The sequence below is a fragment of the Hyperolius riggenbachi genome, chromosome 5 (assembly GCF_040937935.1).
Source record: "Hyperolius riggenbachi isolate aHypRig1 chromosome 5, aHypRig1.pri, whole genome shotgun sequence".
NCBI lineage: Eukaryota > Metazoa > Chordata > Amphibia > Anura > Hyperoliidae > Hyperolius > Hyperolius riggenbachi.
In genome coordinates, this window is record NC_090650.1 from 117,548,274 (window position 1) to 117,692,452 (window position 144,179).

Genomic DNA, 144,179 nt, shown 5'->3' on the forward strand with positions numbered 1-144,179 from the left:
TGCAGGAGGAGAAGGCCACGCTTTTTGAGACGCAACCCAGGCCTTGCATGAGGACAAAAAGCGTGCAGATATAGCAATGCTTTTTGCCGCCATGCAGTCATAAATGTAATAAAGATGAGAGGTTCAATAAACAGGGACCGGCAATGCTAACCCATCACAGATGGTCATTGTTCATGTTACTTGGTTGGGGTCCAGGAGTGTTGCATAGTCGTTTCCAATCCATGATTGATTCATTTTAATTTGAGTCAGACGGTCTGCATTTTCTGTGGAGAGGCGGATACGCTGATCTGTGACGATGCCTCCGGCAGCACTGAAATAGCGTTCCGACATAACGCTGGCTGCCGGGCAAGCCAGCACCTCTATTGCGTACATTGCCAGTTCGTGCCAGGTGTCTAGCTTCGATACCCAATAGTTGAAGGGTGCAGATGGATTGTTCAACACAGCTACGCCATCTGACATGTAGTGCTTGACCATCTTCTCCAGGCGATCGGTGTTGGAGGTGGATCTGCACGCTTGCTGTTCTGTGGGCTGCTGCTGCATGGGTGTCAGAAAATTTTCCCACTCCAAGGACACTGCCGATACCATTCCCTTTTGGGCACTAGCTGCGGCTTGTGTTGTTTGCTGCCCTCCTGCTCGGCTGGGAATAGCTCCTGCGAATACCCCATTGTGTCCTGAGGTAATTCATCGGACTGGTTATCTGGCAGTTGTGTGTGTGGTGTCGCTGCCGGTTGTGTCAGCTTTGTGCCCACTGGCTTCTTGTAACTGGCTGAGGACTCGGACCTCGTGCGTGATGTGCTGGTGCTGCTTAACCCACTGCTGGACGCTTGAGAGGTCATCCAAGTAATTATCTGGTCCTGTTCTTTTGGATTTGTGAGGGTTGTTGTCCTGGACAACATGGGCGGTATTGAGTGGGTTTTCTTGGATGCTCCCCTGTGGCCTGTACGTGAACCGTCAGGGGAAACACCTCTTCCCTTGCCCCTCCCTCTTTCACCGGATTTCTTCCTCATTTCACTTATCCTTAAAGTACACGCTGACTGGCAGTAGTACAGTGGCAGTACAGAAATGCTATACAGTGGTGGGTGAGCGGTGTACCACTATTCCCAGCAGCGACACAGAGCACAATGCTATACAGTGGTGGGTGAGCAGTGTACCACTATTCCCAGCAGCGACACAGAGCACAATGCTATACAGTGGCGGGTGAGCGGTGTACTACTGTTCCCAGCAGACACAGAGTGGCAGTAAACACAATAATGCTATATAGTGCTGGGTGAGCGGTGTACACAGAGTGGCAGTAAACACAATGCTATATAGTGTGGCTGAGCGAGCGGTGTACTACTGTTCCCAGCAGACACAGAGTGGCAGTAAACACAATGCTATATAGTGTGGCTGAGCGAGCGGTGTACTACTGTTCCCAGCAGACACGGAGTGGCAGTAAACACAATAATGCTATATAGTGCTGGGTGAGCGGTGTACACAGAGTGGCAGTAAACACAATGCTATATAGTGTGGCTGAGCGAGCGGTGTACTACTGTTCCCAGCAGCGACACACAATGACTGGGGGGACCCTGGCTAGCGTGGCTGGAGCGCGAACTACCCTGCCTGCCTACCCAAAGCTAAACCCACAGAGAAATGGCGGAGATATGACGTGGTTCAGGTATTTATTTACCCGAACCACGTGACAGTTCGGCCAATCAGAGCGCGTTCGGGTCCGAACCACGTGACCCGTTCGGCCAATCACAGCGCTAGCCGAATGTTCGGGGAACGTTCAGCCATGCGCTCTTAGTTCGGCCACCATCAGGTGTTCGGCCGAACTCGAACATCACCCGAACAGGGTGATGTTCTGCAGAACCCGAACAGTGGTGAACACTGTTCGCCCAACACTAATAAGGACGCATTGGACTTGGAAGTCTTGATAAAGAAAACCTTGATTTCTAAGGATGGTACTGCTGTGCATTTTTTCCCTTGAACAAAGTATTCTTTCTCATTAATAATTAATAAACATTGAATTGGATAGCATGGGTTCCCTAAATATATAATGGAATATACTTTGTAGAACACATTTCCTCGGAAAACTGAATCCATTAAACTGCAGTTCAAGTCACACTACATTTCATAGAATGTCTTTAAAATTGTGGCAGAAATAAATGTACTTTGTATTGCACTTCTTATTAACTCTGCTTTTACCTGCCCTTGTACTATATTATGATTATCCACAGTACCACAATTTTTATTTTAAGGTGTAAACTGTACATACAGTACACCATGGTGCCTATTGATAAAGCTTTGTTAAAAAGGAAAAATGTTGGTGCGCATTTTTAGTCCCAACAATCCTGAGCATGGTATTTAGAAAAATTTAAAAAAAATTGGTTTTATGAGACTACAGCGGGGCTTACAATCAACAGCAAGAGTGAACCCCTCCAACTCAAGAAGTCCTCCAACCCCCTCCAACTCAAGTAGTCACTTTCATAAGGAGAAGAGTTTTCATTTTTGTGAAATGTCACTTTTCTATGGCTATTACCGCATGGCAAACTGAAATTACCAACCACTAGTGAGGTAAATAACTGACTTGTGAGGTAAATAACTCCATAAATGTCAATTCACAAAGATTAGAGCATGCAGTAAAACTAAGTGAAATGATATTTATCTCTATAGCCTGGATTTGTCTGTAACTAGCAAACAGCCATTTGAAAGGTTATAGAAAGGAGTAAACCGAGCAGAGAAAAGAAAAAAACGAAGTACTAATTAAACTATCTGGGAAAATAAAAAAGTTAATAATAAAAACATATTTCCCTCATTTCACAATATTATTATTATTATGTAGTAACTAAAAATAGTTTAAAAGATACTAATAATTTTGAGCTGATATACATTTTATGAAACATGGACTTGCACTTTGCATGTCAGTATAATTTAAAAAATGCTTTTTTCATAAATTTTTCCCTGCCAAATGCTACTTGGTGGGGGTTGGAAACGCTCTCCTCTCCTCCTCACGGTAAGAGTTTCCCTCTTGGCACACACGTTAGCTGGCTTACCCCTTATTATGCACACAGTGATGCAACTATTTATTCAGTTCTCACGGCCTGGCTTCTTCATTATGTGCTGTGCAATTGTGGTGGTTGGTGTTCAGTTTATCTCACAGGCACTGGGTTTATATGGTTGGTTTCAGAGCATGCTTTTTCTTTGCACATGTGGATTACTTTGACTTGTCACATGCTCCTTATTTATTAGTCTATTGCACTTGCACTTCAGTCTTACAAATTGGTTTATTCAATTTATAGTATACATTGGTGAGGGATCCAGTTGTTTAGTATTGATTTGATCATTATAAACTACCCATGTATACCCCCCCTCTGTCACTGTTTTTACATTTGTTATCCTATTCAAGGTTGTACCAATAAAGTTCTTTATAGATACCTTTATATGGGTTTAGTGGTGCGATCTCTATAGGGTCTTCTGTGCTCTTGTTGGTTGGGTCTGATGTTTTGATCCTTTCTGCACACCCTCTATATAATGGTTATTACTTTTTGAGCTTTATTGTTGATATATCTTTTTTTGATAGAGGTTACCCAATTGCTTTTATTAATTCTCCTCTGAGGACAGTCAGTGACATGAATATATACTCTGTTAGGTGCTGCTGAAGATGTCAGCGCTATATAGATACATAATAATAATAATAATAATAATATGGTAGGAAATTAGACTATGCCAATGGTAGGATTGCACAAACAATGAGGGTGAGAGGGAGAAAGCTGAGAGAGAAGGTTAAAACCAAAAAAGTGCAAGTGTGCAGAAACAGAGAACATGAAACAGAGAGAGTAAGCAGTAATAGTAATGGGAATAGAGGGTACAAAAGTGGGCAAAAAAAATTGAGAATAGACAGATTTAAAGTAGTTGTGAGATGAAAAAAAGTTAATCAGATTTACTTACCTGGGGCTTCTTCCAGCACCTATAAGTGTGTGTGTCCCTCGCTGCAGGTCCGTACTGCTCCACGCTCCCACTCTCAGCCCTGAATTGGATTGTCGACCTATCAGGTGGTTGGCTTCTGTACATGTGTGGGCGCCTCTCGCAATTATGCTCCCATCACCGGGAGGGTTCAGAATGCTTCCAGCAATGGGAGCGCAATCACGAGAGGTGTGTCGGCACTAGTGTTGGGCGAACAGTGTTCGCCACTGTTCGGGTTCTGCAGAACATCACCCTGTTCGGGTGATGTTCGGGTTCGGCCGAACACCTGACGGTGTTCGGCCAAACTGTTCGGCCATATGGCCGAACTAAGAGCGCATGGCCGAACGTTACCCGAACATTCGGCTAGCGCTGTGATTGGCCGAACGGGTCACGTGTAGTGTTGGGCGAACATCTAGATGTTCGGGTTCGGGCCGAACATGGCCGAACTCCGAACATAATGGAAGTCAATGGGGACCCGAACTTTTGTGCTTTGTAAATCCTCCTTATATGCTACATACCCCAAATTTACAGGGTATGTGCACCTTGGGAGTGGGTACAAGAGGAAAAAATTTTTTAGCAAAAAGAGCTTATAGTTTTTGAGAAAATCGATTTTAAAGTTTCAAAGGGAAAACTGTCTTTTAAATGCGGGAAATGTCTGTTTTCTTTGCACAGGTAACATGCTTTTTGTCGGCATGCAGTCATAAATGTAATACATATAAGAGGTTCCAGGAAAAGGGACCGGTAACGCTAACCCAGCAGCAGCACACGTGATGGAACAGGAGGAGGGTGGCGCAGGAGGAGAAGGCCACGCTTTGAGACACAACAACCCAGGCCTTGCATGAGGACAAGAAGCGTGCGAATAGCAATTTGCATTTTGTCGCCATGCAGTCATAAATGTAATACAGATGAGAGGTTCAATAAACAGGGACCGGAAACGCTAACCCATCACAGATGTTCATTGTTCATGTTACTTAGTTGGGGTCCGGGAGTGTTGCGTAGTCGTTTCCAATCCAGGATTGATTCATTTTAATTTGAGTCAGACGGTCTGCATTTTCTGTGGAGAGGCGGATACGCCGCCGATCTGTGACGATGCCTCCGGCAGCACTGAAACAGCGTTCCGACATAACGCTGGCTGCCGGGCAAGCCAGCACCACTATTGCGTACATTGCCAGTTTGTGCCAGGTGTCTAGCTTCGATACCCAATAGTTGAAGGGTGCAGATGGATTGTTCAACACAGCTACGCCATCTGACATGTAGTCCTTGACCATCTTCTCCAGGCGATCGGTGTTGGAGGTGGATCTGCACGCTTGCTGTTCTGTGTGCTGCTGCATGGGTGTCAGAAAATTTTCCCACTCCAAGGACACTGCCGATACCATTCCCTTTTGGGCACTAGCTGCGGCTTGTGTTGTTTGCTGCCCCCTGGTCGTCCTGGGTTTGCGGAAGTCAGTCTGTCGGCGTACAACTGGCTAGAGGAGGGGGAGGATGTCAATCTCCTCTCTAAAGTCTCCACAAGGGCCTGCTGGTATTCTTCCATTTTGACCTGTCTGGCTCTTTCTTCAAGCAGTTTTGGAACATTGTGTTTGTACCGTGGATCCAGAAGGGTATAAACCCAGTAATTGGTGTTGTCCAGAATGCGCACAATGCATGGGTCGCGTTCAATGCAGTCCTAGGCCGAAGAGGTCATAGCCTAGGGTCACAAAACCTGTTTATTTGGGCAATTTCAATGGTGGCGAGTCTGACGAACATAAATCGCAGCAATGGCCGTTAGCAACGTCTGAATCTTACGAAATGTCTCATGCAGGTAGAAGACATATTGTTAGACTTGGGCTCCAAAGATGGGGTCCCTACATCTCTGCAAACCAGAGTTACAGGGCTCCAAATTTGGTAAAATCCCCCATAGGCTTTCATTGGGCCTCCTATTTACAGTTCCAAAATCTCACATCTTTTCAAAGGGCAATTACTCAGCAGTGGCAAATTTTCTAGCATTGTAGGGACCCTTAGGGGGAACATTACTGGTGAGTTTCGGGCCCCTAGGCCAAAGAGGTCATAGCCTAGGGTCACAAAAACCTGTTTATTTGGGCTATTTCAATGGTAGTGATGGTGACGTACACAAATCGCAGCAATGGCCGTTAGCAAAGTCTGAATCTCACGAAATGTCTCATGCAGGTAGAAGACATATTGTTAGACTTGGATTCCAAAGATGGGGTCCCTACATCTCTGCAAACCAGAGTTACAGGGGTCCAAAATTGGTAAAATCCCCCATAGGATTGCATTGCCTCCCTATTTCACTTTCCAAAATCTCACATCTTTTCAAAGGGCAATGGCTCAGCAGTACCAAATTTTCTAGCATTGTAGGGACCCTTAGGGGGAACATGACTGGTGAGTTTCGGGCCCCTAGGCCGAAGAGGTCATAGCCTAGGGTCACAAAAACCTGTTTATTTGGGCTATTTCAAAGGTAGGGATGGTGGCGTACATAAATCGCAGCCATGGCCGTTAGCAACGTCTGAATCTCACGAAATGTCTCATGCAGGTAGAAGACATATTGTTAGACTTGGATTCCAAAGATGGGGTCCCTACATCTCTGCAAACCAGAGTTACAGGGGTCCAAAATTGGTAAAATCCCCCATAGGATTTCATTGGGCCTCCTATTTACCGTTCCAAAATCTCACACCATTTCAAAGGGCAATGGCTCAGTCAGCAGTGGCAAAACTCACCAGTCATGATCCCCCTAAGGGTCCCTACAATGCTAGAAAATTTGGTACTGCTGAGCCATTGCCCTTTGAAAAGATGTGAGATTTTGGAAAGTGAAATAGGGAGGCAATGAAATCCTATGGGGGATTTTACCAATTTTGGACCCCTGTAACTCTGGTTTGCAGAGATGTAGGGACCCCATCTTTGGAATCCAAGTCTAACAATATGTCTTCTACCTGCATGAGACATTTCGTGAGATTCAGACTTTGCTAACGGCCATTGCTGAGATTTATGTACGCCACCATCACTACCATTGAAATAGCTCAAATAAACAGGTTTTTGTGACCCTAGGCTATGACCTCTTCAGCCTAGGGGCCCGAAACTCACCAGTCATGTTCCCCCTAAGGGTCCCTACAATGCTAGAAAATTTGGTACTGCTGAGCCATTGCCCTTTGAAAAGATGTGAGATTTTGGAAAGTGAAATAGGGAGGCAATGCAATCCTATGGGGGATTTTACCAATTTTGGACCCCTGTAACTCTGGTTTGCAGAGATGTAGGGACCCCATCTTTGGAATCCAAGTCTAACAATATGTCTTCTACCTGCATGAGACATTTCGTGAGATTCAGACTTTGCTAACGGCCATTGCTGAGATTTATGTACGCCACCATCACTACCATTGAAATAGCCCAAATAAACAGGTTTTTGTGACCCTAGGCTATGACCTCTTCGGCCTAGGGGCCCGAAACTCACCAGTCATGTTCCCCCTAAGGGTCCCTACAATGCTAGAAAATTTGGTACTGATGAGCCATTGCCCTTTGAAAAGATGTGAGATTTTGGAAAGTGAAATAGGGAGGCAATGCAGTCCTATGGGGGATTTTACCAATTTTGGACCCCTGTAACTCTGGTTTGCAGAGATGTAGGGACCCCATCTTTGGAGCCCAAGTCTAACAATATGTCTTCTACCTGCATGAGACATTTCGTGAGATTCAGACTTTGCTAACGGCCATTGCTGCGATTTATGTACGTCAGACTCGCCACCATTGAAATTGCCCAAATAAACAGGTTTTGTGACCCTAGGCTATGACCTCTTCGGCCTAGGACTGCATTGAACGTGACCCACGCATTGTGCGCATTCTGGACAACACCAATTACTGGGTTTATACCCTTCTGGATCCACGGTACAAACACAATGTTCCAAAACTGCTTGAAGAAAGAGCCAGACAGGTCAAAATGGAAGAATACCAGCAGGCCCTTGTGGAGACTTTAGAGAGGAGATTGACATCCTCCCCCTCCTCTAGCCAGTTGTACGCCGACAGACTGACTTCCGCAAACCCAGGACGACCAGGAGGGCAGCAAACAACACAAGCCGCAGCTAGTGCCCAAAAGGGAATGGTATCGGCAGTGTCCTTGGAGTGGGAAAATTTTCTGACACCCATGCAGCAGCACACAGAACAGCAAGCGTGCAGATCCACCTCCAACACCGATCGCCTGGAGAAGATGGTCAAGGACTACATGTCAGATGGCGTAGCTGTGTTGAACAATCCATCTGCACCCTTCAACTATTGGGTATCGAAGCTAGACACCTGGCACAAACTGGCAATGTACGCAATAGAGGTGCTGGCTTGCCCGGCAGCCAGCGTTATGTCGGAACGCTGTTTCAGTGCTGCCGGAGGCATCGTCACAGATCGGCGGCGTATCCGCCTCTCCACAGAAAATGCAGACCGTCTGACTCAAATTAAAATGAATCAATCCTGGATTGGAAACGACTACGCAACACTCCCGGACCCCAACCAAGTAACATGAACAATGAACATCTGTGATGGGTTAGCGTTTCCGGTCCCTGTTTATTGAACCTCTCATCTGTATTACATTTATGACTGCATGGCGACAAAATGCAAATTGCTATCCGCACGCTTCTTGTCCTCATGCAAGGCCTGGGTTGTTGTGTCTCAAAGCGTGGCCTTCTCCTCCTGCGCCACCCTCCTCCTGTTCCATCACGTGTGCTGCTGCTGGGTTAGCGTTACCAGTCCCTTTTCCTGGAACCTCTTATATGTATTACATTTATGACTGCATGCCGACAAAAAGCATGTTACCTGTGCAAAGAAAACAGACATGTCCCGCATTTAAAAGACAGTTTTCCCTTTGAAACTTTAAAATCGATTTTCTCAAAAACTATAAGCTCTTTTTGCTAATTTTTTTTCCCTCTTGTACCCACTCCCAAGGTGCACATACCCTGTAAATTTGGGGTATGTAGCATGTAAGGAGGCTTTACAAAGCACAAAAGTTCGGGTCCCCATTGACTTCCATTATGTTCGGAGTTCGGGTCGAACACCCGAACATCGCGGCCATGTTCGGCCTGTTCGGCCCGAACCCGAATATCTAGATGTTCGCCCAACACTAGTCGGCACATGCGCCATCAACCCCTTTTACGGGAATGCGAACACTGGCTGGGAGAATCCCCCAAGTAAATCTGATTAACTTTTTCCCACCTCACAACTACTTTGAGCTAGGTACCCACTAGAAGATGGATCTGGGAGCCTATGGCGATGCAAATCAATGAACGAGTATTTCCTGATTCATCTTCTACCGCAGGAACATGAAATGGCATACTACAGGTGCGAATGATAGTTAAAACTTTTGCTGTACTTTGCACAGGAGTTGTCAGGGATCTAAACAATCTGGTCTGCCATGATAGCCATGACCATCTCGTGTCATGAAAGATGATTGTTTAATTGCATGTACCCATGGTCGCGAAATCATAGAAACAATCGCTCATCGCGGAAAAAATGCTGCCAAAAATCGCGTCATGAGAATAATAGAGTGAGAATAAGCAGCAAGCCAGAGGGGCTGGACAGAAAGACAGAGTGAGAGATGATTGAGAGTAGGTGAGCAAAGAGAGTGAGAGACAGTAGACAAAGGAGAGCAGTGTTGAGCAGAGAAAGATTCAAAGAGGGCAGAGAGAAAGAGCAAATATAGCATTAAACTGATCTCTCACTGACAACTCTTCAACTTGAAGTCCAAACACTATCCAATGCTGGCTGTGATGAAGTCTCAGAATGGGGAGTACTGCCCCCCCCTCCCCCCCAGCAGAGCTGGTACATAATTTAATTGTTGGGGAGTGGACTGGAGAGTGGTTGCCTTTGAACTTGGTTTGACACACACTTCCACTGTTCTGCCTCCCTCTTTGATTGCATCATGTACTGTAGTCCCACAGCAATTTCTATGGGACTACAGTACATGCGAGCAGAGGAAGAGGCAGAACGGTGGCAGTATGTTGCACATTGAGTTCAAAGTGGGCCCTGTTCTCCAGTTTGTATGTTGGACTCAACCCTGTATTACCCCCCCCCCCCCCTAACCCTAAAGGAGAAAAGGTGTTCTTTTCCCATTCACTTTCACACTGCACTTGTTCTCAATGTATGAGCACTTCATAACATTGTATGTTTTCCCTCCTATTCAACTCTCTAGAAGTCTCAAGAACAAACCTGGATGCCACACTGAGTCAAAGGCCTTTTAAAGTTCACAAAGCAGTCAAATATTTTCCCTTTCTTTGTCTGTGTACATGGTGCTTGATACGGGTGTGCACGGTGTAGATGTGGTCGGTGGTGCAATGGTTTGGCACAAAACCTGCTGGGCTTTTACTGAGAACATTGTGCTGTGTGAGAAAGGTGAAGATGATCTTATCCACAATGCTGTTGAACAGTTTTCCCAGTGTGCTACTCACAAAGATGCCTCTGTAGTTAGCTGTGTCATAGCGATCTCCACTCTTGTAAATGGGAGTTATAAGTCCTTCATTCCAGACTTCAGGGAAGTAACTGTTGTACAGGACCAGGTTGAATAGTTTCCATCTGGGGTACCAGAACTGATCATTTCTGATAGGATTCGAACTGTGCCACTAGCTTTTTTGACTTGCATGGATTTTATCTTCTCTTTTATATCCTCCAGTATGAAAGGTGTGTCAAGTGGGTTTTGAAAATCTTTCACCGTCTCCTCCATGTTCTTTAATTTGCTGAATATTTGTGCTTGTTCTGGGCCGGGATCTTTTATAGGAATATCTCTCTATAGGTCTTTGATGTATTGTAGCCAGACTTGGCCAATTTGAACGTGCTGACTATTTTGTTTGGGTTTTTGCCAATTTGTTTCCAGGTCTCCCAAAATGAGTTGTCTTGCAGAGATTCTTTCTAATGGTTTCTATATGTTGATGTTGTGAGGCGTCATGCGCTGCCCTCAATTCTATGTTGTTTGGATGTCTGTGTTTTTTGTTTGATATGGCTCGTAGATTGTTTTAGTGACTTGTATTCACTGTCAAACCATTTATTTGAGTTTTTCTTTGATGGTCTCTTTTGAACAATCCTTCTTATGTTGGCCGTTTCTGCAATGGTGTGTAATATTTGGTTGAGGTCTTTTGCTGCTTGCTGCACACCTTGTTGATCAGGGTTGTAGGTATATGTCTGATAGTCTAGAAGTAGGATTTCTGTGCAAAAAGTGGTTCAATTAATTTTAAATAATTTTCAAGCATTTTTTTTGTAATCAATTTTTTTATATTGAATTCAATGCAGGTTATTGTATTGAATTCAATAAAAAAAATAATTTGCCTCCAGATATTGATGATGCTGTGTTGCCCTCAATCGCCGGGGGAATAGGTAATCACAGAGGGATAAGCAAAACTACCAAGGGACATAGAATAAGACACTGGGGAAGCTATCAGAGGCACACGACGAGGGATCAGCACGCCAATGGTGAGTATAGGTTAGCCAGGTATGGTTACCCTAGTATAGGTTAGCAAGGTATAGGTGCCGCAGTATAGGTAGCAAGGTATAAATGTCCCCAGTATAGTTAACCAGCTATAGGTGTAACAGCATAGCTTAGCCAGGTATAAAGGTCCTCAGTATTGTTAGCCAGCTATAGGTGCTGCAGTATAAGTTGGCCAGGAATAATTGTCCCAGTATAGTTAGCAGCTATAGGTGCTGCAGTATAAGTTAGCCAGGAATGTGTCTCCAGTATAGTTAGCAGCTATAAATGCTGCAGTATAAGTAAGCCATTAATAAGTTTCCCCAGTATAGTTAAGCAGCTATAGGAATCAGTGTCCCAATTCCCAAATAGAAGTCTTCCCCCCTCCCTTCCTGATCCTCTGATCCCCCTCCCTCTCTCCATTCCGATACCCCCGCAATCCCGATTCCCCAACAGCTTCCTCCCTCCCTCCCGATTACCCTGCAGTGCTGTGAAAAGAGAAGAGGGAGCTTTACTCACCGAGGCTCTCTCCAGCAATGATCGCAGATTCTCCTCCACGTCCAGCCCCAGGCTACTGCCATCAAGCCACGTCCCCTGTACTGTGAACAGTAGCTGGGAGCTGTACAGCAGAGGAGAATGCGGAGTCATCGCTGGAGAGAGCTTGGGTGAGTAATACCAACTGACAGCGGTGCCCAGGGATCAGAAGGGGGCATCGGAGGGGATGGAGGAAGTGGGGATTGGACGGCCTAGGGAGGAGTGAGGATCGGGGCAGAGTAGGATAGGAAGGACGGAGGGAGGAGTGAGAATCGGGAAGGAACAGAGGGTGGGATGATCAGACGGAAGAAAGGGGGCCTGGAAAGGAAGAAGGAAGCTAGGGGACATGTCGCCGCACTGCTCTGCACCACCAGCTCCATGTGGGCTTCCTTGGGACTGATAGATGCAGGTTGACACACTGTGTGTAGCTCAAATCGCTACCCACAGTGCGCTGATAGGCATCCATCAATCCCAGGGAAGCCCACAGAAGCAGAAAAAGTAGAGCTGGCGGCAGCTAGAAATCTCCCTGGAGGCATGGACGAGCCTGACTCATCCATACCACTTTCAGCACGTTTTAGCTGGACGAGCGAGGCTTGTCCAAACCGCTAGGGAGGTTAAAAAAACACCTGAAGTGAGTGGAATATGCAGGGTGCCACATTTAATTTATTTTAAACAATGCAAACTACATGGCTGTACTGCTGATCCTCTGCTCTGCCTCTAATACTTTTAGCCACAGACCCTGAACGAGCAGGCCGATCACATGTTTAACTGATTGTTTGTTTCAGGTGTGTGATTGAGATACAACTGATGCATGAAATATCAGCTTGATGTCAGGCAATTGGTATTAATTATTTAAATATGGCAGCCTCCATATTCATCTTACTTCTGGTGTCCTTTAACCCGCTAGCATCTTCAAACAAAACATTTTGTTTGACGTTACACGGTCCTGGGGGAGCCGCCGCGTTCACGCCTACTGGCGTGACGCGGTCGTAAGGAGGTTAAAGTGACCATCTCTACTGTAGAGTTTCTGTTCATAGAAATGGCATAAAAAACTCAATTAAAGTTCCTCTAATGAGCTAGTGAATCAGTTTCCAAAAATACTCAACAACACAGCAACTTCTAGTGACCCACCAGTTTAGTCAGTGTCTGTACTCGTATTTTGTTAATAATCCTAATCATGTGTTTACAAGGAATTTTCATTTCTGTGGTATATTAGTATGTATGGTGTACTCTTCTTTGCTCCTATATCGCTATTTTATCTATGGATTCTTTTAAAAAGTATAAAATATATACACATATTTTTGCTTTGTCTGTTCATTTCTTTGTATTTTGCTAATCTCTGTATTTTGCTAGATTTCTATGTTTTCACTAAATTATGCTGCTTTGAATAAAATTTAGGCAAGGTATGGCAGTTTCACTCATCAATACTTTTACCATCTTTTATTTTAAATTCCGAGCTGTATACTTAATACACTAATCTTTTATTATCTACCAATGCAATAACAGTGAGTAGATTAGGGAGATTTATTTGCTGTGTCTACTTAATTGATTATTGCAACCTTAACATAATTAACCATACTTCCCCTATTACATCAGACGTCGATGGGTAGAGGAGATTAATTTAATGGAAGCTATACATTTATAATCTCTGCTTATCTCTAGAGGTATCATTAAGTGTTGTTCAATAAAAACACTGGTAACACACTTGACTTATATTCAACTGTTGTTCCTTAATTAGAGCAATAAAACACTGTCACATGCCAGTCATGGTTTATGATAGCAAAAAGGGCATTTATGCTGCACAACATTCTTTCTCAATTAAGTGAATTATTAATAACTTAAAGAGCTATATGTTCCACCAAAAACTGCTAGAGCTTCCTTGATATTAATTTACTGCTTGAATGAATGAATCTCATTCATCATGGAATAATAACAATCTTTTATTTTAGCAGTCTTCTGGTCCAGTATATTTAGCATCATACAGCTTTATTCAAAATGTGTACAAATTCTACTTGGTATGACTAACTGCCAGAGCTGGATCATACACAAGACATAATTAGCAATAGCAATGCCTAGGCCCCAGTTCATGGCAAAGGGGTTGAATGCTATCTCTTTGAGCCCCTACCACCACCCCAGGTTATTTAAAAAGCCAGGTAGCCAGGGGCATAATTACAACATATCGGTTCCATTGAGAACATTTTATGGGGCTTCCTCTTGTTTTCTCCTCCCCATTGCTACACTCCTGGGTGGAATGCAAAAGAACCAAAGGGGCTTTCTTGTTCGGAGCTCCATTTCACTGTAATCACCTTGATGAAGAAAAACTATCACCTGAAGACTGAATAAAGAACACTGAAAACGATGGAGCATTTTGCAGTACTCTGAAAGTAAAATAAAAATATTTGAAGCCCAATTCTAGGAATTTTTTCAGGTTAGTTTTGAATACTCCTATTATTTATTTATTGTATTTATAAAGTGCCAACATATTACACAGCATGTAACATGTGTCACCTCCCCCTCCCTTTATTAGTCACCTTCTGGCAGGGCCCTCCCTCCTTGTTTATCCTACTTGATCTGCACTCTGCCCACAGGAAAGAGTGAACTTTTCTTATTGAGACTACGACTCCCAGTGTCGTATAGGGGATGCCGAGGTTGCAACTGCACCAGGGCCCCTGGACCAAAGGAGCCCACTAGGAGCCCCCCTTCATCCACCTTATTAGTTTTGCATTGGGCTATGCTGATATTGAACACCTCTATATGTGCATTGAATAGTAGTAGTCTCTAACAAACAGTTTCTGTACTCTGATTAACTCTCTCTGACACTGCAGCTGTCCTTGGTGGGTTCTGAGGCTCCATGTTAATCGAGATGGGCTGAACGGTTCGCTCGCTTGGTTCCAGGCGAACTTTGTGTGGTTGGCGTTCGCCGGCGAAAGCGAACTTTTACGGAAGTTCGATTTGCCCCCATAATGCCCATTATGGTCAACTTTCACCCTCTACATCACAGTCAGCAGGCACATTCTCGCCAATCAGTCTACACTCACTCCTGGAGCCCCACCCCACCTTATAAAAGGCAAGGTTCTCCGGCCATTTTACTCACTCGTCTGCCTACAGTAATTACTGAAGGGATAGCTGCTCACAGACTCTGCTAGGGAAAGCTTAGTTAGGCTCTTGTAGGCTTGTTAGCTTGCTCCTGGCTGATTGTTATTCCTTATATAGGACTCCCTCCTTCCCTCCTCCTCCTCTGGGGGAGGAGGATCTTGTAGCATAGATTGTAGTGTAACTATTTCAACTAATGTACCCTTCTTAAACTTGAAGAATGTATACAAATGTAAGCAGACTGCAGAGTGGCGCAGTGGAAGGGTGCTGAGCCCATAACCCAAAGGTTGATGGATTGAAACCAACCTCTGCTAGGCATGATTTCATTTTTGCACCTCGCTTTATTGCATGGGCAAAAACGGTTTCCATAGCCCTGTAAGAGAAATTGTAATAAGGGCCCTGCCGTAACATAGATATTACGGTAACTAAGACTACTCCTGGGCCTTTCTTGTAGTTGAAGAGATGAGTGAACTGTGACATCACACTTAAAAAAAAAAAAAAAAGCAAACAGAGAAGCTTCCCCATATTGGAGCATTGGATTTGCTAAAGTCTTAAGCCAATGTGTTGTAAGACACAAGTAAGCTTTAGGTTAGCAGGAATGGTTGCATGGCCACCTAGCTTTTCATCCTTCACAGGCCAGCTAGGCTGGCTTCAGCCTGTAGTGTTGGTAGTATAGAGGTGATCATAGCTGCCCTCCAAGCAGTTGACCTGGGTTTGATTCCTGGCCAATGTATGTGAGCGTGCTTTTGACATCCTACAAATCCCTGGAAGACAAGATCCTCCTCCTCCGGAGGAGGAGGGAGTTAGGCATGCAATTCAACATTCAATGTGAATTCTGACCTTAAAACAGTGATTTGAGACAAATCTAGGTTTTTTATTGAGACTTATGACGTTTATACCACTCAACCATGTCTCTGTCCAGGTATTAGACTGCTTGAAACATCTTTTCCATTATTTTTCTGGCCAGCATAATTTTTTTTACATTTCAAAGTTCGCCTCTCCATTGAAGTCTATTGCGGTTCGCGAAAGTTCGCGCGAACCGAACTTTCGCGGTAGGTCCGTGAACCAAAAATCGGAGGTTCGGCCCATCTCTACATGTTAATAGAGTTCTTGGTACCCTGTGTAAAACTCATACTGGGACCACTGACTGACTATTCCAGTGCATGATCTGGCATTGTGTGCCTTACTGCTTATTACCTGTATTGTGCTGTCTGTCACCTCAATTACTATTGTCTAACTTAATTCATTGTCCAGCACTGCATAATATGTTGCCACTACATAAATACAATAAATAATAATACTGTGAATGGGTTTAGAAACCTAGATAAATATAGTATTAGTCTGACTAATAGCTTTACTGAAGTACCATTTATTATTATTAATTAGTATTTAAATAGCACTGACATCTACCACAGCACTGTACAGAGTATATTGTCTTGTTGTCACTTCCGCAACGCTGTAGAGAGTATAAAAAATCTTGGCGCATAACTGTCCCACAGAGGGTCTCACAATCTAGCCCCTACCATAGTCATATGTCTATAAATGTATCCTGTAGTGTACGTATTGTAGTTAGGGCCAATTTTAGGGGGAAGCCAATTAACTTATCTGTATGTTTTTGGGGTGTAGGGGGAAACTGGAGTGCCCGGAGGAAACCCATGTAGACACAGGGAGAACATATAAAATCCGCGCAGATAGTGCCGTAGTAGGGATTTGAATCAGGGACCCAGCCCTGCAAGGCAAGTATGCTAACCACTATGCCACCGTGCTGTACTTTTCTATTCTTTTCCTCTGCGAGGGGTTATGCAAAGACGGTCCTATTTATTATTTCTACCATATGAGTGTAACAATCGGTGTAACACAGAGAGGGTCCGATTACCGGTGATCTGCAGTATCACCGAGAATGCAGAATATACCCGATTATTGATGATCTGCAGTATCACCGATAATCAGATATATATTCTAACCTCTGGACACCTGAGAGATAAGAGTGTTTTGGTGTAACAGTAATACTTTGAGTATTGCACCTTAGGAGAAGGTACAGAAGCAGTAAGGAGTACTGCACAGAAGTAAGTTCATTCCGTATGCTTAGACTCTCCCAGGGGAGAAGCTAGGCTGAGGGTAGGAAGGACAGAACGTGAGTGACACCAGAGAGAGGGTGTCACTAACAGGTCTGGGAACTGCCTCTAACAGTAAGGCCAGTTCTCGAGGTCGGACAATCCAGGTCGTTAACACACAGACAGATATGGTACAGATTCAGGAGACAGATACGGAATCCAATAAACAGGCAGGGTTTGGCAACGGAGTATCAGAATAGCGGGGTACAGAACCAGGATCTAAATACAGAGTCCAGGAACGAGCAGAGTTTGGCAACAGGATATCAGAGATAGCAAGGTACAGAATCAGAGTTCAGCAGGATAGTCAGGCAGGCAGAAGGTCATAACAAATAATACAGTTCAATATTCCTAACGCTAAGGTGTGAGGTCCGTGATCGTCAAAACCTTTGGAAACTATGCTAGAACACAGATACAGACAAGGCCTGAGTGCTACCATGTAGTGATCGCAACGCCAGACACCAGAGGAATGACCAGCACCCAGTATATATACACCAGTGCTCTCCAGCACCTCCCTTAAGTGCTGGACCAATAAAAGTTGCTGCAATTGTCAGCTGACCGGCCTGGTCAGCTGACCCTCCTCTGACTGCCATAAAAGCCCTGCCTCTCTGCGCGTGCACGTGTCCTCCTAAACCAGTGTGGACTATCAGTCCCAGCCACACCAGTCATATGTTGTAATGTTGTTGCTGTATGGGATGCGGAATCCGCCGCCACGCTGCCTGAGCGTGCAGCGTTTCCTCCGCATCCCGCCCCACTGAGAGAAGCAGGCCTATGCGTACAAACCACCGCGTCAGACGCAGGGGGGGTTACTGTGAAGAAACGCGGAAACAGCCGCCTCATCCTGCGTCCATGCGGCGGCTTTTCCGTGCTTCTTCACAGTACCCCCCCCCCCTGAGGAGTGGACTCCGGACAGCTCCTTCCAGGCTTCTCAGGATGTAAAGCGTGGAATTCACTTTTCAGTTTGTCAGCATGCATGCGACATTCAGGTACCCATGATCTCTCCTCAATACCATACCCTTTCCAATGAACCAGATATTGTACTGAGTTCTGAACTATGCGTGAGTCTAAAATCTTCTCTACCTCGTACTCAGGTTGGTCATCTATCATCACAGGAGGAGGAGGAGTGGGACCCACATGGACTACTGGCTTAAGCAGAGACACGTGAAAGGATCTTACGCCACGCATACTGGCAGGAAGATCAATGGCATAAGTAACATTGTTGATCTTCCTAGCTACTAGAAATGGACCCACAAACCTGGGCCCCAACTTGGCTGAAGGCTGTTTTAAGGTCAAGTGACGTGTGGATACCCAGACTAAGTCTCCTGGTTGAAATTTCCACTCTAAGGAACGTTTGTGGTCAGCTTGACCTTGACTTTGAAACGCCTTTCCCAAATTATTCTCCATGATCCCCCATACGTCCTTAAATGACTTTTGCCAGGCCTCCAGAGCTGGAAACGGAGTGGAAGCGATTGGCAATGGGGAAAATTTGGGGAGCTTCCCAGTAACTATCTGAAATGGACAGAATTTCGTGGAAGAACTTTTCAAATTATTGTGCGCAAATTCTGCGAAGGGCAAAAACCTGACCCAATCGTTTTGCGCCTCTGCAACGTAACACCTCAAAAATTGTTGTAACGATTGGTTGACCCTCTCAGTCTGACCATTGGTCTGTGGGTGGTAGCCCGACGAAAATGACAGTTCCATGCCCATTTGGTGACAGAATGCCCTCCAGAATCTCTAAACAAATTGGACTCCCCGATCTGACACAATGTTTTCCGGAATGCCATGCAAACGGAAAACATGGATGATGAATAAATCGGCCAACTCCTGGGCTGAGGGGAGTCCTTTTAAGGGCACAAAATGGGCCATTTTACTAAAGCGGTCGACTACCACCCAAATGACCGACATGCCCTCAGACCTGGGAAGCTCACCCACAAAATTCATGGACAGGTGGGTCCACGGCTCACTCGGGGTGGGTAAGGGCTGCAACGTTCCCACAGGTGCCAGCCGGGAGGGCTTACTTTTTGCACACACTGCACACTCCCTAACATACTCCTTGCAATCCGTTGCCAGAGAAGGCCACCAAGCGCACCTGGCAACCAGATCCTGTGTTCTGGAGGCCCCAGGGTGTCCCGCATTCTTGTGTGAATGGAACATTTGTAAAATCTGAAGACGGAATGGCAGTGGTACAAACATAACCCCTTCAGGCTTCCCCTCCGGGGCGTCCTGTTGAAAGGGCCCTAAGGTCTCCGTCCAGTCTTTCCATGTCTCAGTTGTTGCTAGTATCAGTTTCTGCGGAACAATGGTCTCTGGGGTAGAGGGCTGTGCTGTCTCTGGCTCAAAACATCTGGACAGGGCATCTGCCTTAATGTTCTTGTTACCTGGAGTGTACGTAATTATAAATCTAAACCTCGAGAAAAACAAAGAACATCGAGCCTGACGGGGGCTTAATCTTTTAGCTCCCTCGATGTATTCCAAATTTTTGTGATCAGTGAAAACTGTGATTGTATGTTCTGCTCCTTCCAACCAATGACGCCATTCCTCAAAGGCTAACTTGATGGCCAGGAGCTCCCTGTTGCCTATGTCGTAGTTTATCTCTGCCGGAGAGAACCTACGAGAAAAATAGGCGCATGGGTGTAATCTACCCTGCAACCCTGATCGCTGCGACAGCACAGCCCCTACCCCGACCTCCGAGGCGTCCACCTCAACAATAAAGGGGTAGGAAGTGTCGACGTGTCTTAGGATGGGTGCAGAGCAAAACAAGTCTTTTAATGTGAAGAACGCTTGCAAAGCTTCTGGAGACCAGTGGGAAGTATCTGCTCCTTTTTTAGTGAGACTAGTGAGGGGTGCAATGACAGTAGAGTACCCCTTTATGAACTTTCTATAGTTATTGGCAAAGCCCCAAAATCTCTGAAGAGATTTCAACTCTACAGGTTGAGGCCAATCCAGCACGGCAGAGACCTTGGCAGGGTCCATCGACAGGCCCGAGGTGGAAATTATGTACCCCAAAAAGGTGACAGATGTTACCTCGAAGATGCATTTCTCCAATTTAGCGTAAAGCATGTTCTGCCTCAGTTTGTACAATACAATTCGGACGTGTGTCCTGTGCTCAGAGAGGTTGTTGGCAAAAATAAGTATATCGTCCAGGTATACTAACACGAATTTGCCCAACACCTCTCTGAATACCTCATTAATTAGTTCTTGGAAGACGGCCGGGGCGTTACACAGCCCAAAGGGCATCACCAAGTACTCGTAGTGCCCGTCGGGCGTGTTAAAGGCCGTCTTCCATTCATCGCCCTTTCTAATCCGCACCAGGTTGTATGCACCCCGTAAATCTAATTTTGAAAAGACTTTAGCGTTAGTAACTTGTGTAAACAGGTCATCTATCAGGGGCAAGGGGTAGCGATTCTTTACAGTGATTTTATTCAAGCCCCGGTAATCTATGCATGGCCGCAGACCTCTGTCTTTATTTTAACAAAAAAGAACCCTGCGCCAGTGGGCGACCGGGAAGGTCGAATGAACCCCTTGGCTAAATTCTCTCGAATGTACTCTTGCATGGCCACTTTCTCTGGCCCGGACAAATTGTAAAGATGACCCCTTGGGGGCATACAAACAGATTGAAGATCAATGGAGCAATCAAACGGGCGATGTGGCGGTAACTTGTCAGCAGCCTTGGGACAGAACACATCAGTATACTCGGAATATTGTACTGGAACCCCCTCCAAATGAATCCTGGTCTGGCCTAATGTCACCCTCCCTAAACACTGCTGGAAACAATGAGGTGACCAGCTGGTTAACTGCCCAGTGGTCCAATCAATCTGTGGAGAGTGACGGTGCAACCATGGCATGCCAAGGATGACTGTGGAAGTGGTCATGTGTAATACAAAAAACTGTAATCTTTCGCTGTGTAGTACCCCTATAGTGACTTCCACCTCTGGTGTCTGAGACAGCGGATGATTACTTTGCAAGGGGGAATCATCTACTGCCGTAACCTGAATGGGTGGTTTTACCGGGGTGAGCGGAATACCTAAATTCTTTGCAAATTCAAAATCCATAAAATTTGCTGCCGAGCCTGAATCAACAAAGGCCTCGGAAACCTCGGTTTTATCTTCCCATGTAACAGTACAAGGAAGAAGTAACCGTTTATCTTCTAGGGGTACGAGACGCGCGCCTAGGGTGTTACCCCCTACAACTCCTAGGCGGTAGCGTTTCCCGACTTATTGGGACAATTACGTACTCTATGACCCCCCTCTGCGCAGTAAAGGCACAGCTGCTCAGACATCCTACCTCTTCGCTCCACTTGAGATAGTTTTGACCGACCAATTTGCATAGGTTCGGGTGGGGACGAGACAGGAGGAGGTGGAGTTACTGGAGGCGCAGCGTAGGACACCATCTTTACCTGACTACTACCCTGGGTCTGTTTCTGATAGCGCAGCTTGCGGTCGACTCGAATGGCCGATGAAATGGCCTCATCGACTGTCTTAGGTTCAGGCAGACTTAGCATGAGATTAGAGACCTCATCCGACAGTCCCGATAAAATGCAATCTAAAAGGGCATAAGTGTCCCACCTGGCTGAAACTGACCACCTCCTAAATTCCGCTGCGTAATCCTCGACCGGACCCTTGCCTTGACGCAAAAGCTTGAGCTCAGAAGTCGCAGCAAGGTCTGGGTCGTCGTAAATTACTGCCATAGCTTTAAAAAATTTGTCCACTGACTTGAGGGCTAAGTCTCCCACGTCTGAGAATCGCCAGATAACAACGTCTTAATAAATGTGACCCTTTGGGCCATTGTTCCAGAAGTTCAAAATAAGATAACACTCTACTTCTGAAATTTCGGAAGTCAGATCTGTGACCAGAACATTTCTCAGGTACGGGTAAACGTATATCAGAACTAGGAGGGGTTCGCACCTCATCTACTGCTGTCTGGAGGGTTTGTAAAGAGCCAGACAAGACTTCAATCATAGTCTTGTGACTACCCAGCACTTGATTGATGGTGTCTTCCGAAGTGGCAAGTGCGCCCAGATGGTCAGAGTGTGTGTCCATTTGTATTTTGGTCTGGCGTTCTGTAACGATCGGTGTAACACAGAGAGGGTCTGATTACCGGTGATCTGCAGTATCACCGAGAATGCAGAATATACCCGATTATTGATGATCTGCAGTATCACCGATAATCAGATATATATTCTAACCTCTGGACACCTGAGAGATAAGAGTGTTTTGGTGTAACAGTAATACTTTGAGTATTGCACCTTAGGAGAAGGTACAGAAGCAGTAAGGAGTACTGCACAGAAGTAAGTTCATTCCGTATGCCTAGACTTTCCCGGGGGAGGAGCTAGGCTGAGGGTATAAAGGACAGAACGTGAGTGACACCAGAAGAGGGTGTCACTAGCAGGTCTGGGAACCGCCTCTAACGGTAAGGCCAGTTCTCGAGGTCGGGCAATCCAGGTGGTTAACACACAGACAGATACGGTACAGATTCAGGAGACAGACAGGGAATCCAATAAACAGGCAGGGTTTGGCAACGGAGTATCAGAATAGCGGGGTACAGAATCAGGAGGCAAATACAGAGTCCAGGAACGAGCAGAGTTTGGCAACAGGATATCAGAGATAGCAAGGTACAGAATCAGAGTTCAGCAGGATAGTCAGGCAGGCAGAAGGTCATAACAAATAATACAGTTCAATATTCCTAACGCTAAGGTGTGAGGTCCGTGATCGTCAACACCTTTGGAAACTATGCTAGAACACAGATACAGACAAGGCCTGAGTGCTACCACGTAGTGATCGCAACGCCAGACACCAGAGGAATGACCAGCACCCAGTATATATACACCAGTGCTCTCCAGCACCTCCCTTAAGTGCTGGACCAATGAAAGTTGCTGCAATTGTCAGCTGACTGACCTGGTCAGCTGCCTCTCTGCGCGCGCACGCGTCCTCCTAAACCAGTGTGGACTATCAGTCCCAGCCACACCAGTCATATGTTGTAATGTTGTTGCTGTATGGGATGCGGAATCCGCCGCCACGCTGTCTGAGCGTGCGGCATTTCCTCCGCATCCCGCCCCACTGAGAGAAGCAGGCCTATGCGTACAAACCGCCGCGTCAGACGCGGCGGTTTCTCCGCGTTCTGCTATGCCAGCCGCGGAAACAGCCGCCTCATCCTGTGTCTATGCGTCGGCTTTTCCGCCTTTCTTCACAATGAGTCTGAAATATTTTTTTATTGTTTTTAGCTGAACCAGTTTGAAGATGGCTGCCAGCACATGTGAGCTCATTGTTTAGAAACCAGTTTTAACTAGTTAAAATTCTGTATGGCTGACAGGAAGTACAGCTAATCCTATTGCAAATTTCTCCCTTTAGTCAATCAAATAGGATGGGAGAAGGTAGAACTCAGAAGGTAGTTAAGGAGTAGTAGCCTTTGTTTTGCTACTCTTCTGCTATGTGAATGCCAAGCTGTGAAGATATGTGGACTGGAGCAATGGAAGACCCTTTGCTTGACCTGGCAATGCAGTTTACAGACAACAATGGACAATAACACTAACTATAAGTGTTTCTTTTGTTTGAATTATATGTAGTTAGCATAGTGCATATGTTAGTACTATATATTACTGTATATACTGTTGGACAGTTGGATGTACTTTTTCGGTATGTAAGTTGTATCGTTTATCCTTTTGAAAATATTTTGTTACTGATCTTTGCATAGCTAATTAAACCCATCACTGTAACATTAAAAGCTACTTGTTTCCTCAAACTACCCTTCTATTGATCAACAAAGCTGAATATTTCAAGTCCTGCGAGCAGGGATAGCAATACACTAGGGTTACAAAAACAGTATCTTTTTTCAGTTAAAGTCAGGCAGCTGAGCAGCAAGACAAAATCATCCCTGGCTCTCTTGAAAAATAAACAAAACAATTTTATATGGCTGAGGAAACACTACTGAAAATAAGATAGGGCTGCAGAGTTCAAACAGCTGTTATTTTCTTTTGCAGCTGAATAAATCAGATTTTAACCACTTGCCGACCGCCCATAGCCAATGTGCGGCGGCAAAGTGGCACGCCCAGGACCACGTAACGCCAATTGGCATCGGGTCCTGGGACACTAGCTGACCGGGGATCGCGTGCTGTTATGCGCGCGCATCCGCCGGCAATAGGCTCCACCCTCCCACGACGTCAACCTGTCGGCCGCTCGGAAGCGCCGGCGGGTTGTTAACCCCTCGATCGCTGCGTGAAAAGCGTATAATATGCTTTGTAATGTATACAAAGCATATTATACAGGCTGCCTCCTGCCCTGGTGGTCCCAGTGATCGAAGGACCACCAGGCAGGCTGCAGCCACCCTAGTTTGCACCCAAACACACTGATCCTGCCCCCCTTCCCCCTGATCAGCCACAGCACCCCTCAAACCCCCCCCCCTGCCCACCCCCCAGACTCCTGTTTGCACCCAATCACCCCCCTAATCACCCATCAATAAAAACAGGGAACACCAAGAGCCCCAATAGTGTAATTCATACTGGACAAGGTGGCAATAGGTTTGTATTGCTAGATACTCACAAGTCAGGGTCACCAGCAGGCAACCACTGTAAAGGCAGGTGGGGAGATTCTCCTGACCCCACTCAGGGTTAAGAAGTCGCTCTCTGTAGACAGGAAGAAAGGGTAGCAACCCTCCACCAAGGGTGGACTCAAAATTGTATACAATGAACAGAGGCACCAAAAGTATAAGATTAGATTAAATGAGCTTAAAAACCAACTTAAATGGCAAAATTGAAGGAGTAAGTGGTGGTCTTACCTCCCTCAAGCAGACACGACAACGACTGCGATTCAGTCAGTCAAACACATTTATTAGGATCTCCAAAAAGAAATGCAACGCGTTTCGCAGGTTCAACCCCGCAGATTGTTTGATACTCCTCCCTATATTGCCTGATGAAGCGGGGTTGAACCTGCGAAACGCGTTGCATTTCTTTTTGGAGTTCCTAATAAATGTGTTTGACTGTCTGAATCGCAGTCGTTGTCATGTCTGCTTGAGGGAGGTAAGACCACCACTTCCTCCTTCAATTTTGCCATTTAAGTTGGTTTTTAAGCTCATTTAATCTAATCTTATACTTTTGGCGCCTCTGTTCATTGTATACAATCACCCACCAATAACTCCCTGTCACTATCTGTCAACGTCATTTTGTAGATTAGGTCCTAAACTGCCCCCTGGGGGCTCCTGATCACCCCCCACACCCTCAGATTCTCCCCAGACCCCCCCCCCCCCAGAAACCCCCTGTGTACTGTATACATCTATTCTCCCCTGCAATCACCCACTGATCACCTGTCAATCACCCATCAATCACCCATCAATCACCCCCTGTCACCACCTGTCACTGCCACCCATCAGATCAGACCCTAACCTGCCCCTTGTGGGCACCTGATCACCTGCCCACACCCTCAGATTGCCCGCAGACCCACCCTCAACTCGCCAGTGCATTGCTTGCATATATTCTCCCCTGTAACAACCTACTGATCACCCATCAATCACCCCGTCATCCCTTGTCACCACTTGTCACTGCTACCCATCAGATCAGACCCTAATCTGCCCCTTGCGGGCAACCAATCACCCGCCACACCCTCAGATAGCCCCCCAGACCCCCTCTGATCAACTCGCCAGTGCATTGCTTATATATATTCTCCCCTGTAATCACCTACTGATCACCCATCAATCACCCCGTCACCCCCTTTCACCACCTGTCACTGCTACCCATCAGATCAGACCCAAATCTGCCCCTTGCGGGCACCCAATCACCCGCCCACACCCTCAGATAGCCCCCCAGACCCCCTCTGATCACCTCCTCAGTGCATTATTTACATCTGTTCTCCCCTCTAATCACCCACTGATCACCCATCAATCACCCCCTGTCACTGCTACCCATCATATCAGACCCTCATCTGCCCCTTGCGGGCACCCAATGACCCGCCCACAACCTCAGATCCCCCTCAGACCCCTTTCCGATCACCTCGCTAGTGCATTGATTGCTTCTATTCTCCCCTCTAATCACCCCCTGAGACACCCATCAATCACCTCCTGTCACCACCTGTCACCCCCTAGCACTCCTATCCATCAGATCAGGCCCTAGTCTGCCCCCTGCAGGCTTCTGATCACCCGGCCAAACCCTCACCCGCCCCACCGCAGTGATAGAATTTTTTTTTTATGATTACTGCTGGTACGACTTAATTGTGGCTGAGACCAACCGTTATGACACACAATACGCAACCGCCAATCCAAGAAGCTACTATGCCCAGCCTTTTCGGTGGAAGCCACTCCAAGTTTCCGAACTTAACTTTTTTGGGAGCCTTCTCCTTAACATGGGTCTAGTCAAAAAGAATGTATTGCGGTCTTATTGGTCTATGCACCCAATACATCACATGCCCATGTTCTCTGCTGCCATGTCCAGGTCACGATTTGAGAAGAGAACATCCTGCGCTTCCTGCACTTCAGTGCCAATACAACCTGTCATCTAAGAGGCCACCCTGCTTATGACCGGTTCCACAAAATTCGGCCCCTCATAGACCACCTGTCATCAAAAATTTGCAGATGCTTATACCTCTGAACAGTCATTTTGAGGCATTTGGTTTCCAGACTACTCCTCACGGTTTTGGACCCCTAAAAAGCCATTTTATTTTTTGTCAAAAGTTAGCAGAAATTGATTTTTATTTTTATTTTTTTTTCACAAAGTGTAATTTTCCACTAACTTGTGACAAAAAATAAAATCTTCTATGAACTCACCATACACCTAACGGAATACCTTGGGGTGTCTTATTTCTAAAATGGGGTCACTTGTGGGGTTCCTATTCTGTCCTGGTATTTTAGGGGCCCTAAACCGCGAGGAGTAGTCTAGAAACCAAATGCCTCAAAAGGACTTGTGAATAGGACGTTGGGCCCATTAGCGCACCTAGGCTGCAAAAAAGTGTCACACATGTGGTATCACTGTACTCAGGAGAAGTAGTATAATGTGTTTTGGGGTGTATTTTTACACATACCCATGCTGGGTGGGAGAAATATCTCTGTATATGGACAATTGTGTGTAAAGAAATCAAAAAGTACTTTTTCTGAGTACAGTGATACCACATGTGTGACACTTTTTTGCAGCCTAGGTGCGCTAATGGGCCCAACCTCCTATGAAAACCTTTAGGATTTCACAGGTCATTTTGAGGCATATGGTTTCTAGACTACTCCTCACGGTTTAGGGCCCCTAAAATGCCAGGGCAGTATAGGAACCCCACAAGTGACCCCATTTTAGAAAGAAGACACCCCAAGGTATTTCGTTAGGTGTATGGTGAGTTCATAGAAGATTTTATTTTTTGTCACACACACATGATCCCCTGCACACCACGCCCCCAGGACTTAACGCCAATTGACGTTACACGGTCCTGGGGGAGCCGCAGCGTTCACGCCTACTGGCGTGATGCGGTCGTAAAGAGGTTAAAGTGACCATCTCTACTGTAGAGTTTCTGTTCATAGAAATGGCATAAAAAAACTCAATTAAAGTTCCTCTAATGAGCTAGTGAATCAGTTTCCAAAAATACTCAACAACACAGCAACTTCTAGTGACCCACCAGTTTAGTCAGTGTCTGTACTCGTATTTTGTTAATCATGTGTTTACAAGGAATTTTCATTTCTGTAGTATATTAGTATGTATGGTGTACTTTTCTTTGCTCCTATATCGCTATTTTTAGCTGTTCACAAGGTTTAGTGCATAGGGGGCTCTTTGGTTTATGCTTACTCCTTGAGCTCTAAATTACAGCAAAAGTATCAACACGCTTTAATGAGAACAATCCGTACCGCAAAACTATGCTGAAAAACCACAAAGTGTCTTTTAAATTCAGTTGCTTTCGTTGGTCATAGAAATAATAGCAGAAATGATGTCTGATAATCTCTTCGGTCAGAAATGTTATAAAACATTGTTCTTTACTGATTTGTGAAGCAGAACATAAAAACAGTGGGTGGTAAAGGCCCTGTTTAAAAGGAATGTTGATCTGAAAACAGTTTTTCTTCACTTTTGAAAATCTGTGCGGTATTCTTAAAGTGCCAAACTTAGATTTTGTTTCCTGGTTATCAGTTCTGCAATAGCCATACCGTAATTAACCTAACGTGATGTTCAGAAGCACCATGTACTTAAATGGAGTAACTGATATAATTAATGCCAAGTTGCCAGAAAAAAAAGTCCATCTACTTTCATTGTGCACACTACTACTTTTAAAATGGAGCTCTGCAGCAAATTGACAGAGTTTTTGAAACAGAGAGTGGAGAGCACAATGTGTCAATCAATATAGTGTTGTTTGAGCCGCCATCTTGATTTCAGCTAACCAGCCATTGATAATTTTAGCTAGTAGGGAAAGATGGTGGAGTGGTATCTTAAAGGACAACTGTAACAAGAGGGATACAAAGGCTGCCATATTTATTTCCTTTTAAACAATACTAGTTGCCTGGAAGCCCTGCTGATCTATTTGGCTGCAGTAGTGTATGAATCACACCAGAAACAAGCATGCAGCTAATCTTGTCAGAACTGACAATATTGCCAGAAACTCCTGATCTGCATATGCTTGTTTGGGGTCTATGGCTAAAAGTGTTAGAGGCAGAGGATCCGATGGGGAGCAACACATGAAAAATGGGAGATGATGCAGAGTACATGGATGATACACATGGAAGAGGAGGCTGCACATAGAATGGGAGGGGCACTGCTGCACATGGAATGGGAGGGGCACTGCTGCACATGGAAGGGAAGCCCCAACATACTTGGCCTTGGTGCAGAAAAAGTATAAATCTGGCCTTGAGCAGAGACTGTAACTGTTCTTGTCCTAAGACTCTAATGCTGGGAATACATGATGCGTTTCTGCCACTCGATTCTGCACTCGATCGATTTTGCCGCTCGATTCTCTACTCGATTCTCTTATCTTCCGCTCATTTTTTTTATCTTTTTCCATTCACTTCTATCAGTAATCGAGTGGCAAAACGATTGAATGGGAGATCGGACATGACGGAAATTATCTATCGAACCATCAGTCGTCGGCAGAAACAAACCGTTTATTCCCAGCATAAGATTATAAGAGGAGAATCCCAAGGCTCAGTGACTAATAACAGCCCTATTTTTATCTTTAGAATTCTCTAAAGCCTCACAGCAATTCACTTTACAAAGCTAACCAGTCATTTCAGTAGATGGAGCTTTTTAACCACTTGCCGACCAGGGGATTTTTCAGTGATCGGTGCTGCGTGGGCTCTATAGCCCGCAGCACCGATCAGGAGTGCAGCAGGGCGATCAGACTTACCCCCCTTTTTTCCCCACTAGGGGGATGTTCTGCTGGTGGGGTCTGATCGCCGCCGGCTGCATTTGCTTAGCAGGGGGGGGGGCTCTTCAAAGCCCCCCTCCGCAGCGTTCTCCGCCGTCTCGCCCGCTCCCTCCCTCTCCCTCCCCCTGTGAGCTGCGCAGGACGGATTTCCGTCCCGCGCATTGACGGATAGGCTTAAGCCTATCATATGCCGGCGATCCCCGGCCAATCAGAGGCCGGGGATCGCCGATCTGCCTTACGGCGCTGCTGCGCAGCAGCGCCGTATGATGTAAACAGCGTGGATTTCTTCCCCGCCTGTTTACATTTTGCCGGCGAGCCGCGATCGGCGGCTCTCCGGCTGTTCACGGAGACACCCTCCGTGAACTGACATGGAAAGGCCGCTCGATCGAGCTGCCGTTTCCATGGTAACCTGCAGACGACCAGTTTACGCCAATCGGCGTTAGCTGGTTGTCAAGAGGTTAAAAAAAAATATTCTAATAAGATGTCTTTTGGTTAAAAAATGCTTATCATTTTTTTTTTTTTTTTAGAACAAAAACAAATAAGCATGATAACTAAAATCAGTATATTGTATATCTTCTTCACTATGCATCATTTTTTTCATGCCTTATTTCAATTATTATTTGTGTAAGTGTACCGACTAGCCAGTTGATGGCTTGATTCCCTTGTTATCAATACAGTCTACAAGTCTTTGATGTGTTAATCTGAAGACAACTGCTTGTTTTTAAAGTCCTCATGTCTGTAATGGTTGTAAACTTTTACTCTTGGGAAGAAATTAGCCCAAGGAAAAAAACTGTTGCAAAAAAAACAAAAAACCTGATGATGAAATGAACTCAAATGATTCCAAACTCAAAGCCTCTGGAGAATCCACATGGAGATCCGAAAGGTTTAACAAATATGGTGCCAGAGCCTGCAGAGCGAAATAAAGCCAAACAACACTAGAGAAGACTCAAAATATAAAAAGATGCAAAAGAAAACAAGAAATGACACTGTTAATGATTGTTACACTACTACACTGCAAGTGCCGCCCCACAAAGAGTTTAAACATCAAAGAAGGCCAAATACAGGGTCAGGATTTATGGGCTTTAAATCCATTTAAATTATAAAATAATCATATTGCTTTATCCTGATTATGTTTTAATCCCTTATTAATGTCAATTCTTCTTTCACATAATCTGCAGCAAGGTTATGTCTATTCAGACATCCCCGAATGCCAGCATTATTTTCTTTATAACTTTGGGCTGTCATTGAGGCACATGTTCCATCTTGTCACGTGTTTTGACTTAAATTAAATCCAATTCAGTACCTTTGATCTTCTGCGAACATTAATGCTGTCATTATTGTACATTCAAATACACAACAATCAATAGAGCTGTTGTACAGTTTTAGTAAGCCCACCAAGAAAATCATCTTTTTTATTTGTTTGTAACAGTTTTCCTTTGTCCGCTAATTACATGTGTCCCTTAATTGACTGTTTTCCCTATGACTGCTATATCACTTTAAATCAGCAGTGTTTTTGTTTCTAGTAATATTACAATCAGCACCTGATTACATTTTCTGCAGTGCAGTCACAAGGAATTCCTCCAGATTTTCCCTTTCACTTTAAATTTTATGGTTTGGTATGTTTATGAAAGCATCTCGGATGACAGAATCTATGTTTCCACAGCCCTATCCCATCCAGTGTTTTGTATTATTACTGTTATTAATATTACTAGTAAAAAGGCCCACCCATTAAAAAACGGGAAATAGGCCATGGCCGCTACTAACTGCAATGCGTGAACAGACATGTCCAACTTGTTCATGCCCCACCGCTGTCCGAAGTATATGCACACAGGGAGACATTCCTTGCTTGGCAGCTGAAAAAAAGCTGTTATTTCCCCCAATGCAATGAGGTTCTCAGACAGCAAACTGTCAGGTCTGGAAGCAGGGACACACACACACAGGGACAGGACACAGAGACACTTGGGTATTATTATGTAGGACTAGTAAAAAGGCCCACCCGTTAAAAAACGGGGCGCTAGGTCACAGCCGCTACCCCCCACAATGCGCGCACATATGCGTCCCGCTTGCCCATTCCCCACCACTGTCTGAAGTATATGCACACAGGGAGCTGCTTGCTTGGCAGTTGGAAAAAGCTGTTATTTCCCACAATGCAATGAAAACCTCTGTGAACCACAGACAGCAAACTGTCAGGTCCGGCCCTGTGTCCTAACTGCCCTGGCTGCGCACATGCTCAGTACAAAAAAGTCAGGGACACTCAGACAGGGAAACAGGATGACACAGGGACAGTTAGGTTTTATTATATAGGACTAGCAAACCCAAGCCCATTTAAGAAGGGTCTGTTTCTTGCCGCCACATGGTACTGCGCGTGCTCGCACACCCGCCGCGCGCAACCCGTCGCACATGTGCAAGCTCGCGCACACGCTGCTTACCTGGCCGCCCACTCACGTGCCCACCTGTCTCCCTGGCCCCGTCCCCGTCCTCCTTTCTCTGTGAGGCTGGGTCCATGCTGCGCACATGTAGCAAAAAGCACAGACCAAGCTACACAGGGACAGCGTGACGCAGGGACACAGGGATTTTATTATAGAGGATTATGTCAAAATGATTATTGATTTGTGATTTGTGCCATAACAAGTAGGTAAAGTATCTTTTAATTAGGAAACTAATTAATTAGGTAGGTCAGATGTTGAATTTTAACACCAAATATAATTGGTTTAACAGTCAAAAAAAGCAAAGAAACAACAACAAAAAATACAAAAGAAGACAGGTAAGAACAAATTAAAATATGTGCCCCCATATGAAGAGGACACCCTCTAAATACCGCTGGCCAGCTAAGCACCATTCATCTTCTGCATGCACCACATCATACATACACGTTAATTCTAAATGGCCGTAAATCAATCCATCTGTACAAATGACCAAAGGTTGCTCCCTAAAACAAAAGAAAATATATACTACCCTACTGATCTTATTGGTTGCCTAATGGGCTTGGCTGATAGTCCTGTTTCCCAAACACTGAAATACTAGTGCAATATATGAGTCAAGTTGTTATTGAACCACTTTTATGGTCAGTCACACTTCCTTAATGAGGATCTATTGCAAACAGCAGTGAATGATGTGCAAAGTTCATGTAGCAAAATTGATTAGAAGTCAGTCGGTACATTATATACGGCTGCATTCATATCAGCTCTTAAACATAGGTATTGCCAGAAGATATCCAGACTCAACGATTGCAGAACAGCTGTACAAAGCACTATCATCTCCCACCTTATCTTGTATAAACATTTTAGTTATTCTCTTAATAATATCTTGTTCTAGATTTTCAAGTCGTATGCATATACATTACTTGTTTTATCTGTTGGCATATGCCATTGCCAGCTTAGTGCCCAGCCACAAATTAAGTGAATGTAGTGAAAGGTAGCAGCAGGTATGGAGAGTACAGCGATCACGGCAGGCAAGTGATCACTATGATTAATCATGTTGTCATACGTATCTCAAGCTCAAGAGTCAAAGAACATTACTCCTGATCCCAGGCAGGAGATTCAGCTGTACATGACATCTTAGTCTTCATGCGCATGATTGTATCTAAATAGACAGATCAGATACATACAGTATGTAGATATGCTGCTCTCTGTAATATTTCATAGTTGTGATACAGGAACAGGGCAGACGATCTGCTCTCCTTTTCTGAGCTACATAGACTCTTTAAAGTGGGATTGTCAGCCACACAATCAAATCCCATTTACCCACTGCTCTGTGTTTATTATGCAGCCGGCAACCTGACGCTGCATTGCAAGCAAAATGTTTCTGCTGTAATAAATCTTGTCTCAGTCAGCCTGACTTTATTTTGTACATTGCTGATGAGAGGGAAGCTTGTTATATCCCCACTCACATCCCTTCTCCTCACTGATTGGTTGGGGGCAGGTTAGTGTGCCACAAGGCTTAGAAGACAAACGCTACTGAAATCTTATCTATGCTGTGCTCACATATGTTTGCAAAGCAAGCTAGTTATGACAGTGCAGTTTCTAGGAGAAAAAAAAAGAGTAAGGGAGGAAATGACATCAAGATTGGCTACAGTCAGAAGCAGATTTTTTTTTATATATATACAGTATATATATATATATATATATATATATATATATATATCATATAGCGCGAGAGAGAGAGAGAGAGAGAGAGAGAGAGAAAGAAAGAGTTGTATTATCTGCCCAGGTTTCTGGGAAAGAAGACTGTGTTTTGACATGAAAACGTAAGTAGACCAAAGCCATACGCATCATTTCACAAATCTGGTGTCTCTTCTAATTCTTTGTAAGAATTAGTAACGTTCACTTTAACAAATAGAAATTAATATATAGAAATGTGTTTCCTCCTGTATGCTTTAATCATACTGAACAACCTTGATCCAGACGTTGGGAGTTACCCTCAGATTTACAAAGTGTCTCATAAAAGCATCTGACTGATACATAAACCTGAAATGTGATCTTTGGCCTTTATTAACAGGAATCTGGTGATCGAGAATACTTTAATGACGTCTGAAGTAGGGAAATTTTACACATTAGCTATATCAGGACATTAGTTTTACCTAATGTGACTGTAAAAACACTGGTGACTTATGATCCCGTAATTTCCTATCATGCTGTGGTTCTTTGCTGACTTGTGACAGTGGGGCAGCTGAGCTGCTTCTTGCGTCGCATCTGTTGCTCCCAGTAGCAATTAATAATCATACCCTGTCACAGAGAAGAGCCTAGCAACTGGTGTCAAGCATTGTTTCACTTTCAATCTCTTTGTCAAGCTTCCCTCTTCCAGATGCTGGTAACAGCATTATAGGTTTTTGCTGCTTGGTAACTAATGTCTCAATAACCCACGCAAGCCCTCCAAATTTAACTTAGTTAATATCTGTAATTCAATTACCACCCTCTTGTATTTGACTGTAATATATTGCCATTCATTTTTATGTTTACGGTTTGCACTGGCTCGAAGAGAAATAAAACATTTTAAAAAGCCCATTCCTAATACCTAACTCCAACTCCCATTTCTCTTTGTATGACATCTAGGAAGATGGGATACAAAGAGAAAACCACCTGATCTGAAGCATAGTCTCCTGTATCGGAGGAAGGAAAGGTTAGTAGCTAGGGCCTCCCACAGCTCTGGGCCCCCCTGCTTCTCCCCTCTAGTTACGCTTCTGGACCCAGCATCCTGCGAGTCAAGCAGATCAACAGTGTCCTCTGGCTGAGTCCTTATCCACAGACAACAACTGAGGATGAGACATTTCTTTCACAACCTCCTTTGCTTCTTAATTTTCTTTTTTACTAATAACTAAGGATGACACATTTCTTTCACAACCTCCTTTTATTTCTAATCTTCTATTTTACCAACATCATTATCCTCCTCCTTCTCCTTTCCCTCCATCTGTGCCCCAAGAGTAGAGAAACATAACAGAAAACAAGCCTGACCTTTTTGCTCCTTCCTTTCTCAGCCAAAGCCTCTCTTATCTGCATTGGGAACTGCTCAGCTGGTGTTGACATTGGGAGAATGGTAGCCCTCACTCCTCTTCTTCATCATCTTCCTCCTCCTCTTATGACTTCCTATCATAGGGAGACAATAGTGATAGTGCTGCTTGTGAATGACTCAGTTTTCTAGTTGCTTAAAGAAGAGAAACCTGGAACACAAATCTTCGATATCTAGCATTTAGAGAAAGTATTGTGGTTCCACAGAGCACCTATACATCACATAGTCTATCAGGTAGTCCACAACATTTCTCTGTTGCTGGGAAGGCCACTGCAGCATGTGTAAGGTTGAATTCCAATGTGTAAGCATGTCACAAACTAAGCAGTTTGGACACAGGTTGTATCAGAAAAAGGAGAGAGAAAAGGGCGTCTCTAAGGTGTAATACTTTTAATTCAGTTTGCTAATTGCAAAAGAAATGCACGTACAAGGATGCATACATTTACAATCATATCTCACATGCTCAATGTTCCACTCCTTGAATGTCGACTGTGGACAGCGGGGGACATCAACAAAGATCCGTGGTAGGTCTGGAGTCCAGGCAAGCTCCACGTGCCGTGTGATAATGATAGTGATAGTTATTATCACCCGGCACGTGGAGCTTGCCTGGACTCTAGACCTGCCACAGACCCACAGACCCTTGTTGATTTCCCCCGCTGGACGTCCGAGGAGTGGAACATTGAGCATGTGAGATATGCTTGCAAAATCATGCAATCTTGTACGTGCATTTCTTTTGCAATTTGCAAACTGAATTAATGGTATTACACCATAGAGGCACTCTCTTCTCTCTCCTTTATCTGATACAGTCACTTGCCAAACCCCACCGATGAGAGAGCTGCTCCAGATAGATTTGCATTTATATCTACCGCATATTAATTGCCTTACTCTCTATAATAAATTAATTGCATCTTTATTCGAGCGCCAGCCTAGTATCAGTTTATTGTTTATATTTCATTCAGGGGTATTGGGATCACCCCATTCTAGGTTGAGCAGCTGCTAGATCCATAGGCGCAACACTGTACATTGAATTTCCTATCCTCTATAAGTCCCACAGACTTCCTCCAGATAGTCCTCCAAAATAAATAAGCAACTAGTGACATAGAACGGTAAAACGTTATACTTTTTTTTTGAATTTCAAAACTAAAATGTATTTTAGGTTTTAAGGCAAATAATGAAATAATCTCTCCATATTTTATCCACAAGACACTAGTTGAGTTGAGTAGGTGAAAGATCACTGTGCAGGACAAAGGTCCTTTTTTGTAAATTACAATGAAATTTCCCATTCTATATTTCCATCATTTAGCCTTCCTTTGTGAAGTAAATGTTAATTAAAGGATATTAATTAATATATTAATATTAATTTAATATTAATAAAATGTATTACTGTAATTCCTTACAGATATATTGGACATCAGAAGACAAAACATAACCCTTCTGTACACATCTCTTCCTACACTGAATTCGCACGTGAGTACATGACATCTAAATGGATAATCAAAACAACATGGTCATCCCATTTCCGACTCATCTTTCAAACATTGTCTTATGAATAAAAAGTTCATTAAAATGTAAATTAGATTTCACTGTATTGTTCATTTTTAGCTCATCAGCACTCAATCATCTTCAAGATGGAAGTCCTCTATTAACATACCATGGATTTTTAATACCTATTTTGTGCAACAGAATATGCATGTGATGACCCTGAACTGCTTGTGTAAAACATGTGCAATGTAACTGCTAGGAGCTAGAGACAGACAAAGAAAAATGACACAGATGTTCTGCCCTCTACAATGCTTTCAGGATGTATCAGAATGGTAACAAAACTACAATGGACACTTCTGCCACTGCCATTCAAACTAGGTAAAACACAATGTTAGAATGTGGGGTCAAAATAAGTGAACATCTCTCTCATCTCTAGTCTCACATCCATAAACTACATTTCTCAGCATGCACCAAGCCATGACACTGCCGAGAAGCTGAAAATTTCGTAATTGTGGTCTTTCCCTGCAGAACATGGGGCCTTGCATACAGACGGGGGTGTCAGAGGAGCAACAGCCCGTTGTAAATAAGGATGCTCATCTCAAACCCCTGACCCCATGGCACACTCAATTACAAACCTCCTTTATGAGGAGGTTCAATTTTAAAAATAACAACAACAACAACAACAACAAATAACATTTGTAGAGCGCTTTTCTCCTATAGGACTCAAAGCGCATAAGCATGGCTCCGACCATCGTGGTACAGAGGAAGAATTTTATAAGTCCGGAAATGCCAGGCTAAACAGGTGGCTTTTCAATCTGGATTTGAATAGCTCCAGGGATGGTGCTGTCTTTACTGGGTGTGGCAGGGAGTTCCAAAGAGTAGGGGCAGCATGACAGAAGGCTCTATCTCCAGATTTTTTGAGGTGCACTCTGGGAGTGACCAAGTTTATAGAACTTGCTGATCTGAGGTTGTAAGAGGTGTGGTGCAGCTTCAGCAAGTCCTTCATGTATCCAGGGCCCAGATTGTGCAGGGATTTGAATGTCAGCAGTCCAATCTTGAAGAGTATTCTCCATTCTACTGGTAGCCAGTGCAGTGAGCGAAGGATCGGTGTAATGTGACAGTGGCGAGGCTGGTTTGTTAGCAATCTGGCAGCAGCATTCTGCACTAATTGCAGGCGACGCAGGTCCTTTTTGGGGAGGCCAGCATAAAGGGCATTGCAGTAATCCAGCCGTGATGTGATGAAGGCGTGAACTAGGGTTGGAAGGTCCTCTGGGGGAATCAGATGTTTAATCTTTGCAATGTTCTTCAGATGAAAGTAGGAAGATTTAACTACAGATGAAATTTGGTTTCTGAAACTTAAATCCCCATCGATTAGTACGCCAAGGCTGCGCACAAGGTTGGAGCTGTTTATGTCTGAATTCCCAATCCTGATTGGTGTTGCTTTAGGATAGAGCTGTTTTGATGGCGAGCACTGGCTTTGGACAAAGAGGACCTCAGTTTTGTCAGCATTCAGTTTCAACCAGTTATCATTCATCCATGCCTGTAGCTCAGCTAAGCAAGAGTTTATTTTTGGAGTAGGGTCTGTTCCACCAGGTTTGAAGGACAGGTATAGCTGTGTGTCATCGGCGTAGCAGTGGTACGTCAGGCCATGTCGTTGGATAAGTGTACCGAGTGGCAACATGTAGATTACAAACAGCAGAGGGGATAGGATTGATCCTTGTGGCATTCCGAATTGTAGAGGTGCAGGTTTGGACATTATAGGTCCTAGGGATACTCTCTGTGTTCTGTCAGTCAGGAATGATCTGAACCACTGGAGGACTGATCCACTGATGCCACAGTACTCCTGCAGTCTGTTAAGCAGGATTTCATGGTCAACTGTATCAAAAGCCACTGAGAGATCCAACAGGATTAGGATGGAACATTCCCCTCTGTCCCTTGTCATGAGCAGATCGTTGCAGACTTGGATGAGGGCTGTTTCACAGCTGTGGTGTTTCTTAAAGCCAGATTGTAGAGGGTCCAGGATGTTGTTTACTGACAGCCTGGTTTCAAGTAGCAGATAGACAGCCTTTTCAATAACTTTACCTAAGAAGGGGAGGTTGGAGACAGGTCTGTAGCTGCTCATTGCATCTGGATCCATGTAAGGTTTTTTAAGAAGGGGCTTGATGATTCCTTCTTTTAAAGAGGTAGGAAACCTCCCTGCTTGCAGAGAGCAATTTACTATTTTGTGAAATGCTAGGCCAAGCAGGTCAGGACATTTCAGCATATGTTTAGTTGGTCCAGGGTCCAGGTCGCAGGTTGTCTGGCGGAGGCGGCGGAGGATGTCTGAGATCTCTTCCTCACTAATACTTTTGAAGTCAGTCCAGGGTGTTAGGTTGTTTTTGCAGCTATTTCCAGGAGTTGCATGAGTCTTGGGTGCTGTGGACTGAAATAAATGCTAAAGGTGCTCAGTTCACTTTTAAAACAATCAGCCATTTGGCATCACTGTTTCAGGACTTCGGTCCACTGTTGAGTGGTGTGGCAGCAAACACAGATTTTGTATGCTCTAATTGCTGGGATTGGTTTAACCACTTCACCAGTGAGGGGGTTTTCCTCTTATGGACTGTGAGAAAACGCGGAAAAGCCGCCGCGGGTGCTCAGAACAAGGCGGCTGATTCCGCGTCCAACACGGCAGATTGCACGCATGGACCTGTATCTGAACGCGGAGTAACCGCCGCATGTCCTGAGAACAAGGCGACGGATTCCGCGTCCGACACGGCAGGTTACACGCATAGGCCTACAGCTGGCAGTGTGGCTGAGGAACCGCCGCATGCTCTGATAGCAGTGCGGCTGGTTCCGCGTTCAGCATAGCGGATGGTTTACAGCACAGGTCTAGTGTGGCTGGGACTGATAGTCCACACAGATTCAGAAGGACGCACGCGCGCGCTGAGAGGCAGAGCTTATGTGACAGCCAGAGGGGGGTCAGCTGACCAGGCCGGTCAGCTGACAATTCCACCACTTCCTATTGGTCCAGCTCTTAGTGGAGGCGCTGGAGAGCGCCTTGCTATATATACTGGGTGCTGGTCATTCTCTGGTTGTATGCCGTTGCGATCACTACGTGGAAGCACTCAGACCTTTTGTCAGTTCTGTGTTACTGTTTAGACCAGTTCCCAGGGTGTTGATGATCACGGACCTCACACCTCAGATTAGGAATACTGTGTATTATCTGCGTTATTCTTCAGACTAGTTCCAGGGTGTTGATGACTACGGAGCTCACACCCAAGACTAGGAATTAGCTTTACCATCCTGTTATATCTTCAGACTAGTTCCAGGGTGTTGATGATCAAGGAGCTCACACCTTTAGACTAGATATTGTATATTATTTGTTATGACCTTCTGCTTTTCCTGACCTCTCTTCTGATCTCTGATTTGGTACTTCGCTATATCTGATACTCTGTTGCCAAACCTTGCTTGCCTTAGGATTCCGTATCAGTCTCTTCCCTCTGTATCTGATCTGTCTGTCTGTTGCCGACCTGGCTTGTCCGACCTCGAGAACTATCTCCTCTGTTTAGAGATAGTTCACAGATCTGTCAGTGACACTCCACCATTGGTGTCACTCACACTCTGGTCCTTCCCACTCTCTGCCTGACTCCTCCCCTTGGGGAGCCTCAGGCCATTGGAAGGAGCCTGCTCTCTGGGCAGTATCTCTTACTGCTTTGCACCCCCTATACGGGGGGCTCTCCTCAAAGTATTACTGTTGCACCAAACACTCATATATCCTCAGGTGTCCAGAGGTTAGAGATATATCTGATTATCGGTGATACTGCAGATCATCAATAATCGGGTATATATCTGTATTCTCGGTGATACTGCAGATCACCGGTAATCAGACCTTCTCTGTGTTACACCGATCGTTACATGGACCAGAGCAATTTTCTCATTTCAGCACTCCTCCCTTTCATTCGCCAATAGCTTTATCAGTACTTATCACAACAAAATTATCTGTATCTTGTTATTTTGCCACCAATTGGGCTTTCTTTGGTTGGTACATTTTGCTAAGAAATATTTTATTCTAACTGCATATTAACTGCTTTCAGCCATTATAGTTTTGAAATAAAATGTTCTACTATGGATAAAACCCACACATTTTATTTTCCCATTTGTACCGGCTACTACAATGTTTAAAGTATGTCCCTTGTACAATGTATGGCAACAATATTTTATTTGGAAATAAAGTTGCATTTTTTTTTGTTTTGCGTCCGTCACTAATTAAAAGCCCTTACTAGCAAAAATAACAGTAATATACCATCATGACATACATATTTAATAAAAAGTTGCCTCCCTAAGGTAACTATTTATGTATTTTTTATGTATTTTTTTATATACAAATGTTTTATTTTTGTAACTATTGGAGAGTAAGGGTGAGGTAAGTGGTTAATTTTAAGGGTAGATGAATGTATTTTTATTTAATAAATGTATGACAGTGTAATTTTATGATTTGGCCACTAGATGTCCCCCACTGTATCTTCCTGTGCATAGTGTTAGTATGCTAACAGGAAGTTATGCATGAATGTGTCACTTTCTTTTTTGTCAATGCCCTCATCTCATTGATGCCGGTGGTCATTGATCACAGGCACTTATGTTGGTGAATGGGAAATGTGTACCCATTCACAGCTCTCCGAGCTAATGACAGGTGATGAGCACACATATGGGAGCATGCGATAGTGCAAGCGGAAGAGTGCACAGCAGCGATTGCGGCAGAGTGCGTATCTACGCTCCTGAGGTGAAGATGAAGCCACAAGGAACGTAAGTATACTGTTGCAATAACAATAAGTGGTTAATCTAGCTGATCGGTTTAGCAGCTTTTCTTTGCTCAATGTGAGGACACTGTGATCACAATACACAAACACCTGCGCTCTGAGAAGGGATTGGAGAAGAGAGATAAATATAAACAAATCCACCAATGCTACTTCCCCATTGTTTCTACACTAGAGTGTGCATCATTCCTTAACTTAATGGCAGCAAAAAATATTATTTTTATGTATGAGCAAAAAAGGACACTCAAGTAGGGCTCAGAAAGCATACCCTAGAGCAGTGATGGCTAACCTTGGCACTCCAGCTGTGACTAAACTACAAATCCCATCATGCCTCTGCCTCCCCGAGTTATGCTTAGAGATGTCAGAGTATTGCAATGCCTCATGGGACTTGTAGTTCTACCACAGCTGGAGTGCCAAGGTTAGCCATCACTGCCCTAGAGTTTCTTATTGCTGTAGAGTTACATCAGCATTTGTGTCTGTATTTAACTAAATAACCTTGGAGTTATCAACATGAAACAGGAACATTTCCTTTTTAAAATTCAGCTTCTTTTGCCTTTCTGACACTATGGGGCTGAGACATGAGCTCTCTTAGAACATCAGCTGTCAGGCTCCATTACTAACAAGCTTCCCTTCCTGGCGGGCCCGGGGCTAATGCCCTTTCTGAAATTTTATTAATGGACCCTGAAATAAGTTTAGACAAACTGAGGCGGGTGGCTGTTAAATCTGGTGAACCTTCTCAAATTTTGACAAAAGGTGAGAATCAATAAACACGTTTACTCCAGAATACTCCAGAATCTCTGGAAGTGAAAGTAACACCGTGATAAGCAAAGTATGCACATCTATTAATTTATGTTTATTTACCTGTGCCTTTATGTAATTATATTTTTAGTCAGATGTTCAGAATAAGATACTAGTCAACAAGGTTCTAAAATCACTGTAGATTGTTCTGCCTGTGCTATAAATATTATTTAAAGTGGGCAGGAACTCTTGCTCAGGACAGAAGGAAAACATAGAGAAATGCCCCCTGTATGTAGTTAAAAAGTTTAGCCTGTCTAATTCCCCCTCATTTGTGTCTTATCACAAAGTTGTAATTTGATCTCTCCCCTGTGTCACCTGACTGCCATGGCAGATAAGCTCATTTGAAAGCACAGGATGTTAAAAATATGTCTGCTTCCATGAAAGTAGGAAGTAGAAACATTGGAGATTTATTTTAGGACTTGTACCAGCTGTAACAAAGAAATGTTTTTCTTTAAAGGTCATTATGCTGTTGTGTATCTTTTAGAGCAGAGAGAAAGTTCTGAGCTCAGGTCCACTTAAAAAAAAACAAAAAACGACAAACTAACCTTTCAGACAAAATCATTCTTCTGAGCAAAGTTGACACATTCTCATGAAAATATGCTTTCTTACATTTTCATGTGATTGATGAAAGTTAAGTACTCAGAGTACCCAGAAGGCTCATTGGGACCCAGGACCACTAGGATATTATAAGAGGCTTAAACAGACCAAAAGTCATCTTACTTAAAAAACAGTGCTAAATATGGAATAGCCTATTTAACCACTTGCCCTCCACTGGGATGAGTATTGATGCCTCTAAAAACTGCACTTGAGCTCCCAGGGGCAAAGATACTCATCCCTCACTGTTTATGCCTGTGCACGCCCACGGCCTCCAGCAGTAGTGCACAGATTGGTGAATGGGAGCATATGCCCCCAAAGCCAATCTAAGTGTCTAATTTGACAATGATTATTGTTGCAATGAGCTACAGTAATAGTGCATTGTAAATGACAGTAACTGCCATTTCCTGCTGGCTAGAACGCAGCTGCAGCTGCGTTCTAACCAGAGAGGAAAATGTGTGGGCATCTAGTGGCCAAAAAGAATATTACAATAAAAAAATAATAAAACCTAAATTACCTATCTCTATTACCTACCCATTGAATCATTCTGCTGCCTTCCCCCTTATAACACAACTGTAAAAAAAAAGTAATATAATTTAAAAGACAATACATACATTTTTACCTTAGGGACTTAACTTTTTAAAAAAGTATGCCATGAGGATGTATAGCTATTATTTTTGCAAATAAGGGCTTGCAATTTTTGATAGAGTATTATGAAAAAACCAAAATCACAAAATTGGAGAAAACACACCTTTATTTCAAAATAAAATATTGTAACCATACTTTGTACTAGGGACATAATTTAAATGTTGCAATAACTGGGACAAATTGGTAAAGAAAATGTGTTGGTTTTAATTACAGTAGCACATTGGGCTTGATTCACAAAGCGGTGCAAAGTGTTTGCACGCCTGTGAAAAGCCCTTTATCACGCCTAAACTCAGTTTAGGCGTGATAAGAAGAAACTCGCGCGATCTCCCGCGCGCAAAGTTTTGCGCGCGTAGCGCACCGCGCTGCGCGCGCAGTGTACCATGCTTCGCGCGCAGCGTCCATTGAGCCCTATGGGACTTTGCGCGCGGGAGCTTCGCGCGAAGAGCAGCACAAATCGGTGATAACTCAGCTTTGCACGGCTTATCACGCCTAAAGTCTTTTAGGCGTGATAACTGAGTTATCACCGCTTTGTGAATCAGGGCCATTGTATCTTAAAACTGAAGGCTAAGGGCTCTTTTCCACTATGAAATGCGATCGCGATTGCGTTTCAATTTCCACCATGCGATTGCGATTGCGATTGAGCTACTATACTCATTATAGTACAGCTCAATCGCATACAAAACGCGGCAGGACAACGATTGCGCTTTGACCAAAATCGCATCGCAATCGGATCGCACTAATGGAAATTGCTGCTGCAGTTTCCATTAGTTTAATGTACCTTGCGATTTGCGATCAGAAGCAAATCGCAAATCGCAGGCTAGTGGAAAAAGGCCCTAAGAGCTAAAAAGTGAAAAATAATGGATTTTTTAATAATGTCCCTGCTTATTCCATTTAAAATACATATAACATTATTTTTTGTTATTATTATAATGAAATATATTATAACTAATTCTTACCAAAAAGTTCCACCTAAAAAAGGGCTAATTTGTAGTGAAAAAAAAAAAAACCTGCATAGATCATTTAGGTGTGCTAACTAGAGACAAAGTTATTTACATGGTCAAATCTGCTGAAGATTGATGGCCCAACATAGAAATTATAGATAGTGTCAGACGGAAGTTCTTGCTCAAAAGGGGGTGATTCGGTAGTGGTGGTAGTTTGATGGCCCTCCATGGGGCTCCAAACCCAGCAAATGGCTGCTGCGCTGAAATGTATTGAATATTTACGAGCATAGTGTGGCAGGGATAGAATCCTCTCTGATAAGATTCTAATCAGAAAAGGATCTATCTTTTGGGCATGTTGGACGCCATCTGCAAATGCTTGGTCAGCCTTACCCTATAAGTATGTTTTAGGAGAAAATAGAAGGGTCCAGAGGAAACCCTTGCAAACACAGGGAAGACATACAGAATCACAACCAGGGCAGATAGTGCTCTAGTTGGGATTAATATCTAATGCTAGTACACACTATGAGATTTTCTGGCAGATTTACTGTTGATTATTGTCAACATGTCCGATCTGATTTCCAATCAATTTCCAATTCTTTTCCAATGGATTTCTGATAGAAGTGAATGGAAAACAGTCAGAAATCGATCAGAAAATTATCAGAAATCAGATCGTACATGTTGGAAATAATCGATCTGACAGTAAGTCTGCCAGAAAATCTCATAGTGTGTACCTAGCATAAAGATGGCCACACACCATACAATGTATTTATTTTTTTCATTGACCAAAAGGTTTATCAAAATATATAATAAAAATAATACAAAAGTTTAGTGCATACATCCAGCATGTAGAAACATACAAAGTGCAAGATATTGTGCATATCAAATTATTACTCTATGACCCTGGTGCATACCATATAAATGTAAAGAGGGAAGAAGAGGAAGGAGGATGGGCTCAGGGAGATTAATAGCATATAGAGCAGAGTTCCCCAACCCTATCCTCAAGGCCCACCAACAGTACATGTTTTCCAGAAAACCACAAACATGCACAGGTGAGCACAATTGGGGGAAAGAGGTGCCCTGGTTGGATAAAAGCGTCTAAAATCAGTTTCAAAATGACAAAAGGTATGAGGTAGCTTACCTCAATGATGAAATCTCTGTAATTTATACAAAAGATTTTTTATTTAGCACAGGCAACGTGTTTCGCGGGTCTAAGCCCACTTCCTCAGGCCAATAGCAGTGCCAAAAGAAAAAGTCTCAGAGAGGCTCCCTTTGCCATAAGTACTTCTTTCTTTTGGCACTGCTATTGGCCTGAGGAAGCGGGCTTAAACCCGCGAAACTCTTTGCCTGTGCTAATAAAAAATCTTTTGTATAAATTACAGAGATTTCGTCATTGAGGTAAGCTACCTCATACCTTTTGTTAAACTGATTTTAGACGCTTTTTTTTTTCAACCAGGGTGCCTCTTTCCCCCAATTGTGCTTAGTATACCCCCGTACTCTCTCTATCCAAGGGGTGGTGACAGACTACTGGTGGCCTACACCCCAGTGGAGGTCTGTCCCCTTTTTTTTCCTAAGAGTGCGACCATCTCCAGGTCCTAGCCAGGACCACTCCGAGTGGAGTCGGGTTCATTGTCTCCACCTGCTTCCTGTGGTTGGTTGCCCCATGCAACCCTCCTTTGTGAGTAGCATTCCTATTTATTTTTCCATTTGTGAATCATAACATATTGCACTACTGGGCTCCCGTTCTTTTGTCTCCTTTGTCTTTCCTACAGGGTGCTGAGACACCCGAACCACAGTTTCGATGCACAGATGTGGTAATTAGTGTCTCAGCATTACTGATTAACTACCTCTGTGGATTACCACAAAACATGCACTGTTGGTTATCCTTGAGGACAGGGTCGGGGAAACTGATATAGATGGAAAAGTGAGAGGAGAATAAGAGATAAAAAGGGTCCAGAAGGTATGACCATGACCAACATATATGAGAAGGACACAATCAACGTCACTGAAAATATTAACAGTTAGCTTTATCAATCCAATGACCCCAGACTTTATTAAATTTAGAGGGGCAGCCTCTATGCTGGTAGACTAATTTTTTGAGAGGGAGCGAATTTTTAATCCTAGTTTTCCGGTTACTGAATGTAAGAAGAATAGGGGACAGCCATCTAAAGGCTATGCATTGCTTCAGCATAAAAACAGATTACAATTTTTTTATTTTAATTCAATTCAAGAATTCTGATCCAATTTTCCATTTGATAGGATGTTTCGATCAGAATTTTCAAGGTAACACCTATTTTCAGATGGTTCCAGAGGTGCTACACCCGAACTGAGTGACACTTCAGTGCTCCTGTTTTATACTGCCTGAGGAAGCGGGCGACAGACCCGTGAAACGCGTTGCAAATTGTGGGAGTCAAATTAATCAATAAATTTTGAATGATTATTTATATCAAATTTAGTGTCTGATTTCTGGGGCGGTGAATCATCCAGGACCCCCCATTTTATGATTTTAACTTATTTTATTCTAATTGGCGCCTCTGTTACATATATGCACAATTTGTATCCACCTGGTGGATGGGTGTGATCACCTAATTCTTCTACGGAGAGCGACTTCTTAGCCTGAGAGGGGACAGGCCTAATATCCCCGCAAACGCTTTTAGTGGTTGCCTATGCTCGGCAACCCATTTTTGTGAGTATTATTTCTTTTGAATTTCTTTCGATTATATCACAGTACGCACTATTGGGGCTCTCGATTTTCTTTTTGTTTAACATATATGAGAAGGACACAATCAACGTCACTGAAAATATTAACAGTTAGCTTTATCAATCCAATGACCCCAGACTTTATTAAATTTAGAGGGGCAGCCTCTATGCTGGTAGACTAATTTTTTGAGAGGGAGCGAATTTTTAATCCTAGTTTTCCGGTTACTGAATGTAAGAAGAATAGGGGACAGCCATCTAAAGGCTATGCATTGCTTCAGCATAAAAACAGATTACAATTTTTTTATTTTAATTCAATTCAAGAATTCTGATCCAATTTTCCATTTGATAGGACGTTTCGATCAGAATTTTCAAGGTAACACGTATTTTCGAGATTGCCGCATTTTCGGGATAAAAGATCGTAAACTCAGGAAAAATTTGTTGATTAGAAAAATCAAAAAAATTTTTTACTGAATAGTTACATAACATTTTTGCTGGTTGAATACAATTTCACAATCCATTAGACACCATACAATTATTGATAAAAGTGGTGTGAATTTTTCAAAATGTCCAATCTAAATAAAAATAAAAGACAAAACAGGAAATTTGATCGTATTTCTCGATCGAAAACAAAAAAGTTGGTGTAAAATTGGATCATTTAATTGTATGGTGTGCAGCCATCTTAGGCACTAGTACTGCAAAGTGAGCCTATTTACCAATTAGCTATCATGTAAATAATCTCGTCATATTCACTAATCACTAGGGATGATCAGTGAGATGCAAATTTATGCAAATATATGCATTTTGAAAATTGACCAATCAATTTAAACATGAGTTTAAACTGATTGGTCTATTTTCAAACTGCATATATTTGCATACACTCGGAAATATTTGCATCTCATTGATCATTCCTAATATTCCCCAAAGTTCCATGTAGCAGTGTATAATTTTGTGTTGTCTCAGGCTCACCAAAAATGTGCAGTATTTAATTTATGAATTCGCCTGGCATCATTATCTGAATAAAAAAAACATTTTTTGAGAAATCTGTGAAGTTAAAATATCATAGATTCATTATAAACACCAAGTATTTCCCTGTTTCTAAGCAACCAGCTAAAAATGTTACATAACTCCTATTGTGCCTGTATTTTCAATCTAATGCACTGTCATATGTTCTTAAGTAGCCAGAGATGCCATCATCCCAGCATTACTTTGCATGGCCAGGCCTCTTTGCCAGCTTCCAAATGCTAACAGCCTTTGACACAGCAGTGAGCTTTGTGTGTGTGCTGCGTATAAAGGTCATTGCTCTGCTGTCAGTGAGAAAGGTCATTCCTGGCTCTCCTCACTTCTGACATGTACTGTATGGCTGTGACAAGATATATATTTTGCACTTTGAAAACAAATTATGTTTATGTTTTAAATCTGTTGTGTAAGGTTTCAATTACATCTTAATTTATGATGAGTAAAAAAGTAAAGTGGTGAATTAACATTTATAATAAACTTAATGGCAAAGTGCTATAGACACTTTGCAATGACTAGTAAATATGTCTCTGATTTAGGCATGCAAGTAACTAGGCAAGAGGAGTATAATTAAAGTGTTATACAAAAGTAGAAAAGTTCAGCTAACAGACCAGTCTGGTCACCAGGCATGCTCGAATGTACCCAAATTCGATTCGAGTACATTCGAATTCGGGTCCAGGTCAAATTTGCATTCGGCCGTGATCACGACCATAGATTTTTATTTGGATTTGAATTTGAGTCGTGATCGGTAATAGAATTCGGGTAATAGTCGTGATCATTAATTCAGATGGTCTTAAAGCAAATTTTTTTTAAAGGGAAATCATAATTAAATAGGTGTAATTAAAAAAAAAATTGATGGAAATCTTTTTTTCTGCATTTCTTGTTTATTCATCTTCACCGTCTTCACCTTTTTTTTTTTCTTCTCTCCATCTTTTTCTTCACCATCTTCTTTTTCTGTTTTACCATCTTCTTTCTCATCACCATCATCTTCATCATCTTCTTCTTCACTGGCACCTAGTTCTTCTTCTTCTTCTTCACCTGGTTCTTCTTCTTCTTCTCGTTCATCTTCACTTGGTTTTTCATGTTCTTCTTCACCTGGTTCTTCTTCGTCTTCTTCTTCATCATCATCATCATCATCTGGTTCTTCTTCTTCATCATCATCTGGTTCTTCTTCTTCATCATCTGGTTCTTCTTGCTCTTCTTCTTCATCATCTGGTTCTTCTTCTTCTTCATCATCATCATCATCATCATCTGGTTCTTCTTCACCTGGTTCTTCTTCTTCTACTGGTTCTTCTTCTTCTTCTTCACCTGGTTCTTCTTCTTCTTCACCTGGTTCTTCTTCTTCTTTTTCACCTAGTTCTTCTTCTTCTTCACCACCTGTTTCTTCTTCTTTTTCTTCACCTGGTTCTTCTTCTTCTTCTTTTTCTTTTTCTTCTTCACCTGGTTATAGTTCTTCTTCACCTGGTTATTCTTCTTCTTATTCTTCTTCTTCACCACCATTTTTTTTTGTGTTCATATTCTTCCTCTTGTACCCAACTTAATGTTTTTTTCTTTACAGAACTCAACTGTTGTACATTTTTTTCTTTAACAGCATAGCTAAATTTGTAGTGTAATAGCTAGTGGCACATGGCAGCAGCGCATAATTCTGTGGACCCTGGCAGTGGGAACACAGACAGCAGGAGGTTAAATGCAGCATCAGGAGGAGGAGTGACGTGTGGCAGCAGGCAATGTAACGGGCCATGGCATCTAGCATTGGTACCATGGCTGTAATAATAAACACCATACAGCAGGAGGTTCCAGACAGCAGTCGTGAAGGCCACATTGTATCCAATACACAACTGGGACAGCACAGTTTTCATCCCAGACACCTCAGAAATATATATTTTTTTATCAACAAAATGTAGCTATTGTAGTGGCGTAATAGCTAGTGGCACATGGCAGCAGTGCATAATTCTGTGGACCCTGGCGGTGAGAACACAGACAGCAAGAGGTTAAATACAGCAGCAGTAGTAGGAGGAGGAGTGATGTGTGGCAGCAGGCAATGTAAGGGGCCTCGGTACCTAGCGGTGGTACCACGGCTGTAAATAAACACCAACAGCAGGAGGTTCTGGACAGCAGTCGTGAAGCCCACATTGTGTCCAATACACAACTGGGACAGCACAGTTTTCAACCCAGACACCTCAGAAATATATATATATTTTTTTACAAAAAAATGTAGCTATTGTAGTGGCATAATAGCTAGTGGTGCGTGGCAGCAGCGTATAATTCTTTGGACCCTGGCAGTAGGAACACAGACAGCAGGAGGTTAAATACAGCAGCAGTAGGAGGAGGAGGAGTGATGTGTGGCAGCAGGCAATGTAACTGGCCATGGTACCTAGCGGCGGTACCACGGCTGTAAATAAACACCAGCAGCAGGAGGTTCCGGACAGCAGTTGTGAAGCCCACATTGTGTCCAATACACAACTGAGACAGCACAGTTTTAAACCCAGACACCTCAGAAATATTTATATTTTTTTTATTGTAGCGGCGTAATAGCTAGTGGCGCATAGCAGCAGCGCATAATTCTGTGGACCCTGGCAGTGGGAACAGAGACAGCAGGAGGTTAAATAGAGCAGCAGTAGGAGGAGGAGTGATGTGTGGCAGCAGGCAATGTAACTGGCCATGGTACCTAGCGGCGGTACCACGGCTGTAAATAAACACCAGCAGCAGGAGGTTCCGGACAGCAGTTGTGAAGCCCACATTGTGTCCAATACACAACTGAGACAGCACAGTTTTAAACCCAGACACCTCAGAAATATTTATATTTTTTTTATTGTAGCGGCGTAATAGCTAGTGGCGCATAGCAGCAGCGCATAATTCTGTGGACCCTGGCAGTGGGAACAGAGACAGCAGGAGGTTAAATAGAGCAGCAGTAGGAGGAGATGGAGGAGTGATGTGTGGCAGCAGGCAATGTAACGGGCCATGGTACCTAGTGGTGGTACCACGGCTGTAAATAAACACCAACGGCAGGAGGTTCCAGGCAGCAGTCATGAAGCTCACATTGTGTCCAATACACAACTGGGACAGCACAGTTTTCAACCCAGACACCTCAGAATTTTTTTTTAACAACAAAATGTAGCTATTGTAGTGGCGTTATAGCTAGTGGTGCATGGCAGCAGCGCATAATTCTGTGGACCCTCGTGGTGGGAACACAGACAGGAGGAGGTTAAATACAGCAGCAGTAGTAGGAGGGGGAGTGACGTGTGGCAGCAGGCAATGTAATGGGCCATGGTACCTAGCGGTGGTACCACGGCTGTAAATAAACACCAACAGCAGGAGGTACCGGAAAGCAGTTGTGAAGCCCACATTGTGTCCAATACACAACTGGGACAGCACAGTTTTCAACCCAGACACCTCAGAATATTTTTTTTTTTTTACAACAAAATGCAGCTATTGTATTGGCGTAATAGCTAGTGGCGCATGGCAGCAGTGCAAAATTCTGTGGACCCTGCCGGTGGGAACACAGACAGCAGGAGGTTAAATACAGCAGCAGCAGGAGGAGGAAGAGTGACGTGTGGCAGCAGGCAATGTAACGGGCCATGGTACCTAGAGTTGGTACCACTGCTGTAAATAAACACCAATAGCAGGAGGTTCCGGACAGCAGCTGTGAAGCCCACATTGTGTCTAATACACAACTGGGACAGCACAGTTTTCAACCCAGACACCTCAGAATTTTCAAGAATTTCCCTTCAAGAATTGGCCACTGTCCTGTGAAGTAACTATTACACAGCAGTAGTGAAGCCTGCAGCACTAAATAAACTCACAGACTATAGCAATACAAATTAAGTAAACTAGTACGTAGGTAACAACTAACTATAATCCCTAGTAGTAGTGTAGAAGACGATAACTAACTTGTGTGACAGACAGTCAGACAGTGACAATAAAAGTCTGTCACACATGGACACAATCAATAGGGTCAGGCAGATGACAGTCATAGATCACAACAGAGGCTGGTCTGGCCTAGTAGCCTGTGAAGTAACTATTACACAGTAGTAGTGAGGCCTGCCTAGTAGCCTGTGAAGTAACTATTACACAGTAGTAGTGAAGCCTGCAGCACTAAATAAACTCACAGACTATAGCAGTACAAATTAAGTAAACTCGTACGTAGGTAACAACTAACTATAATCCCTAGTAGTAGTGTAGTAGATGATAACTAACTCGTGTGACAGCCAGACAGTGACAATAAAAGTTTGTTACACACGGACGCAATCAATAGGGTCAGGCAGATGACAGTCATAGATCACAACAGATGCTGGTCTGGCCTAGTAGCCTGTGAAGTAACTATTACACAGTAGTAGTGAAGCCTGCGGCACTAAATAAACTCACAGACTAGCAGTACAAATTAACCAATTGCCGACCGCCCACTGTAGATTGTCGGCGGCAAAGTGGCAGCCCCAGGACCACGTAACGCAGATTGGCGTCAGGTCCTGGGTCTCTTCCTGGCCGCGGGCAATAAGCTCCACCCACCCGTGACGACAACCCGCCGGCCGTTCGGAAGCGCCGGCGGGAAGTTAACCCCACGATCGCCGCATACAAAGTGTATAATACACTTTGTAATGTATACAAAGTGTATTATACAGGCTGCCTCCTGCCCTGGTGGTCCCAGTGTCCGAGGGACCACCAGGGCAGGCTGCAGCCACCCTAGTTTGCACCAAACACACTGATCCTGCCCCCCTTCCCTCTGATCGCCCACAGCACCCCTCAGACCCCCCCTGCCCACCCCCCAGACCACTGTTTGCACCCAATCACTCCCCTAATCACCCATCAATCACTCCCTGTCACTATCTGTCAACGCTATTTTTTATTAGGTCTCTAACTGCACCCTGGGGGCTCCTGATCACCCCCCCACCCCTCAGATTCTCCCCAGAACCCCCCCCTAGACCCCCCCCCTGTGTACTGTATGCATCTATCCCTCTGTAATAACCCACTGATCACCTGTCAATCACCTGTCAATCACCTGTCAATCACCCATCAATCACCCCCTGTCACTGCCACCCATCAATCAGCCCCTAACCTGCCCCTTGCGGGCAATCTGATCACCCACCCACACCATCAGATCGCCCGCAGATCCGACGTCAGATCACCTCTTAAGTGCATTGTTCACATCTGTTCTCTCCTCTAAACACCCACTAATTACCAATCAATCACCCATCAATCACACCCTATCACCACCTGTCACTGTTACCCATCAGATTAGACCCTAATCTGCCTCTTGCGGGCACCCAATAACCCGCCCACATGCTCAGATTGCCCTCAGACCCCCCCCCCCTTATCAATTCGCCAGTGCATTATTTACATCTGTTCTTCCCTGTAATAACCCACTGATCACCTGTCAATCACCTGTCAATAACCTGTCAATCACCCGTCAATCACCCCCTGTCACTGCCACCCATCAATCAGCTCCTAACCTGCCCCTTGCGGGCAATCTGATCACCCACCCACACCATCAGATCGCCCGCAAACCCGCCATCAGATCACCTCCCAAGTGCATTGTTTACATCTGTTCTCTCCTTTAAACACCCACTAATTACACATCAATCACCCATCAATCACCCCCTATCACCACCTGTCACTGTTACTCATCAGATTAGACCCTAATCTGCCCCTTGCAGGCACCCAATCAACCGCCCACACGCTCAGATTGCCCTCAGACCCCCCCCCTTATCAATTCGACCAGTGCATTATTTACATCTGTTCTTACCTGTAATAACCCACTGATCACCAGTCAATCACCCATCAACCACCCCCTGTCACCCCCTGCAACTGCCACCCATCAATCAGCCCCTAACCTGCCCGTTGCGGGCAATCTGATCACCCACCCACACCATCAGATCGCCTGCAAACCCGCCGTCAGATCACCTCCCAAGTGAATTGTTTACATCTGTTCTTTCCTCTAAACACCCACTAATTACCCATCAATCACCCATCAATCACCCCCTGTCACCACCTGTCACTGCTACCCATCAGATCAGACCCCTATCTGCCCCTAGGGCACCCAATCACCCGCCCACACCCTCAGAACGCTCTCAGACCCCAGCCCTGATCACCTCGCCAGTGCATTGCATGCATCTATTCCCCCCTCTAATCACACCTTGAGACACCCATCAATCACCTCCTGTCACCACCTGTAACCACCTAGCACACCTACCCATCAGATCAGGCCCTAATTTGCCCCGTGTGGGCTCCTGATCACTCAGCCAAACCCTCAGATCCCCCTCAGACCCCCTTCCGATCACCTACCCAAGTGCATTGATTGCATCTATTTTCCCCTGTAATCACCCCTTGAGACACCCATCAATCACCTCCTGTCACCCCCCTAGCACTCCTATCCATCAGATCAGGCCCAATACAACCTGTCATCTAAAAGGCCACCCTGCTTATGACCGGTTCCACAAAATTCGCCCCCTCATAGACCACCTGTCATCAAAATTTGCAGATGCTTATACCCCTGAACAGTCATTTTGAGGCATTTGGTTTCCAGACTACTCCTCACGGTTTTGGGCCCCTAAAATGCCAGGGCAGTATAGAAACCCCACAAGTGACCCCATTTTAGAAAAAAAAGACACCCCAAGGTATTCCGTTAAGTGTATGACGAGTTCATAGAAGATTTTATTTTTTGTCAAAAGTTAGCGGAAAATTGATTTTTATTGTTTTTTTCACAAAGTATCATTTTCCACTAACTTGTGACAAAAAATAAAATCTTCTATGAACTCACCTTAACCTAACGGAATACCTTGGGGTGTCTTCTTTCTAAAATAGGGTCACTTGTGGGGTTCCTATACTGCCCTGGCATTTTAGGGGCCCTAAACCGTGAGTAGTCTAGAAACCAAATACCTCAAAATGACCCGTGAATGGGCCCCTTAGCGCACCTAGGCTGCAAAAAAGTGTCACACATGTGGTATCCCCGTATTAAGGAGAAGTGGTTTAATGTGTTTTGGGGTGTAATTTTACACATACCCATGCTGGGTGGGAGAAATATCTCTGTAAATGACAATTTTTTTATTTTTTTTTTACACACAATTGTCCATTTACAGAGATATTTCTCCCACCTAGCATGGGTATGTGTAAAAATACACCACAAAACACATTATACTACTTCTCCTGAGTACGGCGATACCACATGTGTGACACTTTTTTGCAGTCTAGGTGCGCTAAGGGGCCCAACGTCCTATTCACAGGTCATTTTGAGGCATTTGCTTTCCAGACTACTCCTCACGTTTAGGGCCCCTAAAATGCCAGAACAGTGTAGGAACCCCACAAGTGACCCCATTTTAGAAAGAAGACACCCCAAGGTATTCTGTTAGTAGTATGGTGAGTTCATAGAAGTTTTTATTTTTTTGCCACAAGTTAGTGGAAAATGACACATTGTGAAAAAAAAAAAATCAATTTCTGCTAACTTGTGACAAAAAATAAAATCTTCTATGAACTCACCATACCCCTAACGGAATACCTTGGGGTGTCTTCTTTCTAAAATGGGGTCACTTGTGGGGTTCCTATACTGCCTTGGCATTTTAGGGGCCCAAAACAATGAGGAGTAGTCTGGAAACCAAATGCCTCAAAATGACCTGTGAAATCCTAAAGGTACTCATAGGATGTTGGGCCCCTTAGCGCAGTTAGGGTGCAAAAAAGTGCCACACATGTGGTATCGCCATACTCAGGAGAAGTAGTATAATGTGTTTTGTGGTGTATTTTTACACATACCCATGCTGGGTGGAAGAAATATCTCTGTAAATAGACAATTGTGTGTAAAAAAAAACAAAAAATTGTCCTTTACAGAGATATTTCTCCCACCCAGCATGAGTATATGTAAAAATACACCACAAAACACATTATACTACTTCTCCTGAGTACGGCGGTACCACATGTGTGGCACTTTTTTGCACCCTAACTGCGCTAAGGGGCCCAAAGTCCAATGAGTACCTTTAGGATTTCACAGGTCATTTTGAGAAATTTGGTTTCAAGACTACTCCTCACGGTTTAGGGCCCCTAAAATGCCAGGGCAGTATAGGAACCCCACAAGTGACCCCATTTTAGAAAGAAGACACCCCAAGGTATTCCGTTAGGGGTATGGTGAGTTCATAGAAGATTTTATTTTTTGTCACAAGTTAGCGGAAATTGATTTTTATTGTTTTTTTTCACAAAGTGTCAATTTCTGCTAACTTGTGACAAAAAAAAAATCTTCTATGAACTCACCATACTCCTAACAGAATACCTTGTGGTGTTGTCTTTCTAAAATGGCGTCACTTTACAGAATCTCTCTGTAAATAGACAATTGTGTGTAAAAAAAATCAAAACATTGTCAGTTACAGAGATATTTCTCCCACCCAGCATGGGTATGTGTAAAAATACACCCCAAAACACATTATACTACTTTTCCTGAGTACGGCAATACCACATGTGTGGCACTTTTTTGCAGCCTAACTGCGCTAAGGGGCCCAAAGTCCAATGAGCACCTTTAGGCTTTACAGGGGTGCTTACAATTTAGCACCCCCCAAAATGCCAGGACAGTAAACACACCCCACAAATGACCCCATTTTGGAAAGCAGACACTTCAAGGTTTTCAGGGAGGGGCATGGTGAGTCCGTGGCAGATTTCATTTTTTTTGTCACAAGTTAGCAGAAATGGAAACTTTTTCTTTTTTTTTTCTTTTTTTTTTTTGTCTCAAAGTGTCTTTTTTCGCTAACTTGTGACAAAAAATAAAATCTTCTATGAACTCACCATGCCTCTCAGTGAATACTTTGGGATGTCTTCTTTCCAAAATGGGGTCATTTGGGGGGTATTTATACTATTCTGGAATTTTAGCACCTCATGAAACATGACAGGTGCTCAGAAAAGTCAGAGATGCTTCAAAATGGGAAAATTCACTTTTTGCACCATAGTTTGTAAACGCTATAACTTTTACCCAAACCAATAAATATACACTGAATGTTTTTTTTTTTAATCAAAGACATGTAGCACAATAAATTTGGACAAAAATGTATACAGGCATTTTACTTTATTTGACAAATTTTATCACAGAAAGTTAAAAAAAATCATTTTGATGAATATAATAAAAACTAAAAATCGCAGCAGCAATCAAATAGCACCAAAAGAAAGCTGTATTAGTGACAACAAAAGGAGGTAAAATTCATTTAGATGGTAGGTTGTATGACCGAGCAATAAACCGTTAAAGCTGCAGTGGTCTGAATGGAAAAAAAGGCTCTGGTCCTTAAGGGGTTTTATGACTGCAGTCCTTCAGTGGTAAAGTGAACTAGTATGTAGTTAACAACTAACTATAATCCCTAGTAGTAGTGTAGTAGTCGATAACTAACTCATGTGACAGTCAGACAGTGACAATAAAAATCTGTCACACACGCACGCAATCCATAGGGTCGGGCAGATGACTGTCACAGATCACAACAGATGCTGGCCTGGCCTAGTGGCCTGTGAAGTAACTATTACACAGTAGTAGTAAAGCCCGCGGCACTAAATAAACTCACAGACTATAGCAGTACAAATTAAGTAAACTAGTACGTAGGTGACAACTAACTATAATCCTGAGGAGTAGTGTAGTCGTCGAAAACTAACGCGTGTGTGTGACAGACAGTGACAATAAACGTCTGTCATACGCACGCAATCAATAGGGTCGGGCAGATGACTGTCACAGATCACAACAGATGCTGGCCTGGCCTAGTGGCCTGTGAAGTAACTATTACACAGTAGTAGTGAAGCCTGCGGCACTAAATAAACTCACAGACTATAGCAGTACAAATTAAGTAAACTAGTACGTAGGTAACAACTAACTATAATCCCTAGTAGTAGTGTAGTAGACGATAACTAACTTGTGTGAGAGTCAGACAGTGACAATAAAAGTCTGTCACACACGCACGCAATCAATAGGATCGGGCAGATGACAGTCACAGATCACAACAGATGCTGGCCTGGCCTAGTGGCCTGTGAAGTAACTATTACACAGTAGTAGTGAAGCCTGTGGCACTAAATAAACTCACAGACTATAGCAGTACAAATTAAGTAAACTAGTACGTAGGTGACAACTAACTATAATCCTGAGTAGTTGTGTAGTAGTCGATAAATAACACATGTGTGTGTGACAGACAGTGACAATAAAAGTCTGTCACACACGCACACAATCAATAGGGTCAGGCAGATGACTGTCACAGATCACAACAGATGCTGGCCTGGCCTAGTGGCCTGTGAAGTAACTATTACACTATTACACAGTAGTAGTGAAGCCTGCGGCACTAAATAAACTCACAGACTATAGCACTAGCAGTACGTAGGTAACAACTAACTATAACCCCTAGTAGTAGTGTAGTAGTTGATAGCTAACTCATGTGACAGTGAGTGACAATAAAAGTCTGTCATGCATGGACACAATCAATAGGGTCAGGCAAATGACATGCAGTCAGTCACAGATCACAACAGATGCTGGCCTGTACAGTAACTAACACAGTAGTGAAGCTAATTGTAATAGATAGCGGAGATACCGCCGCAGAGGCAAGCGGCATGGCGGCTATCTCCGCGTATCAGCCAGCGGCCTCTGCCGCACAGTTTCATGCTGCTGCTCTGCCTGGTCCTTCTATTGCACATAGATTGAGGGCTACGCGTGCGCGCGCCAGGCGACAGGACCTTTATGCGAATAGAAGGGGGGTCAGCTGATCTGCCAAGTCAGCTGACTTCAACGGTACTTTGGATTGGCTGAGTGATGGGGGCGGCGCTGCGGGGCATCTCTGTATATATAGTACTAGTCTGTCAGTTGCCCCGTGTCTGCTGTTGTGAATGCTAACGTGTTAGCGCTCAGACCCTAGTCAGATCCCAAAGTGTGCTAGAACCAGCTGGAGCTGGGCATCCACACTTAGCCAGATTCTGTTGATAGCTTAAAGTACTAATTGCATTGTATTATCTGTTATGACCTTCTGCTTCCTTTGACTACTCTCCTGCTTGCTGATTCTGTACCTCTGCTCATCTGATTCCTGTTGCCGACTCTGCCTGAACTTAACACTGAATCAGCCTTCTGTCTTTGTACTTTATCTGTCTGTACGTTGCCTACTCTGCTTGTCTGACCTTCCTGTCCTCACCAGTGGGCCTAGCCACTGGTGAGGGATCTGTAGTAGCCTTCACCTACTCCTCAGGTGAAGCTCAGCTGCAACACTGTCTGTAACACCTGCTCCTCAGGTGTCCGCTAGCTGCAGTATAATCTTAATCACCTGCTCCTCAGGTGATCATCCTTTGCAGCACAGTCAGTGGTCCCTGCTCCTCAGGTGTCCACTGGCTGCAGTATAGTCTTAATCACCTGCTCCTCAGGTGATCAGCCTTTGCAGCACTGTCTGTAACACCTGCTCCTCAGGTGATCATCCTTTGCAGCACAGTCAGTGGTCCCTGCTCCTCAGGTGTCCACTGGCTGCAGTATAGTCTTAATCGCCTGCTCCTCAGGTGATCATCCTTTGCAGCACAGTCAGTGGTCCCTGCTCCTCAGGTGTCCACTGGCTGCAGTACAGTCTTAATCGCCTGCTCCTCAGGTGATCATCCTTGCAGCACAGTCAGTGGTCCCTGCTCCTCAGGTGTCCACTGGTTGCAGTACAGTCTTAATCACCTGCTCCTCAGGTGATCATTGGCTGCAGTACTGTCTGAGTCACCCGCTCCTCGGGAGATCTCCTCTTCCTCATTACTGTTGCACCAAACACTATCTCACATTGGTTGTCCTGTGTCTGGCTATACTAGCATTATTGGTGATTCTGCAGATCACCACATAATCAGGTATAGCATCTGTATTATTGGTGATACTGCAGATCACCAATAATCAGAATATCTGTTTTGCTGACACCAATCATTACAGAACAGCAGACCAAACATTATGGACGCACTGCACAGCCAAGTTAAAGTCCTCCTAAAGTTGGGCGAACATCTAGATGTTCGGGTTCGGGCCGAACAGGCCGAACATGGCCACGATGTTCGGGTGTTCGAGCCGAACTCCGAACATAATGGAAGTCAAGGGGGACCCGAACTTTCGTGCTTTGTAAAGCCTCCTTACATGATACATACCCCAAATTTACAGGGTATGTGCACCTTGGGAGTGGGTACAAGAGGAAAAAAAATATTTGAAAAAGAGCTTATAGTTTTTGAGAAAATTGATTGTAAAGTTTCAAAAGAAAAAATGTCTTTTAAATGCGGAAAATGTCATTTTTCTTTGCACAGGTAACATGCTTTTTGTCGCCATGCAGTCATAAATGTAATACAGATAAGAGGTTCCAGGAAAAGGGACCGGTAACGCCAACCCAGCAGCAGCACACGTGATGGAACAGGAGGAGGGCGGCGCAGGAGGAGAAGGCCACGCTTTGAGACACAACAACCCAGGCCTTGCATGAGGACAAGAAGCGTGCGGATAGCAATGCATTTTGTCGCCATGCAGTCATAAATGTAATACAGATGAGAGGTTCAATAAACAGGGACCGGAAACGCTAACCCATCACAGATGTTCATTGTTCATGTTACTTGGTTGGGGTCCGGGAGTGTTGCGTAGTCGTTTCCAATCCAGGATTGATTCATTTTAACCACTTGAGGACCTAGGGCTTTCTACCCCTTAAGGACCGGCCACTTTTTTTCCATTCAGACCACTGCAGCTTTCACGGTTTATTGCTCGCTCATACAACCTACCACCTAAATGAATTTTGGCTCCTTTTCTTGTCACTAATAAAGCTTTCTTTTGGTGCTATTTGATTGCTCCTGCGATTTTTACTTTTTATTATATTCATCAAAAAAGACATGAATTTTGGCAAAAAAATGATTTTTTTAACATTCTGTGCTGACAGTTTTCAAATAAAGTAAAATTTCTGTATACATGCAGCGCGAAAAATGTGGACAAACATGTTTTTGATAAAAAAAAAACCATTCAGTGTATATTTATTGGTTTGGGTAAAAGTTATAGCGTTTACAAACTATGGTGCAAAAAGTGAATTTTCCCATTTTCAAGCATCTCTGACTTTTCTGACCCCCTGTCATGTTTCATGAGGGGCTAGAATTCCAGGATAGTATAAATACCCCCCAAATGACCCCATTTTGGAAAGAAGACATCCCAAAGTATTCACTGAGAGGCATAGTGAGTTCATAGAAGATATTATTTTTTGTCACAAGTAAGCGGAAAATGACACTTTGTGAGAAAAAAAAAAAAAGTTTCCATTTCTTCTAACTTGCGACAAAAAAAATGAAATCTTCCACGGACTCACCATGCCCCTCTCTGAATACCTTGAAGGGTCTACTTTCCAAAATGGGGTCATTTGTGGGGTGTGTTTACTGTCCTGACATTTTGGGGGGTGCTAAATTGTAAGCACCCCTGTAAAGCCTAAAGTGGCTCATTGGACTTTGGACCCCTTAGCGCAGTTAGGCTGCAAAAAAGTGCCACACATGTGGTATTGCCGTACTTAGGAGAAGTAGTATAATGTGTTTTGGGGTGTATTTTTACACATACCCATGCTGGGTGGGAGAAATATCTCTGTAAATGACAATTTGTTAATTTTTTTTACACACAATTGTCCATTTACAGAGATCTTTCTCCCACTCAGCATGGGTATGTGTAAAAATACACCACAAAACACATTATACTACTTCTCCTGAGTACGGCGATACCACATGTGTGGCACTTTTTTGCACCCTAACTGCGCTAAAGGGCCCAAAGTCCAATGAGTACCTTTAGGATTTCACAGGTCATTTTGAGAAATTTCGTTTCAAGACTACTCCTCACGGTTTAGGGCCCCTAAAATACCAGGGCAGTATAGGAACCCCACAAATGACCCCATTTTAGAAAGAAGACACCCCAAGGTATTCCGTTAGGAGTATGGTGAGTTCATAGAAGATTTTTTTTTTTGTCAAAAGTTAGCGGAAAATGACACTTTGTGAAAAAACACAATTAAAATCAATTTCCGCTAACTTGTGACAAAAAATAAAATCTTCTATGAACTCGCCATACTACTAACGGAATACCTTGGGGTGTCTTCTTTCTAAAATGGGGTCATTTGTGGGGTTCCTATACTGCCCTGGCATTTTAGGGGCCCTAAACCGTGAGGAGTAGTCTTGAAACGAAATTTCTCAAAATGACCTGTGAAATCCTAAAGGTACGCATTGGACTTTGGGCCCTTTAGCGCAGTTAGGGTGCAAAAAAGTGCCACACATGTGGTATCGCCATACTCGGGAGAAGTAGTACAATGTGTTTTGGGGTGTATTTTTACACATACCCATGCTGGGTGGGAGAAATACCTCTGTAAATGGACAATTGTGTGTAAAAAAATCAAAAGATTGTCATTTACAGAGGTATTTCTCCCACCCAGCATGGGTATGTGTAAAAATACACCCCAAAACACATTATACTACTTCTCCCGAGTACGGCAATACCACATGTGTGGCACTTTTTTGCACCCTAACTGCACTAAGGGGCCCAAAGTCCAATGAGTACCTTTAGGATTTCACAGGTCATTTTTGTTTCAAGACTACTTCTCGCGGTTTAGGGCCCCTAAAATGCCAGGGCAGTATAGGAACCCCACTAATGACCCCATTTTAAAAAGAAGACACCCCAAGGTATTCCGTTAGGAGTATGGTGAGTTCATAGAAGTTTTTATTTTTTTGTCACAAGTTAGCGGAAATTGATTTTAATAGTTTTTTTTCACAAAGTGTCATTTTCCGCTAACTTGTGACAAAAAATAAAATCTTCTATGAACTCACCATACTCCGTACGGAATACCTTTGGGTGTCTTCTTTCTAGAATGGGGTCATTTGTGGGGTTCCTATACTGCCCTGGCATTTTGGGGGCCCTAAACCGTGAGGAGTAGTCTTGAAACCAAATGTCGCAAAATGACCTGTGAAATCCTAAAGGTACTCATTGGACTTTGGGCCCCTTAGCGTACTTAGGGTGTAAAAAAGTGCCACACATGTGGTACCGCCGTACTCAGGAGAAGTAGTATAATGCGTTTTGGGGTGTATTTTTACACATACCCATGCTAAGTGGGAGAAATAGCTCTGTAAATGACAATTGTTTGATTTTTTTACACACAATTGTCCATTTACATAGAAATTTCTCCCACCCAGCATGGGTATGTGTAAAAATACACCCCAAAACACATTATACTACTTTTCCTGAGTACGGCGGTACCACATGTGTGACACTTTTTTGCAGCCTAGGTGCGCTAAGGGGCCCAACGTCCTATTCACAGATCATTTTGAAGCATTTGTTTTCTAGACTACTCCTCGCGGTTTAGGGCCCCTAAAATGCCAGGGCAGTATAGGAACCCCACAAGTGACCCCATTTTAGAAAGAAGACACCCCAAGGTATTCTGTTAGGTGTATGGCGAGTTCATAGAAGATTTTATTTTTTGTCACAAGTTAGTGAAAAATGACACTTTGTGAAAAAAAACCAATAAAAATTAATTTCCGCTAACTTTTGACAAAAAATAAAATCTTCTATGAACTCGTCATACACCTAACAGAATACCTTGGGGTGTCTTTTTTTCTAAAATGGGGTCACTTGTGGGGTTCCTATACCGCCCTGGCATTTTACAGGCCCAAAACCGTGAGTAGTCTGGAAACCAAATGTCTCAAAATGACTGTTCAGGGGTATAAGCATCTGCAAATTTTGATGACAGGTGGTCTATGAGGGGGCGAATTTTGTGGAAACGGTCATAAGCAGGGTGGCCTTTTAGATGACAGGTTGTATTGGGCCTGATCTGATCGATAGGAGTGCTAGGGGGGTGACAGGAGGTGATTGATGGGTGTCTCAGGGGGTGGTTAGAGGGGAAAATAGATGCAATCAATGCACTGGGGAGGTGATCGGAAGGGGGTCTGAGGGGGATCTGAGGGTTTGACCGAGTGATCAGGAGCCCACACGGGGCAAATTGGGGCCTGATCTGATGGGTAGGTGTGCTAGGGGGTGACAGGAGGTGATTGATGGGTGTCTCAAGTTGTGATTAGAGGGGGGAATAGATGCAAGCAATGCACTGGCGAGGTGATCAGGGCTGGGGTCTGAGGGCATTCTGAGGGTGTGGGCGGGTGATTGAGTGCCCTAGGAGCAGATAGGGGTCTAATCTGATAGGTAGCAGTGACAGGGGGTGATTGATGGGTAATTAGTGGGTGTTTAGGGTAGAGAATAGATGGAAACGCTGCGCTTGGGTGGTGATCTGATGTCGGATCAGCGGGCGATCTATTGGTGTGGGTGGGTGATCAGTTTGCCCGCAAGGGGCAGGTTAGGGGCTGATTGATGGGTGGCAGTGACAGCGGGTGATTGAAGGGTGGCAGTGACAGGGGGTGATTGATGGGTGGCAGTGACAGGGGGTGATTGATGGGTGATAGGTGATTGGCAGGTGATTGACAGGTGATCAGTGGGTTATTACAGGGAAGGACAGATGTAAATATTGCACTGGCGAATTGATAAGGGGGGGTCTGAGGGCAATCTGAGCGTGTAGGCGGGTGATTGGGTGCCCGCAAGGGGCAGATTAGGGTCTGATCTGATGGGTAACAGTGACAGGTGGTGATAGGGGGTGATTGATGGGTAATTAGTGGGTGTTTAGAGGAGAGAATAGATGTAAACGCTGCGCTTGGGTGGTGATCTGATGTCGGATCTGCAGGCGATCTATTGGTGTGGGTGGGTGATCAGATAGCCCGCAAGGGGCAGGTTAGGGGCTGATTGTTGGGTGGCAGTGACAGGGGGTGATTGATGGGTGATAGGTGATTGGCAGGTGATTGACAGGTGATCAGTGGGTTATTACAGGGAAGGACAGATGTAATTAATGCACTGGCGAATTGATAAGGGGGGGGGGGTCTGAGGGCAATCTGAGCATGTGGGCGGGTGATTGGGTGCCCGCAAGGGGCAGATTAGGGTCTGATCTGATAGGTAACAGTGACAGGTGGTGATAGGGGGTGATTGATGGGTGATTGATGGGTAATTAGTGGGTGTTTAGAGAAGATAACAGATGTAAACGATACATTTGGGAGGTAATCTGACGGCGGGTTTGCGGGCGATCTAATGGTGTGGGTGGGTGATCAGATTGCCCGCAAGGGGCAGGTTAGGGGCTGATTGATGGGTGGCGGTGACAGGGGGTGATTGATGGGTGATAGGTGATTGGCAGGTGATTGACAGGTGATCAGTGGGTTATTACAGGGAAGAACAGATGTAATTAATGCACTGGTGAATTGATAAGGGGGGGTCAGAGGGCAATCTGAGCGTGTGGGCGGGTGATTGGGTGCCCGCAAGGGGCAGATTAGGGTCTGATCTGATAGGTAAAAGTGACAGGTGGTGATAGGGGGTGATTGATGGGTGATTGATTGGTAATTAGTGGGTGTTTAGAGGAGAGAATAGATGTAAACAATGGATTTGGGAGGTGATCTGATGTCGGATCTGTGGGCGATCTATTGGTGTGGGGGGGTGATCAGATTGCCCGCAAGGGGCAGGTTAGGGGCTGATTGATGGGTGGCAGTGACAGGGGGTGATTGACGGGTGATTGACGGGTGATTGACAGGTGATTGACAGGTGATTGACAGGTGATCAGGGGGATAGATGCATACAGTAAACAGGGGGGGGTGGTCTGGGGGGGGGGTCTGGGGAGAATCTGAGGGGTGGGGGTGATCAGGTGGGGGCAGGGAGCAGGGGGGGGGGATAAAAAAAAATAGCGTTGACAGATAGTGACAGGGAGTGATTGATGGGTGATTAGGGGGGTGATTGGGTGCAAACAGGGGTCTGGGGGGTGGGCAGGGGGGGGGGGTCTGATGGGTGCTGTGGGCGATCTGGGGCAGGGGGGGGAGAAATCAGTGTGCTTGGGTGCAGACTAGGGTGGCTGCAGCCTGCCCTGGTGGTCCCTCGGACACTGGGACCACCAGGGCAGGAGGCAGCCTGTATAATACACTTTGTAAACATTACAAAGTGTATTATACACTTTGTATGCGGCGATCGCGGGGTTAACTTCCCGCCGGCGCTTCCGTATAGCCGGCGGGATGTTGCGGCGGGCGAGCGGTGACAGGCGCCGGCGGAGGATCGCGTCACGGATGACGCGATCGCTCCGCCCATGCCCTTAGAAGGACCGCCGCCTCTGTGGGTGAGCCGGTGCTTCAGGGCTCCACTTCCCGGCCGCCTCTGTGCGTTAGGCGGTCGGGAAGTGGTTAATTTGAGTCAGACGGTCTGCATTTTCTGTGGAGAGGCGGATACGCCGATCTGTGACGATGCCTCCGACAGCACTGAAACAGCGTTCCGACATAACGCTGGCTGCCGGGCAAGCCAGCACCTCTATTGCGTACATTGCAAGTTCGTGCCAGGTGTCTAGCTTCGATACCCAATAGTTGAAGGGTGCAGATGGATTGTTCAACACAGCTACGCCATCTGACATGTAGTCCTTGACCATCTTCTCCAGGCGATCGGTGTTGGAGGTGGATCTGCACGCTTGCTGTTCTGTGGGCTGCTGCATGGGTGTCAGAAAATTATACCCCATTGTGTCCTGAGGAAATTCTTCGGACTGGTTATTTGGCAGTTGTGTGCGTGGTGTCGCTGCCGGTTGTGTCAGCTTTGTGCCCACTGGCTCCTTGTAACTGGCTGAGGACTCGGACCTCGTGCGTGATGTGCTGGTGCTGCTTAACCCACTGCTGGACGCTTGAGAGGTCATCCAATTAATTATCTGGTCCTGTTCTTTTGGATTTGTGAGGGTTGATTTCCTGGACAACATGGGCGGTATTGAGTGGGTTTTCTTCGGTGCTCCACTGTGGCCTGTACGTGAACCGTCCTAGGAAACACCTCTTCCCTTGCCCCTCCCTCTTTCACAGGATTTCTTCTTCATTTCACTTATCCTTAAAGTACACGCTGACTGGCAGCAGTACAGTGGCAGTACAGAAATGCTATATAGTGGTGGGTGAGCGGTGTACTACTATTCCCAGCAGCGACACAGAGCACAATGCTATACAGCTGTGGGTGAGCGGTGTACTACTGTTCCCAGCAGCGACACAGAGCACAATGCTATACAGTGGTGGTTGAGCGGTGTACTACTATTCCCAGCAGCGACACAGAGCACAATGCTATACAGTGGTGGGTGAGCGGTGTACTACTATTCCCAGCAGCGACACAGAGCACAATGCTATACAGTGGTGGGTGAGCGGTGTACTACTGTTCCCAGCAGCGACACAGAGCACAATGCTATACAGTGGTGGGTGAGCGGTGTACTACTATTTCCAGCAGCGACACAGAGCACAATGCTATACAGTGGTGGGTGAGCGGTGTACTACTATTCCCAGCAGCGACACAGAGCACAATGCTATACAGTGGTGGTTGAGCGGTGTACTACTATTCCCAGCAGCGACACAGAGCACAATGCTATACAGTGGTGGGTGAGCGGTGTACTACTGTTCCCAGCAGCGACACAGAGCACAATGCTATACAGTGGTGGGTGAGCGGTGTACTACTGTTCCCAGCAGCGACACAGAGCACAATGCTATACAGTGATGGGTGAGCATGTACTACTATTCCCAGCAGCGACACAGAGCACAATGCTATACAGTTGCGGGTGATCGGTGTACTACTGTTCCCAGCAGAGACACAGAGTGGCAGTAAACACAATGCTATACAGTGGTGGGTGAGCGGTGTACTACTGTTCCCAGCAGCGACACAGAGCACAATGCTATACAGTGGTGGGTGAGCGGTGTACTACTATTCCCAGCAGCGACACAAAACACAATGCTATACAGTGGCGGGTGAGCGGTGTACTACTGTTCCCAGCAGAGACACAGAGTGGCAGTAAACACAATGCTATACAGTGGTGGGTGAGCGGTGTACTACTGTTCCCAGCAGCGACACAGAGCACAATGCTATACAGTGGTGGGTGAGCGGTGTACTACTGTTCCCAGCAGCGACACAGAGCACAATGCTATACAGTGGTGGGTGAGCGGTGTACTACTATTCCCAGCAGCGACACAGAGCACAATGCTATACAGTGGCGGGTGAGCGGTGTACTACTGTTCCCAGCAGAGACACAGAGTGGCAGTAAACACAATGCTATACAGTGGTGGGTGAGCGGTGTACACAGAGTGGCAGTAAACACAATGCTATATAGTGTGGGTGAGCGGTGTACTACTGTTCCCAGCAGCGACACAATGACTGGGGGGACCCTGGCTAGCCTGGCTGGAGAGAGAACTACCCTGCCTGCCTACCCAAAGCTAAACCCACAGACAAATGGCGGAGAAATGACGTGGATCGGGTATTTATTTACCCGAACCACGTGACCCGTTCGGCCAATCAGAGCGCGTTCGGGTCCGAACCACGTGACCCGTTCGGCCAATCACAGCGCTAGCCGAACGTTCGGCCATGTGCTCTTAGTTCGGCCATATGGCCGAACGGTTTGGCCGAACACCATCAGGTGTTCGGTCGAACTTGAACATCACCCGAACAGTGGCGAACACTGTTCGCCCAACACTACGACTACCTCGGTGAATAATCTAATCGGGGTGATTAATACCCAACAGGCTCAAATCACACAACTGTCAGGGACAGTACGGGTACTTCAAACGGCTGTTGATACAGTGCGATCCCCTCCAGTCACGGACCTTCGCATGTCCGTACCCGAGAAGTTTTCTGGGCATAGATCTGACTTTCAGAACTTCAGGAATCGTGTGCTATCTTATTTTGAGTTGAGGCCTAACTTGTCAGGAACAGAGCACCAGAGGGTAACGTTTATAAAGACCCTCTTGTCAGGAGATTCACAAATATGGGCATATAGACTTCATTCAAAGCATGAGGCGTTATCCTCAGTTCAGGAATTTTTTAAGGCCAAGGCCGTTATATATGATGATCCGGATATTGCAACCACTGCTGAAAGGAAACTAAAGATCCTCAGGCAGGGTCGTAATCCAGTGGAGGTTTATGCCGCGGAGTTTAGGAAATGGGCTGTGTCAGCTAGATGAGGAACATATGCATTGCTAGACTGTTTTCTGTCAGGATTGTCTGATGCAGTCTCTGATTTGATGTTAGAACATCCTGAGCCCAAATCCATAGACGACGCAATTTCTTTGGCAGTACGGGTAGATCGCCACTTACGCTATCAGAAACAGACCCGTGGCAGAAATGCTGTAAGATCTGTCTCCTACGCCTCCTCTCCACCCTCGTCACCTCCGCACGAGCCGATGCAAATCGGACACTCTAGGTTGACGCAAGTGGAAAGGAATCGCAGAAGGTCAGAAAGACTCTGTCTATACTGTGCTGAGGAGAATCACATTGTCCAGAATTGCCCTAAGAAGTCAGGAAACGCTGCTGCCTAGGTGTAGTCAGAGGTAATACCCTAGGTGAGCAGTCTTTACCTCTAAACAATAATCGTTTGCTCCTTCCTTGTTCCATTACCTGGGAAGGTCAGCCCACACGCACAGAAGTCTTTGTGGACTCCGGCTCTGCAGCCAATTTTATATACTATGACTTTGTAAAAAAATTGGGGATTCCCTTACTCCCTTTAGACTGGCAGATTTTGGTCACAGCGGTTGATGACTCTCCATTACAGTGTAGACAGCCTCTTTTCCAGATGCCCTTATTATTGTGTAATATAGGGGTGTTACATAAAGAGAAATTACAGTTCACTGTCCTGCAAATGGCAACCTCTACTATTATTCTTGGTATGCCCTGGTTGCAACTCCACTCCCCTCAGATTGACTGGGCTTCAGGTCAGCTACAGAGCTGGTCAACCCATTGTCATCATCATTGTTTGGAGAGAGTTGCTGTTTGCGCCACCAAGATACAGGTCAAAGGGGTGCCAGTACAGTACGCAGAATTCGCTGACGTGTTCTGTCCAAAGTCTGCAGATAAACTCCCGCCCCACCGGAGTTTCGATTGTCCCATAGAATTAAGATCTAGTTATATGCCCCCTAGAGGTCATCTTTATAATCTGTCAGGACCCGAAAAACTGGTGATGCAGGAATACATTAAAGAAAACTTGGCCAAGGGCTTCATCCGTCCTTCCCGGTCACCAGCTGGGGCTGGCTTCTTTTTTGTACAGAAAATGGACGGTGTGCTTAGACCTTGTATTGACTATCGCGGTTTAAATAAAATCACTGTCAAAAATCATTATCCATTGCCTCTGATTGACGATTTGTTTGCTCAGGTGACCAATGCCAGTATCTTCTCCAAATTAGACCTTCGAGGGGCATACAACCTGGTACGCATTAGGGACGGTGACGAATGGAAGACAGCGTTCAACACGCCCGACGGGCATTATGAGTATCTGGTTATGCCCTTCGGGTTGTGTAATGCCCCTGCCACCTTCCAGGAGTTAATCAATGAGGTTTTCAGGGAGGTGCTGGGAAAATTTGTGCTAGTGTATCTAGACGACATACTGATTTTCTCTCCTAATTTAACAGAACATCGTAAGCACGTCAAGTTTGTTTTAAGAAAATTAAGACAGTATTCGCTGTACGCAAAGCTAGAAAAGTGCCTCTTTGAGGTCACTACAGTTCCTTTTTTGGAATATATTATCTCCACTTCTGGTCTCTCCATGGATCCAGAAAAAGTCTCTGCTGTTTTGGAGTGGCCCCAACCTGTAGGATTGAAGGCACTCCAAAGATTTCTTGGCTTCGCCAATTACTACAGAAAATTCATCAAGGGGTTCTCCTCTGTAGTGTCACCCCTCAACAATCTTACCAGAAAGGGGGCTGACACTTACCACTGGTCGTCAGAGGCACAGCCCGCCTTTGCCACATTGAAATAATTGTTCTGTTCTGCTCCCATTCTGAGACATGTGGATGTCACCTTCCCCTTCATTGTTGAGGTCGATGCATCAGAAATTGGGGTTGGGGCTGTACTGTCTCAGCGCTCCGGTCTGCAAGGCAAACTACACCCATGTGCCTTCTTTTCTCGTAGGCTCTCTCCTGCCGAGAGGAACTACGATATTGGCAATCGAGAGCTCTTGGCCATTAAGTTAGCCTTTGAAGAATGGCGCCATTGGCTGGAAGGGGCAGAACATACCATCACAGTCTATACAGATCATAAAAACTTGGAGTACATAGAAGGGGCCAAAAGACTTAGTCCCTAACAGGCCCGCAGGTCCCTATTCTTTTCAAGGTTCAGATGTATCATAACGTATACACCAAGTAGTAAGAACGTCAAAGCAGAAGCTCTATCTGGGTGTTTCGAGCCAGAGACAGTTCAGCCTTCAACCCCTGAGACCATCCTACCTCAAAAAGTGGTGCTGGCAGCTACTGAAACCTGGGAGGACTGGACGGCTACTCTGGGGCCTTACCAACAAGACATTCCAGAAGCAAAGCCTGAGGGGGTTATGTTTGTACCACTTCTTTTTCGCCTACAACTCTTACAATTATTCTATTCCCATAAGACTGCTGGGCATCCTGGGGCTGCCCGAACTCAGGATCTATTGGCCAGACGTGTATGGTGGCCTTCGCCGGCACTTGATTGTAAAGGCTCATTTGTCTATGGACTTTGTAGGAGAACTCCCCAGGTCTGAGGACAAGACGGTCATTTGGGTGGTAGTTGATAGGTTCAGTAAGATAGCTCATTTCGTCCCTCTGAAAGGACTCCCCTCGGCCCAGGAGTTAGCTGACCTCTTCATTCAGCACGTTTTCCAGGTGCATGGCATACCGGAGAATGTGGTGTCAGATTGGGGAGTCCAGTTTGTGTCGAAATTCTGAAGAGCCTTTTGCCATCAGGCTACCACCCACAGACCAATGGTCAGACCGAAAGAGTTAACCAGTCCATTGAACAATACCTCAGGTGTTATGTGGCAGATGCACAGTCAGATTGGGTAAAGTTCCTGCCATTCGTGGAATTTGCGCATAATAATCTGAAGAGTGCCTCTTCAGGATTTTCCCCTTTTCAGGTAGTATCGGGAAAATCTCCCAAGTTTTCTCCATTACCTGTGGCATCTACTCCGTTCCCGGCCCTGGAGCATTTGCAAAGGGCGTTAAAGGAGATTTGGGTGTTAGTTAAGAGGAATTTGGGAAAGGCTTTCCAGACTCAGAAGAAACAGGCAGATAAGAGACGGTCTGTAGAGTGGAAGTTTTCCCCAGGAGACATGGTGTGGGTATCTACTCGGCATTTGGCGTTGAAACAACCGTCACCTTAGTTAGGACCCAGATTTGTAGGCCCATACCCGGTGTCCAGAAAGACTAATGATGTCACATATGCGATTGATCTCCCAGCCAGCATGAGAGGTGTGAGATCATTCCATGTTTCTCTGTTGAAGCCTGCGGTGCACGTGGATTCCTCTCCCCCCACCCTGTAATGGTTGACGACCAACCTGAGTATGAGATCGAGAAGATATTGGATTCTCGATTGGTGCAGAATTCTGTACAGTATCTGGTCCACTGGAAGGGGTATGGTCTGGAGGAGAGAACTTGGGTTCCGGATTGTCGCATGCATGCTGAGGATTTAAAGAAAGAGTTTCATGAGTTACACCCAGGGCCAGCCCGCTCATGAGGCGGGGTGAAACTTTTGCCTCAGGCGGCACATTTCTAGGGGCGGCATCCACCCGTCGGTGGGTGCGGGGAGCCGGCCGCCGAGCTGGAGGGGTAGCGGGCAGGACGGGGGTATTGTGCCTAGCGGTGGGGAGGGGGGTCGGACCCCCCCCCCCTTGACTGGGTTCCCCTATCTGCACTCCCCTCCAGCCTTAAATAGATCAGAAGCAGCCGCTACTCGTAAGAGGCACGGGAGGAGAGGACTCACCTCTTCCTTGCTCGATCCAGCATGCGCTCCACTGACATCACTTCCTGCAACGCCGCCCACTGTATTGTAAGTGGACGGCCGCGGGGTTGCAGGAAGTGACGTCAGTGGAGCGCACGCTGGATCGAGCGAGGAAGAGGTGAGTCCTTCCCGCCCATGCCTCTTACAAGTAGCGGCTGCTTCTGATCTATTTAAGGCTGGAGGGGAGCGCAGATTGGGGGACCCAGGTGAGGAGGGGGTCCGACTCCCCTCCCCGCCGCTAGGCCCAATACCCCCGTCCTGCCCGCTACCCCTCCAGCTCGGCGGCAGCAATAATTTTTTCAAAATTGGCCTCAGGCGGCAAAAAGTCTAGGGCCGGCCCTGGTTACACCCTGAGAAGCCGGGTAGGAAGTGTCCGGGGTCCACTCCTCGGGGGGGGGGGGGGGGGGTACTGTAATAGATAGTGGAGATACCGCTGAAGCTAATTGTAATAGATAGCGGAGATACCGCCACAGAGGCAAGCGGCATGGCGGCTATCTCCGCGTATCAGCCGGCGGCCTCTGCCGCGCAGTTACATGCTGCTGCTCTGCCTGGTCCTTCTATTGCACATAGATTGAGGGCTACGAGGGCGTGCGCGCCAGGCGACAGGACCTTTATGCAAATAGAAGGGGAGTCAGCTGATCTGCCAAGTCATCTGACTCCAACGGTACTTTGGATTGGCTGCGTGATGGGGGGGGGCGCTGCGGGGCATCTCTGTATATATAGTACTAGTCTGTCAGTTGCCCCGTGTCTGCTGTTGCGAATGCTAACGTGTTAGCGCTCAGACCCTAGTCAGATCCCAAAGTGTGCTAGAACCAGCTGGAGCTGGGCATCCACACTTAGCCAGATTCTGTTGATAGCTTAAAGTACTAATTGCATTGTATTATCTGTTATGACCTTCTGCTTCATTTGACTACTCTCCTGCTTGCTGATTCTGTACCTCTGCTCATCTGATTCCGACTCTGCCTGAACTTAACACTGAATCAGCCTTCTGTCTTTGTACTTTATCTGTCCGTACATTGCCCACTCTGCTTGTCTGACCTTCCTGTCCTCACCAGTGGGCCTTGCCACTGGTGAAGGATCTGTAGTAGCCTTCACCTACTCCTCAGGTGAAGCTCAGCTGCAACACTGTCTGTAACACCTGCTCCTCAGGTGTCCGCTAGCTGCAGTATAATCTTAATCACCTGCTCCTCAGGTGATCTTCCTTTGCAGCACAGTCAGTGGTCCCTGCTCCTCAGGTGTCCACTGGCTGCAGTATAGTCTTAATCACCTGCTCCTCAGGTGATCAGCCTTTGCAGCACTGCCTGTAACACCTGCTCCTCAGGTGATCATCCTTTGCAGCACAGTCAGTGGTCCCTGCTCCTCAGGTGTCCACTGGCTGCAGTATAGTCTTAATCGCCTGCTCCTCAGGTGATCATCCTTTGCAGCACAGTCAGTGGTCCCTGCTCCTCAGGTGTCCACTGGCTGCAGTATAGTCTTAATCGCCTGCTCCTCAGGTGATCATCCTTGCAGCACAGTCAGTGGTCTCTGCTCCTCAGGTGTCCACTGGTTGCAGTACAATCTGAATCACCTGCTCCTCAGGTGATCATTGGCTGCAGTACTGTCTGAGTCACCCGCTCCTCAGGCGATCTCCTCTTCCTCATTACTGTTGCACCAAACACTATCTCACATTGGTTGTCCTGTGTCTGGCTATACTAGCATTATTGGTGATTCTACAGATCACCACATAATCAGGTATAGCATCTGTATTATTGGTGATACTGCAGATCACCAATAATCAGAATATCTGTTTTGCTGACACCAATCGTTACACTAATAAACTCACAGACTAACAGTAGAAATTAAGTAAACTAGTACACAACTAATCCCTAACCTACCTAAGCTAGTAGTAGGCTAAGGCTACCTAGGCTAGCAGGCCTAGCCTGCACATTGACCTAACACTAGCCTAGCACAGTATACAGTATATACACTACACTAGCTGACTGAACTATAACAATAAACTATCTATAAGTGAGTACAATAAATATGTTCAGAATGTGTTTAGGAGGTAAAACGCTGTGTTTACAAGGTGAAACGCACTTGCTAAGACACGCTGCAGCATGGAGATGCTCTCAGTACCGCAGAGCCACAAGCAAGGATGCGCTCCCTAAGATGGCCACCGCCTTATATAGAGGAGGGGAAGGCCAGGCTCCCCTCCCCTAGGGCCTCGGCTGGGGGCCTTGTGATAGGCCCAATGATGTCATCCCCTGGATACCGAAGCTGAATTCGTGATCACGCGTTAACACCCATGATCACGGCCGAATTCAAGAGAGACTATTCGTGTACATTCGACTTTGAATTCGGGAGCAGTATCGCTCTTCGAATTCGAGTTCTGCAATCATGAAAATCTACCCGTGAGAACGGGTAAATTCGAATTTGTGATCTCTGGCGAGCAACCCTGCTGGTCACTTTTTCTTATAAATATTATTGCACAAACATAACTATACTAAAAACAATAAAGCCCGGGTCACATTGGCACTAAAAGGGTCTATTTAGCAGAACCAGATGGACCAGATCCTAACGCAGGTGAACGGATCCTATGCTAATCAATAGGATCTGTTCACATTGCTCCGTTAAAATAGATTCCGAATGGATCGCAAGTTCGGGGAGGCTACAATACATCCGGAGCGATGGACGTGTCTCTAATGGAACGGAGGGTAATGGATGAAAAACTGATGCCTTTTTTTTTGTTCCACAGATCAGTTTTTCCATGGATCGGTTTTTCATCCATGCATTGTGAACCGGGCTTTAAGTGCTTCGATAATCAATGATAAAACTTAGAACTGGACCACAGATATACATGCAGAATTAGCGCTTATGCCCCTGGAGGCCTTCTACTATTCACAGGCCTTGCACAACAGGAGTGGTAAGAGTGCCGGGCATAATTAATTTTATATAGAAATAGAGCAGCCTGGCTAAATCCAGGAGGAATTAAAGTGTCTGCTTCATATTACGTGGCCCCCCCAATTGTGGCACCTGTAATGAATGGTAGCAGGCAGCTAATGCATTACTTACATGCAATTGTTATGTGATATAGACAACGTTGCCTGATCTTTTTAACTAAAGATACCTGTCTTTATTATAGTGATCCTGTTAAAACTATTTGATTAAACACAGTTTTATCATTGATTAGGGAGGCACTGTATTATTATTTGGCTACTATTATTTGGTATTGTATAATTAAAGTGATCCTTCCATATTGTCTAATAAGTATAACAAACATTACACCTTGTAGTTGTATGCCCATTGCCCACATACAACCAAAGAGCAGAGCGTGTGACCACAGTAATGTGGATTAGGTTGCACCGTCTAGGCTGGGGCATGACTGGCCATAAGATACAATGTAAATGGTGAATAGGGCTCTTATGTGTAGTTCAGCAAGTACTGCAATTACTTTAATTTCTTGGTCTTCTTATTGGTGGACAGGTACCTTCAATTTCTGACCATCTTTACAACAGTCTGCCATAGCATATTCTTCTTACAGCAGAAATTGTATCCTGGCAGTGAGGAGCTCTGGCCTGATCTACTAAAATCTCTATTGTCACCATAGTTGGCTTCCACTAAACCTCTCACTGATTCTTTCCCATTGTCTTTCTCAGTGGTCGTTTGCACCATCTCGCTCTAATGGCCACCCACTTAAAATCATATCCACTCCTTTTGACTTTACTTCTGAACTACTAACTCTCCTCTCTGACTACATTTTTTTAACAATTACCCTCTTTTCCTCAGATTCCTGCATAGGTAGCTATTTATTTGTACAGAAATTAATGCTTCCTGGAACATTGCTAAAGAAAAAGCAGCAGTGATAAGCTACGACATTGTGTCTGAAATGTGGCAGCTGCCTTATCTGACTTCTTGGATGTACCAATAAAAGTAACTGGATTTTACCTCACCTCAGTATGCTGTGGGCTCATGTGCTTTTCCTGTGTTGCTGCCCAGTGGAAGCATCGCCAGACAGGCACTGCCGACACAAGAGGGAGTTGGAAGCAGTCTGCCATTTTTCTTCTCCAACACTGTTAAGAGTTTCTTACATTGCTTCAGGAATGTTCTCTCTCATCTACAAGGTCAGACACCATGGACGTGCCAACAAAAGAGCACTATCCTACCTAATAAAACCCTAATGTCTCTGCGTCCGTCCCTGTGTCAGTGCTTTTTTGCACTGCACATGTGCAAGGACAGACGCAGAGAGAAGGAGCGGGCGTGTGCGCGTGCATCTGAGGTGCTTGCGCGATTGGCGCGCGGTGGGCGGACGCATGCGCGCGGTGGCATTAGTGACAGACCTAGCCCATTTTTAAATGGCCTAAGTCACTAGAATAAAATAAATAGATGATAGTGTACTATTTCTTCTATGTAAGTCAATTATGAGGCCACATCTAGATTATAGGATACATTTTTGGGCACCACACCAATATGAAGGATCGTGACGTTATAGAAGAGGTACAAAGATGGGCAACTAAATTAAGGTCTCACCAAGAAAAAGAGGACATGAACTGCGAATCTATTTACAAAAGGTTTATGTTACACTAAGAGTGGTTAAAATGGGGACTATCTTACCACAGAAAGTAGTTATGGCTAATTCTGCCTTTGCATTTAAAAAGAACCTGAGGTGAGATACATATGGAGGCTGCCATATTTACTTCCTTTAAACAATACAAGTTGCCTGCTAGTCCTGCTCATCTGTCTGGTTAATAGTGTTTGAATCACACGCCTGATACAAGCATGCTGCTAATCGTGTCAGATTTGTGTGTGATCATCTGATTTGCATTCTTGTTCAGGATCTATGGCTAAAAGTATCAGAGGCAGTGGATAAGCAGGACAGCCAGGCAATGAGCATTGTTTAAAAGTAAATAAATATGTCATCCTCCATATATGTCTTACCTCAGGTTCCCTTTAATAAGGGTTTAGCTTTCCTTGCATTGGAGAAAATCCATGGCTATAATTTCTAGATCATTCTCGGCAGTCTTGATTTAGGAATGATTTCTGCCATCTGGGGTTCAGGAGGTTTTTTTTTCTTTTTAAGGCCAAATGGTCTAAGCATTGTAAGGGTTTTTCACCGTCCTCGGAATCATCCAGTGGCGTCCCTACCATGGGGCGGCCAGGAGCGCTCCGCTCCGGGTGTCAGCTCCAGGGGGGGTGTCATCAAGGCCTCCCCAGAAGCCTTGATGACACAGGAGGGGAAGCAGCGCTGAAGGAGGGGTGGCAGCGTCGGCGGGGAGGGGGGAAATACCCCCCCACATCTCCCTCACCTGGGTCCCCTCCTTCGGCGCTTCCCCTCCACGGGCGCCGGCAACGGACACTGACAGGGCGGCTGATAGCCGCCCTCAGTTTACCCGAGCAGGGCTACGGGAAGATGGCCGCCGACGCCCGCACTGGAGACAAAAATAGACGGCAAGATGGCCGCCGACGCCATCTTGCCGTCTATTTTTGTCTCCAGTGCGGGCTTCGGCGGCCATCTTCCCGTAGCCCTGCACTGATGACGCAGCAGGAGACGGTGCGGGGCATTCAAGAGGAGCTGCGGAGAGAGAGTCTGCCTGGGATTCGGAAGAGAGGTTTCATCTGCAGGTAAGTGAATGGTTTTTTTTTCTTTTACAGGTGCACCTGCCCGGCCACCCACCGCTGCTGCCCACCTACCCACCGCTGCTGCCCACCTACCCACCACTGCTGCCCACCTACCCACCAGGCTACCCAGCAGGCTACCCACCGCTGCTGCCCACCTACCCACCGCTGCTGCCCACCTACCCACCACTGCTGCCCACCTACCCACCAGGCTACCCAGCAGGCTACCCACCACTGCTGCCCACCTACCCACCGTTGCTGCCCACCTACCCACCACTGCTGCCCACCTACCCACCACTGCTGCCCACCTACCCACCAGGCTACCCAGCAGGCTACCCACCGCTGCTGCCCACCTACCCACCGCTGCTGCCCACCTACCCACCACTGCTGCCCACCTACCCACTGCTGCTGCCCACCTACCCACCACTGCTGCCCACCTACCCACCAGGCTACCCAGCAGGCTACCCACCACTGCTGCCCACCTACCCACCACTGCTGCCCACCTACCCACCACTGCTACCCAGCAGGCTGCCCACCTACCCACCAGGCTACCCACCACTGCTGCCCACCTACCCACCACTGCTACCCACCTACGCACCACTGCTGCCCACCTATGCACCACTGCTGCCCACCTACCCACCACTGCTGCCCACCTACCCACCAGGCTACCCAGCAGGCTGCCCACCTACCCACCAGGCTACCCAGCAGGCTGCCCACCTACCCACCACTGCTGCCCACCTACCCACCACTGCTACCCAGCAGGCTGCCCACCTACCCACCAGGCTACCCAGCAGGCTGGCCACCTACCCACCACTGCTGCCCCTCTACCCACCAGGCTACCCACTTACCCACCATGCTACCCACCTACCCACCACTGCTGCCCACCTACCCACCAGGCTGCCCACCTACCCACCAGGCTACCCAGCAGGCTGCCCACCTACCCACCACTGCTGCCCCCCTACCCACCACTGCTACCCAGCAGGCTGCCCACCTACCCACTAGGCAATCAGGTTGCTCACCCTTCACCACCTACCCACCAGGCTATCAGCTTGCCAACACTCAAATCTGCTACCGATATTGCGTATTTTGTGATCAGATCTGCTACCGACATTGTGTATTTTGTGGTCAGATTAACTGCCGACATTGTGTATTTTGTGGTCAGTTTAACTACCGTCGTTGTGTATTTTGTGGTCAGTTTAACTACCGTCATTGTGTATTTTGTGGTCAGTTTAACTACCGATATTATGTATTTTGTGGTGAAATCTGGTGCTGACATTGTGTATGTTCTGGTCAAATGTGCCGCAAGATTGAATGATTTTTTTCTGGTCAAATCTGCCGACATGATTGAATGTATTTTCTTGTGAAATCTGCTCACATAACGTGTAATGTCTGGTGAAATATTCTCGCATTACGTGTATTTTATGTTGAAAGCTTCTGACATTTTGTGTATTTTCTGGAGAAAAGCTGCGCAATGATGTGAATTTTCTGGAGAAAGGTTGACGTGCACTTTTAAATTAGCTCTGCCCCATTTGGTCATAGCCACGCCCATTTTTTCGCACGCCGCAGGTGGTGTACCGTGGGTGGGGGGGTGTCTTTCAATACCTAGCACCGGGAGTCAAATGCCCTAGGTACGCCACTGGAATCATCTGAAATATCTGAGAGTGCAGGTCAGTGTTGTGCAATTTTTTTTTTAGGTTTTGTGGTTGAATTTGATGGACGGATATTTTTTTTTTTTATCTATGAAAATATGTAATGTTAAGAATGGCTAATTCCCTATACTTGGTTGAGGAATTTAGAAAACAACCATGCATTGATTTTGTCTGCAACAACAGTCTCCTTTGCCCTGTGAAAAGTCCTTTATTTTTTTTTAAAGTAAGATTCACTTACTGCATTTGAGCGTACTTAATTCCCACAAAATAATTTATTGTGATTGCACACATTTGCAACAGATGGCTGTCAACTCTAATCTACAAAAAAAAAAATCTTGGATAATAAAATTAAACTATTATTCTTAAAAGAATTTTAATTATACAATTTATCTCTTAAACTACTATGAAATAGTCTGGAGGTTTTCCTGTTTTAATTTTAATTTTTTTCCCTTGCTGTTGAAAGCCAACAATCTAAAAGAAGCACACCGTGTAATGAAGTTTTTAAACATAGATATTGCTTTTAAACAAGGTAAAAACAATTTAATAAGTATATAATTATGGCTGACTTTCAGCACTTAGTACGATAAATGTGTTTTATTTTCACATTGTCTTGAAATTATGAATAATCAAATACCCAGCATTCAACAAACCCTTTGAAGACGTTTTTGAAAAATAGACATTAGTGACAAACTTTGTTTTTGCAAATTAATTGCCACCAACATTAAAAATAAATTATTAAACACAGGTGTTTCGAAAATAAAATAACCCATTTTTTTTTTTTTTAATGAAGAACACATGTTCTTTATAAAATGTCCCTTAACTAACACAGATACATATGAAAACTATGTTGCAGTTTTAATAGTACACAAAAATAAATAAATAAATATATGATCTACTACAACCCAAAACATATCCCTATATAATGTGTCACTTCTTGCCATAAAGGGCTACAATAAACTAGAAGTTTTAAAATATACCACGTTCCAAATTATTGTAACGATTGTAATAATGTTTTGGTGTAGCAACACAGACGTCTGATTATGTGGTGATCTGCAGAATCACCAATAATACAGACACTATACGTGATTATGTGGTGATCTGCAGAATCACCAATAATGCAAGTATAGCTAACAGGAACACAGAGTGAGATGTGCTTGGTGCAACAGTAACTGATTAGTTTAATTAGACCTCACCAGAGGAGCTGGTGGGTACTATCAGAAACAGTAACTGAGTAGATTTAACTAAACCTCACCAGAGGAGCTGGTAGGTACTATCAGAAAAGCACCTCACCAGTGTCAAGGGCCCACTGGTGAGTAGAGAGGTCAGACAGGCTAGGTTCGGCAACTGAGAGGCAGATACAGTACAGAATCAGTAGGCAAAAGAGTAGTAGGTATTCAAGCAGATGGGCAGAGGTACAGAAACGTTAAGCAATAGCGGAGTCAGAGATAAGCCAGAGTCATACACAGAATATCAATAATAATACAATAAGCAATAGTCCTAGTCTTGTGTGAAATCCCTGGTTTGCTCCCAGATCAAAGCACACCGGATACTAGTCTAAGGTCTGAGCGCTAACACGTATGTATTCGCAACAGCAGGTTGTGAGTGAATCGTGCAGGCTTAAGAAGCAGAGGAGACCTCACAGCCGCGCCCACTACAATTAGCCAATCCTGAGCGGCGTGAGTCCCCTCTGACGTCAGCTGATGCGCCTCCTCCCAGCATAAAGGTCCTGTCTACGCGCGCGGCCGCGCGATACAGCAACCCTATGTGCTAATGACAATTCCGTCCCCGGCGTGCTAGACGCCGGCGGAATGGAAAAATCCTCCGAGCACCGAACTGAGGCGGCTGCGGAGACACAGTGCGTGCCCACAGCCGCAGATGTTACAATTATTATGCAAATTATATTTTTCTCCGATTTTCCTATGCAAGTTGTAGCCAGCATAAATTTGAGTCATCAACCATTTGAGTATAATTTGAATGTTACTGAACAAACCTCCTAAAGGTTAACAGTATGTTTTTCACTAATAAAAAAACTTACAACAGAGTTTTAAAACATTTTATAGGTTGTAAAAACCTGAAAATGGTCATTTGTTGATTTTTCAGCATTAGGAGGTCTTAATTACTGAAATAAAAAACTATTTCAATTAAAAACATCTTAAAAGGTCAAGTTAAATATGAACATAGGACCCCTTACTTGAAAGTAGCTTTACAATGATTGCATCCATTGAAGTTTTTGGAGAGTTTCTGCTTGAATTTATTTGCAGGATGTCAGAATAACCCCCGAGCTGCTGTTTGGATGTAAATTGTCTCCAACTCTCATAGATCTTTTGCTTGAGGTTGCCCCCAAGGTTCTCAATATGATTGAGGTCAGGGGAGGATGGGGGCCACACCATTAGATTCTCTCATTTTATGCCAATAGCAAAGGTAATCCTTGCAACTTAGATGGTACATTGTCATGCATGAAGATGATGGTTCTTTTTGTACCATAGAAGAATATATGGTTCTTCTTTTTGTACCATGGAAGTGGTCAGTCAGAAACTCCTCACACTTTTCCCATTGTTCCAGTCCAAAACATTACTCTGCCACCTACTTGTTGACATTGTAGCCTTATGAAAAAGACTTTTGTTTATAATAAGATAATGCTTAAGTTTTCGTGAAATATAAAGGTTTTCATACCTTGTCCAAGACATTCAACTATTTCACAATTTTCGGCAGCAGAGAGATCATTTTTCTTTCTCAGATTGCTTGAAAATAGTGGTCTTCATAATAATGTGGAACACCCTTTTTAAATGGTTTTTCCTTTAATCGGGCTCACCTGGCAAACTAGAGGTGTCCGAGATTTCAGTGATCAAAATAGCCCTGAGACACAATACCATCCACGTGTTTAATTTAAAAACAGAATAAATAATCTTTATGACACTTAAATACAATTTGCATAAATCATTTGGAATGCAGTGTAAATCTATGAGATAGTAAATACAAAAATGTAGATACTTACCATGGGTGAGGGAAGCCTCTGGATACTACAGAGGCCTCCCCGCCCCGTTTGTTCCTGCGCTGGAACCACTGAAGTTCCTCAAGGCTTGCTCGCACTGCGCAGGTGCATAAAAAGCAAACCTGCTTGGCTCTATGCTATTGTGCATGCATAAACTGTCTGCACCTGCACAGTGCAGGTAAGCTCCTTTGACAAGCCCTTGTTGATGGGCTTGCAGGGGTCTCTGAGCTGGAACAATGAGGAGTAGGGTTATGGAGGAAGCCTCTGGAGGATCCTCTCCTGAGGCAAGAACGAAAGTGTTTATTTTTTTACCTTCAGGCAGAGGCATAACTAGACATCACTGGGCCCCCCTGTGAAACTTTGAATGGGCCCCCCCCCATGAAAATTTGGATGGGGCCCCCCACCCTCCTCGCTTTCTGCACAGGAAAACTGAGGTCCAATGTGTTTTCCCCATGCAGATAAAAACACTTAGACTTAAAGGAAACGTCAGCCAATCTATGCTACCCCCAGATCTACTTACCCGGTGCTTTCTCCAGCCCCTTTCAGACGACAAGTCCCTCGTTGCAGCTCTGCTCCCAGTACATACATACACACACAGCCTTATTATTTTACTACATGAGAGCACATGCTACATGGAGGAACAACAATGACATGCTGAACATAAGATATAGTATCAATGTAACTTTGGCAAAACATTCAGAATGTCACTGATTGATACTGTTATTACAGGATCTTGGACTCCATGTGAGACATCAAGTTCTCAATGAAACAGCAACAGTAAGACATCAATCTCCACTCCATTGCATTGTAAAAGTATTCAGAGGCCATAAAGTCATTAGCCCTTGTGATAGGAATCTAGGAACCCTTTTGCTGAAAAGGGAAAGTCTACAACTTTTTTTCAAAATGTGACTCCTTTGTTGGTAAGGTTGTACGTCAAGTCTTTAGAACTTTGCAGCAGTGAGAGACAGATGTTTTTTACGAACACTAGGGAGCAGGGACAGTGTACAAATTCCAAAGTGTGCATGATTCCTTATCTGTGTGGTGGACACATGCAGTCAATATACAGGAAAATTGTAATACTCACCTAAAGGTAATTTTCCTTTCCTGGTGTTTCTCCATGGCAGCATACTAATGGGTAAAGTCCCGCCCCCTTTACCCCTTGTAGGACGTCCAAAGATGTTGAAAGCCCTCCCCATGCTCCTACCAGTATTCTTAGTGTTTATTACGAGCCGAAAGCATAGGGTGGGCCCGTATGCTGCCATGGAGAAACACCAGGAAAGGAAAATTACCTTTAGGTGAGTATTACAATTTTCCTGTTTCCCTGGTGTTTTCCATGGCAGCATACTAATGGGCCTTAACTAGTATAAATAAGAAGGGTGGGACTGATATGCCAAGAAAATTCAATTTTTAATGAACAGAAATTTATAGTACAAACAAATTAAATTGCAGAAGGTACAGTGGAGGAAATCACAGCTTTTCCAAAGTCCACTGACGTAAGCAGTGCAGGGTCTACACAATAATGCTTTATGAATGTATGACCCGATGCCCAATTTGCTGCCTTACACACATTCTGTAAAGATACTCTGCCTAAGGAAGCCCATGAAGATGATAGACTTCTCGTCGTATGAGCTCCGAAGTCCTGTGGTGGCTGTAAGCCATTGGCTTTGTATGCCAGCTGAATTATATCTACCACCCATCTTGCTAACGTTCTGGTGGAGGCTGATTTGCCTTTCCTGTACCCTGAAGGCACTATGAATAAGCATTCTGAGTCTCTAAACGATTCTGTTAATTGGAGATAAGTTTTGATTACCGAAGGAAGATCCAAAGGGTGTATTCTTGTGGAATCTGACTGCATTCTGAAGCTTGGAAGGACCCACTCCTGGTTGAGGTGAAACATGGATGTAACTTTTGGTGAAAAAGATTGCATTGGGTACAGCACCAGTCTATCGTCATATATGACTAGATGCGGCTCCTTGCAGCCTAGGGCCTGAATTTCTGAAATTCTTCTTCCTGACGTGATAGCTATTAGAAAAACAGCTTTTTTTGACATATTTTGAATAGAGATATTTTCTGGCGCCATTGATTGATGGAACGCTAAGAAATCTAGCACCATCGGGAGATCCCATTTAGGAAAACGTGTTTTAAACGGTGGTTTTAACTTAATAGCTGCCTTAAAAAACTGTATTATCAATGGATTGGAAGCCCATGCGGTTCCTGAAATGGAAGAAATAGCAGAGACTTGTCCCTTTAGGGTAGAATATGCTAAACCCATCTGGAGTCCTCTTTGTAGGAAGGATAATAACTGGGCTACTGAAAAGTTGTTTACTGAAAAATCTGATCTCTTCGCAAAGATCGAAAAGGCTTTCCATATTCTACTGTATGAGTTTCTTGTATTATCCTTTCTTGCTGAAACTAATGTTTCCACCACATCTTCTGTACAACCTTCCTTTCTTAATCTGCGCTTCTCAAATTCCACCCCATCAAGTGAAGACGCCGAGGATTGTGATGTGATATCGAGCCTTGAGTCAGCAGATCTGGTATCTGTGGGAGTGGGATCGGGTCTTGAGTGCTGAGTTGCATCAGGAGTGAAAACCACGGCCTCCTGGGCCACCAGGGCAGAACCGCCACACACGAGGCCTTCGACAACTTTAGCTTGGTCAGAAATCTGTAAATTAAGGGAACTGGCGGGAAGGCATACATCAACTTGAATTCCCATGGCTGGATCAGAGCATCTACTGCCCATGCTTCCGGATCTGGAAATCTGGAGCAATACTTCTTCACTTTGCAATTTTTGTTCGAGGCAAACAGATCTACCTCTGGAAGACCCCACTTCTCCACTAACATCATGAAGTCTGACTGATGGAGAGACCACTCTGTATTGTTGAACAAGTTTCTCGATAGATAATCCGCTTGCTGATTCTGACTGCCTGGAAGATATAGGGCTGAAATGTTCAACAGAAATTCCTCCGCCAACTCCATAATTGGAGAAACTTCTTTCAAAAGACTCTTGCTGTGTGTTCCCCCTTGCTTTTTGATGTAGGCAACAGCCGAAACATTGTCCATCCTGAACAAGACTGACTTGCCCCTCAGATAAGGAAGAAAGTGAAGCAATGCTTGGTATGCAGCTTTGAGTTCTAGTACGTTGGAGACAATATGTTGTGTTGCCATTCTCCATCTGCCCTGGGCTACCTTGTTGTTGTATATTGCCCCCCAACCGATGCAACTTGCATCTGTTGTTACTACCTCCCAAGTCGGAAGGATGAGGGAATGACAATTGCTCAGATTCTTTGCCTCTGTCCACCAGCGAAGAGATTGTAGTATTTCCACTGGAACACAAATCTCCTGAAGGAAGGATGTATCTGTCCATTGTTGCAGAAAATTTATCTGAAAGGGGCGTAGATGCCAATGGGCCCACTTTACCATTGGTATGGCTGAAGACATTAGGCCTAAAGTCTGCATACAAGCTCTCGCTGTCAAAACTTGATTCTGGATTATTGAAGATATCTTCCTCTGAATCTTTAGTTTCTTGTCCTGCGGAAGCGAAATGGTTCTGTCTTGTGTGTTGAAAAGAGCCCCCAGAAAGAGCATTACTTGGGTGGGAATCAATTGGCTCTTTGGATAATTCACAATCCAACCGAACTCTTCCAAAGTTCTAATCACTACCTTCTGATGTTCCATCAAGGTTTTCTCTGTAGATGCCAGTATCAGGATGTCGTCTAGATAGTGCAAAATTCGTATCCCTTGTATACGAATATGAGCGATGACTGTGAGTAGAATTTTTGTAAAAGTTCTGGGAGAGGTAGACAGACCAAAAGGTAAACAGACGAATTGTAAGTGACAATTTCCTATTGCGAACCGTAGGTATTTTTGAAAATTTGTGTGAATGGGGATGTGAAAATAGGCGTCTTTTAAGTCTACTGAGCACATCCAATCTCCTGGTTGGATTGCTAATGTGATGGAATGTAGACTCTCCATTTTGAATTTTTGCAGGAAAATGAACTTGTTTAGACCTTTTAGATCTAGCACAGGCCTGAGATCTCCCGTCTTCTTTTTTATCAGGAACATGGGCGAATAGAACCCTCTTTTCCTTTCTGTATTTGGAACTTGAATCACTGCTCCTTGATTTTGGAGTTTTGACACATATTCTTGAATAGCTAATAGCCTCCTGAAGACTGACTATTCTTCCAAGGACGTCTGAATTCTCTTCCGGGCTTGTAAGATTTTGCCTCAAAGAACCTACTCTGGGTTTGTTTCTTGAAGGGTATAAACTTTTGTCTCCTAAACCGTCGGTCTTGAGGCAGGAAGCCAGATTTGCCTCCAGTAACTCTGGCGATTGCATCATCCATTCTTTCTCCGAATAGCTTCTTACCATCATAGGGTATTCTGGTCCAATTCTGTTTAGAATTAGGATCTGCCGACCATGATTTTAGCCACAAGGACCTCTTCGTCATAATAGAGTACAGCATTGATCTACTTGCCGATCTAACTGCATCCACACTTGCTGTCCCTACAAATTCCGACGTAATTTTTAAGTCTTCTAACATGGAAATAATAGTTTCCCTACTACGACCGTTTCTGGCTGCACTTTGGATATCTGAAACCCACACTTTCATAGCCTTGGCTACAGAAGTTAGCGCTACTGCTGCCCTGGAAGCTTCTCCTGCTGCCAGGTATGCTCTTTTTAAGTCTGTATCTATCTGTCTATCCATCACATCCTTGAATACTGCCGCATCTTCCATAGGCAGGGTCACGTTTCTCACGACTCTCATCAATGAAGCATCAACCACTGGATAGAGTTGGGCCGAACTTCCGATTTTCGGTTCGCGAACCGGGTTCGCGAACTTTCGCGAAAGGTTCGGTTCGCGTTAAAGTTCGCGAACCGCAATAGACTTCAATGGGGATGCGAACTTTGAAAAAAAAAATTAATTATGCTGGCCACAAAAGTGATGGAAAAGATGTTTCAAGGGGTCTAACACCTGGAGGGGGGGATGGCGGAGTGGGATACATGCCAAAAGTCCCCGGGAAAAATCTGGATTTGACGCAAAGCAGCGTTTTAAGGGCAGAAATCACATTGAATGTTAAATGACAGGCCTAAAGTGCTTTCAAACATCTTGCATGTGTATACATCAATCAGGTAGTGTAATTAAGGTACTGCTTCACACTGACGCACCAAACTCATCGTGTAACGCACCGCAAACAGCTGTTTGTGTAGTGACGGCCGTGCTGGACTGGTGCGCACCATGGCGAGAGTGCAGGTTTTGGTGGCTTTACAGCCCATATGGTCAGTCACCTGGCTGATGTAGCTGAATGACAGAACAGTGACTGTCCAGCTGATCAAATTTGGTCTGACCACAATGAGGCAACGACCTTATTATCGTGGGTGTGCCCCCCGAGACACTCATCTAGGCGCCGGTCATTGCTCCATTGTGATACGCAAGCCCCTTCACCACGGCAAGGTAATGATCACGAAGGGGAATGGGCGCATGTTCATGCCTTTTCTTTTGTTGTTGCAGCTGCCCGCAGTGCAGCCAGAAAAATTAGGCAGTCATGTACACGCACCCGAAAAATTATTACAGCGGCCGCTGCTAGCAGCGGCCTAAAAAATTCAGCAATCCGCCTGGAGTCCCGGACCCTGTTGGTGGTGGCGGAGAAGGTAGTGAAGCGGCCTGCAGGCAGACATGCTGTGTGGAGGGACTGGGAGCGACTTAGTCTTCTTGGGGCAGGCCAGGCAGCCAGTCACACGGCGTGCAGGCAGAGATGCTGTATGTGCGGGGACTGACTTAGTCTTGGGGCGGGCAGCAGCCCTCCGGGATCCATGCCTCATTCATTTTTATAAAGGTGAGGTACTTAACACTTTTGTGACTTAGGCGACTTCTCTTCTCTGTGACAATGCCTCCAGCTGCGCTGAAGGTCCTTTCTGAGAGGACGCTTGCGGCAGGGCAGGAGAGAAGTTGGATGGCAAATTGGGACAGCTCTGGCCACAGGTCAAGCCTGCGCACCCAGTAGTTCAAGGGTTCCTCATCGCTGTTCACAGCAGTGTCTACATCCACACTTAAGGCCAGGTAGTCGGCTACCTGCCGTTCCAGGCGTTGGTGGAGGGTGGATCCGGAAGGGCTACGGCGAGGCGTTGGACTAAAGAACGTCCGCATGTCCGACATCACCATGAGATCGCTGGAGCGTCCTGTCTTTGACTGCGTGGACACGGGAGGAGGATTAGTGGCAGTGGTACCTTGCTGGCGTTGTGCCGTCACATCACCCTTAAAGGCATTGTAAAGCATAGTTGACAGCTGGTTCTGCATGTGCTGCATCCTTTCCACCTTCCGGTGAGTTGGTAACAGGTCCGCCACTTTGTGCCTGTACCGAGGGTCTAGTAGTGTGGCCACCCAGTACAGCTCATTCCCCTTGAGGTTTTTTATACGGGGGTCCCTCAACAGGCAGGACAGCATAAAAGACGACATCTGCACAAAGTCGGATCCAGTACCCTCCATCTCCTCTTGCTCTTCCTCAGTGACGTCAGGTAAGTCAACCTCCTCCCCCCAGCCGCGAACAATACCACGGGAAGGTTGCGCAGCACAAGCCCCCTGCGACGCCTGCTGCGGTTGTTCTCCTGCCGCTGTCCCCTCCTCCTCCTCCTCCTCCTCCCCCAAAGAAACACCTTGCTCATCATCCTCTGAGTCTGACTCATCTTCTGCACATGACCTCTCTTCTTCCTCCTCCTCCCCCCTCTGTGCTGCTGCAGGTGTTGAGGAAACAGCTGGGTCTGATGAAAATTGGTCCCATGCCTGTTCCTGCCGTAACGGTTCCTGGTCACGCTCATTCGCAGCTTCATCCGCCACTCTACGCACAGCACGCTCCAAGAAGTACGCGTAGGGAATTAAGTCGCTGATGGTGCCCTCACTGCGGCTCACCAGGTTGGTCACCTCCTCAAACGGCCGCATGAGCCTGCATGCATTTTTCATCATTGTCCAGTTGTCGGGCCAGAACATCCCCATCTTCCCAGACTGTTTCGTTCTACTCCAGTTGTAGAGGTACTGGGTGACGGCTTTCTTCTGTTCTAGCAGGCGGGAGAACATGAGGAGGGTCGAGTTCCAGCGAGTGGGGCTATCGCAAATGAGGCGTCTCACCGGCATGTTGTTTTTACGCTGAATTTCTGCAAATCGTGCCATGGCTGTGTAAGAGCGCCTCAAATGCCCACAGAACTTCCTGGCCTGCTTCAGGACATCCGCTAAGCCAGGGTACTTTGCCACAAATCTTTGAACCACCAGATTCATGACATGTGCCATGCAGGGTATGTGTGTCAGCTTCCCCATATGCAAAGCGGCAAGCAGATTGCTGCCGTTGTCGCACACTACGTTGCCTATCTCCAGGTGGTGCGGGGTCAGCCACTCATCCACCTGTTTCTTAAGAGCAGCCAGGAGAGCTGCTCCAGTGTGACTCTCCGCTTTGAGACAAGCCATGTCTAAGATGGCGTGACACCGTCGTACCTGGCATGCAGCATAGGCCCTGCGGAGCTGGGGCTGTGTAGCTGGAGAGGAGAACTGCCACTCAGCCAAGGAGGAGGAGGAGGACAGCGAAGAGCATGTAGCAGGAGGAGAGGAGGTGGCAGGAGGCCTGCCTGCAAGCCGTGGAGGTGTCACAATTTGGTCCGCCGCTTTCTGCTTGCCATCGTTCACCACCAGGTTCACCCAATGGGCTGTGTAGGTAATGTAGCGGCCCTGCCCGTGCTTGGCAGACCAGGCATCCGTGGTCAGGTGTACCCTTGACCCAACGCTCTTCGCAAGAGATGACACCACTTGCCTCTCAACTTCACGGTGCAGTTGGGGTATGGCCTTTCTGGAAAAATAAGTGCGGCCTGGCATCTTCCACTGCGGTGTTCCGATGGCCACAAATTTACGGAAGGCCTCAGAGTCCACCAGCCGGTATGGTAACAGCTGGCGAGCTAACAGTTCCGCCACGCCAGCTGTCAGACGCCGGGCAAGGGGGTGACTGGCCAAAAGTGGCTTCTTCCGCTCAAACATTTCCTTCACGGACACCTGACTGCTGCTGTGGGCAGAGGAGCAGGAACCGCTCAAGGGCAGAGGCGGAGTGGAGGAGGGTGCCTGTGAAGGTGCAAGGGAGAGAGCGGCATAAGCAGATGATGCACCTGAAGGAGGAAGAGGAGAAGGAGGGTGACTTTGCTTTTGTGTGCTGCTGCTGCTTTTGCTCAGGTGGCCATCCCATTGCTGTTTGTGCCTTTTCTCCAGGTGCCTTCGTAAGGCACTTGTCCCTACGTGAGTGTTGGCCTTTCCACGGCTCAATTTTTGTTGGCAGAGCGAACAGATGGCTTTGGTCCGATCTGAGGCACACACATTAAAAAATTTCCACACCGCTGAGCCACCCTGGGATGTGGGCACTATGGGGACCTCAGCAGCTGATGCTGAAGGGCAAGTTGGCTGGCTGTACATAGGTGGCGAATCTGGCGATACATGGTGCCGGACTCTGCCACCAGCTGTTTCTGACGAAGAGCTGCCCCAGCTTCTTTCAGCAACTTCTATCCTCCTACTACTCTCTGACTCCCCCTCTGAACTGTCCCCCTCTTCATCTCCTCTATTGGGAACATACAGAGGATCCCTATCATCGTCATCATCGTAATCATCCTGCCCAGCTTCGCTTGCCTCAGAAAAATCCAAATGTGTAGGTCCTTCATCCTCCTTACACGTTACATCCATAGTGTTGTCGCGTAACGCAGACATATGAGCTGGTGAAAATTCATCTGGCTGTAACAATGGCTGTGCATCAGTGATTTCACCACCACTAAATAATTCTTGCGAAGTGTCAAATGCAGCGGAAGTGGTGCTAGTAGTAGCGCTGGTGGCTGAGCAAGATGAGGTGTTCTGTGTCGCTAAATACTCAACCACGTCCTGACAATCTTGGGAGGTGATGGGACGTGCCTTCTTCCGAGCACTGTACTGTGGGCCAGGTCCACACGAAATTACATTTACACGACCTCGCGCAGACCTGCCGGGTGGCCTTCCTCTGCCTCTGCCACTACCTCTTCCTCTTCCTGTTTTGTCCATATCGGGTATGCACGGAGTGGTATATCACACTGCGTGCACTCACGTAGGTAGGTGGGTTCACTTAACTGCACAGGTATGCGCACTGATGCGGTGGGTTCACTGAACAGTACAGGTATACAGTGGCAGGTTCACTGAACACAACAGGTATGCAGTGGCGTGTTCACTAAACAGGTATACAGTGGCAGGTCCACTGAACAGAACAGGTATACAGTGGCAGGTCCACTGAACAGAACAGGTATACAGTGGCGGGTTCACAGAACAGGTATGCAGTGGCAGGTTCACTGAACACAACAGGTATGCAGTGGCGTGTTCACTAAACAGGTATACAGTGGCAGGTCCACTGAACAGAACAGGTATACAGTGGCAGGTCCACTGAACAGAACAGGTATACAGTGGCGGGTCCACTGAACAGAACAGGTATACAGTGGCGGGTTCACAGAGCAGGTATGCAGTGGCAGGTTCACTGAACACAACAGGTATGCAGTGGCGTGTTCACTAAACAGGTATACAGTGGCAGGTCCACTGAACAGAACAGGTATACAGTGGCGGGTTCACAGAACAGGTATACAGTGGCGGGTTCACAGAACAGGTATACAGTGGCAGGATCACTGAACAGCTATGCAGTGGCAGGATCACAGTACAGGTATGCAGTGGGCTGAGGGCTCACTGAACAGAACAGGTATGCTGTGGCAGGATCACTGAACAGCTATGCAGTGGCAGGATCACAGTACAGGTATGCAGTGGGCTGAGGGCTCACTGAACAGAACAGGTATGCTGTGGCAGGATCACTGAACAGCTATGCAGTGGCAGGATCACAGTACAGGCATGCAGTGGGCTGAGGGCTCACTGAACAGAACAGGTATGCTGTGGCAGGATCACTGAACAGCTATGCAGTGGCAGGATCACAGTACAGGTATGCAGTGGGCTGAGGGCTCACTGAACAGAACAGGTATGCTGTGGCAGGATCACTGAACAGGTATGCAGTGGCAGGATCACAGTACAGGTATGCAGTGGGCTGAGAGCTCACTGAACAGAACAGGTATGCTGTGGCAGGATCACTGAACAGGTATGCAGTGGCAGGATCACAGTACAGGTATGCAGTGGGCTGAGGGCTCACTGAACAGAACAGGTATGCTGTGGCAGGATCACTGAACAGCTATGCAGTGGCAGGATCACAGTACAGGTATGCAGTGGGCTGAGGGCTCACTGAACAGAACAGGTATGCTGTGGCAGGATCACTGAACAGCTATGCAGTGGCAGGATCACAGTACAGGTATGCAGTGGGCTGAGGGCTCACTGAACAGAACAGGTATGCTGTGGCAGGATCACTGAACAGCTATGCAGTGGCAGGATCACAGTACAGGTATGCAGTGGGCTGAGGGCTCACTGAACAGAACAGGTATGCTGTGGCAGGATCACTGAACAGCTATGCAGTGGCAGGATCACAGTACAGGTATGCAGTGGGCTGAGGGCTCACTGAACAGAACAGGTATGCTGTGGCAGGATCACTGAACAGCTATGCAGTGGCAGGATCACAGTACAGGTATGCAGTGGGCTGAGGGCTCACTGAACAGAACAGGTATGCTGTGGCAGGATCACTGAACAGGTATGCAGTGGCAGGATCACAGTACAGGTATGCAGTGGGCTGAGAGCTCACTGAACAGAACAGGTATGCTGTGGCAGGATCACTGAACAGGTATGCAGTGGCAGGATCACAGTACAGGTATGCAGTGGGCTGAGGGCTCACTGAACAGAACAGGTATGCTGTGGCAGGATCACTGAACAGCTATGCAGTGGCAGGATCACAGTACAGGTATGCAGTGGGCTGAGGGCTCACTGAACAGAACAGGTATGCTGTGGCAGGATCACTGAACAGCTATGCAGTGGCAGGATCACAGTACAGGTATGCAGTGGGCTGAGGGCTCACTGAACAGAACAGGTATGCTGTGGCAGGATCACTGAACAGCTATGCAGTGGCAGGATCACAGTACAGGTATGCAGTGGGCTGAGGGCTCACTGAACAGAACAGGTATGCTGTGGCAGGATCACTGAACAGGTATGCAGTGGCAGGATCACAGTACAGGTATGCAGTGGGCTGAGAGCTCACTGAACAGAACAGGTATGCTGTGGCAGGATCACTGAACAGGTATGCAGTGGCAGGATCACAGTACAGGTATGCAGTGGGCTGAGGGCTCACTGAACAGAACAGGTATGCTGTGGCAGGATCACTGAACAGCTATGCAGTGGCAGGATCACAGTACAGGTATGCAGTGGGCTGAGGGCTCACTGAACAGAACAGGTATGCTGTGGCAGGATCACTGAACAGCTATGCAGTGGCAGGATCACAGTACAGGTATGCAGTGGGCTGAGGGCTCACTGAACAGAACAGGTATGCTGTGGCAGGATCACTGAACAGCTATGCAGTGGCAGGATCACAGTACAGGTATGCAGTGGGCTGAGGGCTCACTGAACAGAACAGGTATGCAGCCAGGAAGAAGTTAAGCCTAACTAATCTTTCCCTGAGAGACAGTCTGCAGCAGCTCGCCCTACTCTGACTAATGCAGGCACACGAGTGGCCGTAATGGCCGCCGCTGCCTGCCTTATATAAGGGGGGGTGGGGCTCCAGGGGCTAGTGTAGCCTAATTGGCTACACTGGGCCTGCTGACTGTGATGTAGAGGGTCAAAGTTGACCCTCAGGTGCATTATGGGGCGAACCGAACTTCTTCCGCAAAAGGTTCGCGTGCGGTACCCGCACGCGAACCACCTAAGTTCGCGCGAACCCCGTTCGCCGGCGAACCGTTCGGCCCAACTCTACCACTGGATTGTTCTGGAATAGATACAACTGATTCTCTTCCAAAGGGTAAAGTTTTTGGAACCGATTCTTGAATGAGGGTTTCTTGACCGTTTTTTTCCCATTCTTGTAGGATGACCTCCTTGATCTCTTCCATCAGGGGAAAAGCTACGATTTTCTTATTTAAATGCTTATAGTATCTTTTTCTTTTTTCTTTTGATGACGAATGCTCATCCTCCCACTGAATGGCCTCTTTAATTTGTGAGATAAATGAAGGTATTAACTTGAAGTCGAAATCTTCATTATCATCCTCAGAACCTTCTGAGTCTGAACATGAGTCTAATTGCTCTGGAGAAGACATATTAGATGTGCTTTGGCCAGAAGTATGTTGTTTCAGGGATAGCTCAGATACTGTGTCCTTTACTACCTGCTTTATAAGAGAGGAAACCTCCTTATCCTCCCTGGCGATATCTAAATGGCATAATTCACAAACTTTTTTATTATAAAGGGCTGTTCTGCCACAAATCCAGCAGTCTTTAAATAAATCCGGACTCCGCAATGGCAGAGTAGACAGAATTGAAGACTCGCTTGATGAGGATCTTCTTGATGTAGAATCTTTGTGAGCTGGTGACTTTTGACTTATGACAGGTCTTTCTTTAGAACCTGATCTCGATCTGGACTTTTCTCTTTGTCTTTCCGCCCTGGCCTGTACTTCAGAACTTGGCCCCGGAAGTACTTTAACTGATGTGGATTCTTTTGGTCGCTCTTCCCTCCGATGATCTGCATCATCCTCCTTGGATCTGTGAAGAAGGAGTATCCCTTTAAGTAACTCCTCTTCCACTCTTTTAAATAAATAACAATACTTACCAGGTCTTACCTATTTGATTTAGATTTTGACTTAGAGGACTTTCCGTCCAAACCTTCTCTCTTTTTCCCCATATTGCATATACCTAACAATAACCAAACAATATAATTACCTAACTGTCAATGAGACTACCATTTTCCATCTTACTGCTTTCGTCAAAGAAAAAAAACCTACCAGTATCTGCAGATTCACAGCACAGAAAAATACCAAGGCCTTGCAAACACCTCCAGCAGCGTCCCCGTCCCAGGAATTACTGGCGACCATAGCGCTGAAAGGAAGAGGCTTTTATACCCCTCCCAATCCTCGTCGTCATGTCCTGCTTACTTGCCCATAACCAAAATGGCCGCCGAGCCACTTCCGCCCTAACCGGGATACTGGCTCTGCCTGCGCATGCGCATTGGCGCACCTGGAAGATCGGAAACATCCCGCCGTGCCGCCGCTACACTATCAACCGGCGCATGGAAAGCCTTCACACGCATGCGTATCCGCATGCCCGGACTTCGCATATGGATCTCCCAGCCACACGAAAAGCCAGAAAACGGGTGAGCAATAAGACAGAACTTTGGGGAAAACCCTAGACCTGACATTACACAATCTGACCAAGAACACAAACAGTATAGGTAATGCAGTATGGGGAGCTACCATACCTCAGTATGTAGTGTAGCCACAGGACCACCTCATTCGGTTTTGTTTTTCTTTTACCCAGAGAGAAGCCAGAGGGGTTCTGTACCTTATAGGAGAGTTTATCAACCTAAGGCACAGACTTCAGTAGGAGAGTGTGAACCTACTGGTCGCCGCGGACTGCGGAGGTAAGACCCACTATGATCCTTGGACACCTACATCTTGAGGCGAGGAAAATTTTTAGAATACTGGTAGGAGCATGGGGAGGGCTTTTAACATCTTTGGACGTCCTACAAGGGGTAAAGGGGGCAGGACTTTACCCATTAGTATGCTGCCATGGAAAACACCAGGGAAAACAATGGTGTGAGAGCAGAATACGTTTTTTTTCTCCATGCCCTTAGCTGTCAGTCTCTCAAACTTTCCCCCCCCCACGGCCCCCCTGTGGTGTCTGGGCCCCCCTGCGGAGGCATCCCTTGCAGGGTCTATTGTTGCGCCCCTGCCTTCAGGCATACATTTAAGTAGAAGAAGGGGACTTTGGCTGATATTGCAAGAGCCCTAGTAAGCAGGTGGGTAAGCTGTTTTTTTTTATTTCTGCTTTGTTTTATTTTTTGTTTCATTTGTTTTTATCGGTACATTAATTCACTTGTATTTCTGAAGTACGTTGCATTTTGCTTTCTCTATAATGCAGGAAGGAGTGTTTTTTTTTTTTAAGAACAAGCGACACCCATACTAACCTAGAAATAAAAAACACATATATAAGTAGATAAATACTACTTCTACTTACATAACAGATGTATTATGCTATCCACGTAATGATTACTGTGAATTTTATAAAGTAAAAGCAGAAAATCCTATTCTAGGCAGTGGCCATTTTGCCAAGCTAATGTTGACATCATATCCTCCCTGACTCTTGTTTCCCCCCCTCCCTTCTCTTGCTCATTGTGTATTCATTAGCTGCCCTCCTCCCAGAGTCTTCAGACACTCCCACTGAGGTGTATACTAGGAACTGCACTGTCTTTTTTTTCTTTTCTTCTCCAATCGCTGAGTCACCTCAGCCTTGCTTGTAAACACAAGTGAGCAGAGGTGTTTCAGATAAGAAGCTAGGCAGGGAAATACATGGAAGAAGAGGAATATATTATAGATAAAAAGAACCCCCAGTATTCAACTGTTTGGAACTGACTACTAAAGGGCCATTGCTCCTAAAGTATGTGAAAACTCCAAACCATAACAGCAGAAAAAAGTTTTGCAAGTTTTGAATGCAGGATTAGCATCTTTATCATTTAATACACTCAGACCAGTTGCTGTTGAAATCTGATTTTTATGGTGACAATACCGCTTTAAACCATTCACTTCATTTATTGATTTTTTTGAAAGTTATGAACACCAAACAACAGTTAGGCAGTGTATGGTAATAAGACAAGACCATAACTATATATTTTGATGAATTCTATATTCATATTAGTTGATAAATATCATATCAATGTGGATACATGCATAGACATTCAGGACTATTTCCAATTCCAAGTTATAAAAAGTGTGTGACATGTTTATCTCCTGTTTATCACTCAGGAGGAGTTAGCAGCAAATTCAATTGCTGGTTTCACCTATATGATGGCTGGGAGAGAAGAGCCTTGTTTAGGCAAATAATAGTCATTCAGCTGGGCATTGCTCCTACCTGCCTGTTGATCTTGGAGCAAGGTTTGTGTTGTGGAGCTGTCCTTCAGCATTACAGCACTTTAACCTGTGTAATCCGCTCCTCCGCTCGCCACGGCTACAATGCTGGTCATCCAGATACTCTCCTGACATCTGCCCCACCTGCAGTTTTCTGCGGATACATTGCTAGACATTATGCCACTCTCTTAATGTCCCCAACACAGCTTGCCCCACCTGCACACATCTGCCCCACCTGCAGCTTTCTTCAGATAAATTGCTAGGTATTATGACACTCTCTTAATGTCCCCGACACAGCTTGCCCGACCTGCACACATCTGCCCCACCTGCAGCTTGCTGTCACTACATTGCTGGGCACCTCAACACTTTTCGGACATTTGCACACTTATGCCAGGCTTTCCTGGTACTTTCATTCCCTACTGTAGCTGCACCAACCCGCCTGTACCACCACTACAGCTGCCAGATGAAAAGCAACTTCAAACTTCCCATTTAGGCTCCCCAGTAGCCCCCAAACATGGCCTCCTAAAGGAAGGATCATCAATGACCAACTTATGGGACAACTGAACTGGGAGGTATATAGAGGTTTCATATTTATTTCCTTTCAAGCAATACCAGTTGCCTGGCTCTCCTACTTATCCTCTGCCTCTAATACTTTTAGCCATTGACCCTGAACAAGCATGCAGATCAGGTGTTTCTGACATTATTGTCACATCTGGCAAGATTAGCTGCATGTTTTTTTTTTGTGTGATTCAGACACACTGCAGCCAAGGAGATCAACAGGACTGCCAGGCAACTGGTATTGTTTAAAAGGAAACAAATATGGCAGCCTTCTTATCCTCTCACTTCAGTTGTCTTTTAAAGAGAACCCAAACCAAAGCTTGGGTTCAGAAACACATACTTGCCTAAGGTGAAGCAATCCTCTGGATTCTAATGAGGCTTCACATGGTGTACTCTTGTCCCTGTTGTTGCTCGCATAGCCTCCACCTGATTGGAGGACCATCCAGCTCTTCTGGGACCAGCATGGCTGTGCTGCACCTGCACAGTAGCATGCCCTAGCAGAAAGTTTGAAGTTGCTTTATGCTGTGGCTCCCATTTTATACTTTAGTGTAACTTTTTTACTTCTCCATTCATCCACAGTTTTCTTTCCTCTTAGTTATGATGGAGTTAGGGAGGGAGAGCTCTTGTCAGGCTCTCTAGTTACTGTATGTATTTGGAATGAGATGTTAGCTGTTGACTTCTTTCAGGGCTTTGAATTTTTAAAAATCTTTTTGCTCTCTTTCCATAGTCTTTTGTTTGCTGCTTAATTATATTTATTAGGGATCGAGGTCTTTTTCTGATAAATCTTGGAATTAGTGAAGATACACTTTATCCTTTTAGGGCCTGTTTCCACTGTTGCGACGCGATTTCGCCGGCATCCCGACGCTTGTAAAAACGCATGCGGATGCGTTTCCGCATGCGTTTTTACCCGCGATTTCGCGTGCGATTTCGCATGGCAGGGTGCCATGCGAAATTAACCATGACTCTGCCAGGGCAAAATAACATTGAAAAAGGTGCGAAATCGCACGCGAATCGCGGGTAAAAACGCATGTAAAAAACGCATGCGTTTTTCCTATTAAATACATTAGCGGCGATTCGCATGGATTCCCGACGCAGGCGAATTCTGTGGGTCCCGTCGTGCAGATTTGGCCCGCCGCCAAATCGCTCCCGCACGCCGCACATATGGAAACAGCCCCGGCCACTTCAATGTACCAAGTGAATCCGCATGTCGGCGCCACATGCGGATTCGCTATGGTGGAAACGAGCCCTTAGATATGCTGATGGTTTTAACTGAATTTTTTGGGGTAATGCAGGTCTAAGTTTTTTTTTAGAATAAATTGCCCTGTAGAGATTATTCTGTTTTATATTATATCTGTTGACATACAGTAAAACTTGGATTGAGAGTTTAACACCCTTGGCGGTATGATTGTTTCCACATTTTAGGGTCTAAAAGGGGTGCAATTTGTTTGCACCCTTTCAGACCCTAAAACCTGGAAAACCATGCTGCCAGAGAGATCTGCAGCAGTTTTTTACAATCACTCACCTTGCTGGCTGCAGCGCTGCAGTTATGCCTCCATCCCCCGGGTGGCGCTGCAACTCAAAAGTCACCACAAGGAAGCAGAGCCCTGGAGGAGAGGAAGAAGAATGGCTGCCGACGTCAGGATTCCCGGAAGGTATGTAAAAATGCCCGCTGCGTGCCTTGCTCTGCACACAGCCTCCGGCGGCTACCCCGAGCAGAGGTCGTGAGTACAGCTCTGAGCTTCGGGTTTTCTGCCCCGACCCTTGCTCGGGATTACCGCCAAGGAGGTTAAGAGTGCTTTGCAATACAAGCAAAAAATTTTGTGAGATTAAGACTTGATATACAAGCAAAAAAAAAGTATACATGCGTCAATCTTCACAACTAAGCAGGCAGTTCTTCTCCCTTTGGCGCTGCAGGATTGTTGTTCTTCCTTTGGTGCTGCAGGATTGTACTTAATTGTACTTAATCTAAATGTATAGCAACTGTGCAAAGTCACATTTCCATGACATGTCCAAAAGTATGTAAAAGCAACCGTTATTGGATAAGTGCCTTGTTAAAGAGAATCTGTCCTCTAATATTCTTACACTAAAAAGCATACCATTCTATTCCTTATTTTCTCCTGTGCCCCTCTGTGCTGTTTCTGCCACTCTCTGCTGCAATCCTGGCTTGTAATTAACAGTTTTAGGCAATGTTTACAAACAAACTAACCAGCTTCTAATAGGCTCAGCTAAGCATAGTGTGTGAGTATGCAGGGGGCCTGCAGAGGGTGTGTATCGCTTCTACCAATCACAAGCAGCCCTGCACATTCCACACAATCAAAGCCTTAGCCCGACAAACAGGACAGAGGAAAGATACATTGATTTATTACAGAGACAGTGTAATTAGGAAGAGCTGCAGTAAGCCCCAGCACATTAGAACAGGCATAGGAACTCATAGGATAGAAGAACTAAGGCTGAAAAAATTGTTACAGAGTCTCTTTAAAGACACAAAAAAGGAAAAGGTTGGGGTGAGCCAATAGATGGCAATGATTTTGTTAGTTATAGTGAAAGTCTTGTTTACATTTTTATTTTATGCTATTTTACTATAGCTGTTTTTGGATTGTGGAACGAATCACTTGGGTTTCCATGAATCCTTATGGGGAAATTCGCTTTGATATAAGAGCGCTTTGGATTACAAGCATGTTTCCAGAATGAATTATGCTTGCAAAACCAAGGTTCCACTGTAGTTACATAGGTATTTAGGCTGAAACAAGACATGCTTTCATCTAGATTAACTTTTTGAGCCTCACTGCACCTCAGTCCAGAGAAAAGAGGGCCATGAGAGCAGAAATCTAGTCTGGCATGGCATCACCCTATGTGGATCAAAGTGTTGGACCAAGATAATTTCCAGCAGCACTTGGTACCACGTAATAACTAAATTATGCAGGCAAGTGTGCAAGAGGGCGGAGCTATAGTACATGAGCTGTGCTGGCCTAGTCCTTCCTCTGCGAGGAGGTACAGACCCTCCAGATCGCAGCTGCAAATCCCAATCACCCACATCCCCCCCCCCCCCAGCACACTGGAAAAAATGTAGTGCTAAGGGGGGTTGGAGGGGATTGAATGAAAGGATTGGAAAGGGTTAAAGGGCATAAGAGAATGTAGGGGGAATAAAACACTATTTCTCAGTCTTTACACATTATAGTGGTAAAATACACAGTGCTACTGTAGATAAAAACCACAAATTCTATTTAGCTCTTTATTCCATCTAGCAGAAAAAAATTATGTTGATATTACAATGTATGGTAGTTTTTCTGTGTAAAATGTTACAGCCAGTGGCGTAGCAAAAGAGCTTGGGGCCCAAGTGCGAGTTTTACATGTAGACCCAACCACTGTATTGATATGGAGCCCCAAAACCTACCAAGGACAGCTGTAGTGTCCAAGAGTTGTAATCAGATTTAGGAAACAGTTTGTTAAGGATTTCTGCTATTCAATATAGATATAGAGGTGTTCATTACCAGCATAGCACCAATGAAAAGTCAATAAGATGGATGAAGGATGGCCCCTAGTGGTCCTCACTGGTCCAGGGGCCCCAGTGCAGTCACAATCTCTGCCTCCCCTTTTGCTATATCACTGGTTACAGCATTTATCGATATAATAATTTCCCTGTCCTGAATCCTCCTGTGTCCGTGCTTTGTGCCTGGCACGTAATTGGACTTTGGACAGCGGAGGGGGGATGAGCGGACAAGTAAGCTTGTGTGGGTGTGCGCAGTGCGCACATGACTCGTAACTATGCGCGCATGTCATGGGCGTGAATATTGCAAACGTGCGCGGATCGTGGGTGGGCCGTGCGTTGGGGGGGGACAGATATTTTTGGTTTGTTTCAATACAAACATATGCACAGGTTTCCTTTTCATTCTTCTTAATGTTTACTGTCCCATGACCTGCTTCACTCTTGCCAGTGTTACAGCAATCTATTTTTAGAGATCTGTTCTTTACAATAAGCCAATTACTTATAGGAGGATTGTACTGTGGTTAATCCTTTTACTTCAAGTAAATTAAAATTAATTGTCCTTTCTAATAAAGACATCCCAGCATTCATTGTCACTTTCTGCATGTGTTGCTTGCAAAATCAGAGGCAACAACTAGATGAGCCTAAAATAATTCCAGTGGTAACTACCATTGGAATCACATGTGAATTATTTTACACAGACCCGGCTGTGATTTCTCATTGCATTATAAAATAGAAAAAAAGTGTTATCCTGGCAAGCTGATGTGTTGATAGCTTTTAAAAATAAATGTTGTGAAATAATGTAGGTTTGTTTGAGGATTTTACAGCTACTATAACACCGTGCTCCTGTGTAGTAATAGGATTTTCAGGGTGATGATCACACATTCAGAGATGCCAATCTTCATTTTCCTTCTGTAGGGAAGGGAAAAGTAAATACATTAGTAAAGAACGTGGCCTCCATTTTATCTTTTTAGATGGGAATATGTGACTTATGTTTGAAAGGAACCTCTTTGTCTAGAAATATGGTACTGCTATTTTTAACATTTCGGAGTTGATTCACAAAACTTACCTTATGGTTTATCTCTCCTTATCCGTGTTAACTCATGATTTGTCTCCCATTGGGTTAATTAACTAAACTACAGCACACACCGATAGTTTTTGGTTACAGGACATTTACTCAATGCATGGCTGCTAACCCATAAAAGGCACTCAGCTATGTCAAGCACTGGCTCAACATATACGTTCCTGGGATTGACTAGAGGAATATAGCTAGTAAACTACACCTGAACTGAAAGGGTTATAGGGGTTGCCATATTTATTCCCTATTAACCCATTAGCAGCTTTAATAGAGTTATCTCGTTGGAGATAAGTGCACTGCATTTGACCTCAGTTGGCAGAACTGTAAATTCTTGAAATGCTTTGATCTCTCCCTGTTAATGGAAAATACAGAAATTGAAAGCAGTAGTCTATTATTCAGACTGCCCCCTAGTGATATGTGGGCAAAAATACACATTGCAGCAGCACTATTTAGTAGTAAACAAATAGTAACAAAGGGTTAAACTACACCAGTTAACCGTTTCTGGACCGACGCAGTTGAAATCTACATCCTGCATGTGGCAGTGTGGATCTGACAGGACGTAGATTGCAATCCCATTGGCTTACATTGATTGACAGGGTCAGGAGCCAATGAAAGTGCCTCCTACCGGCGCACAGAGCTCTGCCGTCATAGAGACAGCAATGCGGCAATGGGCGAGCGGTGGAGATTCGTCAGTAAGCGCCGTTTTGTGCTGCTTTGCTGTACCCAGCAGTCTCTGGTCCTTAAGGGGCCAGAGACAGCTGGTACAGAACAGGTTAAACAATATCAGTTGCCTTGCAGTCCTGCTGATCTCTTTAAATGCAGTAGTGTCTGAATCACAGACCTGAAACAAGAATGTGGCTAATCCAGTCAGACTTCAGTCAGAAACAACCAATCTGCATGTTTGTTTGGGATCTATGGCTAAGAGTATTATAGGTGGAGGATCATCAGGACAGCCAGCCAATCTGCATTGTTTAAAAGTAAATAAAATAAATAAGCCTCCATATCCCACTTGTGCTTTAAAGTTGGTTTCCATGGTGACATGCCAGTGCCCAACTTCCATCAGATTGAACAAAATCATCATGCTAAAGCAGAATGCTGACCTGAGGTCTTGTAACATATCAGCATGTAACTAATTTGCAGAATACATCATGTTTAAAATCTTGTTCACATGTAACCTCACGTTTTGCAGTAGAAGCCCAGTGTGTTTTACTGCACCGCTCATTCTCTCACAGTCTATCTGTGCTTATATGGTGCTCATTTCAATGCTAAGGTGAAAATAAGATGTTGGAAATATTAAGGCCCATATCTACAAATAATGCTACCCATTGTCCTTTCTCCACTTAAAACAAAGAAGGAATCTCCTCTTCTGAAACCTCCTTTATATGCATCTACAGGAGTCCACAGTTTTAGGGATCATTTGAGATATGACCACTCAGAGATCTGCAGTGCTCCACCCTGTACCAGCCCTGGCTTCCAGAGTACAGTCTTTCCCTGACAAAAACATCCCTTCCATAAAGCTGGGTCTACACGCTGCAATTTGGCTTATCAATCGAGCCGCTGATGCCGGTATCGAACCCGACTCACGCGCGGACGACCGGGGACGCGGCGAGTACGCGCGGGGATGCAGAAGAGGTGATCCGGCGGTTAATTGAGCCGGCGGATCGCTACGTGTAGATTAGGCTTAAGAGCAGGCAATCTTTTCCCCTTCCACAATCCTCCATGCTGCATCCCACAAATCCGCCTGCCAAATGAAGCAATACTGTGCTTACTTTCCATAGTTATCTTTTTGCCTTTAGTTTTTTCATGACTTAAGCTCAACTTTATCTTTGATAGGAACATTTTAGAAAAATAATATTTGATGTGCGTGCTGCCATAATATGCAGTGGAAACTAGCTGAAGAAAACACAAGTATTTATATTATTTAAGAAGTGTCAAAAAGTGGTGGCTATAAAGAGCAGTACTGGTGGCAGTATTATAAAAAATGTCCTTTGAGAGTCATGCTTGGTGGTACACACCATGAAATAGCACATCAGATACAGTAAATGGGTCAATGTGATTATTTCTGACAGGTTCTTTCTGATTTCCAATACTTTTTCTGATCAATTTTGTATAGATGTGATCAGAAAATTAATCAGAAAAAGACCGGAAATCAGATCAGACCTGTCAGAAATCATTAATTCAATCAGATGGGCAATAATCAATTTTGTCAGATGGGAAATTGCATGGTGTGTACCAGGCATTAGAGGCACATACCTGAAAGCCAACACTGGCACTATAGATTTTATCTTGTGTTTGTACATACTGTAGGTCAAAAGCAAAGAACAGTATCAGTTATAAAAAGCAACGTGTTTCATGGAAACTGTAAGAGGTCATGTACTGTATAAGACATTTTAATGGAATTTTTTGTATTTGCTCCCTGTGGAGATCATGCTGTTTCTTTCTGTAACAGTGGGGCTTGTGAATACCATGTGTTTCCTTGACTTTGCTATCTTTGCACTGGTCTACATATGGGAAAGGCTTCATGTAGTACATAAAAAGCATAGTCATACATTATGGATTAGGAGTAGGACATTATTCTGTGACAGGACTGCCTAAACGTTTCCCACCTTTAGTGCATGTTTCTCTGGTCATTTTACTTTTATGTAGACGTTGGACAACAAGTGTCTCAGGAAAGAGGACAACCACATATTCTCAAATCTCCACTGACACTTGTCCATTTCCTTTTGTGCACAAATAATTCATACTAACGCCCCATAAAAAGGTTCATGTAACCGAGTGTGCAGGGGCGTAACTAGGAGCCCCCGGGCCCCCCTGCAGAAACTGTGAGCGGGAAACCCCTTCCCCCCCCCCCCCCCCGGGGTCCCCCTCCCCCTGGGGCCCGCTCGTGGCTGTTTTGGGGGGCTGGAGGGGTCGCACCATGAGGGGAAAGCTATGGCCACAGTCGGCGGGGAGGGGTCCCCCCCCCTCCCTCACCTCGGGCTTTCCCCTCTGTGCTTCCCCTCCAGCTTCAATAGTGAAATAAGTGTAGCAGAGCGGAGCGGCGGGCAGCGGCAGGCAAACATACCTTCCGTGCGTCCGGACGCTTCTCGCTCTAGTGACTGACCCGACTTCCTGTATAAAACAGGAAGTCGGGTCAGTCACTAGAGCGAGAAGAGCGAGAAGTGCCCGCGCTGGAACGCACGGAAGGTATGTTTGCCTGCCGCTGCCCGCCGCTCCGCTCCGCTACACTTATTTCTCTATTGAAGCTGGAGGGGAAGCACAGAGGGGAAAGCCCGAGGTGAGGGAGGGGGGGGTACCTTCCCCCCTCCCCGCCGACTGTGGCCATAGCTTTCCCCTCATGGTGCGACCCCTCCAGCCCCCCAAAACAGCCACGAGCGGGCCCCAGAGGGGGGCCGGGCCCCCCCGCGGGCGCATGGGCTGCATCCCCTATTGTTTGCCTGCGAGTGTGAATCTAACCCCTAATCTTGTCATTTTCATCTTTCCCACCATAACAAAATATATTGATTTCTTATGTTCATATGCATAGCGACGCCCCCTGACATCCCTGCAAGCCCCCTGCCGTCCCTCGCCCAGTGACGTACTCCCTGCTGGACAGGAAATGTATCCGTGGGATTTCCGTTTCATCTCGTCTTATTCCTGTTTCACACATGCGTGTCACACCTCTGCCGCCAGCGTGTTTACATTTCCTGCATCGCCTATTGGCTTACATTACTTCCGCCGCCGCTGTGTTGCCGTGGAAGTCCAACGGTAACGCAATGTTGTTTTTGTGGCGGCTTGGTGGCAGATTGGGCAGTTCCGGCACAACGCAACATGATCCAGTAAGTATGCTAGGCCCCATTGTCTTACATCACCATGGCGTTACCATGCGGTAAAACAGGGTAGCGCAACGTAGCTTTGCAAGGCAAGTGTAGAAGGAGCCTTTTACTTTTTCATGTCAATTAACTGTGTGCAGATATTTAACATCTCTAGTCATTAACAAGTATTCTGCATCTCATTCAGCTTATTTTAGACAATTAATCACATGACTGCTAGCCTTCAATTAACCTCCTTGACGGTATGGACGAGTATACCCGTCCATTACCGCCGGAGGTCGCCGCTCAGGCCCTGCTGGGCCGATTTTTATGAAATAAAAAGCAGCACACGCAGCCGGCACTTTGCCAGCCGCGTGTGCTGCCTGATCGGCGCCGCTCTGCGGCGATCCGCCGCGAGCAGCGGCGAAAGAGGGTCCCCCCAGCCGCCCGAGCCCTGCGCAGCCGGAACATATAGTTCCGGCCAGCGCTAAGGGCTGGATCGGAGGCGGCTGACGTCAGGACGTCGGCTGACGTCCATGACGTCACTCCGCTCGTCGCTATGGCGACGATATAAGCAAAACAAGGAAGGCTGCTCATTGCAGCCTTCCTTGTTTATTCTAGGCGCCGGAGGCGATCGAAAGAACGCCTCCGGAGCGCCATCTAGTGGGCTTTCATGCAGCCAACTTTCAGTTGGCTGCATGAAATCGTTTTTTTTTTTATAAGAAAAAAACCCTCCCGCAGCCTCCCTGGCGATTTTAATAGAACGCCAGGGAGGTTAACTAGGTACTATTTTTTACCAACTGTTGCAAATATACATTTGTAAATTATGCCAATCTTGTTCTCAATAATTTTATCCATCTTCATTAAGATATACAGTACTGGTATAATTGGATGAGAAACATTCAAGCATTAATTTTCACCTTCAAGTAGTATCCCAGCCTCTGTAACGCCTGCCAACAATGTCCTTAATGTATTTTAAAAACCTCAGTTGGATTATTTGTTAGCAATCCATATGTAACAGTTTGTGCCAATTAGCTCATTATTTCATTATAGTAATCCTGTTAATTTTAATAATAATACCCTCCCCAAAACACACTTCCTTTTTATCTGGAGCCATAATGACAATCAACTCCTGCCCATTTAATCTTTTACTGCTCTTTGTTTTAATGAGAATGTCTTCTTGAGCAAGTTTTCAAGCTCTTGAAATGGTCCATGCCTATATTTTCAAAGTTATTTATATAGTGACTGTTAATATGAGACACAGGGTTGGCAGTTTGTGAACAGGTGGCTGAACCTGCAGGCCTGCGCGCAGACCCTACGCATTTGTGAACTTTCTGCTTAAAATGCTCAGCATGACCTTTATACAAAGGTCATATGGGCTGGATTGGGCAGTAGTGGGAGATTTGCTGGAAGCCATCCTCCCAAGTTTAAAAGCTGATTTGGGAGGAGTCTTAAGGTGGCCATGCATCAAAAAATCTGGCAGCTGATCAACTAGCCAACAAGCATGCCCAATCTACAATTTAACCGATTTCAGGCTTAAATCCTGGCCCAACATGATAGATTGTGTGCACAGCGGTAATGGCATGTGATATCGCAACCGCCAAATCCAATGGAACCCGGGTCCCATGTGGGTCCCACATGACTACTGGCATACAGCACGTGGGATGTGTGTGTAATGCCAGTGACGTCACACATGCACCCTATATGCTATAATGCCGACAGCCACATGGGGCACCAATGCAGGAGTACAGCAGAAACTCGGCAGACAGTGGAAATGTAAAGTATTTTAATGCACAGACACCAGGGGATCATATATAGCATTCCATCAGAGAGAGATCTGTTTCCTGGCCGATCTGCCCATACATCGCTAGATGTATGGGCACCTTTTGGCCTCAATTCACTAAGCTTTATCAAACACTTTACCGAACGTTTGATAATTTACCTCATGGGTAAAATCTAATTTTGAATACACTAAGGTGTTATATATTTATTGAACGTTTTATCAATAAAGCATTCAATAAATCTGTAACACCTTAGTGAATTCAAAATTAGATTTTACCCATGAGGTAAATTATCAAACGTTCGGTAAAGTGTTTGATAAAGCTTAGTGAATTGAGGCCTTTGTGTCTGCAGAAACAGAGGGTGCTGTGCATTGTGGTCTGTACCGCCCTTTCTGTGACACTCTTGGTGAAGAAATAAATAGGGTATCCAGACTGGTTAAACCTTAAATTATCATATATTTCTTGGTGGCCCCCCCCCCACCCACCCACCCACCCACACACACACACGCAGTCCCTTTCCCTTTTGGATCAATGGCTTCCAATATCATTTTTATTATAGCTATGTGTGGTCTTCAGAAGCTATTGACTGAAGCTATTGACTGTTAGCATAAAGGCGCGTACACATGCCATACCGCCACCAACGTCAGACCCTCCCACTGGGTGTACGTTCAGCCGACAGTAGCACGTGTACACGTGCTGTCGGCAGACTGATAAGGCTGTTTCTGAACGATCCACTGAGCGGATCGTTCAGAAACAGCCTTATCAGTCTGTTGACATTGCGTACACACGTGTTACTGACGGCAGAAAGTCCGCCCAGCGGGAGGGTCTGACGGACCCGTTGTTGCCAGTGGCATGGCATATGTACGCGCCTTTATGCTGGCACAGGCTGGCAGATAGAGGCACATGGGAGCAGAGGGAGGCACGGGTGGGAGCAGCGGGAGGCACAGGTTGGCAGAGGGAGGCACAGAGGGGCAGAGGGTGGTGAGATGTGTATTATTGGACACTGCATTACATTGTGCACTCCGCTTGCTCACGTCTCAAATGCATGGTGATGTTGTGCCGTGTGCTGTGACATGCACATTACCAGAAGATGCTAATTGTGAATATGTTGCAATTACCGCACGTGCATCACAATGGATTCAGCGTGAACTTAGCCTTTATTTCTCTCACTCTATATTATAACATTTTAGCACTTCAGTTCATGTTTTCTCACCTTATTTTTAGTAGTTATTTGTTTGCCAGTTATTAACCAATACAGATCATGCAAGAGAAACATAAGATGAGATGGCAGGTGAGTAGGTTTCATGTTTTGAGGCCAAAACTCTCCTTTGCATACCAGTATGTACAATCAAACATTGTTAGTAATAGCCACTAACACTCTGATGTGCTCTCATTTGAAGTCACCTATATCTTTAGGTTAGTTATTTTAAAAATAATCACACAGGCTGTAGCATTTACAGTTGTGACATTACATGTGCTACCACCGATAGAAATGTGTACCGTATTTGATTGTTCTATTACTAACTCAAAATTTACTAAATATGCTTTACCTTTACATACACACACCCAAAAAAATAATCTGTTGAAAACATTCTAGCGATGTGTTCTACTGTTCCTTCAAAGAGAACCAGAGGTGGGAGGGATATGGAGGCTGTCATATTTATGTCCTTGTAAACAATGTCAGTTGCCTGGCAGCCCTGTTGATCTTATAGCATAGGAGTCAAAACCTTGGAACAAGCATATGGCTAATCCAGTAAAGCCTGAGTCAGCTGAGCCAGAGGACCTGATATACTGCATGCTTGTTCAGGGTCTATGGCTAAAAGTATTAGAGACACAGGATCAGGAGGACTGCCAGGCAAGCTTCAATTGCCTTTTCGTTAGTAAAAACAGTTTTCTGCTATGGGCGGTTTTTGGGTTTTTTTGGCGTTTTTTCCTACATTTGCATTTTTGTGCATTTTTTTATCAATATTCATATTTAACAAGTAAAAATAAATAATTTTCAAAATAGTTTTTACCTTATTTGAGCTAAAACACATCAAAAACCTCACCATACAAAAATGCATCAAAAACCCTTACCATACAAAAATGCATCAAAAACCTCACCATACAAAAATACATGAAAAACCTCACCATACAAAAGCATTGCATGTAGAACACATGGGTTCTGCATACTGTATGCAGAAAGAATGAACTTGTTGAGCGTTTTAAAATCGCGTCTAAAAAAGCATTGAACAATGCATACCAAATGCGTTTTTTTGTGCAAGCCATAGACTATCATTATATACCTCTTTACATGCATTTTCAAATAATGAGATTCAAATAATTGTGACCAAGGACTAAAAGTTGTTTCTGGCATTTTCATTTCAAAATCCTTAATTAGGCACAAAGTGCCCATTTTCATGGATAACAGAATACAAACAATTTGCAGGCCCAAAACGGACTACAGATATCATAGAAAAAACTCATTAAACAAGATTGAGGTCACAAGTTACAAAGATAAAAGAATCTTTGCGTGCATCCTTCAGTGACCTAGTTGTATACCCAGTGCCCACTGCTGTGCCCACTGCATCCTTCAGTGACCTTGTACTGTGCCCACTGCATCCTTCAGTGACCTAGTTGTATATCCAGTGCCCACTGCTGTGCCCACTGCATCTTTCAGTGACCTAGTTGTATATCCAGTGCCCACTGCTGTGCCCACTGCATCCTTCAGTGACCTTGTACTGTGCCCACTGCATCCTTCAGTGACCTAGTTGTATATCCAGTGCCCACTGCTGTGCCCACTGCATCCTTCAGTGACCTTGTACTGTGCCCACTGCATCCAGTGATTCATTACTAGCAACATGTCTGGCAGGGTTTCGCGGGGTGAGAGGAAAGGGAGTTCAATTGCCTCAGCCACTTCTGGGACTGCTCCATGTCCAGGGAGAGGACGCCCAGCTGTACGTGGTCGTGATGCAGCAGAAAGGGGGGCAGCAAAGCCTGGGCCGAGTCAACGGACGCCATTGTCCAAATATTTTAAAGTTTCTGGTCCCCGTGTGGTGGTTGAGCAAATGGAACCTGACGTACTCATGGACATCATGACTTCCTCCCAGACCTCTACTGTGAGCACCACTCCAAGCAGCAGCAGCAGCAGCCAACGTCCCACGCTTGTTGTGACATCCACCCCAGCACCCACTGGTCAGCAGCCCTCCCAGGATGACAGCGTTCTGTCCCTCAGTCCGGCATCTGGGAACCTGCTGATGCAAGAAGCTCAGGACTTACTGGGGACTGATGTGGCAGAGATTGAGATCGGGCCACAATCACAAGCGTTGTTGAGTTCTGGTGATGAAGAAGAGGGGTCTGTGTCTGGGGATGTAGGGACAGAAAAGGAGGCGGGGGAGTCAGAGGAAGAGCTGGATTATGATGATGATGCTGCTGCTGATGACGACGTTGTGGACCCTAACTATGTGCAGCCTGCTGAGTCCATGGAAGAATGGTCAGAGCAGGAAGACGAGTCACCTCGGCCTAGGCAAGGATATCGCCATATGTCAGGCAGGGGCAGGGGCATCGGCAGCAGTGGGCGTGGAGGAAGTAGACAGGACACTGCTTCAGCCAGCACCACCACCATGCAACCCCCGGCAACTACTACCACACATTGTTCCGCTGCACCCTCTGCTAGTGGGGGCCGCAGTAAATTAAAGTCACCAGTGTGGGATTGCTTTGACGAATGTACGGATGACAAAAGGTATGCAGTGTGCAGGTTATGCAGCAAAAGATTGAGCCGTGGGAAAAGTCTGAGCAAGATGGGTACCTCATCCCTCCAGGGCCACCTGAAAAGCCGCCACGGCCGCGAGTATGCGGAGTTTAAGAGGAAGCAGGCACTGCTGGTAGGGGTTCCTGAGAGCAGAAGGCCCACCAGCGCAGCAGCATCATCCCTCCCTCAGGGTCGTGAATCCCCCACAGCAGCAGCAGTAGTAGCACGCAAGCGCTCTTCCACCTCGGCTACTCAGGACACAGACATTGAGGCTGGCAGCCAGTGTTCGTCTCTCTCCTCTGTCTCCCCTGCATCCCAGCGTCGTCAGACCCTGCTGAGCGACACCTTTCAGGGTCTGACCAAGCCTCTGCCTCCAAGCCACAGGCGGATCCGCAAACTAAATGGCTTGCTGGCCCGGGCCATGGCATCACAGCTGCTTCCCTACTCCCTGGTGCAGGAGGGGATCGCCATTCAGACGCTGCTCCAATTTGGCATCCCCGAGTGGCAAGTCCCCAGTCGCCACTATTTCAGCAGGAGCGTGATCCCAGCACTCCACAAGTTTGCGGTGGAAAACGTGGCCCGTTCCCTGGACTACTCTGTGGGCAAGCGGGTCCACGTGACCATGGACTCGTGGAGTAGCTGATTTGGGACAGGTCGCTACCTGTCCTTTACGGCCCACTGGGTGACACTGATGGAAGGGAGGGAGGACAAGAGCGCATCAGCCCAGCTAGTGGTGCCACCACGCGGGATCAGGGGGGATGCAGAAGGGTCCTGTCACGACACTTCCTCTGCACCCGGAAAGCAAGCCCGCTTTGGCAGCAGCAGCGCCAAGCCTCGGCACTGCCAAGCCCTTTTAAAATTGGTGACCCTGGGGAAGGAGAGGCTTACGGCCACCAACGTCCTGGCTGCCCTCAGGAAGCAGGAGCGGAGGTGGCTGACCCCCAGAGGCCTGGAAGTGGGGTATGTGGCAGCCGATAACGGGGCCAACCTGGTGGCAGCAGTGCAGCAGGGAAACCTCCAGCACATCCCCTGCTTGGCCCACGTGCTCAATCTTGTGGTGCAGCGCTTCTTGCGCACCTACCAGGGGATGAGCGAGCTGCTGCAGGATGCCCGGGCGGTGGTACGCTTTTTCCACCTCTCAGCCACTGCCTCTGCACTCTTGTCCACCTTACAGCAGCAGTATGGAAGGCCACAACACCAGCTGATCATCGACATGCCAGTTTGCTGGAATTCGACTCTGGCCATGTTGGAGCGGCTGTGTCAGCACAGGCTGGCTCTTAGGGCCTACATGCTAGACCCAAGTGTCCCCAGCAACCAGCAAGTCCCCATGATTACTGCCACTCAGTGGACACTGATGCAGCAAGTATGCCTGGTGCTGAGTCCCTTCCTGGAGGCAACCAAGATGGTCAGTGCGGGCCTCTGTGTGCCAGTGGGTGCCCTTGGTTTGTCTACTGGAGCAGGCAATGGACAATTTAATTGAGCGTGGGGATGAAGCCCTGAGGCAGTTGGAAGAACAGGAGCAGATGGCAGCACAGTCCAGCTCAGAGGAGGGCTCACAGCAGGTAGTGAAAGAGTTGGAGGTCCCTAACCTGAATGAGGAGGAGGCGGAGGAGCAGAGTGCAGCAGGCGTTGTACGTGGATGGCGGTTTGAGGAGGACAACGACATGGCACAGGAAGAGGACAGGCATGCGTTATGGGACAATGGTGAGGACGAGGAAGATCTTGCTGGCAGGGCCCACTTGTTTTCCATGGCTGTGCACATGTTGTGTTGCCTTCGCAGGGACCCCCGGGTGATCCAGATGCGTTCAAGGGAGGACATCTGGATTACCTTGATGCTTGATCCCCGTCTAAAGGGGAAGCTGGGAGACTTAATGACGCCATCCACCACCGAGCAACGCACAAGGGAGTTGAAGGAGGCCCTTGTGCGCAGACTACTGGAAGCATTCCCCCAGCCTTCCACCCCCACTGTAACTGCTCTGCCAAGCCAGCAAGAGGTGCCTGCCATTGCCACTAGCAGCAGAACAACAACCACCAGCACCAGCAGCAGCAGCAGCAACTGGCGCCCCGGAGACCTGAAGAGCCTAAGCAAGAGCCTGTATGCAGTGCAGCAGCCCAGAACAGAGGTGCCCGCCACAGCATCCACCACCAACCAGCACAAGCAACGACTGACCACCATGGTGTCTGACTATATGGGGTCATCCAGCGGGCTCAATGACACCGACAGCCCCGTGGACCCCTTGGAGTACTGGGTCAAGAGACTGGACATCTGGAGCGAGCTTTCCCAGTACGCCCTGGAACTCCTATCCTGCCCTCCTTCCAGTGTCCTCTCAGAGAGATGCTTTAGTGCGGCCGGTGGCGTGGTCACAGAGAAGCGCTCTCGGCTCTCCCACGCCTCTGTGGACAAACTCACCTTCCTGAAAAGCAACCAGGCTTGGGTGGAAGGTGAGTTCCTGGCCCCTATTGTCGGACACAGGGGGACATGAAGTGGCTGCTGCATGTGCTGTTGTTAACTATGCCTGCCTTTATAAAGACAGTTACTACCTGCCTAGTGCCTACCTTGGTTAATTTTTGGTGTTATGGTACTACTACCAGTAAGTTGCCATGGTCCTCCTTCTGAGCTGCTGAACTGACCGCCCGCTTTGTCCTCCTGACTCAGTCGCTACTACACTCTGCGTTCACACTGCCCGGGTCACTGGGTGCATTTAATTTTTTGGCCAGCACTATGACGCTGTGCTACTACTACTACCACCAGTATGTTGCCATGGTCCTTCTGTGCTGCTGAACTGACCGCCCGCATTGTCCTCCTCCTCCTGACTCAGTCGCTTCCACCAATGTACTCTGTCTGCGTTATCACTGCCCAGGTCACCGGGTGCATTTAATTTTTTGGCCAGCACTATGACGCTGTGCTGCTACTACTACCACCAGTATGTTGGCATGGTCCTTCTGTGCTGCTGCTGCTGAACTGACCGCCCGCATTGTCCTCCTCCTCCTGACTCAGTCGCTTCCCGCTGCTGCACTCTGCGTTCACACTGCCCGGGTCACCGGGTGCATTTAATTTTTTGGCCAGCACTATGACGCTGTGCTGCTACTACTACCCCCAGTATGTTGCCATGGTCCTTCCTTCTGTGCTGCTGCTGCAGCTGCTGAACTGCACTCCGCTTTGTCCTCCTCCTGACTCAGTCACTACCACGGTACCACCAATGCACTCTGTCTGCGTTATCACTGCCCGGGTCACCGGGTGCATTTAATTTTTTGGCCAGCACTATGACGCTGTGCTGCTACTACTACCACCAGCATGTTGCCATGGTCCTTCTGTGCTGCTGCTGAACTGAACGCCCGCTTTGTCCTCCTCCTGACTCAGTCGCTACCACGGTACCACCAATGTACTCTGTCTGCGTTATCACTGCCCGGGTCACCGGGTGCATTTAATTTTTTGGCCAGCACTATGACGCTGTGCTGCTACTACTACCACCAGTATGTTGCCATGGTCCTTCTGTGCTGCTGCTGCTGAACTGACCGCCCGCATTGTCCTCCTCCTCCTGACTCAGTCGCTTCCCGCTGCTGCACTCTGCGTTCACACTGCCCGGGTCACCGGGTGCATTTAATTTTTTGGCCAGCACTATGATGCTGTGCTGCTACTACTACCACCAGTATGTTGCCATGGTCCTTCTGTGCTGCTGCTGCTGAACTGACCGCCCGCATTGTCCTCCTCCTCCTGACTCAGTCGCTTCCCGCTGCTGCACTCTGCGTTCACACTGCCCGGGTCACCGGGTGCATTTAATTTTTTGGCCAGTACTATGACGCTGTGCTACTACTACTACCACCAGTATGTTGCCATGGTCTTTCTGTGCTGCTGAATTGACCGCCCGCATTGTCCTCCTTCTCCTGACTCACTCGCTTCCACCAATGTACTCTGTCTGCATTCACACTGCCCGGGTCACCGGGTGCATTAAATTTTTTGGCCAGCACTATGACGCTGTGCTGCTACTACTACTACCAGTATGTTGCCGTGGTCCTTCTGTGCTGCTGAACTGACCGCCCGCATAGTCCTTCTCCTGACTCAGTCGCTACCACCACTGCACTCTGCGTTCACCCTGCCCGTGTCCACTGACAACTCTGCTGCGATGTCATTGCTAATTGCTGCAAAAACAAAACAAAAAAAAATTACAAAAACCTCTCTGGGGCCTTTTTGGCGTCAGCCACTCATCCTCCTCCAGCGGTACCTTCGCCGCCAAGTGCCATTGGAACTCGCCTTCACCTCTTTGATTGCTTAACGCGTATATCCCTTTTTAAAACCACGTATTACCAATTAATAGCCCCATTTACAGTGGTGATTTGTCTTTTTTATGTTGAAGTTATGTTGCCCCTTATCACCTCGATAATCCATGCAATTTGGGGGATTGTAGCATGTATGGGGGCTTTGTTATTAACGTTAAAAGAAAATCCACCTCCGGGCGGGAATCCACGCGTGATTACGCCATTCACGGCAGAAAATCCGCGTGGTTGCGTGGACGCGGACGAAAATCCGTATGCGGCGGGGCCGAATGCGGATTTTTTCTTGCAACCACGCGGATTGCCGAATTCGTGGATGAGGCACATCCGAGCATCACTAATAAATAGTAGGTGAAATAGCAAGCGGGGCTGCTTTGTATTGTAATCGAGTTGAAGGTTTGGAAGAGAGAGACCACCATCGTGCTTATGCCAATGAAGTACCTTTCTGGCTATACGAGGCCTCCTACCTTCCCAAATAATGCAATCAGGGGCGTAGCAATAGGGGGTGCAGAGGTTGCGACCGCATCGGGGCCCTTGGGCCAGAGGGGCCCCGGAGGACCCTCCCTCAACCACAGTATTAGCTCTCTATTGGTCCTGTGCTCATAATAATCACTTCTATAGATACTTTGAATAGTGGTAATCACTAACAAGCTGCTTCCCATTCCCTTCTTGCACCTCTGACACTGTAATTGCCATTGGCAGATTTTGGTGCGCCGTATTAATTGTTATGTATAGAGTGCTTGAGGGCCCCCATTGTAAAACCCGCATCGGGGCCCACAGCTCCTTAGCTACGCCACTGAATGCAATTATAATTGCTAGTGAGCTTAACACCTAAGTATTGCATAAAATGTTCACAGTGCTGAAAAGTGTGTAGCGCAGATATTGCAAGAGCTTGAGTCATAGTGAAATTGCAGTACATAGCTTCTGACTTCTCATAGTTAAGCCAAAGCCCGGATAACAACTAAAAAAAATTAAGTGACTGCATAAGGCTGGGAATGGAGATATGGGGGTTGGTGAGGGTAAGCAGGATGTCCTGGGCGAAGAGACTCAATTTGAACTCCTCGCATGATATCATATAACCTTGTATAGAGGTATTCATTCCTAAGTAAGAAACTAATGGTTCTATAATAATAGCAAAGAAGGCTGGTGAGAGGAGACAGCCTTGATGGGTACTCCTGCGGATAGTAATTGGAGGTTTAGGGGCCCCTGGAAGCTTGAGGGTGGCTAGAGGATGGGAATAAATTTGCCACAGCCAATACATGAAGGCGTCAGGTATATTGAGATTGGAAAGGACATTGAACATATAAGACCATGCAATCATATTGAAAGCTTTCTCGATATCGAGGGTAAGAGTCATGAGTGGGCGCTTAGTAGAGTTTGCATGGGCGCTTAAGGCAATGTTTTTTCTAATATTGTCCATGGCTTGCCGAAAGGGGATGAAGCCCACTTGATCATTGTGAACAATGGACGGCCATAATTTGTTAAGCCTCTGGGCTAGGGTAGTGGTGAAAATTTTGTAGTCAATGTTGAAGAGGGAAATTGGCCTTAAGTTTTTAGGTGGAAGGGGATCCCGATTAGGTATTGGAATGAGGATAATGTGTGCGTCAAGAAACTCAGAATGAGTCAATACAAGTCATTAAGGAAAGCCTGGAGATACAAGCCGAGTATGCCCTGAAACTTTTTGTAATGGAGGGCCGTGAGGCTATCAGGACCTGGAGCTTTTTTGGATTTAAATTTACTTATAGCCTTAGAAATGTAATCATAGGTAATAGGAGAGTCCATGACATTTCTTGCCTCTTGAGTCAGTTTTGGAAAGTCTATAGAGTTTAGGAAGGTTGTGGCGGATAAGAGTAAAGTTTTTGATAGAAGTCATGAATCGTCTAGATAATTTTGCTAGGGTCACTTGTGATCTGTCCAGTATTATATATAAGTTTATAGATTGTGTTGACTGTATGGGTACATTTAAGCTTGTTAGCCAACCATGTGTCAGGTTTGTTGGCGGATTTGTAAAACCTAGCTTTGGTCCAAGTTAGGGCCTTTTCAACAGTATTGGAAAGTAGTATGTTGATTTCTGTATCCTTGATTTGGTTCATAAGTACAGAGAGTGTTCTACTTGGTGAGCAGAGACGCTGAAGCTTATAATTGAGATTATGTTGGTCCTCAGATGTTTGCTTTTTAATTGTCGACACCAACTGAATTATCTTACCTCGAACAAACCGCCTTATGAGCTATCCACAACACGGCAGGTGAAGTCTCAAGGCAAAGTAATCCTTGATGTAAGTCAGGATCTCATTTCTGGATTTAGAATGAATAATCCGAGACTCGTTAAGGCGCCAAGTTCTAAGAGAGGGGACCATCATATGTAAGTCGAAGCATGCAAGGAGTATGTCGTGGTCTGACAGAGGGGTTGGTATATGTCTTAAATAGTCTAAATGGGGAACCATCGATGTGGTGATGAGCATATGATCTATTTTAGCATATGAATTGTGAGCTGCTGAAAAATGGGTGTAACCTCGCCTATCGCCATGCAACTCTTTCCAAGCATCCACGAGAAAGTTATTTTCCATAAAGATATGCAGACGTTTGCACTGGGATTTTGTAAGTTTGTCTGGTGACGGCTTATATTTTCTGGCATTTTAAAACTAATTTTACATTCCGGTTTCTGACGTGTATACTTATGGAATATGCAGCATAGAGCCACACATCACCACTTACAAGGCACTGCATTATACCTAGGGATTTAATTATGGTTCAGTAACTTCTTTACAAAAAAAAAAATCTGAATTCAGCAATGGTTTGTAATTAATTACAGACTCATTATTGAATTCTAAATGGATTTTGTATGAATTACAGGATAGGCCTAGTATGACTTATGTGCTACGATATACTAAAATGCTTTTAAAATTTTCATTAGTATGGCTGCAAACAAATTAGCAGATTTATTAAAGTATAATAGACTGAACTCAGCTACCTATTTGCAAAAATTCCAAGCAGTTCTATAATCTCTTCATGCACAGGGACATAACTACAAAGCAACAGCATCTGTGACCACAGAGACATCACTAGGGTTGGTGTCATCGGGTGCGGAAACTCATGGTGTCACCCCTCTCTTACCTTATGAACCTCCAACATCACCAGGCTAGATAAAATCAATAATACCTTTTTTTTGTAGTAACATTACTTGTCACATTTGTTGAGAATAGGGTTGGGAAGGGGATAAACTGGACTCATATGCTATAGGGGAAGAGGAGAGTTGGGCAATAGCTTGACCTATATTCAAATAGCCCTATTTAACTGTCCCTTAACCCGGAGCTTGGTGCCATCCACTCTGTGTCCACACCTACTGCACCCCCCTAGTGACACTATTGGGTCCCAGAGGGATAAGGGGGCCCCCAACTACTACTTCACTCCCTGTGATAAAGGGGTCCATCCTCCAGATCAGGTGTTTTTGTGGCTACACTTGTTTTATGATGCTTGCAAGATGAGGCCTTCAGGCTGTGAGGGTCACCAAGGAGAGGCAAGGGAAGGGGTGAGGAGGCCCCAACAAAGTTACGCTGGGGGAGGCATGATTTGTAGTTTCCCCCTGACTGTCAATACTTCATACTTAAATGACCAGAGCAAATTTTGCCATGTCTCTGCTAACTATACTTTATATTCTCCTTCTACCACTTCATTAAAAGATGCACCCTTTGAACCTTCTAAAGGTGCACATTAATGGTGCAATTTTTAGAGAACACTTGTATTTTTGGTCAGATATTAAAATTGAACTAAGCCAGTTGTGATTGTTGGTATGTAAAAAATAGGTCACATCAATTAACCAGTTCTTCAAGAAAACAATCAATAATGCAGTCATTCAGGATTGATTGGATCCATCAGCTTTTCTATTTCCATATCATTTGAACTGAATAAAAATACAACCATTTAGTAAAAATCACACCATTAATTGGCACCTTGAAGGGAACCCGAGGTGAGAGGGATATGGAGGCTGCCATATTTTTTTCTTTTTAAACAATATCAGTTTCCGGGACATCCTCATAATCCTGTGTCTTTAATACTTTCAGCCATAGACCCTGGACAAGCATGCAGCAGATCAGGTACTCTGACTCATGTTCTCCTGGATTAGCCATATGCTTGTTCCAGGGTTTTGACTCAGACACTACTTATGCAAGAAGCTCAACAGGGCTGCCAGGCAACTAGTGTTGTTTACAAGGAAATAAATATGGCTGCCTCCATATCCCTCTCGCCTTGGGTTCCCTTTGACAGATACAGACTTCCCCTTGTTATTGGATCATAATTAGGGATGGTCGGAATGCCAATTTCTGATACCATGGTAAATCCGCATTCCGTCATGTGCCAATTACCGATTCCGCTTTCCGCTACCAATTTCCGCATTCCAATTCGCGGAAATTCTGCCCGACTTTAACGTCAATTTTCTCAAAAACTATAAGGTCTTTTTGAAAACTTTTTTTGCATCTTGTTCAGAAGATTCTGTTTACTAAACCCTGAAATTTGGTGTTTCTAGGACTTACGGGGGCTTTGCTATTAACCGCTAAAGTCAGCAGATTTTTACTGTAATGTAAAATGCAGAAAATAGGCAGATGCAGATTTTCTGCATTTTACATTACAGTAAAAATCCGCCAACTTTAGTGGTTAATAGCAAAGCCCCCTTAACTCCTAGAAGCACCAAATTTTCAGGGTTTATTACGCTGAATCATGTGAACAAGATGCAAAAAAAAGTTTTCAAAAAGATGTTATAGTTTTTGAGAAAATCGATATTAAAGTCGGGTGGAATTTCCGCGATTTCTGGCGGAAATTTCCGCGATTTCTGGCGGAAATCCGCATACAGCACTTGCATTACCGATTTCCGTATTCGGATGCGGAAATGCAATTTCCGATCGGAATTTCGGAAATTGCATTTCCGCGGAATCCGAATGAGCATCCCTAATCATAATATATCACATAACTCAGAGCAAAGGAGAAGTTTCCCAAATGCCCCAGAACTCTGCAATGGCAGCTGTAATTACAGGGGATTGAGCAATGAATATACACTGAAGGCTGAGTATACAAGCACCAGGGGCGTAGCAATAGGGGTTGCAGAGGTTGCGACCGCATCGGGGCCCTTGGGCCAGAGGGGCCCCGAAGGGCCCTCCCTCAACTACAGTATTAGCTCTCTATTGGTCCTGTGCTCATAATAATTACTTCTATAGATACTTTGAAGAGTGGTAATCATTAACAAACTGTTCCCCACCCCCTTATTGCACCTCTAACGCTGTAGTTGCCATTGGCAGGTTTTGGTGCTCCGTATCAATTGTTATGTATAGTGTGCTTGGGGGGCCCCATTGTAAAACTTGTATCGGGGCCCACAGCTCATTAGCTACGCCACTGACAAGCACAGTTCTGGATTGACATTCTTTGCTTTTAGAGTTTGTCCAATTAAGTCAAAGAAAATAAGCTTTCTGAGCTTGATATCTTCAAAGCAGGACATTTGGGTGATGACAGCTGTTCATTAAAATGAGCACTGCATAGTGGCACCCACAGTGTGTGTGTGAGGGGTTGTGGGAGTTAGTGTTAGGCTTCGGTGGAGGGAGGATCAGAGCCGAATCATCCATAAGGCAAAACTGGGCCTGGAGAGAGTCTAGGGGCCTGGTGGATGATAGCACCCACCTAATCTGACTAAAATATTTTTCCCTTGTCAGGGAGGATTAGTGTGAAAAAAGAGGTGGCCTAATGTATAAGTAATTGTTGTTATATTAAAGCATTGGTGTATCAAATAGCGAGCCCCGAGAGGTGGCCCTATTTACGCATTGAAAACACCTTCTGTTTCCTCCCCTTCCCCTCCCACACGAGGGTAGATAAAAGACAGCCATCCCCGCCATCGCGTCACCTGAGGAAGGCGTGGTTAACGCCGAAACGCGTTGTGACGTCAGACGGCATCTCTGCATCCTGGCTCCGCCCACCGCTTCCAGCTCCACACCAGTGTCATCGGTCCCCGCTGCTCTGGCCAAGCGCGGGTTAGAGAAGAGGACTGCCGGCAGGCCTAACAGGCGCATGCCAGGACGTGGAGATGCCGTCTGACGTCATGACGCGTTTCGGCGTTAACCAAGCCTTCCTCAGGTGACGCGATGGCGGGGACGGCTGTCTTTTATCTACCCTCGTGTGGGAGGGGAAGGGGAGGAAACAGAAGGTGTTTCCAATGCGTAAATAGGGCCACCTCTCGGGGCTCGCTATTTGATACACCAATGCTTTAATATAACAACAATTACTTATACATTAAAAAAAAATTATTTATTATTTTACAATTGTTAAGTGTATCTCTGTACTTGCGGACTGGTACAAGAGAACTGTTTCAGCAGGACTCTAAAAGAAATGCGGGCTAGCGTGCACCCGTTAGGGTACAAACTTATGCCATTAATGATTAACTTATATAGAGCCAGTGCACGATTATAATACTGACAGGTGAAGATTAAAAACTATAAAATTAAACGGTGGGCACTGCAAGGCTTGAGAAGTGTGAGTGTCCACGATCTGGGCAAACATGGCGAGACATATGGCCGCAGATCCCTTGGATGGTAAGGGGAAGGGGGATGCAAGAGCAGGCTAAACATCAAGCTCAGACTATCGCGGGGGGACCGGCTTGCCCGGATTAATCGGCACCATGCGACATTACGGTCGCACTGGCCGCAAGTAGTGTCAATGGTCCCCCACTATGTGATAGCCGCTGGAGGGTCAAAGGGTATCACTAGCTATATCGAGAACATAGATGCCTGGCCAGGGATTGTATACCCTAGTTATAATTATAATCACGTCAATGACAATGGCATTTCTTTACTAGCCACAGGAGGTATCAGTAAATACCTAATCCTTGGCTTGAATTACGGGGGCAAGGTCCTCAGAACCCCCCTGGTTCATTGATAAAGTCCCGCGGGGCATTTTACTCAGCTAGCCAAGGACAGAACAACTATATCAAAGCCATGATCGTGGCCCTGGTTCTATGAATGATGTGAATATAAATATAGCCCCCATCTTTAGTTCAGATCAGAGGCTACCCTCTGGATAGGGGTGGGGTGGGGGGGGGTTTAGAATTTAGCAAAATGGGAGGAACGGGCCACATAGGACGGTCATCCAGTGACCATTCCCTTGTGACCCTACTGCCGGCTCAGCTTACAAAATCAAACGTAAGTGAAAATGAATAATTTAACTGACAAACCATGGTTGGTTCCACTTACAGAGAAGTGTGGGGGAATGGGGGAAAAAAGTGAAGGACAGAGGGAAGAAAAGAAAGACGGATGGGAAAGGGAGAGAAAGGGAGTACGGACAGAGGGAAGGGAAGGTGGGGGAGGGGAAAAAGAGGGGGGTAGAAATTGGGAAAGGAAAACACGGGGGAGGGGGGGTGGAGTGGGGGGGGGGGAATCACAGACAGTGGGGGGGGGGGGGGGGGAAATCACAGACAGTATAGCAGTCCAATATCTCATTGCAGAGGAAACTTCGAACTTCCAGATCCTCATTTAGGCCATTTGGCGACAAACTGTTCAGCTTAAAGATCCAGAACACCTCCTGTTCACAAAGTTTCTTGTACCGCAAGCCTCTGGATAAAGTGGATGGAATGCTTTCAAGGCCCAGAATTTTAAGGCAACTAGGATCTGTTTGATGGTGTTTTGTAAAGTGCCTGGGCACACTGTGCTTCTCGGATTTAGACAATATGTTGCATTTATGTTCACCAAGCCTTTTCCTTAAGGGCCTGGTTGTTCTTCCAACATAGAGTTTCTTACAGCTACACGTTAGGACATAAATAACAAAATCTGTTGCACAGTTAATGAAGTGTTTAAGCGGTAGAGTCCATCCTTCTGGAGAAGGATGGACTTAAACCTCTCTTATTCCTCCCCCCCCCCATTCCCCCACACTTCCCTGTAAGTGGAACCAACCATGGTCTAGTTGGTTCCACTTAAACACTTCATTAACTGTGCAACAGATTTTGTTATTTATGTCCTAACGTGTAGCTGTAAGAAACTCTACATTGCAAGAACAACCAGGCCCTTAAGGAAAAGGCTTGGTGAACATAAATACAACATATTGTCTTAAATCCGAGAAGCACAGTATGCCCAGGCACTTTACAAAACACCATCAAACAGATCCTAGTTGCCTTAAAATTCTGGGCCTTGAAAGCATTCCATCCACTTTATCCAGAGGCTTGCGGTACAAGAAACTTTGTGAACAGGAGGTGTTCTGGATCTTTAAGCTGAACAGTTTGTCGCCAAATGGCCTAAACGAGGATCTGGAAGTTCGAAGTTTCCTGCAATGAGATATTGGACTGCTATACTGTCTGTGATTCCACCCCCCACTCCACCCCCCCCCCCCCCCGTGTTTTCCTTTCCCAATTTCTACCCCCCCTCTTTTTCCCCTCCCCCACCTTCCCTTCCCTCTGTCCGTACTCCCTTTCTCTCCCTTTCCCATCCCTCTTTTCTTTCCTTCCCTTTGTCCACCTCAAACCCCCCCTCTCCTCTCTTATTCCCCCCCCCCCCCCCATTCCCCCACACTTCCCTGGTAAGTGGAACAAACCATGGTCTGTCAGTTAAATTATTCATTTTTACTTACGTTTGATTTTGTAAGCTGAGCCGGCAGTAGGGTCACAAGGGAATGGTCACTGAATGACCGTCATATGTGGCCCGTTCCTCCCATTTTGCTAAATTCTAACCCCCCCCCCACCCCACCCCTATCCAGAGGGTAGCCTCCGATCTGAATTAAAGATGGGGGCTATATTTATATTCACATCATTCATAGAACCAGGGCCACGATCATGGCTTTGATATAGTTGTTCCGTCCTTGGCTAGCTGAGTAAAATGTCCCGCGGGACTTTATCAATGAACCAGGGGGGTTCTGAGGACCTTGCCCCCGTAATTCAAGCCAAGGATTAGGTGTTTACTGGTACCTCCTGTGGCTAGTAAAAGAAATGCCATTGTCATTGACGTGATTATAATTATAACTAGGGTATACAATCCCTGGCCAGGCATCTATGTTCTCGATATAGCTAGTGATACCCTTTGACCCTCCAGCGGCTATCACATAGTGGGGGACCATTGACACTACTTGCGGCCAGTGCGACCGTAATGTCGCATGGTGCCGATTAATCCGGGCAAGCCGGTCCCCCCACGATAGTCTGAGCTTGATGTTTAGTCCGCTCTCGCATCCCCCTTCCCCTTGCCATCCAAGGGATCTGCGGCCATATGTCTCGCCATGTTTGCCCAGATCGTGGACACTCACACTTCTCAAGCCTTGCAGTGCCCACCGTTTAATTTTATAGTTTTTAATCTTCACCTGTCAGTATTATAATCGTGCACTGGCTCTATATAAGTTAATTATTAATGGCATAAGTTTGTACCCTAACGGGTGCACGCTAGCCCTCATTTCTTTTAGAGTCCTGCTGAAACAGTTCTTGTACCAGTCCGCAAGTACAGAGATACACTTAACAATTGTACTATAATAAATACATTTTTTTTAATGTATAAGTAATTGTTGTTATATTAAAGCATTGGTGTATCAAATAGTGAGCGCCGAGAGGTGGCCCTATTACGCATTGGAAACACCTTCTGTTTCCTCCAATTCCCCTCCACACGAAGGTAGATAAAAGACAGCCGTCCCCGCAGTCGCGTCACCTGCCGAAGGTGTGGTTAACGCCGAAACGCGTTGTGACGTCAGACGGCATCTCCGTGTCCTGGCTCCGCCCACCGCTTCCAGCTCCCCACCAGTGTCATCGGTCCCCGCTACTGCTGGCCAAGCGCGGGTGAGAGGAGAGGACTGCCGGCAGGCCTAACAGGCGCATGTACCTACTGATACACTGTGAGTGTAACTTTTAATGCATGTCAATTTTTAGTAAAAAGTTTTATTGCACTAGAGGTGCGCTCCTGTTCCTATTGTATTTCTGACTTTATAGTCGTCTTTTTGCAAGTTTGTAATTAATAATAATTAATGAATTATTATACATGGTATAGCTCTATAAAGCAATGTAAACCTCCACTACAAATGAAAGACCTATCCTTCTGTGCAAGCTGAAGTATGGTTCACAAAGCCTGGCATTATCTGTGTTTACTGGTGAACTTTGTACTATCCAGAGCTTTGATTTAAAACAAAATTTCCATTTCAGTTCCCATTCCTCCAATTAGTGTTTGAAGGGAACACTGATATGTAAAACCTCAGTCTAAGGTTAGCTTTACAATTCAAGGCAACAAACTAGGTCATGGATCTGGACAAGAATTCAGGTCTGCACTCTTAGATGATCCTAAAGTACAAAAAAAAAGAAGTCAAATGTCTGAAACATAAAGTAAATCTAAAGTATAGTTTAAGCTTTACAATGCATGAAAAGGACTAATTTGCTTTATCCTCTGTATTCTACACTTTACAAGCCCATGAAAAATAAGTATTGATAAGATCTTAAAATAACATATTTTATCAGCAGAAGAGGAAGAAGTGGTGTGTGTGTGAGACATCATTTTGCACAAAAATGAGAGCTTGAGAGAGTGAAGTGGACCTACAGCCTTTATTAGCAGTTAAGAGGGATATTTCTAGATAAATCCTTAAGCATTCATAAAATCCACCAATTAAAAGTATTTTGTTTTCCTTTCTCGGTCCTCCCCAGAACCCAAACTATGGACACCATAGCCATACTGGTAACATTACTGTCCATATGTACCAATGAGTATTACTGATAACACCCTACATTGGAATGTATCACCATTACACCTGTCGCTAGCATTACATGCAACCCCAATGGGTAGTAAATGAATGCCATTAAGTAGTATCATTTAACCTCAGTCTGCAGTTGTGTCATTTTTAGGAAACTTGATGGAAACCATGCCAAGAATTATCCTCTCTCTGTTTTTCTCATTTGGGCAAAAATGTGTACAAAGCGTGAAGAAACATTTTACAGAGATTGTAGAGAATGTTATTAGGATGTTATTTTTTTATTTGGGGTAGAAACAATTAAGTATCTAGGTAAGTGAATAAGGGTAAATAATTCTTCACCCCTGCAGTGGTTTGTTACAGAGTATCCCAGAGTTCTTAGCTAGCTAGTTAGAGAACTGTAGAGAATGCGTCCGGTCCATGGGGACTGCCCAAAAGGGGAAGAAAGACAGTCCTCACTTGGAAAAACAAAAATAAACCTGTTTAGGCCGGGTGATCTCCAACCGGCACCTTCAGCTATAGGGTATATATTCACTTCAGGGTCTATAACTAGTTAATAAACTAAAGAATAAGGAGTAGAAAAAAAGAGCTAATTTAGACCTCAAAAATTTCCAAAAATTGCAAACTTTATTGTGAAAAACATGGAGGCACCATGGACACAATAATTAAAACCATTTAAAATAGTATATAAGGACTATCACAAGACACCCACACACATCCATGCGATGAGCCCCATACAGCACACACACACCCATATACCATATCAGGTGGCCATAAATAAATGCAATGTACATAGCTGCAGCTGATCACAAGTGAACCCATATATATTACTAGCGGTTGTAAAGATATGCAACAGAGTAGATGGAATGTCTGCTCTCTAGATAAGGTAATGGCAGTCCCGTACATAAGCAGATAATATAAGCAAGCAGTTAGAGCAAACCATGCAAAAGTATTCCCAGCATAGGGGGGATCATATAGTTGGATTAAAATAACAGCCTAGTTTCATAAGTCTATATGCTGCAGCATTGCAAGTATCCCAGGAACACTTTCCTCAAATAACTGAAGGCAGACTGAAAGCAAGAGTACAATGCAGATACCTTGGTGTTTCACCGCTCTCCGCATTTGCCATCAGCCGCCTTAACAGATCTCCGATGGGTACTCACTTGTGCTGATACACCTGTTTGGTTTTGTGTGCGATGCAGGGGATCCCGCTGACTGGATGGCAGCCTTCATCCTGTGATCCACCCGCATGCATGTGGTCTCTAAGTGGAGATCAGCGTGGGACCGCTATAGTGGATGAAACTGGTGTCCGAAGCTCATATGGTGACTGCCCACCTACTGATCGCACACATTGCTCATGCAGTTCATCAGAGTGTGTATCTTCATCATTGTCTGAAGCCTCATATACACATACGAGGATGGTTGCCCAGAAGGGATCAGGACTTGATCCCTTGTACAACAGTGCAGGGCCGAGTGTGTACAGATGTGTTGCTAGCCTCGGGGCTAGAAATACGTTCGGCTATGTGGGGGAGGAGAAGGGCCGATGGAGTGAAGCACCAGAAGGAGCATCACAATGTGGAGTGAGTGGAGAGAACAATGCCCTCAGCCAGTACTCATCAGAGTCTATTAGATATTAATCAGACCATTAATATCTGCAATATTTTTAAACAAAATGTAAAAACATATATTTGCCATTTTAGATAATCAGTGAAAAGCTGTGCTTTCAACAAATATATTGATCCAGTGAATGTATGTTTATTTGTGTGATGTAATTTATATACATATATTTGTCAACCAAACCCTTTTGGGGACAGTTTATAAATATGTACAAATCCAAGCCTATTTATCTGCTCAGACTGTATGTGTCACCATTCATCTGTCCCATTACCTGCCCTTTGTAAACCCATGCAAGCACTAGTGCACATGACAGGCGGGGTCCCGTAACACTCCCACTATTCGGGACCCCCAAACCAGCATGTAACACAATATGGGAGCGCAGGTGAGCCCCAGAGCTGCCACCACCAGAAACTTGGCCCCACCACTCCTTCAACTTACTAAATACACAAGGAATGCTCAATCCCAGACAGCACTCTGCCACTTATTATATCCTATTTTGGTTCCTGGACGTAGAAACTATGTCCAGGAACCATGCGCGCTACCGTGCGCTCCCGCGGCCGATCGCGCGCGTGCACACGAGCTCCCGGCCCGCGGTTCGTTAGCCAGGCAATCAGTGAATCGGGCTATGGTGCCCGATCACTGATTCCTCTCCCCCGCTGAAAAAGCGACAGCTTCTCTCGGAAGCTTCGCTTTTTCTGGCTGTAACGTACCCCATGCGTCGCTCTAAGCGTGTGTTACGCTTAGAGTGACGTCATGTAAACAAACTCATGGCCAAAAAGTAAAACTACAACTAAAAGTAAAAAAAATTAAATTTAAACACACATTTACATTATAAATCACTTGTTTACATCTCACCCTCCCAAAACTACCCAAATAAAATGTTTAATATAAAAAAAACCCATTACAATAAAAAAAAACATGTAAATATTTACCTAAGGGTCTAAACTTTTTAAATATCAATGTAAAGATGAAATATTTCTATATTATTCTTTATTTTAAACTTGTAAATAGTGATAGATGCAAAACTGAAAAAATGCACCTTTATTTCCAAATAAAATATTGTCGCCATACATTGTGATAGGGACATAATTTTAATGGTGTAATAACCGGGACATATGGGCAAATACAATACGTGAGTTTTAATTATGGAGGCATGTATTATTTTAAAACTATAATGGCTGAAAACTGAGAAATAATGAATTTTTTTTTGTTTTTTTATTATTCGTCCTGTTAAAATACATTTACAGTAAAGTGGCTCTTAGCAAAATGTACCCCCCAAAGAAAGCCTAATTGGTGACGGAAAAAACAAGATATAGATCAGTTCATTGTGATAAGTAGTGATAAAGTTGTAGGCTAATGAATGGGAGGTGAACATTTCTCAAGTGAAAACGACGGAACGCGAATGGGATATAGTCTGCAAACTGCCAGTTAGCCAATAAGAAGTGCAAATAAATTACACCTAGTCTGCACTCTGCAGTACTTAATTAAACAAAGGCTGAGCAATTCAGCCAAACGTTTCAGAGGGCTTCAGTTGCATATACTGTAGACAAGGGCTATATGACCAGCAGCAGGGGGATCCCTCTCATCCACCCCCTCCTAACTAAACTGCATAAGGAGCTGAAAATTAAGTTTAAAATATGCAAACAATCATGCACATGGCAGGCAGGGGCCTGCCCCCTGCTGGTCATATAGCCCTTGTCTATATGCGACTGAAGCCCTATCCAACGTTTGTTTGAATTTCTCAGCCTCTGCTTAATTAAGTACTGCAGACTAGGTGTAATTTATTTGCACTTCTTATTGGCTGACTGGCAGTTTGCGGACTATATATAAGTGGCAGAGTGCTGTCTGGGAGTGAGCATTCCTTGTGTGCTTGGTAAGTTGAAGGAGTGTGGTGGGGGCGAGTTCCTGGAGGTGGCAGTTCCTGGTGATCTTATCACATACTTTACTTTGCTTCTGTTTACCTAATTTCTTGTGAACAAAATATGCACCTTCTATGAACATGATGATTTGATCTGTATACTTGAAAAAGTGCTGAACCTAGATAATGTGGCAGTAAATTCTTGTAAAAGCTTGGAAGAACATTTGATGCATATTCCCTCTGGAAGTCACTTGAAGGTCACTGACTGGTGGAAGAAGCATCTGCTCCACAACAATTTATTGATGGAATTATGAGCAAACGGGAAAGTGGTTAGTGCTTAGTTGTTTTCTTTCCATATATATTTGTTGTTCTTTCTTTTACTTCCCTTCTGGTATTTTTCATAATTTACATTCACAAACTGTTACAGAGAGTCCTGGCGTAATTAGACACAAACATGACAGATGGGGTGATGATAAGCAAGTGAATGGACAGTCTCTTGGCTAATGGAGTAAGAAGAACGCATTGACACAAGAGAATGCAGCCAGTAACGAACTCTTGAGGCGATTCAACTTAGTAGACCAAAAATGTTCTCTGATTAGAATGTTTTTTGAAGTCTAGCTTTTTACATTTTAATATGCTTAACCCTGTCAAGTCTTGGGGTATATAACATTCTTAAGACATAAGCAATTCCTAGGATATACTAAAACTTATAGGCCAAAGTGGTACAAGCCAAAAAGATAAAAAAAATAAAAATAAATATGGGGTGATCAATTAAAGATATGTGAGGTGTGATAATAAAGTCTAAAACTGCACACATCACATTTACAAAGCAAAAAAAGTGCACGGCCCATTTTGGCTGTAAAGGAATACCCTAAGGCTTCTTTCCCACCAGGACGTTGCGTTTTAGGGGACGTTATAGGTCGCATAACGTGCCCCTAACAACGCCTGGTGGTGGTGGACGAGGACACTACCTAGAGCTGCGTTATACAGCACTTGGTGCGCCTTTTTTGTGCCATGCATGCGGAGGTCACGTGATCCGCATCACGTGGTCCCGCCAGCCAATCGCCGCACAGAGCGGCCGCTTCAGGAAGTACACACTGCACGTCACTGAGTGCAATGAATATTAATTAGCCATGTGGCTGGCCGCGGAGGAGGAGGGGAGACCTCCTCCTCCAACATTCCTGAGCATGTGCAAACAGTCTAATGCGGCTTAGCCGCGTAGAACGCACAGCATGCAGCACTTTAAACGTGCTGCGTTACAATGTAACGCAACGTGGGCACTGTGAACAGCCCATTGATTTTTCATTGCTGTGCGGTGGGTTGCGTTACAGGCTGCACTAACGTGTGCCTGTAACGTCTTACTGTGAAAGCAGCCTAAATGAATCCTGACTGCTGCAGTGATGCATTTACAGTATGGAGGAGTTGTACTTTAAACATTTTACTCAGCATTTTTGTCTGCTGAAATATTACGAAACAATATTTCATAATAATAAGACATTTTTATTAAAATTTAAAAAAAAGTGCTTCCCTGATTTTTAAAGATGTACTATATGACATACTAAAAAGTTTAAAGGTATGCATGCAATGGATTATTCATTGGCCTTTCTGCTACCCTTTATATGTCACACTACGACCTAAGTTACATAGTTACATAGTTATTTGGGTTGGAAAGAGACATACTGTATTTTCTGGACTATACTATAGTCACACAGGAGGTAAGTATGACCTGTGTATGGTTATTTTGACTTTTCATTTTCAGTTCAGGTTCTCTTTAAAGAGAAACTGTGACCAAGAATTGAACTTCATCCCGATCAGTAGCTGATATCCCCTTTTACATGAGAAATCTATTTCTTTTCACAAACGGATCATCAGGGGGCTCTGTATGGCTGATATTGTGGTGAAACCACTCCCACAGGGGTAAGTCAGGACCATGGTCCTGGCAGTTTCCTGTCTGTGAACCTCATTGCATTGTGGGAAATAACAGCTGTTTACAGCTGGGCCCTACTGCCAAAAAAAAGCAAGCAGCATCTCCTTCCACTGACATCACCTGCCAGCAGTAAAAATGTCACCATGTGGTAAATGTCAGAATGTAAGTCAGGGAGAGGAAAGATTTTACAATGGGAAAACACTTACTAAATCATTTATACATAATTATTGTAAAAATGAAGCTGTGAGAAAACGCGGAAAAGCCGCCGCATGTGCTCAGAACAAGGCAGCTGATTCCGCATCCAACGCGGCGGTTTGCACGCGTAGGCCTACATCTGCCAGTATGGATGAACGCGGAGAAACCGCCGCATGCCATGATAGCGGTGCGGCTGGATCCGGCACTGGTCCAGCACTTAGGGGAGGCGCTGGAGAGCGCTGGGCTATATATACCGGGTGCTGGTCATTCGCTGGTTGTCTGCCGTTGCGATCACTACATGGAAGCACTCAGACCTTATTGTCAGAATCTGTGTTACCATTCTGTTATACTTCAGACTAGTTCCAGGGTGTTGATGATCAAGGACCTCACACCTAAGATTAGGGACTTGTGTTACCATTATTTTATACTTCAGACTAGTTCCAGGGTGTTGATGATCAAGGACCTCACACCCAAGATTAGGGACTTGTGTTACCATTCTGTTATACTTCAGACTAGTTCCAGGGTGTTGATGATCACGGACCTCACACCCAAGACTAGGGACTTGTGTTATCATTCTGTTATATGTCAGACTTGTTCCAGGGTGTTGATGATCACGGAGCTCACACCCAAGACTAGGCATTGTTTATTATCTGTTATGACTTACTGCTTTCCTGACCACTCTTCTGTTCACTGATTCGGTACTTCGCTATATCTGATACTCTGTTGCCAAACCCTGTGTGCCTTAGGATTACCGAATCAGCCTCCAGTCTTTGTCCTTTGTATGTCCGTGTGTTGCCGACCTGGCTTGTCCGACCTTGAGAACTGTATCCTCAGTTAAGAGATAGTTCACAGATCAGTCAGTGACACCCTCCTATTGGTGTCACTCACGCTCTGGTCCTTTCCTCTCCCAGTCTGACTTCTCCCTGCGGGAGATTCTCAGGCTGCTGAAAGGTACTCATCCTCTAGCAGTATTCCTTACTGCCTTTGTACCTGTCCTCCTGATATTGTTCTCAAAGTATTACTGTTGCACCAAACACTCATATCTCTCAGGTGTCCAGAGGTTAGCAATATATCTGATTATCGGTGATACTGCAGATCATCAATAATCAGGTATATATCTGTATTTTTGGTGATACTGCAGATCACCAATAATCAGACCCTCTCTGTGTTACACCGATTGTTACAGAAGCATTTTTTTATTACTTTATTTTCACTGGAGTTCCTTTTTAAGTCGTGCATTTTGGTTGTACCAACGGTCTAGCACCATACAAAATAAACAGGATACAGATGGTGACATCAAACTTGGAGAAGGACTTAGGAGTACTCATCGACAGCAATTTGAATAATAGTATTCAATGCCAAGCCGCTGCAGCTAAAGCAAATAACATTTTGGGATGCATTAAAGGGAGTAAAAACTTGAGATGCTAACATAATACTGCCCCTTTTTAACTCTCTAGTACAGCCACATCTGGAATAAGGAATTAAGTTATGGGCACCGCATTACAGAAAGGATATTGCAGTTTTAGAGCAGGTGCAGAGACGAGCAACAAACATGATTAGGGGGATGGAAGGACTCTCTTACCAGGAAAGGTTAGATATACTGGGCTTATTTAGTCTGGAGAAAATATGTCTTGGAGGAGATCCATCTAAGTAACATGTATAAATACATCAGGGGGCAATATAAAAGCTTGGCAAATTAGCTTTTCGTCCCTAGGCTTGTGCAAAGGACATGGAAGAAAGCTTTAACCAATTCTTTAAGAAAGAGTTATTTACAGTATGTGATTAAAGTGTTTGAAATGTGAAATGTACTACCACAGAAAGAAGTGTTGGCAAATTCTGTATTTGAGGGGGGCTTAGATGCTTCCCTTGCGTTGAGAGACATGCATGTCTATAATTGTTGTTTAATTCCCGGTGGTGTTGATCCAGGGATTTTATCTGTTTGCCACCTGGATTCAGGATGGATTTTTTTTTCTTTTTGGGGCTGATTGGACCACACCTTGTAAGGTTTTTTTTTTTTTACCATCCTCTGGATCAACAGGGATATGTGAGGGTGCAGGCTAGTGTTGTACCTTATTTTCTGGTTGAACTCCATGAAAGTACTGTATTTTTCAGACTATAAGATGCCCCTGACCATAGGATGCACCCAGGTTTAGAGGACAAAGACCAGGGGAAAAATATCTATACTAAACCTGGTGCATCCATGGTGAAGGGGTATCTTGTGGATATTTTTTTTTAGACTTTTTACCTCATGCCCCCTTGTACCTCTTTTGTCTCCCTGTGTCCTCCTCTGTCCCCCTTTTGTCCTACTTTGTCCCCTATGTGTCCGCCTCTGTCCTCCTTGTGTCCTCCTCTATGCACCTTTGTGTCCCCCTTATGTCCTCCGATTTCCCCCATGTCCTCTTCTGCATGGGCACAGTACAGGGAGTCCCTGATATTGCTGCGTGTTGGAGGTTTGTATTGACAAGCGTTCACAAGTCAGGAACTCCCTGCATTTGGACTATAAGTCGCAGTGACTTCTTCCCCCCACTTTTGGCGGAGAAAAAGTGAATCTTACAGTCTACTCCTCAATCTCTTTCACCTCTCCTGTAACCCATTTGTCCACTGTGATCAATGGAATTGTCCGTCCTCCATTTTAAAAATGGCCATTACCCCATAACAGCTTCCTGGTGAGCACACTGTTAAACTGTAGTATCGCCCACTGGTGCCATAGGGAAACATGGACATTACCTTGCACATTCAGCTACTGATTGGGATGAAGTTCAATTCTTGGTCATGGTTTCTCTTTAACATGTTTAAACATTGAATTTTATCTGTAATTTATGTGCCCATAAAGTAATCCTATCCAGATCCTTCTGCAACATGTCATTATCTTCCTGAGAGTTGATAATTCTGCACAATTTTGTATCATCTGCAAAAATAGCAACATTACTGTCTACTAGGTCATTAATAAATAAGAACTGGATCAATATTCAACATGATCCATTGACCACAACTCTTTGCTTTCTGTCCATTTGCCAAGTGATGCATGCAAATGTATGCCACCTTATAGCAAAAACATTTTAATAAAGTGCATCATTTACAGGTCCTTCTCAAAAAATTAGCATATTGTGATAAAGTTCATTATTTTCTGTAATGTACTGATAAACATTAGACTTTCATATAGTTTACATTCATTACACACAACTGAAGTAGTTCAAGTAGCCTTTTATTGTTTTAATATTGATGATTTTGGCATACAGCTGTAAGGTACAGCAGTATTACCTCACCAGCGGAGAGTGCTGCGACGGCTGCTTCCGCGTCTGACGTCACCCCGTCAGCCGCCACAGCCTCTCAGACATCTTGCACAGCTCCTGGCAGGACAGGTCTCTCCTCTGCACATCAGATTAGGTCAGCACGCTCGCGAGCGGGGCGGCAGTACCTTTATAATCGGAGGAGACGGGTCAGCTGATCTTGCGGTCAGCTGACACCAACCTGCCAATCACACGCTGCTGATTGGTTCAGCTCTCTGGGCGGGTGGTTTGAATTTGCTTTCTGTATTTAAGCTGGGAGATGTCATTTGCTCATTGTCTGTTGTTGCGAATACTTCGTGTTAGCGCTCAGACCTTTGATAGCTGTAATAATACCTTCATTATTGTATTATTTATCTGTGTATGACTCTTTGCCTGCTCTGACTATTCTTTCTGCCTTGTGATTCTGTACCTCTGCCCTTCTGATCTTGTTGCCGACTTTTGCCTGAACTTCACTCTGATTCTGCTTGTCGATTCTGTACCTTATCTGCCCGTCTGTTGCCTACCTGATCTGTCTGACTATTCTCTCTCACCAGTGGGCCCTCGCCACTGGTGAGGTTACCGCTGTAGTAGTATCTGTAACCTCTATCGCCACTGGTAAGGTTACCGCTGAGATTCTATCAGTAACTTACTGTTTGCACCAATCACTACACTTTGTGCAATAAAGCTAGTGACCTTTGTCACATCTTACACGCCATTTGCTTACTATATCTGTATTGTTGGTGATTCTGCAAATCACCACATAATCAGATATAGTATCTGTATTATTGGTGATACTGCAGATGACCACATAATCAGAGATCTGTTATCCTGCTGACATTATTGTTACAACAGCTCATGAAAACCCACAATTCCTATCTCAAAAAATTAGCATATCATGAAAAGGTTCTCTAAACGAGCTATTAACCTAATCATCTGAATCAACTAATTGACTCTAAACACCTGCAAAAGATTCCTGAGGCTTTTAAAAACTCCCAGCCTGGTTCATTACTCAAAACCGCAATCATGGGTAAGACTGCCGACCTGACTGCTGTCCAGAAGGCCATCATTGACACCCTCAAGCAAGAGGGTAAGACACAGAAAGAAATTTCTGAACGAATAGGCTGTTTCCAGAGTGCTGTATCAAGGCACCTCAGTGGGAAGTCTGTGGGAAGGAAAAATTGTGGCAGGAAACGCTGCACAACGAGAAGAGGTTACCGGACCCTGAGGAAGATTGTGGAGAAGGACCGATTCCAGACCTTGAGGGACCTGCAGAAGCAGTGGACTGAGCCTGGAGTAGAAACATCCAGAGACACCGTGTACAGGCGTGTGCAGGAAATGGGCTACAGGTGCCGCATTCCCCAGGTCAAGCCACTTTTGAACCAGAAACAGCGGCAGAAGCACCTGACCTGAGCTACAGAGAAGCAGCACTGGACTGTTGCTCAGTGGTCCAAAGTACTTTTTTCGGATGAAAGCAACTTTTGCATGTCATTCGGAAATCAAGGTGCCAGAGTCTGGAGGAAGACTGGGGAGAGGGAAATGTCAAAATGCCTGGAGTCCAGTGTCAAGTACCCACAGTCAGTGATGGTCTGGGGTGCCATGTCAGCTGCTGGTGATGGTCCACTGTGTTTTATCAAGGGCAGGGTCAATGCAGCTAGCTATCAGGAGATTTTGGAGCACTTCATGCTTCCATCTGCTGAAAAGCTTTATGGAGATGAAGATTTCATTTTTCAGCACGACCTGGCACCTGTTCACAGTGCCAAAACCACTGGTAAATGGTTTACTGACCATGGTATTACTGTGCTCAATTGGCCTGCCAACTCTCCTGACCTGAACCCCATAGAGAATCTGTGGGATATTGTGAAGGGAAAGTTGAGAGACGCAAGACCCAACACTCTGGATGAGCTTAAGGCTGCTATTGAAGCATCCTGGGCCTCCATAACACCTGAGCAGTGCCACAGGCTGATTACCTCCATGCCACGCTGCATTGAAGCAGTCATTTCTGCAAAAGGATTCCCGACCAAGTATTGAGTGTATAACTGAACATAATTATTTGAAGGTTGACTTTTTTTTGTTTTAAAAACACTTTTCTTTTATTGGTCGGATGAAATATGCAAATTTTTTGAGATAGGAATTTTGGGTTTTCATGAGCTGTATGCCAAAATCAGCAATATTAAAACAATAAAAGGCTTGAACTACATCAGTTGTGTGTAATGAATCTAAAATATATGAAAGTCTAATGTTTATCAGTACATTACAGAAAATAATGAACTTTATCACAAATAATATGATGATTATTTAAGAAGGACCTGTATATTCATTGGTGTTCCCTGGCCCAAGGATGTTGTCTGTTGTATACTATTGCAGCAGTCTCAAAACAGCATAAACATACCCACAGATGCCATGAGGCCATGGGGCAACGTGGTTAGCAGTGGTGTAAGTTACACTGCCTGAAAGGGGTGTCTTTAGTCCAGCCCACAGTCATTCCCAGACAGAATGATTAAAGCTAAATACAAAGTTAAATTAGAATAAATCATTCACATCTAAACCTACAATTAAGCAATGAATGTTCAAATTCTTGAAAAGTCGATCTATGGCAGGTCCTCTTTAGGTACAATTATCAGGATTTCCGAAAACACTTCTTGTTGCTCTGTAATTTACACCTTGTTTAATCTTCACACCATTTGGCCAAAGTAAGCATGTAAACATAAACAAATTGCTCATTAATTCTAGGTATATTGAAATCCAGTCATGATAATTTGAATCTAATGAAATTTCAGCTGTAATCCAGCCATGTTCATTACATTAGCATCCTATGTTGAAGTAAGCAATTGCATTACAGTGTGACTGATATGGTTTATTGGATAAAAAAAAAGTCTAGAAAGTGAAGTTTGGTAGTTTTGTTCAGCTTACTTATTGCATGTATTATTTAAATAAAAATAAATAAAATAAAAATAAAAAGGACAGGCACATTACAAACTTGACAGATACTTTGTTCTGTAATATGAGTTAAGGTGCCCATACATGGTACAATGTTTTCCATTTTTTTTTTATTAGATCATTTATTCTGTTAGATCGAATATAAAGATTTTTCCAGCATGTCCGATCAGATTTTTATTGAAAAAAAAAACGGGATAATTGTTAGTTTTTCTTGATCGAAAAAAGATCATTTTTGACTTTCGTTCGATTTGATCGTTTTGGTCGAATAAACGGGATAATCAAATGTTTTTATTGTACAGGTAGTCCTCGGTTAATGAACGAGATAGGGACTGTCAACCTCAATCTGTCCTTAAGTCTAGACAGCGCCAGATTGCTGTGATTTAAATGTTTTTAAGTACTTTAACATTGATTTAAAGACGCCATGTGTGTGTGGGGAGGTGAGCAGCTACATACCGCACACCTCCCGTTACCCTGGCGTCACCCTCTGCCTCTGAAAACCACCTCCGTATCATTAAACCCAGGTCTGAGTGCTTGGTAGTCAGCTCTCTTAACCGCTATACCCCACCAGCACTACATGCTGAAGGCAGCCTAGCATGTACCATTATGATCTATCCTAGAGAAAAATGAGCTTGCTTAAAGATTTCTAGGCTTTTAAAAACCAGCTTACATATCTTGGCCGGGAATTGAACCCAGGTCTGAGTGCTTGATAGTCAGCTCTCTTAACTGCTATACCACCACCAGCACTACATGCGGAAAGCAGCCTAGCATGTACCATTATGATCTATCCTAGAGAAAAATGAGCTTGCTTAACCTCTTGAGGACTGCAGGGCTAAACCCCCCTAGTGACCAGGCAATTTTTAGTTTAAAAGGCCACTGCAGCTTTAAGGCCAAGCTGCAGGGCCGCACAACATAGCACACGAGTGATTTCCCACCCTTTTCTCCCCACCAACAGAGCTCTCTGTTGGTGGGGTCTGATCGCTCCCCCCATGTTTATTTTTTTTTTAATCAATATTTATGTTTGTGTTTTTTTTTAAAAAAACACTGCTCCTTTAAACCCCTTCCCTCCCTCGCTCCCTCCCTCCCCACAGCCGGCCAATCACGGCGATCGGCTGTCATAGGCTTCTGCCTATGAGAGCCGATCGCTCTCTTGTCCCCCAGGGGAACAGCCGTGTCACACGGCTGTCCCCAGTGCAGCGCTGCTGCTGATCGCAGCGCTGCACAGAGTAAATAGACGGCGATCACGCCGTCTAACAGTCTCCCGAGCGGCAATAGCCGCTCGGAGACTGAAGGCGGGGCGGAGCTCCGCCCCCAAAGCAGGAGATGCGCGCGCAGCCTGCGCGCGATCTCCTGCAAAACAGAGCCCCAGGACTTTACGCCAATTGGCGTTAGGCGGTCCTGGGGCTGCCGCCGCGGCCACGCCTACTGGCGTGACGCGGTCGGCAAGAGGTTAAGGATGTGTAGTATGTCAAAAGCCAACTCACAGTGGCCAGGAGTAGAACACAGTCTCTGTGGCACAATTGGTTAGCGTGTTTGGCTGTTAACTAAAAGGTTGGTGGTTCAACCCCACCCAGGCATGGCTTTGTGTTCAACAGTTGTCCGAAGAGAACCCCAGATAGCCATGTAGATTCATCTCTCTCTCTAGTAGGGATGGTCATCGCTTTCCGCGGAATTGTATTTTCCGCAATTTTGGGCAGAAATTGGTCATTCCATTCCATTTGGTCGGAACGGAATTGCTTTTTCAATCCGGCAGAATTCCAAAATTGCCTGTGAAACTCTGCTGGTATCCGTTAATGCCATTGAAGTGAATTTTCAGCTTAAAACCATCAAGTCCTAGAGAGAGAGAGAGAGCAAGCTCATTTTTCTCTTGGGTATATCACAATGGTACATGCTAGGCTGGCTTCAGCATATAGTGTTGGTGGCGTTATAGCGGTTAAGAGCGCTGACTACCAAGCACTCAGATCTGGGTTCAATTCCCGGCCAAGACCTGGGTTCAATTCCCGGCCAAGGTATGTAAGCTGGCTTTTAAAAGCTTACAAATTTTTAAGCAAGCTCATTTTTCTCTAGGATAGATCATAATGGTACATGATAGGCTGCCTTCAGCATGCAGTGCTGGTGGTGGTATAGTGGTTAAAAGAGCTGACTACCAAGCACTCAGACCTGGTTTCATTTCCCGGCCAAGGTATGTAAGCTGGCTTTTAAAAGCCTACAAATCTTTAAGCAAGCTCATTTTTCTCTAGGATAGATCATAATGGCACATGCTAGGCTGCCTTCAGCATGTAGTGCTGGTGGTGGTATAGCGGTTAAGAGAGCTGACTATCAAGTACTCAGACCTGGGTTCAATTCCCGGCCAAGGTATGTAAGCTGGCTTTTAAAAGCCTACAAAACTTTAAGCAAGCTCATTTTTCTCTAGCATATAGATCATAATGGTACATGCTAGGCTGCCTTCCACATGTAGTGCTGGTGGTGGTATAGCGGTTAAGAGAGCTGACTACCAAGCACTCAGATCTGGGTTCAATTCCTGGCCAAGGTACGGTGGCTTGCAAAAGTATTCGGCCCCCTTGAAGTTTTCCACATTTTGTCACATTACTGCCACAAACATGAATCATATTTATTGAAATTCCACGTGAAAGACCAATACAAAGTGGTGTACACGTGAGAAGTGGAACGAAAATCATACATAATTCCAAACATTTTTTACAAATCAATAAGTGAAAAGTGGGGTGTACGTAATTATTCGGCCCCCCTGAGTCAATACTTTGTAGAACCACCTTTTGCTGCAATTACAGCTGCCAGTCTTTTAGGGTATATCTCTACCAGCTTTGCACATCTAGAGACTGAAATCCTTGCCCATTCTTCTTTGCAAAACAGCTCCAGCTCGGTCAGATTAGATGGACAACGTTTGTGAACAGCAGTTTTGAGATCTTGCCACAGATTCTTTTTCTTTTTTTTATCAATTTTACCTACCAAGACAAGGCCGTCCACCTAAACTCACAGGCTAAACAAGAAGAGCGCTGATCAGAAATGCAGTGAAGAGGCCCATGGTGACTCTGGACAAGCTGCAGAGATCTACAGCTCAGGTGGGGGAATCTGTCCATAGGACAACTATTAGTCGTGCACTGCACAAAGTTGGCCTTTATGGAAGAGTGGCAAGAAGAAAGCCGTTGTGAACAGAAAAGCATAGGAAAACACATTTGCAGTTTGCCACAAGCCATGTGGGGGACACAGCAAACATGTGGAGGAAGGTGCTCTGGTCAGATGAGACCAAAATAGAACTTTTTGGCCAAAATGCAAAACGCTATGTGTGACGGAAAACTAACACTGCACATCACTCTGAACACACCATCCCCACTGTCAAATATGGTGGTGGCAGCATCATGCTCTGGGGGTGCTTATTTTCAGCAGGGACAGGGAAGCTGGTCAGAGTAGATGGGAAGATGTATGTAGCCAAATACATGGCAATCACGGAAGAAAACCTCTTGGAGTCTGTAAAAGACTTGAGACTGGGTTGGAGGTTCACCTTCCAGCAGGACAACGACCCTAAACATAAAGCCAGGGCAGCAATGGAATGGTTGAAAACAAAACATATCCATGTGTTAGAATGGTCCAGTCAAAGTCCAGATCTAAATCCAATCAAGAATCTGTGACAATAAAATATTGTCTCGCTGGTACAAAACTCCACAAATACTGCATAGAATTTTTCCCTCATCACCTGACTCCTGTTGGAGATGTGGCGCAGGTGGGTGCGATATCCTTCACGTATTCTGGTCCTGCCCAATAATTGCCCCTTTTGGAGGGAAGTTCACCGCTTAATGGAGGTAATCTCATGGGATAAAATCCCCTTCCACCCAGCGGCGTTGCTCCTCCACAGCACTCATGAACCCATTAAGTCATACAAAAAATCAATTACTATCCATCTCATTGATGCAGCAAGGGCAAAGATTCCCCTCCACTGGAAATCCCCCAATGCACCTTCAATAATGTCATGGTTTAAGAGAATTGAATTTATAGAGCATATGGAACATCTAATTCTCCGATCGCATGAGCGATCTGAACAATATACCATGACCTGGTCTATGTGGACGGATTTCCAGTGTTCGGACACATATAAACAAATTATGGAGCCCAAGTAATCGAGGTTTGATTCAGACTTACGCATTTTCTCTACTCTTTACTTTCTTTTCCTCTCCCCTTTGTGCTGATATTTCCCAACTTTCCCCCTGCCACTTTATCTTTATTTCCCTCTTCCTCCCTGTGATGGTCCAGCCTCATAACAGCATTCAATGACATGATTAACTAGAACTGTAGTTTGTTTCCCGCTTCCAACTGCCTAACATGACTACTGGAATGGAGCTCGTGTGGCATTTCTTGAGCATTGGCATTTGTAAGGCTTTAACCACTTCCCGACCGCCCACTACACAGGGGCGGCGGGGAAGTGGAGCCCTGCAGGACGGCCTCACCCACAGAGGCGGCGGTCCATTTAAGGGCATGGGCGGAGCGATCGCGTCATCCGTGACGCGATCCTCCGCCGGCGCCTGTCACCGCTCGCTCGCCGCAACATCCCGCCGGCTATACGGAAGCGCCGGCGGGATGTTAACCCCGCGATCGCCGCATACAAAGTGTATAATACACTTTGTAATGTTTACAAAGTGTATTATACAGGCTGCCTCCTGCCCTGGTGGTCCCAGTGTCCGAGGGACCACCAGGGCAGGCTGCAGCCACCCTAGTCTGCACCCAAGCACACTGATTTCTCCCTCCCCTGCCCCAGATCGCCCACAGCACCCATCAGACCCCCCGCTGCCCACCCCCCAGACCCCTGTTTGCACCCAATCACCCCCCTAATCACCCATTAATCACTCCCTGTCACTATCTGTCAACGCTATTTTTTTTTTTATCCCCCCCCTGCTCCCTGCCCCCTCCTGATCACCCCCACCCCTCAGATTCTCCCCAGACCCCCCCCCCCCAGACCACCACCCCCTGTTTACTGTATGCATCTATCCCCCTGATCACCTGTCAATCACCTGTCAATCACCTGTCAATCACCCGTCAATCACCCGTCAATCACCCCCTGTCACTGCCACCCATCAATCAGCCCCTAACCTGCCCCTTGCGGGCAATCTGATCACCCCCCCACACCAATAGATCGCCCACAGATCCGACATCAGAT